General features: G+C 54.6%; 23 non-coding genes across 23 annotated transcripts; 10 read left to right on the top strand and 13 right to left on the bottom strand.

Annotated features, from left to right (window-relative positions):
- Window positions 1-10671: 10671 nt before the first annotated feature.
- LOC120376571 lies at window positions 10672-10881 on the bottom strand. The gene has a single exon (XR_005587429.1). It is a non-coding gene; the product is annotated as a small nucleolar RNA U3 (small nucleolar RNA).
- A 2821-nt stretch (window positions 10882-13702) lies between these two features.
- On the top strand, window positions 13703-13774 carry TRNAD-GUC. The gene has a single exon. It is a non-coding gene; the product is annotated as a tRNA-Asp (tRNA).
- Window positions 13775-19632: 5858 nt separating this feature from the next.
- Window positions 19633-19714, top strand: TRNAS-AGA. The gene has a single exon. It is a non-coding gene; the product is annotated as a tRNA-Ser (tRNA).
- Window positions 19715-21663: 1949 nt separating this feature from the next.
- TRNAQ-UUG lies at window positions 21664-21735 on the top strand. The gene has a single exon. It is a non-coding gene; the product is annotated as a tRNA-Gln (tRNA).
- A 23773-nt stretch (window positions 21736-45508) lies between these two features.
- Window positions 45509-45581, bottom strand: TRNAR-CCU. Its single transcript has one exon. It is a non-coding gene; the product is annotated as a tRNA-Arg (tRNA).
- Window positions 45582-46723: 1142 nt separating this feature from the next.
- TRNAF-GAA lies at window positions 46724-46796 on the top strand. The gene has a single exon. It is a non-coding gene; the product is annotated as a tRNA-Phe (tRNA).
- Window positions 46797-56123: 9327 nt separating this feature from the next.
- TRNAD-GUC lies at window positions 56124-56195 on the bottom strand. The gene has a single exon. It is a non-coding gene; the product is annotated as a tRNA-Asp (tRNA).
- Window positions 56196-68178: 11983 nt separating this feature from the next.
- On the bottom strand, window positions 68179-68252 carry TRNAI-AAU. Its single transcript has one exon. It is a non-coding gene; the product is annotated as a tRNA-Ile (tRNA).
- Window positions 68253-68364: 112 nt separating this feature from the next.
- On the top strand, window positions 68365-68437 carry TRNAA-CGC. The gene has a single exon. It is a non-coding gene; the product is annotated as a tRNA-Ala (tRNA).
- Window positions 68438-86363: 17926 nt separating this feature from the next.
- TRNAD-GUC lies at window positions 86364-86435 on the bottom strand. Its single transcript has one exon. It is a non-coding gene; the product is annotated as a tRNA-Asp (tRNA).
- A 1162-nt stretch (window positions 86436-87597) lies between these two features.
- Window positions 87598-87669, bottom strand: TRNAD-GUC. Its single transcript has one exon. It is a non-coding gene; the product is annotated as a tRNA-Asp (tRNA).
- A 1162-nt stretch (window positions 87670-88831) lies between these two features.
- On the bottom strand, window positions 88832-88903 carry TRNAD-GUC. The gene has a single exon. It is a non-coding gene; the product is annotated as a tRNA-Asp (tRNA).
- Window positions 88904-90064: 1161 nt separating this feature from the next.
- On the bottom strand, window positions 90065-90136 carry TRNAD-GUC. Its single transcript has one exon. It is a non-coding gene; the product is annotated as a tRNA-Asp (tRNA).
- Window positions 90137-91298: 1162 nt separating this feature from the next.
- TRNAD-GUC lies at window positions 91299-91370 on the bottom strand. Its single transcript has one exon. It is a non-coding gene; the product is annotated as a tRNA-Asp (tRNA).
- Window positions 91371-92532: 1162 nt separating this feature from the next.
- TRNAD-GUC lies at window positions 92533-92604 on the bottom strand. Its single transcript has one exon. It is a non-coding gene; the product is annotated as a tRNA-Asp (tRNA).
- Window positions 92605-94716: 2112 nt separating this feature from the next.
- LOC120375931 lies at window positions 94717-94933 on the top strand. Its single transcript, XR_005586865.1, has one exon. It is a non-coding gene; the product is annotated as a small nucleolar RNA U3 (small nucleolar RNA).
- Window positions 94934-98212: 3279 nt separating this feature from the next.
- LOC120376596 lies at window positions 98213-98429 on the top strand. Its single transcript, XR_005587453.1, has one exon. It is a non-coding gene; the product is annotated as a small nucleolar RNA U3 (small nucleolar RNA).
- A 14828-nt stretch (window positions 98430-113257) lies between these two features.
- On the bottom strand, window positions 113258-113331 carry TRNAN-GUU. Its single transcript has one exon. It is a non-coding gene; the product is annotated as a tRNA-Asn (tRNA).
- A 1598-nt stretch (window positions 113332-114929) lies between these two features.
- TRNAM-CAU lies at window positions 114930-115001 on the top strand. The gene has a single exon. It is a non-coding gene; the product is annotated as a tRNA-Met (tRNA).
- Window positions 115002-115768: 767 nt separating this feature from the next.
- On the bottom strand, window positions 115769-115842 carry TRNAN-GUU. The gene has a single exon. It is a non-coding gene; the product is annotated as a tRNA-Asn (tRNA).
- A 337-nt stretch (window positions 115843-116179) lies between these two features.
- LOC120376046 lies at window positions 116180-116295 on the top strand. Its single transcript, XR_005586970.1, has one exon. It is a non-coding gene; the product is annotated as a U5 spliceosomal RNA (small nuclear RNA).
- Window positions 116296-118213: 1918 nt separating this feature from the next.
- Window positions 118214-118378, bottom strand: LOC120376152. The gene has a single exon (XR_005587060.1). It is a non-coding gene; the product is annotated as a U1 spliceosomal RNA (small nuclear RNA).
- A 16453-nt stretch (window positions 118379-134831) lies between these two features.
- On the top strand, window positions 134832-134904 carry TRNAR-CCG. Its single transcript has one exon. It is a non-coding gene; the product is annotated as a tRNA-Arg (tRNA).
- The last annotated feature ends 4366 nt before the right edge of the window (window positions 134905-139270 follow it).

Raw genomic sequence — 139270 nt, 5'->3', positions numbered from 1 at the left:
ACAGCAGAAAGGACAAAAGAAGCAAGAGACGAAGAGAAAGGAGGGAGGGATGGATGGAGGAAAAGGTGAAACAAAAAGAACAAACCCTAATGTCCCCAGTGATTCTAAGGGACAAAATCCCAGGTACGGAATAAAATTCTGCCTCCTTAAGCTCGTGTTTTCCATGCCTAGAATTCAACTGTCACCAGATGGATCAGACTGAACAGGTTCAAACCTCAAGGAGGCTCTTACCTTCTAAACAGGGACGGCTGTTTTCTAGTAAAATCAGGAAAAGGGAAGGAGAAAACTCGAAAGAGGTTCCTCCTGGCGCTCACGTACGTGAACCCGAATACTCTCTCAGTCCTCAAAGAGAGACCTGGAGAAGGAGACTTGCTGAAGCAAAGCCACAGGGGTCTCTGAGGTTTCCCTGGCCCCTCGCCCCTCTCCTGCCTGCCTGATGTCAGCATCTCTCTGTGAGGTCACCACCTCCCCACCACCTTGGACCAATAGTCTGAGGTCCTGCAAAAGGCCTTTGTGATGTCACTGCCACACCCCTCCCTTGCGGTGCTAATGTCCTGCCCCTGGCCAGGCACTTTGGAGGTTTGAGCTACTCCCTGTGGATCACCCCACTCAAGGAGCGTTCGTTCTAGGCAGCAAGCCGGCTAGACAGGAAAACATCAGATGCTGCTCCCAATGCTACACTCAGTTTTTCAGAAATTAGTCAACTTTATGACCAGAAGAGACCATTAGAGCATCTAATCTGACCCCCTGCATATCACAGGCCTCCTGTATGACACAAGAGCTACTTTTGGGGCAAACACATTCCAGAAAACCATCTAGTCTTCATTGAATGACATCAAGAGATGGCAAATCCACCACTTTCCTTGGTAGCTTGTTCCTGTGGTGAATCATCCTCGCTGTTGAATATTTGTGTCTTATTTGTAATATGAATTTGTCTCTTTTCACCTTCCAGCGATTGGGTCTTGTTATGCCTTTCTCTGCTCGATTAAAGAGCCCTTTTATACCCAATCTCTTCTGTCCATTAAGGCCCTTCAACACTTCAATGAAGTCACCTTTCAATCTTCTTTTGATAAGCTAAACAGGTTGAGCTCATTCAATAGCTCACTAGAAGGCATTTTTCTCCAGCCCTCAGAACATTTATTGGCTCTTTGGTCATCAGATTCCTGAACTGCAGCTGGATGTGGCTCTTGTTCTTCTGCACAACATAGCTCCTGGAGAAGAGGGATCTGCAAATGTACATTCATATGATACCTTTGTTTAATTGATGAAAACATAAATTGACACTTTGAGGATTGGAACTGATTTCAGCGGATGGACAGCTTCGCTAGGTATTTATGCATTTGGACAGCAAAATGTTGAGTGTTTACATTCATATCAAGCACCCCCGTGTAGTGGAGCTCCTGAACAGAATGGAGAATGGAAATGAAAATGTTTTCCTTTTTTTTTAAAAAAAAGAAAGAGGGTTATAAGCGAACAGGGGGGTTTGAACTGAGGACTACTTGAATTGCAGTTAAGCACTCTAACACTGAGCAATATCCCCATGACAACAGGAGTATGGAATCGTGATGTCCAGGACTTTGAAGGACAGACCCTGATTCCTCGAGCTCCTTTGCCATTCCCAGACCACAGGTGGTTTTAAAAATGGGGTTTGATTAAACTTCTTAAATGTGGTGAACACCACAGCTTGCACACCCACCGATATAGCTTCTCCCACTGACATAGCTGCCACCTCTTGGGAAGTGGATTAACTACACCCCTAGGAAAACTCTCTCCCCTCAGCACAGCGCAGTGGTTCTCAAGCTGTGAGTCAGGACCCCAAAGTGGGTCATAACCCTGTTTTAATGGGGTCACCAGGGCTGGCATTAGACTTGTTGGTGCCTGGGGCTGAAACCAGAAGTCTGAGCCCCACCACCCAGGGCTGAATCCCTCAAGCTCTGGTTTTACCCTCCCCTAACTGGGGCAGGGCTCAGGCTTTGTCTCCCCTGCCTCTGCCCAGTGTGGAGGGGCTTGGTTTGTCTTTCCAGGGCCATGTAGTAAGTTGTTGTTTTTTTTTGGCAGAAAGGGGCTGTAGTGAAAGGAAGTTTGAGAAACCCTGGCACAGAGGCTCTGAGTATGTCTAGACTTGGCTCCCTGTGGCAGATCAGACACTGGAAGTACAGCCATGGAGACACCACACACCAGCCTTGCCTAGCAGGCAAGAATCAAACCTCCACAGAAAGACGCCCGTTGCTTTCTAACCCATCGCCCTAAGCCCTCAGCCACCACCACTTAACAAAAGGGCTTTTCTACACTATGGTTCTGGTCTCACTGAAGGGTCATTTCCAACTGTTTGCTCAGACCAGCATTAGGGAAAATGGTGCCCTGGGCAAAGCTTGTACTTTGGCACTTCCCCATTGCCCCTGGACCATCCCCACTCCCCCTTTACCGCTAGCTCCTGCACTCCCAGCCCTTGCACCTCCTTCACCCCTAACTCCTGCCCCCTCCTGTGCCCCCTTTGCCCTTAACTCCCTGGGCCACCAGCCATTGCCCTGCTGCTGCAGCCCCTCACATGGCTCCAGTGCTAGGGGCCCCGCGCTTGTTCTCCCTTTCCCTGGGCTTTGGCATCACTAGCCCCTGCTTAGCGAGTAGGGGTCAGTGGTTCCCAAAATGTGGGGCATGACTCCTAGGGGGACACAGAGGAACATTCATGGGGGCACCTCAGGGCCTGAGCCAGCCCCCATGGAGGGAGCAGCACTCAGCCCCACTCTGCCCCAGCTCTTCCCCAACCCCACCCTCAGCCTGGGCCCCTGGATTCCAGCTCGGCCTCGACCCCCTTACCCCTGTCTGCACCCCTCTCCCCAGCAAGCAACGGCCCCACTCCCAGCCCCGGTTCTTGACTGCAGCTTCCGAGGGGCCACAGCCATGGGTAAGAGGGCACAGTGTGAAATGTTTGGGGACCACTGGTTTAGGGTGATGTTCTCAATCACTTCTACAAAGTCCAATAAAAGCAATTCCTCACCCACCCAGCCCTCCATCAGGACAGTCTAGGTATATTCTGCTGCCCTTCACTCATGCAGGAAGGATAATAACATTTCATTCCAGTCAATCCTAAAGTGATTTGTAACCCACCACCAGCCAAAACTGGTCATTCTGGGAAAGCGGCCCCATCATGCTGCATAGCTAGGCAGAGTAGGTGTGTCTGTGCAAACACCGTCTGTTCCTGAACTCTTTCCCCCAGCTCCTCACTAGATGTGAGGGGGGAGCTCATTCAGCCCTTGCTTCCGCTTAGTATTTAGAAACTCCTGTTTGTCCCTAGCTCTGCTGGCCTTAGATTTCTCCTCCTGTCTCTTTCTTGACAGCTCCGATGAGGTGGCTAAGTGGTCAAGGCAATGGGTTGCTAATCCATTGTGCTCTGTATGCATGGGTTCAAATCCCATCCTACTTGGATGCATTTAGTTGTCACTCCTCCCTTGTAGACAACCATGTCCACCTTTGGTGCAATGACAGATGAAACAATGTTGCTTCTTGAAACTAAGAACTCTCTTGCTTTACATAAAATGTCTAAATCGCAGATTTCTTAAAAAAAACAAATTCTCTAGTCCTGTATTTCTTAGTTTTTATCTCAAAAGGTAACATCCTCATCATCTCCTCCAAACACCCTGGGACCTGCCCAAATTATTAAACTACCCGCAACCCGAGCAAGGCCAGAGCAGAGAACCAGAGCTAGTGTCTAGGCCAAGTTGTTCTGAAGGAAGCAACTCCAACATTTTCTCCCTGCTTCCGTTGGCAAGGTCTGACGGAGAAAACAAAATTCCCCAAACTGAAAATTTTCTGCTGAAAACCAATACTAGTCTGTTTGGGGACTTTGGTTTGAAAGTATTATTGTTATTATTCTCTTCTTATTTCTGAGTCAGTTCAGTTCAGTCTTTGTCCTCCAGGTGTGTTTCCAGCTGCTGAGTCGTGGGGAAGAGAGGCCAAGTCATGATGTCTCTTCCCCTCTTTCATAGTTTCTTCCAACTTGCTAGGAAGCTCCTTTGCTACCATGTGAGTCAAGCAGTGTCCATTGTCTCTGTGCTATCTCGGAGAAGCCTGCATTGTACTGGGATAGTCCTTGGGAGTGTGGATCCCGTCAATGGGCCAGCAGCGAGTCTGGCTCCTCCCTTGTCACACCTGAAAGGCTGGTGGGGGGTATTTCCCAACCTCATAACATATCTCAGTAATGCACACAGAGCAAAACTTCATAACTTCCCAACCAATGCGAGCACACACAATCCAACATGATATTAATGTGCAACAGATCAAGACTTTTGAAATGACACCTCACCAGGCAGACTTTGTACAAACCATGGCATCATTATATGAGAGTGGTGAATATGGGGCTTCCAGGTGCTGCTTTGAGCACAGAGTGCCACACCTGGGCTTCCATTGCAATGCAGACGTACCCTTAGAGTCCATCTCTCCTGGGATAAAGATGGCAGCAGGGCTGGCCTGGGTCATCTGACTTGGGCTCATGGAGCTAAAGCTGAGGGGCTAAAAACTGTGGTGCAGATATTTGTGTTCACACTGAACCCTGGGTTCAGAAACCCTTGCCCCTCATGGGGCTCAGAGGTTGGGCTCAAGCCCATATCTCTGCACTGTAATTTTATAGAGGTTGGGAGGAAGTTTAGCAAGTGGAAATAGTAAAACCGTATTGAGGGGAGTGGACCACTGACCTATCAGCTCTCAACACCCAAACTTTCAGTAACTCTATTGTCAGTGCCTGTGAGTGTAATTTAAACCATAGGTCAGGTAGCTCTGAATCTTGTCTTCTGACAGTAGCCAATACCAGGTGCCCCAAAAGCCACTCTCCAAGGCACCACTGGGAGTTGAAACCAGGATCTTCTGTTTACAAAACAGGGGTTTTAACAAGCTAAGCTATGGTGCCTGCTGCTACTTAAAGTATGGTATTTGCCCACACCTGACTCTCTGCCAATCCCCACTGGGCCCTGACAAGTGTTGCTCGTGTTTGGATTCTGTAAAGAAGAGGAGCAGGTGAAGTTTTGCTCCCAAGGTGTGTGTGTGATTCTTTGGACAGGTCTACACTACAAAAATTAGGTTGTTGTAATTACATTACTTAGGCTGGCAATGCAGTTCTATCAACCTAATCCCAGTGTAGATAGCGGCTCAGCAGTCAGAACTTTCTGGAGCTATGAAAATGGAGGGGCCCAGCCTCTGTAGCAGGAATGCAGGTCAGGCGAGTTCACGGCAGGCATGGTGAGATACTGGTGGAGACCAGTTATGGTGATATAATGACCAGCAGCATTTACACTAACAACTTGTAACTTTAAGTTTGCTGCACAAAGCTCTAGGCCTCTCGTCGAGGTGGTTTTATTTTGTCACCAAAACAGGGCAATTTTGTCGCCAGACGTGGCATTGCAGTGTGTGCACCAGCCAAAAGCTGCTGATCGAGGGAGCGTTGTGTGTTTTTCACACACCTGAGCAATATAATGATGCTGAAATAACTTTGTAGTGCAGACCTGGCCAAAGATTCACACACACTCACACACACACACTCACACACAGCTTGCAAGGAAAACTTCACCTGCTCCTCTGCTTTGCAGAATCCAAACACAAGCAAAGCTTTTCAGGCCCCAGTGGGGATGACAGTGAGTCAGGTGTAGGGAGACAGTGGGTTCTGGCCACAGGCAGGCACCATGGCTCAGCTGGCTAAAGCACCTGTCTTGTAAGCAGGCGATTGTTGGTTCAACTCCCAGTGGTGCCTTGTCGATTAACACTTGAGGCACCTGGTGTTGGCTTCTTTGAGAGGGCAAAATACAGAGCTAGATAGGCCTTTGGTCCAGCCCAGCCCAGTATGGGCTGTTTAAATTACAGGTACTGATGACAGAATTACTGAAACTTTGGGAGTTAAGAGCTGATAGGTCAGTATTCCAAGCTCATCACAGATGACCCCCCTCCCTGTGGGACAGGGGCAGGTCTGGGCTCTCACACCAAAGGGCTCATTGTGGCTGCCAGAATCTGTGGGCAGCTCATTTAGTTTGCACCGAGGGTTGAGTCCTGCTTTGTGCACCGTGTGTGAGAATGAAAGTCCTAAACCGCCCTTTGAAATAACTAATGCAGCAGGATGTGTTATTGTCCCTGCCCCAAAGCAGACAGACCAATGGAGAAATGCCGTTGAGTCCAGGGTAATACTCCACTGCCATTTTACCTTTATTCACTTGCTAAACTCCCTCCCAACCTTGAGGGCTCCCAGAGCCCAGTATTGAGCTTGAGCTGAGATGTCTACGGTGCAAATTTACCACCCCACAGTGCTAGCCTGGGAGCCTGCACTGGCACGGGACAGCGGTGGGTGTTTCATTGCAGTGTGGACATAGCCCAGCATTATGTCTACACTGCCATTAACACACCCAAGTCACTATTCTCAAACCCTGGGTCAGCTGATTCAGGCTTGTGGGGCTTGTGCTGCAGGGTTATAAAATTACAGTGCAGACACTTGGGCTTGAGCCCTGCCTCCGAGACCCCACGAGGGGTGAGGGTCTCTGAGCCTGGGCTCCAGTCTGAGCCCCAGGAGCCCAAATCAGATCATCCAGGCCAGCCGGGCCAGTGGGATTTTATCACAGTCTAGATGCCCTCTCAGGGTATGTCTACACTGCAATGTAAGCCCAGGGTTAGCAGAAGTCATGTCAGCAGCCCCAGCACATAAACATAAACCACGAGGGAAAGACCCACCCCCCAGATAAGCTGGACAGTGTCCTTCTCCCTACGGTTCGTAAGTCCAGCAACCAAACATCCTTTAACATGAGCCATCCCCACTCTGTACCCCACTCAGAGCTGTTGTCCTTAGTCAGTGCAAGCCCAGAGGTGCCTCTGTACAGTTGACCCCCCATCCTGGGTGGAAAAGGGGGAAATAAGAAGGCCCCGTACTCACTATGGTGTCTAGGGACTCACTCATCCCTCCACAGCCACCCTGTCCTAAAGTTGGTCTGACACCTACATTTTAGTATTGGGACCCAGACCCCGGCCCACTTGGCTTTGGAGCCCCTGTCCCCTGCCTAGCAAGTGCTATTGAATTGAGGGTGAGTCTCTCCATCAGGGTCTGCCAAGCACAGTTGTGCTGCCCTCGATTCACACAACAAGGATAACAACCCTTTATTTCTCCTGCCCCTATAACATGGAGACTGGGAATCCAACACCAGCCACAAGTGATCATTTCAGCAAACAACCCAACCTACTTCCAACATACTGTATAATCCACATGCAGACTCATACACGAAACCTTGCAAGAAAATCTTCCTGACGGGGTCTGAAGCACCTGCTGCTGGAGGGAAGGAGGGAGCTGTGGGTTGGGATTGAGGAGCACTGGGAATAGGAGGCAGCTGTGGGTTGGGATTGAGGGGCACTGGGAATAGGAGGGGGCTGTGGGTTGGGATTGAGGGGCACTGGGAATAGGAGGGGCCTGTGGGTTGGGATTGAGGGGCACTGGGAATAGGAGGGGGCTGTGGGTTGGGACAGAGGAGAAGGGTGAAGAGGAGCAGGCTCTGGTTGGAAGTGAGGAGCAGTGAGCATAGGAGGGACTGAGGGTTGGGATTAAGGGGCACTGGGAAAAGAGGGGACATGGGTTTAGGCTGAAGAGCATCTTCATTTGGGGATCCAGCAGGACAGGGGAAGGCAGCAGGTGATTCTAATTCCTTAGGGGGGTGTGTGTGTGTGTGTGTGTGTGTGAGTGTGTGTGTGTGTGTGTGTGTGTGTGTGTGTGTAGGGGAGGAACATGCTATATGCCCAGAGGCCTTTATTCCTCCAGGCTGCAAGGACAGAGGGGCTGTCAGGAAGTTGCCCCTTCAAACCCACACACAAAAAGGCCCTTCTGAGGAAAGGGAAAATCCTGAAGAGAAAAAGTAACATCAAAGAGGATGTGAGAAAGACAGTTTAAGATCTTGGTGATTAGTTTATAACCTGACCAGGGACTTGAACCCTGGACCCTCAGATTAAAAGTCTGATGCTCTGCCAACTGAGCTAGCCAGACTCAGAAAGAATAAGACCAAGTTGGTGCAGAGGAGAAACTAGTCAAGAAAACAAGAGCAGTAAACAATAGGGGAAACCTGCTGCTCTCTCTGGCCCAGTCGACACTACGAGTTTATATCAAATTTAGCAGCGTTAAATCACATTAACCCTGCACCAATCCACACAACGAAGCTCTTTATATCGATATAAAGGGCTCTTAATACCGGTATCTGTACTCCTCCCCGACGAGGGGAGTAGCACTGAAATCGATATTGCCATGTCGGATTAGGGTTAGTGTGGCCGCAATTCAATGGTATTGGCCTCCAGGCGCCATCCCACAGTGCACCATTGTGACTGCTCTGGACAGCAATCTGAACTCAGATGCATTGGCCAGGTTTACTGGAAAAGCCCCGCGAACTTTTGAATTTCATTTCCTGTTTGCCCAGCATGGAGTGCCGATCAGCACAGGTGACCATGCAGTCCCAGAATCAAAAAAGAGCTCCAGCATGGACCGTACGGGAGATACTGAAGCTGATCTCTCTATGGGGAGATGAATCTGTTCTATCAGAACTCCGTTCTAAAAGACAAAATGCCAAAGCATTTGAAAAAATCTCCAAGGCCATGATAGACAGAGGCCACAACAGGGACTCAACACAGTGCTGAAACTTAAGGAGCTGAGACAAGCGTACCAGAAAGCCAAAGAATGAAATGGATGCTCACGGAGGGAGGGGCGACTGACGTCTGTAGCTGTCCCACAGTTCCCGCACTCTCCGAAAACCATTTGAATTCTTGGCTGAGTTCCCAAAGCCTGAAGGGTCAAAAATATTGTCGCGGGTGGTTCAGGGTATATGTCGCCCCCCACCCCACCCAAAAGCAAATGGAAAAAAATTGTTTCTCGCCTTTTTTCAATGTCAACGTATGTCTACTGGATGCTGCTGGCAGACGCGGTGCAGCAGCATCCCCTTCCCTTCTGGACGGCTGACAGTACAGTAGGACTGGTATCTGTCATCGTCGTCCCGTGAGTGCTCCTGGCTGGCCTCGGTGAGGTTGGCCGGGGATGCCAGGGCAAAAACGGGAATGACTCCCAGGTCATTCTCTTCTTTAAGCTTTGTCTCCTGGAGATTCAGTCCTGCCTGGAATATCATAGTAGCTGGAGACTGCCCTCCCTTCCCCCCTTTGAGCTCTACTTGCAGAGGCAATAAAGTCAGTGTTGTTTCAAATTCATGCATTCTTTATTACTTCATCACACAAATGGGGGATAACGGTAGCCCAGGAGAGGTGGGAGAGAAGGGAAGCAATGGGTGGGGTTGTTGCAGGGGCACCCCCTAGAATGGCATGCGGCTCATCATTTCTGCTGGATGTCTGGGGCTCTGACCTGGAGCCACCATTTGCCTGTCTGGGTCTTTAATTGGCTTGCCTGATAGTCTAGACAGGACTGACTCTCCATTAGACAAAACTTAAAGAAGGGAATGACCTGGGGAGTCATTCCCATTTTTGTCCATGCGCCCCCAGCTGATCTCACTGAGGCTGGCCAAGAGCACCCAAGACAGCAGCTGACAAAGTTTATTAGAGAATATTTAAAAATAAACCATACAAAGTGTTTGAAGCATCAGTTATTGTGTCATTGGGGGTAACATACAGGTTGTAGGGGGATGTTAGCATTTTGGTATTGGACGGCATATACATACAGTATAACTTGTAACTGTCATTATCAATTTACAAAGCAGCAGACAGTACAGTGTGGCTGGCAACTATCTTTGCTAATTTGCAAAAGGCAAGAGGATGCTATTGTGTAGCACTGCAGTACCATGTCTGTCAGCACCATCCAGTAGACATACAGTGATGGTGAAAAAAAGGCTGAACGGGCTCCATGATTGCCGTGCTATGGCATCTGCCCGGGCAATCCAGGGAAAAGGGCACAAAATGATTGTCTGCCGTTGCTTTCACGGAGGGAGGATTGACTGATGACATTTACTCAGAATCACCCATGACACTGTTTTTGCCCCATCACGCACTGGTATCTCAACCCAGAATTCCAATGGGCGGGTGAGACTGCAGGAATTATGGGATAGCTACCCACAGTGCAATGCTCCGGAAATTGATACTAGCCTCGGTACATGGACGCACACTGCCAAATTAATGTGCTTAGTGTGGCCATGTTCACTTGACTTTATATAATCTGTTTCCAAAAACTGGTTTCCGTAAAATCGGAATAATCCCATAGTGTAGACATACCTTGAGACAGCTTTAGAACTCTCTACCCACTATACGGCCAAGAGACAGCAGCTGTCAGACCCTGATGTGCTTGGGGCCAAGAGCAAACTGCGTACCCCCTGCCAGAGCAGAAGTAAAAATAGGGGCTTCCCAAAAAATGGGAAGGGAAGAAGAGAGAAGCAGAGAGGCAAGTAGAAAAGGAAGAGAACATGCAGACACAGGACCCTACCTAAATTCTGAAATAGATTACAAAAAAAAAAAGAGAGAGCAGCATAAAGAAATTTAAAAAAATCTTTCAGTAAGTATTGAATTAGAAATGTTTAAAATACCATTTTCACACTACCTTTACTTTTCTTCTAAATTCTACCAAAACAAACTAAGACTTGCTACTAAACAGAACTGCACAAAAGCTTTAAATAAATTCAGATAACAGAAAAAAAACCCAAAACATTTATTTTTAAACTTGTTTTATAAGGACTAACCACTCAGTCTGTGTTCTCTTCCTCTCAGCTTCCCAAAAGGAAAGCAAGAACACTCATCAATAGCAGATGCATTAAAGCACCACTATCCACTCACTTCATGCTCAGAAGAGAACACTTTAACGCCTCATCGTGGTTAGCAAGGTCAGACACTTTCAACCACAATTCTCTAGTTACAAACTATAGAAATGATCCCTGAAAGTATAGTCTTAACAAAGCTGTGCTCAGCTACACACCCAGGCTAATGTGCGCAAGCTTTCTTCCCACGGTGAATGTTTTCATACAACAGGTTTCACCCCCAGAGAATTAAAGACCAAATATCTAAAACCAGGTTCCCATTTCATTAAGCACAATTGAGACAGCTTTAGAACACTGGCCATTAGAAGATGTTTATGTCGCTATTTACAGAAACACACCTCCTGATTAGCATGTGGAGCTCCTAGCAACTAATCAAACCCTCTTGCTTTGCCATACCTCTCACAGGCTCCTCTGTACCGCATGACAGCCTGTCAAGCACAGAGAATCCGGACAGGTCAGCCCTTTCTAGCATGCTCCGCAGCGGTTTCTCTCTGGCTTGCCCTCAAATTCATCTGCACTAGAAGTTTTTGCAGGGTTCTATGTTACCGGTGGTACCAAATCAGTGGCTCTCAACCTTTAGAAGCACCTGTACCCCTTTCAGGAGTCTGATTTCTCTTGCATACCCCCAAGTTTTACCTCACTTAAAAACTACTTGCTTACATAATCAGATGCAATATTTATAAAAATAAATCACTTGAATATAAGTATTGTACTTACATTTCAGTGTATAGTAGAGAGAACAGTATAAACAAATCAATGTATGAATTTTAATTTGTTACGAATTTGCTAGTGCTGTCTATGTAGCCTGTTGTAAAACTAGGCAAATATCTAGAGGAGTTGATGTACCCCCTGGAAGACCATTGGATACCCCTGTTTGAGAACCACAGCACTAAATCACCCTTACTTTTAGAACTGGTGCCACTTGACCCAAGGCATTGTGAACCATTTCAGTGCTAGTAGACAGTGGCAACACAGCTGCACTAGGTCTGTTGTTCCTCCCTGCACAATTCCCACTTGGAAAGAAGATATCGTCTGGTCTGACCCTATTTACCATTGTGAGCTGCATAGGCAACTTTCTCTGTGTTACGTGAGCAGACTCCAGACAATACCTGTGTGGCAGCAGCCATGGGTGGCCGGGGAGCCCCCCCAGCCCCACCCCACTGCGTATGGACCCTGCAGCTCCTACGAGTGACCCCAGAGCTCCCAGCCGCTGCGGATGGACCCAGGGTTTCCCAACAGGCCTTGATGGCGGGAGGACCCCGCAGCCCCACGTCGTTGCTCACAGACCCTGCAGCGCCGCAGCCCCGGGAGCTCCCGGCCGCCCCGGGCAGGAGAGGAGCCCCCAGCGCTCAGACACCGCAGGCAGAGCCGGGAGCTCCCAGTCACCGGCGGGAGGGGTGAGGAGAAGCCGCAGCCCCGGGAGCTCCCGGCCGCCCCGGGCAGGAGAGGAGCCCCCGGCGCTCAGACACCGCAGGCAGAGCCCGGAGCTCCCAGTCACGGGGGGGGGGTGAGGAGAAGCCGCAGCCCCGGGAGCTCCCGGCCGCCCCGGGCAGGAGAGGAGCCCCCAGCGCTCAGACACCGCAGGCAGAGCCCGGAGCTCCCAGTCACCGGGGGGGGGGGGTGAGGAGGAGCCGCCAATGGGAGATCAGCTGTCAAAAAAACACTAGGCAGGCCAGCACCAGCCAACCAGGATCCCCCCCTCATCTCAAGCACCCGGACAGCCCCGCCCCCACCTGTCCTATGCCCCACAGCAGCAGCCACCACCAAAGAGGCTTGTGTCACTCCCCCCAAAAACCCCCAAAGCAGGAGTTGCAATTTCCCTCCCCCAGGCCAACTCTCAATTTACATAAGAAGAACTCCACCAAAAAGAGAAAAAACAACCTACCTTCCCCCCCAGCCCCTTCCCCATGTCTGGCCACACGCTACCAGCTCAGGGTGACCACACTCCCCATCGGGGCGTGCTCTCCTCAGCCCGGCTCCCCACAGCCTGCACTAAACATGTGGGGACCAACCCCAAAACTTACTCATATTTTACCCCAATGGCCCCAAACAGCTGCTTTTAATATGCAAATAAGGTGCTGCCACACTCAGGCCACGCCCCAGCTCTCCAGTGGAGCCACCCAGCAGAGAACCAGGTGATATTTAAGCAGCAAAGAATCCTGTGGCACCTTATAGACTAACAGATGTTTTGCAGCATGAGCTTTCGTGGGTGAATACCCACTTCTTCGGATGCAAGCAGGTGATATTTAAATTAGCCAGGACGTCGCTCAGTCATTTCCCTCTGCTCCCAGTAGGTGGCGCCGGAGAGCCCCGAGCTCGCTCCCTTCCCTTTCTCGCGTCGGCTTCAGCCCCCGGGTCCCAAACGCACCAACCGGGGAGCAGGAGTGCGGGGCTGCTCCAGGGTGACCAGATGTCCCATGTTTAAAGGGACAGGCCAGTTTGGCTGGACTTTTTCTTATATAGGAGCCTATTACTCCCCCACCCCCATCCCGTTTTCCACAGTTTCTTCAATGTCACCCTATGGGGCAGCTCTGCGGGGATGGACTTGCACACTTGGGAGCCATCAGCCGGATCTGCGTGCCAGGGAAGCTGCGTCCCTCCAGAGGCACTTGAGAAGCCAAAGGGGCCGTGGGTGAGTTTGTGATGAGGTGAGTGTGAAGTGTGGAAGGGGGAGGGTGGCAAGAGGAGGTTTTGAGAGGAAAAAAGGTGCTGCTGAGCTGGTAGGGGAGGGCAAGGTCCCAGGCGGGTGTTGTGTGAGGCCCGGAAAGGCGTCGTGCTGGGCAAGGGCAGGTGAGGAGGGCCAGGGCTTTTCCCAGGGCTGTTGCTGTGGCCAAAGCCTTTGGGAAGCAGAAGAGGGCCAGGGGTGTTGTTGCCTGCTGGGGCCCATGCAACGGTGTAGGTGTACGCTGACCATAGCTGGTCTGTGGGAGCTGGGGCCGCTCATCATGCCCCTTTCCTCGTTAGTATAGTGGTGAGTATCCCTGCCTGTCACGCGGGAGACCGGGGTTCGATTCCCCGACGGGGAGGGTGACCCCTTTTCAAGGGGGGAACAAAGAAATCCCTGGCCTGCCCGCCACATGCCTTGCATTCTCCTTCGACGGCCACTTCGCTTCGCACCCCGCGCTGATGACATTCACCTCCAGAGAGACAGTTACCTCGCAAGGACACGCTCGCCCTAGCCAAAGCCTCCCCCGGGGCCTGCACGTGGGGGCACGTTTCAGAGCGGCAAAGGGAAATAGGCTGGCCAGGGGCATGAGGACAATGGCCCAGACAAACGGGGAGGGACTTGGTCCAGGGGTGGAGGAAGACAGAAAAAGGGACAGGCATGGGATTGGCTTCCTGTCTTTTTTCCTTTGCTCAGCATTTGTCCTGTGACTCTAATGGGGAGACTTGAGAAAGACCTGTGGCCGCTGGCGAGGTAGGTGGCCGCCCCGAGAGCGCAGAGCTGAGCATTTTCCGCTGGGCTGCTGCCTGCGCCCCCAGCGCCTGGCCGTGATCGTATAGTGGTTAGTACTCTGCGCCCTTGTTGGTGTCACTGGGCGTAGCTACCAGGTAACTCGGGGGGTGGGTGGAACACCACGAGTGTTGATGAAGCCCCCCTGCTCTGGGTCTAAGTGAGCCACAGTAACTCCATCTTGTGAACTTTAACCAACCTACATACTAACATCCTAAAAGCAGAATATGTGAGAGTCAGCTTTTCTAGCAGACAGCTGCGTTCCTGCTTAAACTAGCAAAAGTAGTGATAAGAGGGGGAGGAAAGGGGGAGAAGTCTTCATGTGCCTGAGCTGACAAGGCCAACAGATAAACATGCAGATGAGAACTTTTCTAACAAGCTATAATGTAATGCCTAATGTAGCTGCAGTTAACAAGGGAGGGGTAGAGGGGAATGAAACAAAGGCTTTTACAAACAGCTTGACATAAAAAGGGAAAATTGCTTGATTTGTTGCGCTGGATTTGAGATGCTGTTTCTCCTAGTGCCTGCTTTGAGATCTCAAATAAACTTTGTTTTGCTTCTCCACCTTGGTGTGTTTATTGGAGCGAAGCACACCGGGCAACGAACCACTGTTGCTGTCGCCTCAGGCCTTTGTGCCGGCAACAGTTTTGGCGTCCCTGGGTGGGCTCGAGGCAAAATTTAGCCTTGCCCTGATCCCTCCTGGTGGCCGACAGATTGCGACAACGATCGACGCCCAGCGCGCACCGGTGAGTTCATCGGGGGCCTCGGCGGAGACGTGGTTTGGTCGACCCCGGAGGGCACAACGGTGCAACGCACAGATAAGTGGAGAAGCAGCTGCGGGTGATGGTGAGGAACCGGTCCTGTGGATAAGGTAGGAATGGTCCAGTGGTGTGGCCTTTTTGCCTGTTAGGACCTGGGGACGCCCAGTGTCTCCATATTCATAGAGTATGGGACAGGGACAGAGTACAGCCGGCAGAACACAGTGTACACCCCTAGAATGCATTCTAGCCCACTGGGATGTGTTCTCATCAGATTCAATGCTTAGAAGTAAACTAAAAAGGTTCTGTACAGTTGACTTGCCTCAATATCAGCTAGAGGACCAGGAAAGGTGGCCACCAGAAGGATCACTTAATGACAACATGATCCTTCAATTACTTTTGTTTTGTCAGCGAACTGGTAAATGGAATGAACATCTCTATGCATATACGTTTATGATGTTAAGAAATAGGACTGATATTTTACACAAGTGCCATTTGACTCCGACAGACTTGTTAGTAACTGCTGCTAATCCCCAGAACCCTCCCACTGTTGTAATGGCAGAATCGGTGTCCCCTTCGGCTCCAACACCCCCCACAGGTTCCCGAGAGTGCCCCCTTGGTGGGATTGTATCCACTGATTACTAAGAGTGTGGTAGCCCGTCCCGGAACACAGGAGCGCGCGGCCCAGATTATGCCAGTGTACTCTCATGTCCCTTTGAACCCAGTACACCTAGCTGCCTTTAAGACAGAAGCAGGGAAGTTTTCAACAAATCCAAGTCGGTTTATTTCAATCTTTGAAGGGTGTCTAGCTAGCCATAAGCCTGACTGGGATAATTGCAACATACTTATGAGAACCCTGTTGTCTGAAGTGGAACGGAGTCAAGTTATAGCTAAAGCTAGAGAGGAGGCACAAAGAAGGTATAATGAGGATAGAGAAGGAAAACCCTTGCCAGAAACTGCTGTCCTCACAGTGGACCCCGGGTGGAATCCGAATGAGGAGGGGGGTTTGAGGATGCTTAACTTCTATAAGGAATTGCTTATGTATGGCCTCAGACACTCGGCTGTCCGACATAACAACTGGGCAAAGCCGTATGAGCTAATCCAGGAATCAAAAGAAAGTCCGGTGGCTTTCCTACAGCGCATTCGGGACACCATCCAGCAAAGTGCTAGCGCAGACCCAGACGATCAAACAACTGAGGCAATTATAAAGGGTATCTTTACCAGCCGTGCGGCCCCTGATATTAAAAAGAAATGGCAAAAAAAAATGTAATGGGAATGTCTATGGCTCAGATTTTGGAGACTGCCAACAGGGCCTATGCCCTTAGAGAGGGAGAGAAGGAAAAAAGGCAAGTGAAGATGATGTTAGCGGTGGTGCAGGCCGGCGGCAGAGGAAAGTCACAGAAAGGTGAGAGGGGCCGGGGAATGAGAGGCCGTGGACGTGGGCGCCCCGGTCCCCGGGAAAGGCGTTTGGGTCGCAACCAGTGTGCCATATGCCGGAAGGAGGGACATTGGAAAAATGAGTGCCCTGAAAGGGAAGATACCCCCATGATGGCAACAGAGGATCAAGATTAGGGGTGTCAGGGGAGACGGACCATCCTGCCCCCGGAACCCCGAGTAAAAATGAGGGTGGGAAATTCAGAAATAGACTTTTTAGTAGACTCTGGAGCAACACGAACTGCCGTGAATCAACCCCTTCAGCTGCCAGTAGCAGACTCCCTTACAGTGGTTGGTGCCACGGGGAAAGGAACCAAGTTTCATGGATGGATTAGCAGAGTTGGGGGGGGGGTGCAGTAGCTAAAACAAATCCATATTAAAGGCTGCAGGATGGCAGCAGCAGAGGTGGGGAGCCTCCTTCCATGTGATAGAGCTGGTTCCCCCTTCCATTGCTGAGGGGAAGGTTGGTGCTTTGAGCCCACCCGGTGCTGGAACGTCCCATGGGTGAGATTAACGGGACTCTTGGGAAGGGAAGGGAGGGGAAGGGAAGGGAAGGGAAGAGAGGGGAAGTCTTTTCTATCCCTGCCTAGCTCCATTGGTCTCCTGTGGCCCTTTCGGCTCTCTGCTCCCCTGCTGGGGAGATGCAGAGACAAGTCCCCATCTGGGTGAGTCACCGAGAGGCTGTGTCCCATGGCGTGTGGGGGGGAGAGGGGTAGGGGTGGGATGGGGCTCAAGGGGAGAAGGTTGTGTGTGATAATGTGTGGGGGAGGGGGAGGGTGTGTTCCTTAGGATAGAAATGATGGAAAACACAGGGGCAGTGACAGTGAAGCCCAGTGTCTGAGTGTTATGACCCTGTGTGGTGCTGCCGTTCACCTTCCCCTCCTATGGTCTCAGCTTTCATTGAATCCAACATTTTTTCACCCGTCCTCACCACAGAGGTGTCCCACATGGCTCAGCTACCGAGTGTCCCTCTTAGAGACGCTGAGACTGGAACTGATTTCAGCTGCTGGACAGCTCTGCCAGGTCCAGATTATTATTATTCATTTGCACAGGAAAATGCTGAGTGTTTAAATTCATTTCAAGCCCCCTGCCCACATTCAACGAACTCCTGAACATACTGGAGATGGGTCTGGAAATTGATTTTCATTCGAAAAAGTTTTTAAAGGGAATCACTTGGATTGGAAGTAGGAACCCATTACCCTGCAGGGAAACATTCACCCACTGACCCACCCTCACAACAGAGCAGGAACAGTTTTTAACCTGGGGGTTAGTAAACTTTATCTCTATACAAACACCACAGTTTACAAACTCCCCACCCCCGCTCTGTGTCACCGGAGCACAACAACAACTCTCCTTGGGGCACACACAGCTCCCCAGCTCCCTGCCCGTCAGTCTCTCCAGCATTGCTCCAATCCCTTAAAGCAGAGTCTCAACCACAATTTACCTTAGGGCCAGTGCCAATCCTCCAGTCCTCCCATGGGCCAATAATGTCACTCATACTGCCCAGAACCCGCCCCCCAAAACTCCACCCTCCACCTGCCTAAGTCTCTGGGAGGGAGTTTGGGTGGGGGGAGGAGGTCTAGGGTGCAGGCCCTGGGCTGGGGCTGGGGATTGGGGTGCAGGGTCTGCGAGGGAGTTTGGGGGCTGGGGGTGGGGAGGGAGGGGGTGCAGGCTCTGGGAGAGAGTTTGGGGGTGGGAGTGAGTATATGAGGAGGAGGTGGGGGTGCAGGCTCAGGAAGGGGGTCAGGGGTGTGGCGCTTACCTGGGGCTCCAAGGTGGGGCAGGCTGGGGGGCCTCCGTGTGCTGCTGCCCCCAGACATCACCCCCACAGCGTCCCATTGGCCACAGGGGTGATCAGGCAGGGGCAGCGCGCGGAGGCACAGCCCCACCCTGTCCTGCCATGCGGAGGGGCCGGCAGCCACTGGAGCGAGCAGGCAGATGCTGCTCAGCTCCGCTGCACTGACAGGGCCCCAGGGGGGAGCGCCTGGGAGTGGCAGGTGGGGCCAAGGGAGTGACCTGGTCCCAAAACTGCTGGATCCCCATGGGCGAGACCTGGGGACCAGGACTGCCAGCCAGACAAACACCTTTAAGAGGAGGCGTCCCTCTCCCTGTCAAAAACTGATCTTCCTCCTTCAGTTCAGTGACAGCCTGAATTGTTCCTTATCCCAGCAGAGCCAGAGGACTGAAAGCAGCAACATCAAACCCCTGTGTAGCTTGCAGGAATGGACATAAACACACCCTGGTATCTGAGGAGATGTTCAGCTTTGCCCTTGGTCAACTACAAGGCTAAAGGGAAAGGAGGTGGCGCCAGGTATAAAGAGTGAAACACGACACATCATAGTTATGCCCATGGTGGCTGCAAAATCTTTTGATGTACTTCTTCTTATCAGCAGTGTATTGTTTTCTCTGGAGCCTAGGCCTTGACCAAGAAATTTGTACTTTGCTAAAATAATCGACTGCCCCTGGTGAAGACAATGGACTTGACACCCACTGGGGTGTCCCTACACAGGTACAAGTACTAACAACAGTGGCTGCCTTTTAGCCATAGATTTTAATCAGGGCAATAAATTGGAACAAACCCCTGTTAAATCATTTCTCAGCCCGAGTCCTTCACCCACATTCCATAGAGCATTGGGCCACCATGTGGATGTTTCATTTCTGACCTCAGTTTCACACAGAGACAACATTTCCTTTGCACAGATCCATAAACAGCAAAACCTCCCTGTGTCTCTAGTATGACCCACAGCATTCGATGCCAGTGAACCTTTTTCTCCTGCAATGGCGACGGTCAGACATAGGGGTCATGGCACCTGCATCCCTGCCAGGGAGATATTGGCTCCGCTCTTTCTTTCTGCTGCTGTTGTTAGTCCATGAAACATCAGGGATGCAATGCAAGGCTGAGTTCACGCGCCAGCCCTCTGAAAAATTTCAGTGCCCCAGAGAAATCCTGCCCCCTGGTATTGGAACGCTGTGCTGGAGATTTGACTAGGAAAGGGACTGTCTGAATTGTCAGAGTGGGGAATGAACAACAATCTACAGCAACGTCGTTCACACAAACACACTCTCATGCTGCTCCAGCCGGAAGGGAAATGGGCAGGAATTCTCGCTGTTCACCCAAGGACACACTTACACTGATGCGCAGCCATGAGTGTGTTGGGGAAGCTGGTCTGAGCAAACAATTTGAAGTGACAATTCAGTGAGAACAAAATCATCATTCAGTGAAATGGCTGCATGTCAAGTAGTTGTGGCCGAGTGGTTAAGGCGATGGACTAGAAATCCATTGGGGTCTCCCTGCGCAGGTTTGAATCCTGCCAACTACGCAAGCACTTCACTGCTGTTGTTATTATTGTAGGCTTAGGCTTTGGCTACACTTATACTTCAAAGCGCTGCCGCGTCAGTAGTGTAGTCAAAGCGCCAGCACTGGGAGAGAGCTCTCCCAGCGCTGTCCGTACTCCACCTCCTTGTGGAGAATAACGTACAGCACTGGGAGCCGCGCTCCCAGCGCTGGGGCTTTGACCACACTGGCACTTTGCAGCACCGCAATTTGGAGCGCTGGAGAGGGTGTGTTTTCACACCCTGCTGCAGCGCTGCAAATTTGTAAGTGTAGCCACCCCAGCATGCACAAGGCTGAGCCAGCAAGTGTGGTGTGTGCTTCACTGTGCCCCTACTCACTGCACATGGTGGTGGAGGGCAGTTACTGAGTTTGGTTGGTCTGGCAAATTTAGAGCTTGGCTACACTTGCAGATGTAGAGCACTGGGAGTTAAACCACAGCAGGGAAACCGCTGCCGTGTGTTCACACTGACAGCTGCAAGCACACTGGAGTGGCCACATTAGCAGCTCTGGCAATGCCACAGAGAGCAGTGCATTGTGGTAGCTATCCCAGTGTGCAAGTGGCTGCAATGTGCTTTTCAAATGGGGGACGGAGGTGGAGTGTGACAGGGAGTGTGTTGTGTGTACGTGGGGGGAGCGACACTGTGTTTGGGGGATTGAGAGTGTGTCAGCATGCTGTCTTGTGTGTTCAGACAGCAGCAGACCCCCGCCCCCCATACACACTCACAACAGCAGCAGCATTCCACACTAATGGTTGCTTTGTCCCAGAGCAGATAAGCAGCCGGCTGTCGGAAACGGAGCTTTGAAAGGGGATATCCGCATGCCTGCAGCCGATTTCAAAACAATGACCGGAGTGGGCACTTGACTTCAGGGAATTATGGGACATTTCCTGAGGCCAAACACAGTGCAGTGATGCAACACATCATCCACACTGATGCCCGGGTATTTCAGCAGGGCTCAGCGAGCTTTATACTTCTCATGGAGGTGGATTACCAGGAGCACTCCACCTACAGAGCCCAGGTGCTCCATGTGCCTTGCCAGTGTGGACACCTCAGGCGTTAGGGCACCCGGGGCTGCTTTAATGCGCTCTAACTTGCAAGTGTAGCCAAGCCCCTAGACTATGTCACTTGTGTGACTTACTTGGGCTATTGTAATAAATACAATAGACGTGCAATGGTCAGAAATTGCACCAGCAGAGACATATATTGCAGGGAAACTGTAAGGAAATTAAGAGTTTAAATTATCCTCCACGTGTCCCACGTCCCACTATAATGAATCCAAGCCACAGGTCACATGGGCAGAAGTATCGGTGTCAGGATGCTACATTGTTAGCACAGTAAATGAAGCTGCAAAATAAATGATGTTTAAATGACCTCACTCTATTTTTTACAATCCTGTGTTAAGAGGTAATAGATACAGATGGACACCAGGCAGGATCGTTTGGAGGATGAAGCCTTTATGCTTCCATCTCCAACCACTGTCAAGTTTTAGCCAATTAGGACAAGTCAGCAAATAAGAACAACCTCAGGTCTCAGTAACTGCTGCAGGTAGCAAAGTCCTACACGGAGCATTTTCTGGCACTACACCTGTGCAGCTCTGCTCCCCGGCTCTTCTCAGGCTCCTGCTCTCTCCTTAGCTCCGCCCCACTCTGGCCCAGGCAGTTCCAGCTCCCACGGAGGATGGGACCCCCTGGCCTGGTGACTCCCTCATTACACTGCCTGGCCTGTCAGTGCGGCTAACTTGGAGCTTTGGCCTCTCCCCATTGCCCAGGGGACTGTCAGTCTCAGGGGCCTGATTTCCCATTGGCCCTTCCCCCTTCTACTCGGACTGGGAACTAGCCAACCAAACCCCCCACTATGCTTTAGTAAGGGGCCAACAGTCCCTTACATGAGCTGGCCCCATGAGGGTCACTGATGGCCAGAGATGGCAGTATGAGCTGGTCCCATGGTGTAATGGGCAGCACTCAGGACTTTGAATCATGCAATCTGAGTTCAAATCTCAGTGGGACCTTGTGGTAAAGCCCTGGAGCTCACACTGCTCCACTTCCCTGTCTCCAGTGCTGCAAGAGCAATTTTTTCCCCTCCTGCTGGATGGGTCAGGGCTCTGGAACTGACACCTGAGGGTTGGGATTCTCACGGCTTCACCTGGTGCCCACAAGTCTGGCACTTGCCACTGTGCTTGAAGGAAGCAGGGCTGGGCAGGTGGGAGCCCAGCACCTCTCCTCCTCTGGGCACCTAGAGCAGAGGCGGCTGGTGCTGACAGCTCCAAGGGAAGGCTTAAAAGCAGCGGAGGCTAGGGCAAGAGGAGGAGAGGACCATGCCTATGTGTGGCCAGCAGACAGCCACAGGGCCAGCCTGCTCCCTGCTGTGCTGAACCCCACTGAAGGCCCCCCACAGACCAGCATGCAGGGCGGCTGCTGATGCTCTGTGGCCAACGTCAGAAGAGGGTAGGAAAGCAGGGCCAGCCCCCATGGTGGGGCCTCTGACCGTTCCCACTCATGGTGCTGACTTTGGAAGTGGAGCCGCCCAGTTTCTTTGGCAAGTCAGGAAGGGCAAAGGCGAGACTGGAAGCACCTGGGGCTTATGCCCCAGCCTTTGTGACGCCCACCCCCCAACTCCTTCCCGGGGCTCTAGCTGCAGCCAGAGCATTGGCCTGAGTGACCAAGAAGAGGTTCCAGCCCTGAAGGGAGCAGGACTTTCAACACAAAGGTAAAACTGCGCAAGCACAACCACCAAGGGACTCTAACCCTCAATCGCCTGATCCAAAGTCAGACGCCTTCTCCATTAGGCCACCTGGTCACACAAGAAAAAATTCTCCAAGTACTTCTTTAGAGAAGACGGACATTGTGTTTCTCAGGTCATCTACTGAGGGGGGTTGAGACTCTCTGGGCACAAGAAATCGAGTTCCCAGCGACACGTGAGACTTGATTCTCTGGAGCCAGGTGCAGGCCTTTGGCAGGGAGGCTCAGGCATGCGGGACTGGGGTGCAGTGGATGGACCGGCTGTCTAGGTACAGAGATTTAGTTGCACTGAGGCACAGGAGGGAGAAGGAATCCCGCTGATGGTCAGTGGCTGTGCAGAAAAAAGGGTGTTGATTCCCCCATCCTAAATGGGCTGGTTGGCTTGACCCTTCTCCCCTCTGCAGAGCGAGGTGGGGACTGCAGCTCACCCCTTGTGGGGCAGGAGGGAACAGGTGCAGGGTGCTGGGCTCCAATGCACCTGGAGGGCAGCTCCGGTGCGGTGGGGCAGGGCAGGGCCTGTGGTTTACGTTCTGCGTTGCCTGGTGCTGAGCCATTGCACAATCCCCAGCCACGTGGCACAGTACACCCCGAGAGGGGCGGGGGGCCAAGCAGATGATCCAGCACGAGGGGGAGAGGATGTGTGGTTGGGGGGAGGAAAAGCCTTGGGCTGCACTGGGGGAGTGCAGAGCAGGGGTGACACCCTAGAAACCTGCAGCAAAGGGATGGACAGGTGGGGTGGTTGGATAGAAGAGGCAGTGAGCCTAAAAGAGGAGTGGGGTCTAGTGGTCAGAGCAGGGAGGGGGCTGGGTGCCAGGACCTCTGGGTTCTATCCCTGGCTCTGGGAGCGGAGGGGGGTCTAGAGGTGAGAGCAGGGGGACCGGGAACCAGGACTCCTGGGTTCCATAGTAGTGGCTGATTTTTCCTGTGTCTCCCTCCCTACAGATCCCAGCCCAGCCCCCTAGCAGAATCTGACTGGGGGGGGGGGTTGCCCTGCCACTCCAGACTCGTGATTTGAGCCCCTCCCCCCATGGGCTCTGACATCATGGAATCTCCTCCCCCCCAAGACAGAAAGTAGGAGGCCCTCCCGGCATGCGGAGGAAGCTAGTGAGTTTCTTGGGGGTCTCTGGCAGAAGTGACAGCACCCACCAGACACCCACTCATGGTTGCAAGGAGACCCTCCTGCACAGCCCCCTGCTAGGAGGGGCCGGGGGCGCCCAGCCAGGGTCAGGAGGGGAGATGGGGTCGCAGTGGCAGGAAGGGTGCAGAGCTGGGGGTGGTGCCAGGTCTGGTGCTGGCTACATGGGGAAAAACAACACTGCTCCCCCGCAACACACACACACACACCCTCCTGGTATTGGGAGGGGAACACGAGAAAGGACAAAAGAAGCAAGAGACAAAGAGAAAGGAGGGAGGAAAAGGTGAAACAAAAAGGACAAACCCTAATGTCCCCAGTGATTCTAAGGGACAAAATCCCAGGTGCAGAATAAAATTCTGCCTCCTTAAGCTCGTGTTTTCCATGCCTAGAATTCAACTGTCACCAGATGGATCAGACTGAACAGGTTTCAAACCTCGAGGAGGCTCTTACCTTCTAAACAAGGACGGCTGTTTTCTAGTAAAATCAGGAAAAGGGGAGGAGAAAACTCGAAAGAGGTTCCTCCTGGCGCTCAGGTACCTGAACCCGAATACTCTCTCAGTCCTCAAAGAGAGACCTGGAGAAGGAGACTTGCTGAAGCAAAGCCACAGGGGTCTCTGAGGTTTCCCTGGCCCCTCACCCCTGTCCTGCCTGGTTGATGTCAGCATCTCTCTGTGAGGTCACCACCTCCCCACCACCTTTGACCAATAGTCTGAGGTCTTGCAAAAGGCCTTTGTGATGTCACTGCCACACCCCTCCCTTGCTGGGCTAATGTCCTGCCCCTGGCCAGGCAGTTTGGAGGTTTGAGCTACTCCCTGTGGATCACCCCATTCAAGGAGCGTTCGTTCTAGGAAGCAAGCCGGCTAGACAGGAAAACATCAGACGCTGCTCCCAATGCTACACTCAATATTTCAGAAATTAGTCGCCTTTATGGCCAGAAGAGACCATTAGAGCATCTAATCTGCCCCCCTGCATATCACAGGCCTCCTGTATGACATAGGAGCTACTTTTGGGGCAAACACATTCCAGAAAGGCATCTAGTCTTCGTTAAATGACATCAGGAGATGGCAAATCCAACACTTTCCTTGGTAGCTTGTTCCTGTGGTGAATCATCCTCGCTGTTGAATATTTGTGCCTTAGTTGTTATATGAATTTGTCTCTTTTCACCTTCCAGCCATTGGGTCTTGTTAGGCCTTTCTCTGCTGGATTAAAGAGCCCTTTCATACCCAATCTTTTCTCTCCATTAAGGCCCTTCAACACTTCATTGAAGTCACCTGCCAATCTTCTTTTGATAAGCTAAACAGGTTGAGCTCGTTCAATAGCTCACTAAAAGGCATTTTTCTCCAGCCCTCAGAACATTTGGTGGCTCTTTGCTGCCCCGGCTCCAATTTCACAACATCTTTTTCAAATGAGGACACCAAAACTGGAGGCTATTCCAATATCGGTCTCACTGATGCCGTGTCACCTCCTGTGACGTTATTGATATAATCTGTAACTGTATAGATCACCGTTGCGACCACTGTTCTATATTTGCAGCCAATATGGTAGAAATGTTGTCGTGTAAGGGGTCTATGGAGAGGTTCTGATTGGCTGATTATAATTATGGAACAATGGGATAGAGAAACCTGCATCACTGAAAGTACAGCCATGAAGAAACCACACATCAGCCTTGCCTAGCTGGCAAGAATCAAACCTCCACAGAAAAACCCCTATGGTGTCAGCCCAGCTCCCTAAGCCCTCTGTCACCACCACTTAACACAGGGCCCTTTCTACACTATGGCTCTGTTCTCACTGAAGGGTCATTTCCAATTGCTCAGACCAGCTTCCCAGCACACTCACTGCTGTGCAGCTCTGTACGTGTGGCCGTGGCTGAACAGCAAGAATTCCTGCCCATTTCCCTACTGGCTGGAGCATGGCTAGAGTGTGTTTGTGGTTAATGATGCTGCTGTAGATTGTCCATTCGCTGCCTTGACAATTCAGACAGTCCCTTTTCCCGTCGTATCGCCAGCACCTCTGTGAGTCCAATAGCAGGGCAGGTTTTTTCTGGGCACTGAGATTTTTCAGGGAGTTGGTGGCTCCTTTCTTTCCTCACCCTGGAGTAACCTCAGCTTTTATTCCATCCTTGATGACTCATGGAATAACAACAGCAGCCTGACGAGGAGAGAAAATATCTGACTGCCGGGGGGCGGGGGGTGAAGGTGGACACGTCCCCTCTGTCTGACCATCGCCATTGCAGGAGAGAAGGTTTCAATGGAATCGAATGCCCTGGCTCAGACAAGAGACACAGGGAGGTTTTGCTGTTCGTGGATCCATGCAAAGGAAATTGTGTGTCTGTGTGAAAATGGGGAGGAAAATGAAACGGCCACATGGTGGTGCCCAAGGCAGAAGGGACCCCTATAGGATTAGAACAGGACACGTTCTCAAGCAGCATGTTTCTTACTTTGCCCATCTGTCAATTCTGATTATTATCGATGGAAATATTTTGCCATTGGGTCGTGTATTTCCACAGAAATTGACATTTACCAACAAACACGTAATTCTTCCAGTCCTGCCAAGTCTGCCCTGGGTGAGTTTAGAGGGACACATTCCCCCTTCCCACTCCCCATGCCAGGCCTGGACTCTCCATGCTGCCCACTTCCCACACAGCCGGGATCCTTCCCTGATCTCCCCTCAGAGCTCTGCCCACACTCCCACTTCTGGGATCCTCCCAGCACTGTCTAATGCCCTGTTTCCAGGATCCTCCCATTCCCTTCCTCCCCTCTGAGCAAAAACTCTGCATTATTCCCACACTGGGAATTAAACCCAGGCTGTTTGGGTGAAAACCAGGAATCCTGACCACTAGACCCTATGGGACTGGGATTGCGAAGTTGGTCTGTTAAAACCCTCATAAGAGCAGCAGCGCCACCCAGTGGGGGTTGCACACAGGGCTGCATTAACCCTTCAGGTGCTGAGGTTTTCCCTCTTTCCATTCCCAGCGCCTGTGATCAGGAAACAGACATCAGGGCTCCCAGGTGCTGCACAGATCATGACTGAGATCGGGACCCCATATTGCGCTAGGTGCTGTACAAACCCTGGCCAACACTGGGACACCCAGGGGGTTCCCCTCATTTTCTCTGAGCCTCTGCTGCCCAACTTCTTCTGACTCCCTCCCCCCCTCCCAAAAACCCACCTTTCCAAACAGTCCTTCTTTCCCAGCCCCCTAATTCTGCTTTCACACCCTGGGACCATCTCCTCTCTTTGTCTCTCCCCCCTCAGGTAAAGCAGAGATGGAGGCAACTTCAGCCACTGGAGACAGCCCCAGCGAGCGCTGCAGCCCGCCCCGGGGGGAGGGGGGTGGTTGCAGACACAGGAAGGGAGCAGCTGGGAGCGGGGGGTGCTGGGAAGAAGGAGGCAGGAGAACAAAGCCCAGAGATGGGACATTGGGCAGCTCCTGGGGACGGGGTAGCCCCTGGGGGCGGGGCTCTGGCACAGCCCGGGGGCGGGGCAGCTCCTGGGGGCGGGGCTCTGGCACAGCCCAGAGGTGGGGCAGCTCCTGGAGGCGGGGTCTGGCACAGCCCGGGGTGGGGCAGCTCCTGGGGGCGGGGCTCTGGCACAGCCCGGGGTGGGGCAACTTCTGGGGCAGGGCTCTGGTACAGTTCGGGGCAGGGCCGCTCCTGGGGCAGGGCTCTGGCACGGACCGGGGAGGGGCAGCTCCTGGGGCGGGGCTGTGTCACAGCCCGGGGCGGGGCAGCTCCTGGGGCGGGGCTCTGGCACAGCCCGGGGCAGGGCAGCTCCTGGGGCGTGGCTCTGGCACAGCCCGGGGCGGGGCAGCTCCTGGGGCGGGGCTCTGGCACAGCCCGGGGCAGGGCAGCTCCTGGGGCGGGGCTCTGGCACAGCCCGGGGCGGGGCAGCTCCTGGGGGCGGGGCTCAGGCACATTGTGACGCGGGAGCCCGGGCTCAGCAGCTGCTCCCTGGTGGCCACGTGCTGCCAGCAGCTCTGGAGCCGCCCGAGCCGGAGCGGAGCCGCTGTTCTCCGCTTCAGCAGGAGCTGCCCCCGGCCCCGCTGGGCTCCAGGTGGGGACAGAGCCTGGGGCCCGGGGGTTCCCCGTTGTGTCGCTGGCGGAGGCGGGAGGGGAGAAGCCGGCGCTGCAGGCGGGGGACGGGCAGGTGGGGGTTGAACGGTCTCTGGGCAGCTGGGAAAGTCCAGGGGGAGAGTGTGTGTGAGTCGGGGGGGGGGGGGAGATACCTGCCTCCTTCTCCTGTCTGTGCCACTTCCCTCCCCAGCACTGGTAACAAGTCTCTCTGGTTCTCCCCCTTTTCTCTCCCCTCGCCACACAGGACTATCAAACCCAAGGAGATTCCCTCATTTTTCCTAAAATTATTGACTCTCTAGTCTCTTATTTTTCCCGATTTTCTCCATAATTCTCAAATATCAATTTAAATTCTCCTCATATTTGGGGGGGGGCTTCCCCCCACCCCCCATTTCATCTGCAGCAATTCGTCCTTGTTTGGGTGGGAAATTGTTGCCCTGAGTCATTCCCCAAAAGGGATGGGGGTTCCTGGGTGCTGTTTGGGGGAGCCCTGAGACACAGCTCCCTCTGGGGTGGAGATGGGGTGGCCGTTCTCTGCCAGCCACAGGGCATGGCTGGGGCACCGGTGGGGAAGGAGGAACCAGTGTCCCCTATGGAGCCTGCCCAGCCCCTTTGGTTCTGCTCCTTTCTAGCATTTTGTTCAGAGAGTTTATTACTGCAGAGGCTGAAAAACGTCTGTGGATTTAGCCCTGGCAGGAGGGGTCAGGTCTACACTGTAATAAAGAGCTCGAGCATTTCCCAGCAAGGCAGAGTCTCGGATGTCTGTGTGCAGGGAAAGGGCCTGGGGGAATAGTGATGTGAAATGAACTAAAGCCTGTTCTGAAACCTCCACCACTGCCCTTCTCGTCCTGCCAGGTTGCAGAATGATGCCCACGTCTCGCTCCAGCTCATCCCATCCTCCCGTGGGACAGGGGAGAGAAATGGCTGCTGTGGAGCCAGTTCAGGTAGGGGTTATTGGGGGGGCTGCTGATGGGTTCCTGCAGGAGGGAGAGAGGCCGTAAATACTGAAGAGGTGGCAACTTCTGGAGACTTACGTCTGGAGGAGGCAGGGAATACGCTGGGTGAGGAAAGGGAGGGGGACAGAGTGTGAGAAACCTGCTGGGACTTGTTTAACGGGGGCCTAGATCCTCAGAACAAACACTTGGATGTTGGGGGAGAAAATTCCCTAATTTTGAAACAGGAACTAGAGAAACAAACCCCCTGCGCAGGGCAGGAAAAACTGACCGGACTTCTGGTGCTGAACCCTCAACCTGCTAGCCAGAGGCTAGTGTGACATGGAAAGGTAGGAAGGTGAAGGGAAGATGTCTCAGCCCCTCATATCCAGCTGCTGGCAGTGGAGAGGGTGTTGGGTTCCCTACATGGGGTTGTATCAGCCTCTGGCTCGTAGCCGTGTGATGGATCTGCTGGCAGAGACAAGGGGTCTCTCTTTGTTCTTTCACTGTGATGCCCCCTGGCTGCTCTCAGCAGTGTGGGGATAGGACTCTGCCGACTGTCTCTGTCTCAGAGCTTCCATTTGATTGGTTCCTCTCCCCCATGAATAGTGGGGCTGTGAGTGGGGCAGCAGGTACCGAGTGTTGGACTCTTGCTCTTTCGGGGCCGGTGACCTTGGAGGAGGTGGCTGTGTATTTCACCAGGGAAGAGGGGGCTCTGCTGACCCCACTCAGAGAGCCCTCTACAGGGATGTCATGCAGGAGAACTATGAGACGGTGGTCTCACTGGGTAAGGAGTCCTGTCTCCTGGGTTATTAGAAGCTGTGGGGGTCTCTGAAGAACCTGAGTAGTAATAACTTTATTTGTCATACAAGTGTTGACAAGTTTCCTTGCCCCCATATTTTTGCCTTATCTCCCACCCACTAGAATAATTTTTGGACATGTGCCTTTTTGGTGCTGTCAGTCATTTAAAAGTTGCATTTAATGTATCCTTATAGGATACCTTAATAACTACATTAATAACTGTAGCTTTCATGCCGTTTCCTCATTTTAGGAGGAAAATATGCCTCCTGTAGAATTCTAAATTGAGTAAATAGGTGTATGACTCATGCCTGGCTTGTGTGACAGTCATACGAGCTCCTCTTTTAATAGGAGAGTGTATAATATTGCCATTCAGGAGCCCACGGGTGAAGGGAGAACAGAGCCATGTGAGAGGAGGAGAAGGGGGGGAGTAAATAATTCTGGGGTGCCAGGACATGGGGAGGGTGCGTTCAGGATTAGCGCTAAGAAGCGGCAATAAGGAAACAGATCAACAGGGCCAGACGTGTACACAGAAGCCTCCTACTGCAAAAGAAGCCCAAGAAAGAAACCAAGAGAACGCCACTGGCCATCACATACAGTCCTCAGCTAAAACCTCTCCAACGCATCATCAGTGATCTACAACCCATCCTGGACAATGATCCCTCATGTTCACAGGCCTTGGGAGGCAGGCCAGTCCTCACCCATAGACAACCCGCCAACCTTAAGCATATTGTCACCAGCAACCACACACCACACCATAGTAACTCTAACTCAGGAAACAATCCATGCAACAAACCTCGATGCCAACTCTGCCCACATATCTAAACCAGCAACACCATCACAAGACCTAACCAGAGCAGCCACACCATCACCAGTTCATTCACCTGCATGTCCACCAATGTAATATACGCCATCATATGCCAGCAATGCCCCTCTGCTATGTACATCGGCCAAACTGGACCATCCCTACATAAAAGGATAAATGGACACAAGTCAGATATTAGGAATGGCAATATACAAAAACCTATAGGAGAACACTTCAACCTCCCTGGACACACAATAGCAGATTTAAAAGTAGGCATCCTGCAGCAAAAAAACTTCATGACCAGACTCCAAAGAGAAACTGCTGAGCTTCAGTTCATCTGCAAATTTGACACCATCAGCTCAGGATTAAACAAAGACTGTGAATGGCTAGCCAACTACAAAAGCAGTTTCTCCTCCCTTGGTGTTCACACCTCAACTGCTAGAAGAGGGCCTCATCCTCCCTGACTGAACTAGCCTCATTATCTCTAGCCTGCTTCTTGCCTGCATATTTATACCTGCCCCTGCAAATTTCTGCCACATGCATCTGACCAAGTGGGTATTCACCCACGAAAGCTCATGCTCCAATACGTCTGTTAGGGCATGGCTACACTTGCAAATTTGCAGCGCTGCAGCAGGGTGTGAAAACACACCCTCTCCAGCGCTGCAAATTGTGGCACTGCAAAGCGCCAGTGTGGTCAAAGCCCCAGCGCTGGGAGCGCGGCTCCCAGCACTGTACGTTATTCCCCACAGGGAGGTGGAGTACGGACAGCACTGGGAGAGCTCTCTCCCAGCGCTGGCGCTTTGACTACACCTAGCGCTTCAAAGCGCTGCCGCGGCAGCGCTTTGAAGTGCAAATGTAGCCATAGCCAAAGTCTATAAGGTGCCACAGGACTCTTTGCTGCTTTTACAAATCCAGACTAACACGGCTACCCCTCTGATATATTCTAACAGTGGGTTCTACCCCTTCCCCCATTCTGTGTCTGTCTTGTCTATTTAGATTGTAAATTTTTCAGGGCATGGGCCATCTACTGTTCTCATTTGTACTTTGCCTAGCACAATGGGGACCCACTGTTAGTCCTTAGGCACTAAGGTAATGAATCTGATTTATAATAATAAGTCTCCTGCCACTTTAATCCAAGTAAGCTGATCTTGGGATGTTACTGCTTAAAAATGATCTCGGGTTAAAATCATGGAATGTTCTTTGTGACAAGTATCCCACAAATTCCACTGACTTCCCTTGTTTTCTTTGCCTGGAGTAAGGTTTCCAGTTTCCAAACCTGATGTGATCATCCAGCTGTGTAGATAAATCTCTGCATTAAGCATCTTTGCATAACTTTCATATGACTTTGTATTATGCCTCTTCATATAACCTTGTATTGGGGCTACCCATGTGTGACCTCTGTTTTCATGCAACTTTATGTCAAGTCCTTTGATATGGGAACTTTGTATCAAATCCTTATATAGAACCTTTTGTATTGAGCCTTGGTATAATGTTATAGCTCATAAGGATAGTTAAGGTAGAAGAAAAATATCTTTTTTGCTAGGAGTAGAATAAGATCTCCCCCTCCCCTTTAATCAAGTGCCCCGTTGAATGAATGAGGTGTGAATGAGCAAGGCGTGGAAGGCAGCACCTCTAGACAGCTGCAACAGTTGGAGGGGGATGGAAGCCAGACTCAAGAGCAATAAAACTTGTCAAGTGGGCTCATTAAAGAACATCAGACATAGTGATGGCCTTGGAAGTTAGAAGCGAGCACCTTCTATTGAAAACACCCTCTTTGAAAATAAATGTGGCAGCATTAAGATAACCCCCAGAAGGAGGTGCCACACATGACCAGGTGCCACAGACTTTAAATCTGTACCAGATTTGCATGAGAAGGAAGCTGTGATAAATGTGAAGTGTCTTGTAGAGGACCCCAGGTCTCATCTTGTCAACACAGAATCATAGATTATCAGGGTTGGAAGGGACCTCAAGAGAGCATCTAGTCCAACCCCCTGCTCAAAGCAGGACCAATGCCCAGAGAAATTTTTGCCCCAGATCCCTATATGGCCCACTCAAGCATTGAAATCACAACCCTGCATTTAGTAGGCCAGTGCTCAAACCACTGAGCTAGCCTTCCCCCACGTAGGAGCATCGCTCCGGATCAACAGAAGCCTGGCTCCACCCCTCCCCCATCTAACTCACCTGGACAGTGAAGTTAAGGAGAGCAACTTGTTGGTAACAACAACAAGATGGATTGTGCTTGTGGATGTGTGGGAGCGCATGAGTTTAATATATATCACATGCATGTGATACAGTGTTGATTGATACATGTATTACCAAGAAATGTGGCACTTTGCCTTGTCCCCCCTGAAAAGATCCTGTGCTGTACTTTAAGTACAACAGCGGGAATGAGGGAAAGAGCCGTGGGTCCCAGACCGCCAGGGCTCTGAGAAAGAAGTGCTCCTGAGAGCTGCCTGCACAGGTAGGGAATTGGTTAAACCAACTCAGAAACTCTCTGTGAACATAGGAAACATTTGGGATGCCCTACAAAGACCCTGTGAGCACTCTAAGTTCAGGATTGTTCCCTGCAGATGTGGAATCATTAGGCAGATGTCATTCATGGCTTCCCACCTATTCTGACTGACAACTGGCAGCAGGTTGCTCCCCGATCTCACTTTCCCCTGAGTGTTCTCGTGAGATGCAGACCAAAACTGATCCTTTCCTCTGTCCTTTGGGGAAGGGTTTGGGGAAAATCATTTCCTCATAGGTTTGATGTCTCCTGCACATATGTTGGTTTGTTCATCTCTTTTTTGATTCCTGTCTCTGAGATTCCTTTCTCTCGGGCACAGGGAGTGACCTGTGTCTGGATTCTCTCTGTCTCCCATCAGTGATGGGATGGCGAGTGAGAACGAGGAGAATCCCCAGCAGGAAGATGCTGAGCAAGTAGAACCACATGGGACGTTATCAGGAAGACCCAAAGGGAATATTTCCAGGAGTTGTGCACTCCCAGAAAAAGCAAAAGCCTGTGAGACTCAGCAGAGGCCAGAGGAAAACTTGAAGAGCCACTTAGACCTTATTACAAGTGAGAGAATCAACTTGGAAGAGACACGCTACACATGCCATGAATGTGGGAAAACCTTCACTGGGAGCTCAGACCTTTTCACACATCAAATAATCCACAGAGGAGAGAGACCCTACATGTGCTCTGAGTGTGGGAAAAGCTTCAATCAGAGCTCAAATCTTATCAGACATAGGGGAATCCACACAGGTGAGAAACCTTATGGATGCTCTGAGTGTGGGAAATGGTTCATTCATACTTCAGCCCTCATCTTACATCAGAAAATCCACACAGGAGCGAGACCTTACATATGCTCTGAGTGTGGGAACAGCTTCTATCAGAGCTCTGACCTGATCAAACATCGTAGAATCCACACAAGAGAGAAACCCTACACATGCACTGAGTGCGGGAAAAGTTTCAATCAGAGCTCAATCCTTACTAGACATCAGAAAATCCACACAAGAGAGAACTGTAATAAATGCCTTTATTAGGGCTGGCCAAAGATTTTTCTTTAAAAAAAAAAATCACATTTGCTAATTCCTACAGAGTGATCTTTGCACCATCTTCACCATGGTCACTCAGCTCCCCCAGGTGAGTTACCTGCTTCTGCCTTTTGCAGCTCACCCTTCTTTGGGGTCAGTCCTGTGATCTTTTCTATCAACTCCTTTCCTTTTGACTCGCAGGAGCGTGTGTCCCTCCAGCCAGGAATGTTCATCAGCTCCAGGGTAAGTCAGAGGGATTCCCTTATTCCCCATCAGCATCCCAATCCCCCTGTTGTTCAGTTCGTTAGGTCAGTATTTTTTCTAAAGGGCTGGGAAGAGGATTCCCTCGTAAATGGCTTGGAACTAAGCAAGATACCCCTGCATTTGGCCCCCAAAGCCGTTGTGGCCCAGGCCCTGCAGGAGGTGACTCCTGAAGATATCGCCTTTCCAATCAGGTGTGTGTTGCCTATTATTTGGGAAATGCAATTCCTGTCTAGGTAGGGAAGGGGGAAAATGGAAATGATGTTTCTGTTCAGCTCACCCCTGGGAGATGCTGCAAATATGTAGAAAATGAAATCCCTGTTGAATGTGACATAGCTGCAGAAAGAGACCTGTTTTCCATAGATACCTGACATTTGGTGTTTTACAAGGATTCTAAGCCGCACCTGAATTTAGTCCCTAATTTAAATCTGTGCCACCAGATTAAAGAAATGAAAGGGCATATTTGGGGGAGTTGTACCTCACTATCACTATTGATACGTTGTGTGGTTGGTGAAGAATTCTACACCAGAGACGTGTTAAATTACTCCAAGAAAGGTCAAAGATTCGACAAGAACTCAGGGAGAAACTGCAGATTTTGATTTTCACCCTAGAGATGGAAGCTATGATGACCTGTGGCCCAGGTAAACTATTTTTAGAATGCTGCTCCCTAGTTAAGTGGCATTGGTCCCTCCTAAAAGATGCCATGATTAAATTAGGAACAACTGTCTTTTACCATTTGGATCCAAAGTTTCATGGAGCACAGAGAGAAACAGGTGATTCCTTCAGAGCCATTCCATGCCTATGTGTCTCAATCTGGCTGACTTGTTGGACAAGAAGCAGTTCCATGCTGGGCAAATGATGGTAGCCAATGAGGGAATGTATCACATTACAAGTTCAGACCGCAGGATACATGAATGCTGAGTCCTGACTCCGTGGTTTGGTCTCTTAGTTTTGCTATTAAGGGTATGTCTACACTACCAGAGTAGTTTGATTCTACTTAAATCGAATTTGTGGAACCGATATTACAAAGTCGAACGTGTGTATCCACACTAAGGACAGTAATTCGACTTTGTGAGTCCACACTAACGGGGCAAGCGTCGAGATTGGAAGCGGTGCACTGTGGGCAGCTATCCCACAGTTCCCGCAGTCCCCACTGCCTATTGGAATTCTGGGTCAAGCCCCCAATGCCTGCTGGTGGAAAAAATGTGTCAAGGGTGGTTTTGGGTAACTGTCCTCATACAACCATCACTCCCGCCCTCCCTCCCTGAAAGCGCCGGCGGGCAATCAGTTCGTGCACTTTTCTGGTGAGTGACAGCGCGGACGCCACAGCACTGCGAGCATGGAGCCCGCTGCGATCATTGGGGCAGTTATGGCCGTTGTCAACTCCTCACACCTTATCGTCCACCTCTTCCACAGTCAGCTGCTGAGAAATCGGGCGAGGAGGCTATGGCAGCGCAGTGAGAAAATGAAGTCTGAGAGTGGCACAGACCTCTCACAAAGCACGGGACCCCGCGCTGTGGACATCATGGTGGCAATGGGTCATGTTCATGCTGTGGAACGGCGATTCTGGGCCCGGGAAACAAGCACGGACTGGTGGGACCGCATAGTGCTGCAGGTCTGGGATGAATCACAGTGGCTGCGAAACTTTAGGATGCGTAAGGGAACTTTCCTTGAACTGTGTGAGTTGCTGTCCCCTGCCCTGAAGCGCAAGGACACCCGGATGCGAGCAGCCCTGACTGTGCAGAAGCGAGTGGCCATAGCCCTCTGGAAATTTGCAACGCCAGACAGCTACCGGTCAGTAGCGAACCACTTTGGCGTGGGCAAATCTACCGTGGGGGTTGCTGTGATGCAAGTAGCCAACGCAATCGTTGAGCTACTGCTCTCAAAGGTAGTGACCCTGGGAAACTTTCACGTCATCATAGATGGCTTCGCCGCGATGGGATTCCCAAACTGCGGTGGGGCTATAGATGGAACTCACATCCCTATCCTGGGACCGGCCCACCAGGCCAGCCAGTATATTAAGCGAAAGGGCTACTTTTCAATGGTTCTGCAAGCACTGGTGGACCATAGGGGACGTTTTACCAACATCAACGTCGGATGGGCGGGCAAGGTTCATGACGTGCGTGTGTTCAGGAACTCTGGTCTGTTTAGACACCTGCAGGAAGGTAGTTTCTTCCCGGACCACAAAATAACTGTTGGGGATGTGCAGATGCCTATAGTGATCCTCGGGGACCCAGCCTACCCGCTAATGCCCTGGCTTATGAAGCCCTATACAGGCGCCATGGACAGTGACAAAGAACTCTTCAACTACCGGCTGAGCAAGTGCAGAATGGTGGTGGAGTGTGCTTTTGGACGTCTCAACGGGAGATGGAGAAGTTTACTGACTCGCTCAGATCTCAGCGAAACCAATATCCCCATTGTTATTGTAGCTTGCTGTGTGCTCCACAAACTCTGTGAGAGCAAGGGGGAGACCTTTATGGCGGGATGGGAGGTTGAGGCAAATAGCCTGGCTGCAGATTACGCCCAGCCAGACAGCTGTGCGATTAGAAGAGCCCAGCGGGAAGCGCTGTGCATCCGGGAGGCTTTGAAAGCTAGGTTCCTCAGTGAGCAGGGTAACCTGTGACTACTAAGTTTGTTTACAGAGAAGCTGAACCTGCCCCCGTTTCTTTACCCAGCTAATGTTGACTATCCTCTGCAGTTACATACCCTGTTCCCCCCCTTCCAACGCACGTTTAAAAATAAAATACATGGAACTTTGTTAATTAACACCGTTTTCTTTATTATTGATTTTGCATTAAAGGGTTGAAACTGGGACGCAGACTGTGCTGGGTAGGGTGTGTAGTGATGTAAAGACCTCTTCTAAACTCGAGGAATGACAGGCTCCTGCTCCTAGAGCGGTCCGCAGTGGTGGACTGGTTGTTTCAATGGAGCCTGCCACCCCTCCTCTTCGGGACTCTGTGTGTGGGGGCTATGTGACTTTGTGGTGGGGGAGGACGGTTACAGATCCCCTGCTGCGTGGCTCTGTGATCCAGGATAAGGACCGCTGCATAAGATCTCTAACCGCCCTCCCCCGCCACAAAGTCACATAGCCCCCCCGCCCACACAGAACATGAAAACCACCTCCCAGACTGACCAGGGTGCCTAGTGACTACACTGTGTGTGTGACCTGCTGCTGAACCTGCCTCCGTGTCTGTACCCTGGTAAAGGTGACTGTCCTGTCCAATTACCAACCCCCTTCCCCCCATTCAAACACAGTCTCCTCTAAAAGAACATGACGGAAACAGTAATTAACAGAAAAGTATTTTTTATTATCAACTAGACAGTTAGGGGATGAAACTGGGACGGGGGCTTGGGTGAGGCGGGAAGGAAAGGACTTATCAAAATTTTGGGAATGAGAGCCTTCTTGTAATTGAGCACTCTGCAGGGGTGGAGTGACAGTATTCACGGCCCCTGCCACCCCTCCTTCTTCGTACTTTGGGTGAGGGGGGTATGGGACTTTGTGGCGGGGGAGGGCGGTTGCAGATACACTGCAGTGGGGCTCTGTCCTCCTGCCTCTGGTCCTGCAGAACATCCACAAGGCGCCGGAGCATGTCCGTTTGCTCCCTCATTAGTCCAAGCAGCGTTTGAGTCACCTGCTGGTCTTCCTGCCGCCACCTGTCCTCCCGTTCGCTGTGTGAGCGCTGGTACTGAGACATGTTCTCCCTCCACTGGATCTGCTGGGCCGCCTTGGCTCGGGAGCAGCCCATAAGTTCTGAGAACATCTCGTCCCGTGTCCTTTTCTTTCGCCACCTAATCTGTGCCAGCCTCTGTGAGGGGGATGCTGGGGTAGGTCGGGAGACAGCCGCAGCTGTGTGATGGGAAAAAGGGAGTGAATTCCTTACAAAGATACATTTTTGCGAACAATGAACATAGTCTAGTCTGTCTCTGTGAACAAGACCATGCACAGCACCTATCTCATGCGCACTCAGGACAAGTTCGAATTTTCGGCCTTCGCATTCAGTGCCTGGGGTCTTGCAGTGGAGATCAGACAAGCGGGGCAGGACAGCAGAATTTGTGTAGCAGCCAGGCATGGTAAGCCGTAGACTTTTGGCTGCTTAAAACTTAATTTATAGCAGTGCCCTCCTTTCACGGTCAAAGCAATGCTCCTACTGTTGGCCAGTTCCTGCTGCCGGCAATCTGGAAAGCATGAACTCTGCCCCTGTCCCGCCTCCACCGCGTGGCTGTAAACTGCCGATACAGTTATATAAAGGAACAGGCAAGCAGTCCCAATACTAACATTCCCCTAATTCAAAGCAGGTCACCATGAGCGACATCACCCTGAGGAGGATCACTGCCACTGATAAAGCCCGCATGCTGCGTGAAAGCCAGCAAAAACCAGGGCCCTATGCCGCCATGCTCTGCGAGGCAATGATACCAGAGTACCTGAGGATAGCCTGGCGCGGAAAAGTGTGCTACCACGGAGGACCCAATAAGGCCACTCTCCCCAGGAACCTCATGCGGAGGCTTTTCGATTACCTCCAGGAGAGCTTCGTGGAGATCTCCGAAGAGGATTTCTGTTCTATCCCCGTTCATATTGACCTTCTTTTCGCATAGTTAATATTCCTATTCTGTTAGAAATAAATGTTTTCATGTTTAAAGCACTTACCGAGTGATCCTTCCCCTGATTCAGGGTCCGGGTTAACGGCTGGGGAGGGTTGGTAGGGGATCTCCATGAGGGTGATGAAGAGATCCTGGCTGTCGGGGAAATCAGCATTGTAAGCGCTTTCAACTGCCTCGTCCTTCTCATCTCCTTCCTCATCTTCCCCGTCCACGAACATCTCCGAGGAACCGTCCGTCGACACTATCCCATCCTCAGAGTCCACGGCCAGTGGTGGGGTAGTGGTGGCGGCCGCACCTAGAATGGAATGCAGTGCCTCGTAGAAGCGGCATGTCTGGGGAAGGGATCCGGAGCGTCCGCTTGCCGCTTTGGTCTTCTGGTAGCCTTGTCTCAGCTCCTTGATTTTCACGCGGCACTGCGTTGCATCCCGGCTGTATCCTCTGTCTGTCATGGCTTTGGAGACCTTCTCGTAGGTCTTTGCATTCCATTTTTTGGAGCGCAGCTCCGAAAGCACAGACTCATCGCCCCACACACCGATCAGATCCAAGACTTCCCGGTCAGTCCATGCTGGGGACCTCTTTCTATTCTGAGATTGCATGGACTCCTCTGCTGGAGAGCTCTGCATCGCTGCCAGTGCTGCTGAGCTCGCCACGATGTCCAAACAGGAAATGAGATTCCAACTGGCCAGACAGGAAAAGGAATTCAAATTTTCCCAGGGCTTTTCCTGTGTGGCTGGTCAGAGCATCCGAGCTCGGACTGCTGTCCAGAGCGTCAACAGAGTGGTGCACTGTGGGATAGCTCCCGGAGCAATTAGCGTCGAATTCCATCCACACCTACCCTAATTCGACATAGCCATGTCGAATTTAGCGCTACTCCCCTCGTCGGGGAGGAGTACAGAAATTGAACTAAAGAGACCTGTATGTCGAACTAAATAGCTTCGTTGTGTGGACGGGTGCAGGGTTAATTCGATTTAACGCTGCTAAATTCGACATAACCTCCTAGTGTAGACCAGGCCTAAGTGACACGGACAAAACACTCAAATCCCGCCTGGTGCGGGGAGCCAGGTTTGCTCTTCAAATTCTGTTGTTCGCACATTTCCAGGCCTGGGAATGTCCCCCAACAGCATTGAATGGGAAGCTGCCTGCAGAACAGTTACACTGCACAGAGCTCCTGTGGAGGAGGGGTGGGAATTAGTAACATTTTGAGGATCGTTTGGGAAATGAGCCTTTGCTGACAAGGTTTGTCTCTGTTCATATTTCGCCTTCATCTTATGTTGAGGGATCTTTAGTGTATTTTTGTGAGGTTAATAACTATCTCCTCAACTTTATTTACTCAACTTAAAAATTGATGTCACTTGATTTTTGCATCTCCCTGTGAAAATACAACTGACACGTGTGGCTTTCTACAGGGGGTCATGATGTTAAAGTTGGGGAATTCAGTCTCTGTACTTCGGGGGGGGGGTGTTGCTTTTTTACAGCTGCCTCACTGCCAGGCACACCGGGCTGTTAGCTGCACCCACTGTCCTTGCCAGGGGCCCCTGCTGAACCCTGGGCGGCTGCACTGCAGTGCTGGGGTGACTCTGCAGGTGGAGAAGTTGCTGTGGAGCAATGTAGAGCAGGTGCAGGAAGGAGACGAGGTCACTATTCACATTCTGAACTGCACAGTTTTCACTCCCAGCCCTACCAGTGCCCCTCAGTCCCTACCCGCAGCCCCCTGGGCTCCCCGCTGAGCTCCCCCGTCACTGTGTGGCTAGTGCTCCTCACTCCCGACCCGCAGCCCCTGCTATCCCAGTCCTGACCTCCAGACTCACAGCTCTGCTGGTGCCCCTCACTCCTGACCCGCAGCCCCTGCTATCCCAGTCCTGAACTCCAGACTCACCGCTCTGCTGGTGCCCCTCACTCCTGACCCGCAGCCCCTGCTATCCCAGTCCTGACCTCCAGACTCAGCGCTCTGCTGGTGCCCCTCAGTCCCAACCCGCAGCCCCCTGGTTTCTCCCCAGCTCTACCGGTGCCCCTCACTCCCGACCCGCAGCCCCCTGGGCTCCCCGGTCACTGCGTGGCTGGTGCCCCTCACTCCTGACCCGCAGCCCCCTGGGATCCCCGCTGAGCTCCCCAGTCACTGCGCTGCCAGTGCCCCTCACTCCCGACCTGAAGCCCCTGCTATCCCAGTCCTGACCTCCAGACTCATAGCTCTGCTTGTGCCCCTCAGTCCCGACCCGCAGCCCCCTGGGCTCCTGCTGAGCTCCCCAGTCACCGCACTGCCGGTGCCCCTCACTCCCGACCCGCAGCACCTGCTATCCCAGTCCTGACCTCCACACTCACAGCTCTGCTGGTGCCCCTCACTCCTGACCCGCAGCCCCCTCGGCTTCCCCCAGTTCTACCAGTGCTCCTCACTCCCGACCCGCAGCCCCCTGGTCTCCCTCCAGCTCTGATGGTGCCCCTCACTCCCGACCCGCAGGCCCCTGGGCTCCCCGCTGAGCTCCCCAGTCACTGTGCTGCCGGTGCCCCTCACTCCTTGACCCGCAGCCCCTGCTATCCCAGTCCTGACCTCCAGACTCACAGCTCTTCTGGTGCCCCTCACTCCTGACCCGCAGCCCCTGTTATCCCAGTCCTGACCTCCAGACTCACAGCTCTGCTGGTGCCCCTCACTACCGACCCGCAGCCCCCTGGGCTCCCTCCAGCTCTGATGGTGCCCCTCACTCCCGACCTGCAGCCCTTGCTATCCCCGTCCTGACCTCCAGACTCACAGCTGATTGCTTTGAGAGACTGGTAGTGAGTTGGGTGTGGTGGCTGGAGAACAGACAAAGTGGTTACTGGTTTATGATTTTCTGTTTGCTTCTTTCGGGTAAGGGAAATAGGGAAAGAAAAATAAGTGAAATAATGAAGAGTGAAGAGCAGAAGAAGCTAGAACTGCACAGGTTGCAAGTTGCTGCCCAGAAAGGCTGAACACTGGGCGCTGGGAAAGTCTCTGTTAACTAAGAAGCCCCTGAGCTGAGTGCATCCCAGTTTCAGTGAACTGCAGAGGGGGGAGTCTCAGCACAAGAAAGCAGGAAAATGACTACCAGTGAGGCAGCTACTTAACTAGAGCTGGTCAGACTGGAAGCAGAAGAGAAGGCAAAGGACCGGGAGTTTCAACTGAAGCTCAAAGACGCAGAGGCACCTGTGCACAGAAGGGCTATGGAAGCAGAGGCAGCCAGGGAGGGAGCTGCTCACACAAGAGCCCTGGAGTTAAGAGACAGAGAAATAGAGGCCCAAATTGAGGCCCAGAAGCATGGACTGGCTGTTATGGAGGGGAAGAGACAAAACCCTCCAGCAGCTGGCTCCACTTCCCCAAAAATCCACAAATGGGAGTGACTATGTCCACAGTATGATGAATCCAGTGATATTGCTGAATATTTCATCACCTTTGAGAGACTGCACCTCTGTGAAATCCCTGGTGATCAAAAATTGGTCACATTGGTAGCCAAATTGGCTGGAAAAGCTATGGACATATTGAATGAGATGCCTATTGATGATGCTACAAACTATGGTAAATGTAAGGAACTAGTTTTAAAACAGTTTCAGATGACACCTGAAACCCACAGGGTTAAATTCAGGAGTCTTAAGAGGGGATCTGGATTCAGTAATGTGGCTTATGTAAATGAAATGAGAGATTTGTTAGATACGTGGGTGAGGGGAAAAGACATGATAATCTTTGAAGGAATGTGTGATTTGGGCCAAGGCAGGCATGGTTGCAGTGCACCCTTCCTTGCCAACACCTCAAACACATGCCTGAATTTAAAACCTTCTCCAAAGAGGCAGAACAATCTGCATCAGAGCACTTACGAGGGTACACAAAGGAACTGGGAAATGTAATAGACACTAAACAAGTTAAATTGTGTGAACAAAACCTGTCCGCCGTAGCTTTGCTGTTAATCTGGGGGTCTTTTGCTACGTCATCAAGCCCAAGGAGTTAATACTAGTGGCAAACCTTGGGACATACCTGATTTGTGGGGGAAAAAACAACTTTTGTACGTGCTAGGGATGGTGACAAGACAGTCCCACAAGCATTGTTTCTTTTCAACTCATACCTGTAAACAGGCTGGAAGCTTGGCACAGCAGCAAAAGCATAACAGGCCTACGCTGCTGTGTGGGAGGGGAAACCGAGGCACATTGGTGGCTAAATGCCAAGACACCTACACGTTAACAGATATTGCTGTCTGCACTCTGTTAGCAATGCTACACCCTGACCTGTTTTCAGGCAGCCGGGGACCAGGAACCCCATACCTTGCTAGAACACCCATGTAGGACATCATACAGTTTAAAGTTACTGAAAGTGGGTGTGACCAGAGACAAGTAGGGATTTTAGGCGTCCCACCTCCACCATGGACAGTGTCCAAGCCTCTGGCAGTAAATTCAGGAGGATGGTGTGATGTTGCACCCCCCTCCACCAGGCCTGCCCTTCGGCATTCCTGGGGAAAGACCAACGTGGCCAACATGACTTTGGGCCAGTAGGTCAACCAAGAGGGCTGTCTCCTAGGCCTGGCTGCAGCTCAGCTGCAAGACTCCGAGTAAACCCAGCTCCTATCCCTCCCTGTAGGGCTTCAGGCAAGGCCAGCCTGCTGGATCCAGCATCCCCTCTGGTGCGCAAGTCACAACAGCCAGCAGGCAAAAGACCGGCTCCCGCGTCATTTGAAAGAGCAAGACAAAGCCTTAAAACTCCAACTTTGAAGCAACAGGTCCCAGAGTCCCCCTGAGATCTGAGCTCAGCTCGCACTAGTCAGTGTTCTGACAGCTGAACTTTACGCCAGGGGACCAGACGGTGTCACAGTCTCTAGACACCTGTGACTCTCAGCTGGCAGGTTTGCACTCTGCACTCACAGCTTCTCTGCAGATGCTCCCGCTCTCTTCTCCCCTCCTGCCTAGCCCTGACTATGAAGCCTGGCCCTGGTCCTCCTTCCTTCAAGTGCCAGGTGGGCAAGAGGAAAAGCACAGAGGCAAGTGCCAAACTTGTGGGACGCGGAACGTGTGAAGGCTAACTTAAACTCTTAATTTCCTTAGGGTTTCCCTTCAATATATTTCTATGCTGGTGCGATTTCTGACCATTGCACGTCTATTGTATTTATTACAATAGCATGAGTGACATAGTCTAGGGCAGGAGTCGGCAACCTTTCAGAAGTGGGGTGCCGAATCTTCATTTATTCACTCTAATTTAAGGTTTCACGTGCCAGTCATACATTTTAACATTTTTAGAAGGTCTCTTTCTATGAGTCTCTAATAGATAACTAAACTATTGTTGTATGTAAAGTAAATAAGGTTTTTAAAATGTTTAAGAAGCTTCATTTAAAATTAAATTAAAATGCAGAACCCCCCCAGACTGGTGGCCAGGACCTGGGCAGTGTGAGTGCCACTGAAAATCAGCTCACATGCCACCTTCGGCACATGTGCCATAGGTTACCTACCCCGGTCTAGGGGCTTGGCTACACTTGCAAGTTAGAGCTCATTAAAGCAGCCCCGGGTGCCCTAACTCCTGAGGTGTCCACACTGGCAAGGCACATGGAGCGCCTGGGCTCTGCAGCTGGAGCGCTCCTGGTAATCCACCTCCATGAGAAGCATAAAGCTTGCTGAGCCCTGCTGAAATACCCGGGCATCAGTGTGGATGACGTGTTGCATCACTGCACTGTGATTGCCCTCAGGAAACATCCCATAATCCCCTGAAGTCAAGTGCCCACTCTGGTCACTGTTTTGAAATCGGCTGCAGGCATGCGGATATCCCCTTTCAAAGCTCCGTTTCTGACAGCCGGCTGCTTATCTGCTCCGGGACAAAGCAACCATTAGTGTGAAATCCTGCTGCTGTTGTGAGTGTGTATGAGGGGAGGTGGGGGTCTGCTGCTGTCCGAACACACAAGACAGCATGCTGACACACTCTCAGCCCCCCAACCACACTGTCACTCCCCCCACGTACACACAACACACTCCCTGTCACACTCCACCCCTGTCCCCCATTTGAAAAGCACGTTGCAGCCACTTGCACACTGGGATAGTTACCACAGTGCACTGCTCTCTGTGGCATTGCAAGAGCTGCTAATGTGGCCACTCCAGTGCGCTTGCAGCTGTCAGTGTGAACACACGGCAGCGGTTTCCCTGCTGTGGTTTAACTCCCAGTGCTCTACCTCTGCAAGTGTAGCCAAGCCCTACATTTCCCAAACCAACCGAACTCAGTAACTGCCCTCCACCACCACATGCAGGGAGTAGGGGCACCGTGGAGCACACGCCGCACTTACTGGCTCAGCCTTGTGCATGCTGGGGTGGCCACCTCCCCGTTGATGAGACCTGGTCCCACCGTCTCCGTGGAGCTCCAGTCTGCCCTGCTGCCATCCCTGTCTGTGTTGTCTTCTCTAGCAGTTGACTGGAAGGTGAGCATTGGCCGCATGCCATGTAGCCGTGTTGTCTCGAAGGGCGAAAGCAGGAGGAATGGTGCCTTCATAGCCCACCTAATATTCCATAACATAGTTAAGGAAAATATTTCTCAATGAACTCTCAGTAAAAGATCAGAAACAGCCAGTGTCTGCATCAGTCTACGAGCATTGGTATTTTCTTGAAATTTGTCAGACCAACCTAACACCTAACACACATTTGAACCTTTTCTTTTCACACTGTTGCTCATTCTCAGGTTCTGCTTTATCTCCAGACAGATCCAGTCTCTTTCAGAATGGCCTTGCTCTTTCACTGAGGTGTTGGAGTAAACACTTCCCTTCCCTCTATTCTCAGACAAACACTAGTATTACGTGTTTGCTACTGATGGGTCTAGAAAGCATTTGTCAAGTGGAAGATGCTGTTTCTGGGGGATTGTTCCTAAGATCCAGTACTTTGTGTTCAAACGTCTCCCAGCTTTGTTGGTGAAAATACCACCAAGGTTTCTTTGCAATACACAAGAAGAAAGGAGCTTTTCACCCCAGATGGGACTTGAACCCACAATCTCTGGCTTAGGAAGCCAATGCCTTATCCATTAGGCCACTGGGGCCCTGAAATACACCCAACGGAGGGATGGAAATTCCCTCTCTTAATTGCACATTCCTCACATTCACTCAGAAGCCAAATATCCCATTTAATCACCTTACAAAAATGTCTGCATCCCCTGGCAGCGAGGCAACTGACAGAACTGAGCACCACCTTTCTGCCAGCCATCGTTAGAGAAGAACCCCACCCTAGAGTCACCCCTCCCTCCTTCAGCACCTCCACGTCTGTGGCTCTGAGTGGCAGTAGGATGATTAGGGGGTGAATCCGGGGCTGAAAGGGGGGTTAGGTCGGCCTGTAAGGAGTAACCAGGTGGGGCAGACCCAGGGGGAGGCTGTGGGCTGCTGGTCGGTTGTTGGGATCCGAGCTCCAGATCAAAGCTGGACACTGACCTGACACCCAGGGTTATAAGGCCGACATAGTGACCCCCTTACTGGCCTCGGTGACCCCCAAACCCTTGTTACTAAGGGCATTGAGGAATCTCTGTCCCTTAATAACTTCTGGGAGCTCCCCAGCAGGCTGCGGGCATCAGCCGCCTCCTGCCTCACAGGTTAGACTCTTGGTGCTGTGCCAGCCGCCCCCTCGCTTGCAGGCCCAGTGTAAGAAGCAGGAGGCCCGGTGCTGGCAGAAGAGGGTTTTGACTAATCGACCTCTGTGTGATGGGCACAGGACGCTTCCACTCAGTAGCACAGCTGGGGGGGAGCAGGGGGAGCAGCTAAGGACGTCGGGTTCCTCCGGTGGGGGTGTGGAGCAGCCGTTCGTTTTCCTGTTCGCACTCCTCTGCGGTGTGAAAATCGGGGAGGGGAGGCAGAAGCCCCACTTCCCTCCCGAAATGACACCCAGTGGGGGAAGCCAGGACAACAGGTTGGGGTGGCAGGTGGTGGGCAGACTCTCACCGCCAGGGTCTAGTCTAGCTCAGGGTCCAGCTCAACTTCCTCCCCGCGCCACTGGCCCCCAGTCCCCTTCCACCACCAGGTCAACCCGGGCACTAGGGCAGCAACAGGGTGAGGCAGCAAGTCAAGCTGAGCAAGGCAGGCAAAAGCGAGTCTTGTCTTCATGGGCTGCTCACAATGACGTCCTTTTTGTGTGCAACTGCTTCAAAAACATCCCAAACAGAGAAGGAACAGGCCAAAATACTGTTACACAACTGCCAAAGTAGCTCAGTTGGGAGAGCTTTAGACTGAAGGTCTAAAGGTCCCTGGTTCAATCCCAGGCTTTGGCAGGCCCTTTCATCCCTCCTTGTGCAGATGGTGCCTTGCCCTCTGGAGCAGCAGCAGCACCTTTACCTGAGGCAGGTACCATATTTTGAGCTGGGCTTCTCCCCCTAGTTGGCCCCCCTGATCTATAAGGATGGGAGATGGGAGCTGTCTTTCCCATGTGACTTATTTGTTGACCCAAAATGGCAGGAACAGAGTAAGGCAGGACGGCCCTCATCCTCTTTTCCATATACAACCGGGGGGGGGGGGGAGGGTAAACTCTGGGCAGTTGCATAGTCAACCTGTGGAACTCCTTGCCAGAGGATGTTGTGAAGGCCAAGACTATAACAGGGTTAAAAAAAAGAACTAGATAAATGAACAGAGGACAGGTCCATCAAGGGCTATTAGCCAGGGTGGGCAGTGATGGTGCCTGTAGCCTCTGTTTGCCAGAAGCTGGGAATGGGTGGCAGGGGATGGGTCACTGGATGATTCCCTGCTCTGTTCATTCCCTCTGGGGCCCCTGGCACCGGCCGCTGTCAGAAGACAAGAGGATACTGGGCTAGATGGACTTTGCGTCTGACCCAGTCTGGCCGTTCTTATGTCTCCCTGGGCGCAGCAGTGACACCCAGTGGCCAGGTGGCATAATGCACAGCGTGTGTCTGCCTTCTAGGAGCAGTGACACCCACGGACCAGTCACGGCAATGCACAGAGTGTGTTTCCCACCAATCTGGGTAATGCACAGAGCATGTTTCCCATGGAGCAGCAGTGACACCCAGTGACCAGCAGGGGTGGCCTCAGACTCTTCTCGTTTGGTGGGGGACTGAGGTGGGCTAGACAAAAAAAATTGGGGGGCTGTGCCCCCCATCACCTGGCCCCACCCTTCCTGGGGGCCATGCCTCCCATGCCTCTGCTCCTTCCCACTTAAAGGCCAGGCTCATCTCCTCTCCCCCCGGCCAGGGGTTAGAGCAATACAACCTTTATTAAAATAAAATAGTAAACAGGGTTTACTTTAAATAATCTAAATCTGTTCCAAATTTTAGTATTAAATCCAAAGTTCTTAAAGATCCCATCAATAACCAAAGCCAAAATAAAAAATTGAAACTGTTAAGTCCTTGGGGCAGCCGGTGTAGGAAACAATCACTTGAGGCCAGAGAGCAGACAGCTAACCAAAACCTCCATTTTATTTACAGGAACAGAGCGCTCACTCAGCCGGTTGAAACCGGCTGAGCTATCCCTTAATAGTCTAACTCAGTTGCCATAGTAACAAAACCCATGACAACCAAATACACAACATATTCCTCCCCCCCAATAAGAACATCCCCTAAATAAAACACACACTAAACTAGAGAAGGAGGGTAGACTGCCTCCATTCCCGGCTAAACCCTGGGGATTATTTTGCCCCAAAACCGTGGGTTCGCCCTAACTAAAGATCCAGCCGATGAGGAGGCCTTCTGTCTCTAGGTGGATTATGGCGAACTTCTGGTGTTGTTGCACCCGAAAGTACTAGGGGCTCAGGGTCCGCAGCACGAATAGGTGAGGAGGTGGTATCAGCTCGTGCTGGGCAAAGGGGTATCTCAGCTGCCGGCAGTAATGGAGGAGAACAGTCAGGAACAGGTGACTCATGATTCGGTGTCTCACCAGGAGGGTGAAGTCAGACCCTCAACTGCAGATGGGTCCTGAAGACTGGCATGACCTGGCAACAGCTGATCTACATGTCGCCGCCAGGTAAGATTCTCTGCAGTCCGGACTGTATAGGAAACAGGTCCTGTTTGAGTGATGACTGTGGCCGGGACCCATTTAGCTCTGGAAGTATAATTCCGAGCCAAAACTGGCTGTCCTGGGCTAAAGGTTCGGTCTTTTGCTCTGGGTGCCCGTCTGATAACTTGATATTGCTGCTGATGTTGCACAGTTTGTCTGGGTTCAGAAGGTTTCAGCAGATCAAAGCAAGTGCGCAGCTGTCGTCCCATCATTAGAAAGGCTGGGAAGCCTGGGTCGTAGCATGAGGTGTGTTTCTATAGGAAAGTAAGAAGGTATCCAGACGCTTTTGAATGGAGTGTTGTCCCTTTGCTGATTTCAAAGCGTTTTTCATTGTCTGCACAAATCTTTCAGCTAATCCGTTGGTGGACGGATGATATGGTGCTGACGTGATGTGGTGTATCCCATTTGCCTTCATAAAATTTTGAAACTCCTGGGAGACGAACTGCGGTCCGTTGTCACTCACAAGTTGTTCTGGCAGACCAAAACGACTAAAGAGTCCTCGTAGTTTTTGGATAGTACTCTCTGCAGTAGTGGACTGCATTATAGAGACTTCTGGCCATTTAGAATGGGCATCTACTGCCACCAAGAACATGCTTCCTTCAAGGGGGCCAGCAAAGTCAACGTGAATACGTTGCCATGGGTTTTCAGGCCAGTCCCATGGGTGTAGGGGTGCCCACTGGGGTGCATTTCTTACACCCTGACATGACATACAAGCTTTGCCTTCTCTTCAATAGCACCGTCCAATCTAGGCCACCAAAAATAGCTTCGTGCAATTTCCTTCATGCGCACTATTCCACAGTGACTGGAATGTAGCTGTTCTAACATCTGTGATCTCAGGGGTGGTGGAATAATGACACGTCTCCCCCACAACAAACAACCAGATTGGACCGATAACTCCGTCCGCCTGGACATGTAGGGAACAAGGTCGGGTGAGACCGGAGAGGTTTGTCGAGATTTTCCATGCATCACCAGGTCCATAACTTGGGATAATACTGGGTCAACGCGGGTTGCCTTCTTTATCTGAGTAGCAGTGATGGGTGTATTCTCTACCTGTTCAAAGTAGAAGATTTCCTTTTGGGCACTATCTTGATGTTTGACCGGTAAAGGCAACCTTGAGAGGCCATCTGCATTGCCGTGCAGAGTGGATTTCCGATATTTGATTTCATATGTGTGTGCAGAAAGTATCAATGCCCAACATTGCATACGACTAGCAGCTAATGGGGGAATGCCTGTGTAGGGTCCAAAAATTGATGTCAGAGGTCGATGGTCTGTAAGAAGAGTAAACTTTCGCCCAAACAGGTACTGATGAAACTTCCTAATTCCAAAAACAATTCCTAATGCCTCACGTTCGATTTGGGCGTAGTTAGTTTCTGCTTTGCTTAGAGTGTGTGAAGCAAAAGCAATAGGTCTTTCTTCTCCCGAAGGCATAATGTGTGACACGACCGCTCCCACTCCATAAGGGGAAGCATCGCAGGCCAATTGCAGGGTAAGAATGGATCAAAGTGCGTTAGAACTTCAGAATTTAACAATGCATCCTTAGCTTTGTTAAATGCAACATCACAGGCTTCAGTCCACTTCCAGGCCTTGTTCTGCCCAAGGAGCTCATGAAGTGGTTTTAGCAGTGTGGCTAACTGTGAGATGAACTTTCCATAATAGTTCAGTAGTCCTAGAAATGAGCGCAGCTGGCTTACATTTCGAGGTGGGGGAGCCTCCACAATAGCTTTAACTTTTGCAGGGGCCTTATGAAGACCTGCAGAATCGATGATGTGTCCCAAATATTCAACAGAGGGCTTGAAGAATTCACACTTGTCTTTGCGAACTCGTAGGCCATACTCTTCCAGTCTTTGTAGGGTAGCCTCTAAATTCCTTAAGTGATCCTCTTCATTTCTTCCAGTGACCAGGATATCATCCAGATAGCACTGAACTCCTGACAAGCCACACAAGATCTGGTCCATAGCCCTCTGGAACAGGGCGGGAGCCGATGTGATTCCGAAGGGTAGGCGACAGTATCGATAAAGCCCCTTATGAGTCACAATAGTCAACAGCTCTTGGGACTTTTCATCGACGTGCATCTGTAAATATGCTTGACTCAGATCAATCTTACTGAACTTTTGTCCCCCAGCCAGGCCTGCGAAGAGGTCATCGATGCGGGGAAGCGGGTATTGCTCTGCACACAACACTGGGTTGACAGTGACTTTAAAATCACCGCAAATCCGGAGAGAGCCATCTTTCTTCACTATTGGAACGATAGGAGTGGCCCATGAGCTATGGGTAACTGGTATTAGGACTCCATTGGTGACCAGGCGCTCCAGATCTGCTTCAACTTTTGGCCTGATGGCATATGGCACAGTTCGGGCTTTCAGATATTTTGGTGGACTGTCAGGTTTAATGTTCAATGTCACAGTGATTCCCTTCATACTTCCCAAATCATCTCCAAAAACAGCAGCATGTTTCCTTAGAATAGGGGTTAGACTGGTTTCTTCTTTAGTCATCCGGTGCACTTCTGCCCAGTACAGTTGAATCTTCCCAAGCCAAGACCTACCCATTAAGGCTGGGTAGTCACCTCTCACCACAAACAGTGGCAATTTAGCTGCCTGTCCATTGAGCTCCACCTTAACATCAATAGTGCCCAACATGGGCACAGCTTCACCTGTATACGTCTTCAGAACAGTTTTTGTTGCCTTAAGCGGAAGATGCTGTAGCTTTTCCTTATACACAGTCTCAGGAACCAGCGAGACAGCTGCACCGGTGTCTAGTTCCATGCGTATAGGTTTGCCCTCCAATAAAGGGGTTACCCAGTATTCATGTGAGCCCGCTGCCAAAGACAAAACATGCAGTGGCACTTCCTCTTGTGAGGAAGTGCCATCCTGGGTCTGCTCTAGGGTATGCAAGGTTCCTCTTTTTGTCGGCCAGACCACAGGCCTCTTTTTCTTTTGTTTACAGGCATACTCAATGTGTCCCTTTTTGCCACAGTGTCGACACACCAGGTCCTTACACCAGCATTCTGATGCCTGGTGACCCAGCTTACCACAGCAGTAACATTCTTGACTCTGCACCGTTTTGTGGGTCAGTTCTTGTGACACTTTTTGCACCCTAGGGGATGCACCGATGTATTGTGCCTCCCTTGTAGCCAGTTCCATGGAGACAGCAATATCAACAGCCTTCTGTAATGTAAGCTGAGCCTCTGTCAGTAGGCGCTTCCGTATAGCTTCACTGCAGAGGCCACACACTAACCTGTCACGCAGGGCATCATTTAACATCTCTTTAAATTCACAGTGTTCTGCTAGCTTTTTTAAAATGGCTACAAATTGTACAACTGTTTCATCTTCCTTTTGGTCTCTTTTGTGGAACCTATATCTTTCAGCAATTACCAGTGGTTTTGGGGAGAAATGAGACCCCAGGATTTCCACAATCTCACTGTAAGATTTAGTCTCAGGCTTAACAGGGTGCAGTAAGCTGCGTAGCAGAGAGTAGGTTTTAGCCCCTACAACAGTTAAGAATATTGGCACCTTCTTCGCTTCTGTAATGTCATTTGCAATACCAAAAAGCTCAAAACGCTCAGTATACACATGCCACTGCTCTGTATTCTCATCAAAAGGCTCCAGGGGCCTGGTCAGAGTAGCCATGATTTTTAGTTTCACTTTCACAGTCAGTCCAAACAAGCAGCTTTTTTTGTTTGTTTGTTCTTTACCTTGACTTCTATTTCCTTCTGTTACTGGAGCAGCACCAGGATCCCATCCTCGTCGCCAGTGTTAAATCCTTGGGGCAGCCGGCGTAGGAAGCAATCACTTGAAGCCAGAGAGCAGGCAGCTAACCAAAACCTCCATTTTATTTACAGACACAGAGAGCTCACTCAGCCGGTCGAAACCGGATGAGCAAACCCATAATAATCTAACTCAGTTGCCATAGCAACAAAAAACATGACAACCAAATACACAACACTAATGAGGAAAGGGGCACAGTGAGTGGCCCCAGCTCCCACAGACGAGCTATGGTCAGCGTACACCTACACCGGAGCATGGGCCCCAGCAGACAACAACACCCCTGGCCCTCTTCTGCTTCCCAAAGGCTTTGGCCGCAGCAACAGCCCTGGCCCTCCTCACCTGCCCTTGCCCAGCAGGACGCCTTTTCGGGCCTACACAGCTCCTCACACAACACCCGCCTGGGACCTTGCCCTCCCATACCAGCTCAGCAGAACCTTTTTTCCTCTCAAAACCTCCTCTTGCCACCCTCCCCCTTCCACACTTCACACTCACCTCATCACAAACTCACCCACGGCCCCTTTGGCTTCTCAAGCGCCTCTGGAGGGACGCAGCTTCCCTGGCACGCAGATCGTTCCCTTCAATGCGCACTGGACGGACATTCGAAACACAGCCCTTTCCAGGAGGGAATGCGCTGCTTTTGGACCCTGGCACCCAGCAAGAAGTCCTGGTACTCTTTTTCTGACCGATGGACCCCACTGACTTGCCTTTACCAAGCAGAAACTGAGGACCGGCTGATGGCTCTCTTTGCAAACGGACGCCATCAGACTGAGCCACGAGGCGTGCTGCAGGATAGCCCCTCCCCACCAAAAAGCAATGCCGTGACCCGGATTCAAACCGAGGTTGCTGCGGCCACGGCGCAGAGTACTAAGCACTATATGATCACGGCCAGGCGCTGGAGGTGCAGGCTAGCAGCTCAGCAGAAAATGCTCAGCTCTGCGCTCTCGGGGCAGCCACCTACCTCGCCGGCGGCCACAGGTCTTTCTCAAGTCTCCCCATTACAGTCACAGGTCAAATGCTGAGCAAAGGAAAAAAGAGAGGAAGCCAATCCCATGCCTGTCCCTTTTTCTGTCTTCCTCCACCCCTGGACCAAGTCCCTCCCCGTTTGTCTGGGCCATTGTCCTCATGGCCCTGGCCAGCCTATTTCCCTTTGCCGCTCTGAAACGTGCCCCCACGTGCAGGCCCCGGGGGAGGCTTTGGCTAGGGCGAGCGTGTCCTTGCGAGGAAACTGTCTCTCTGGAGGTGAAAGTCATCAGGGCGGGGTGCGAAGGGAAGTGGCCGTCGAAGGAGAAGGCAAGGCATGTGGTGGGCAGGCCAGGGATTTCTTTGTCCCCCCTTCAAAAGGGGTTACCCTCCCCGTCGGGGAATTGAACCCCGGTCTACTGCGTGACAGGCGGGGATACTCACCACTATACTAACGAGGAAAGGGACATGGTGGGTGGCCCCAGCTCCCACAGACCAGCTATTGTCAGCGTACACCTACACCGGCGCATGGGCCCCAGCAGGCAACAACACCCCTGGCCCTCTTCTGCTTCCCAAAGGCTTTGGCCGCAGCAACAGCCCTGGCCCTCCTCACCTGCCCTTGCCCAGCAGGACGCCTTTTCGGGACTACACAGCTCCTCACACAACACCCGCCTGGGACCTTGCCCTCCCCTACCAGCTCAGAAGAACCTTTTTTCCTCTCAAAACCTCCTCTTGCCACCCTCCCCCTTCCACACTTCACACTCACCTCATCACAAACTCACCCACGGCCCCTTTGGCTTCTCAAGCGCCTCTGGAGGGACGCAGCTTCCCTGGCACGCAGATTGTTCCCTTCAATGCGCACTGGAGGGACATTCGAAACACAGCCCTTTCCAGGAGGGAATGCGCTGCTTTTGGACCCTGGCGCCCAGCAAGAAGTCCTGGGACTCTTTTTCTGACCGATGGACCCCACTGACTTGCCTTTACCAAGCAGAAACTGAGGACCGGCTGATGGCTCTCTTTGCAAACGGACGCCATCAGACTGAGCCACGAGGCGTGCTGCAGGATAGCCCCTCCCCACCAAAAAGCAATGCCGTGACCCGGATTCTAACTGAGGTTGCTGCGGCCACGGCGCAGAGTACTAACCACTATACGATCACGGCCAGGCGCTGGAGGTGCAGGCAAGCACCCCAGCGGAAAATGCTCAGCTCTGCGCTCTCGGGGCAGCCACCTACCTCGCCGGCGGCCACAGGTCTTTCTCAAGTCTCCCCATTACAGTCACAGGTCAAATGCTGAGCAAAGGAAAAAAGAGAGGAAGCCAATCCCATGCCTGTCCCTTTTTTCTGTCTTCCTCCACCCCTGGACCAAGTGCCTCCCCGTTTGTCTGGGCCATTGTCCTCATGGCCCTGGCCAGCCTATTTCCCTTTGCCGCTCTGAAACGTGCCCCCACGTGCAGGCCCCGGGGGAGGCTTTGGCTAGGGCGAGCGTGTCCTTGCGAGGTAACTGTCTCTCTGGAGGTGAAAGTCATCAGTGCGGGGTGCGAAGGGAAGTGGCCGTCGAAGGAGAATGCAAGGCATGTGGTGGGCAGGCCAGGGATTTCTTTGTCCCCCCTTCAAAAGGGGTTACCCTCCCCATCGGGGAATCCAACCCCAGTTTCCCGTGTGACAGGCAGGGATACTCACCACTATACTAACGAGGAAAGGGAAATGGTGAGTGGCCCCAGCTCCCACAGACCAGCTATTGTCAGCGTACACCTACACCGTCGCATGGGCCCCAGCAGGCAACACCACCCCTGCCCCTCTTCTGCTTCCCAAAGGCTTTGGCCGCAGCAACAGCCCTGGGAAAATCCCTGGCCCTCCTCACCTGCCCTTGCCCAGCAGGACGCCTTTTCGGGCCTACACAGCTCCTCACACAACACCCGCCTGGGACCTTGCCCTCCCCTACCAGCTCAGCAGAACCTTTTTTCCTCTCAAAACCTCCTCTTGCCACCCTCCCCCTTCCACACTTCACACTCACCTCATCACAAACTCACTCACGGCCCCTTTGGCTTCTCAAGCGCCTCTGGAGGGACGCAGCTTCCCTGGCACGCAGATTGTTCCCTTCAATGCGCACTGGAGGGACATTCGAAACACAGCCCTTTCCAGGAGGGAATGCGCTGCTTTTGGACCCTGGCACCCAGCAAGAAGTCCTGGTACTCTTTTTCTGACCGATGGACCCCACTGACTTGCCTTTACCAAGCAGAAACTGAGGACCGGCTGATGGCTCTCTTTGCAAACGGACGCCATCAGACTGAGCCACGAGGCGTGCTGCAGGATAGCCCCTCCCCACCAAAAAGCAATGCAGTGACCCGGATTCTAACTGAGGTTGCTGCGGCCACGGCGCAGAGTACTAACCACTATACGATCACGGCCAGGCGCTGGAGGTGCAGGCAAGCACCCCAGCGGAAAATGCTCAGCTCTGCGCTCTCGGGGCAGCCACCTACCTCGCCGGCGGCCACAGGTCTTTCTCAAGTCTCCCCATTACAGTCACAGGTCAAATGCTGAGCAAAGGAAAAAAGAGAGGAAGCCAATCCCATGCCTGTCCCTTTTTTCTGTCTTCCTCCACCCCTGGACCAAGTGCCTCCCCGTTTGTCTGGGCCATTGTCCTCATGGCCCTGGCCAGCCTATTTCCCTTTGCCGCTCTGAAACGTGCCCCCACGTGCAGGCCCCGGGGGAGGCTTTGGCTAGGGCGAGCGTGTCCTTGCGAGGTAACTGTCTCTCTGGAGGTGAAAGTCATCAGGGCGGGGTGCGAAGGGAAGCGGCCGTCGAAAGAGAATGCAAGGGATGTGGCGGGCAGGCCAGGGATTTCTTTGTCCCCCCTTCAAAAGGGGTCACCCTCCCCGTCGGGGAATCGAACCCCGGTCTCCCGCGTGACAGGCGGGGATACTCACCACTATACTAACGAGGAAAGGGGCATGATGAGTGGCCCCAGCTCCCACAAACCAGCTATGGTCAGCGTACACCTACACCGTCGCATGGGCCCCAGCAGGCAACAACACCCCTGGCCCTCTTCTGCTTCCCAAAGGCTTTGGCCGCAGCAACAGCCCTGGCCCTCCTCACCTGCCCTTGCCCAGCAGGACGCCTTTTCGGGCCTACACAGCTCCTCACACAACACCCGCCTGGGACCTTGCCCTCCCCTACCAGCTCAGCAGAACCTTTTTTCCTCTCAAAACCTCCTCTTGCCACCCTCCCCCTTCCACACTTCACACTCACCTCATCACAAACTCACCCATGGCCCCTTTGGCTTCTCAAGCGCCTCTGAAGGGACGCAGCTTCCCAGGCACGCAGATCCTTCCCTTCAACGCGCACTGGACGGACATTCGAAACACAGCCCTTTCCAGGAGGGAATGCGCTGCTTTTGGACCCTGGCGCCCAGCAAGAAGTCCTGGTATTCTTTTTCTGACCGATGGACCCCACTGACTTGCCTTTACCAAGCAGAAACTGAGGACCGGCTGATGGCTCTCTTTCCAAACGGACGCCATCAGACTGAGCCACGAGGCGTGCTGCAGGATAGCCCCTCCCCACCAAAAAGCAATGCCGTGACCCGGATTCGAACCGAGGTTGCTGCGGCCACGGCGCAGAGTACTAACCACTATACGATCACGGCCAGGTGCTGGGGACGCAGGCAGCAGCCCAGTGGAAAATGCTCAGCTCTGCGCTCTCGGGGCGGCCACCTACCTCGCCGGCGGCCACAGGTCTTTCTCAAGTCTCCCCATTACAGTCACAGGTCAAATGCTGAGCAAAGGAAAAAAGAGAGGAAGCCAATCCCATGCCTGTCCCTTTTTCTGTCTTCCTCCACCCCTGGACCAAGTGCCTCCCTGTTTGTCTGGGCCATTGTCCTCATGGTCCTGGCCAGCCTATTTCCCTTTGCCGCTCTGAAACGTGCCCCCATGTGCAGGCCCCGGGGGAGGCTTTGGCTAGGGCGAGCGTGTCCTTGCGAGGCAACTGTCTCTCTGGAGGTGAAAGTCATCAGTGCGGGGTGCGAAGGGAAGTGGCCGTCGAAGGAGAATGCAAGGCATGTGGTGGGCAGCCCAGGGATTTCTTTGTCCCCCCATCAAAAGGGGTCACCCTCCCCGTCAGGGAATCGAACCCCGGTCTCCCATGTGACAGGCGGGGATACTCACCACTATACTAACAAGGAAAGTAACATGGTGAGTGGCCCAAGCTCCCACAGACCAGCTATTGTCAGCGTACACCTACACCGTCGCATGGGCCCCAGCAGGCAACAAAACCCCTGGCCCTCTTCTGCTTCCCAAAGGCTTTGGCCGCAGCAACAGCCCTGGGAAAAGCCCTGGCCCTCCTCACCTGCCCTTGCCCAGCAGGATGCCTTTTCGGGCCTACACAGCTCCTCACACAACACCCGCCTGGGACCTTGCCCTCCCCTACCAGTTCAGCAGCACCTTTTTTCCTCTCAAAACCTCCTCTTGCCACCCTCCCCCTTCCACACTTCACACTCACCTCATCACAAACTCACCCACGGCCCCTTTGGCTTCTCAAGCGCCTCTGGAGGGACGCAGCTTCCCTGGCACGCAGATCCGGCTGATGGCTCCCAAGTGTGCAAGTCCGTCCCCGCAGAGCTGCCCCATGGGGTGACCTTGAAGCAACTGTGGAAAACGGGACGGGGGTGGGGGGTAATAGGCTCCTATATAAGAAAAAGTCCAGCCAGACCGGCCTGTCCCTTTAAAAACGGGACATCTGGTCACCCTGGAGCAGCCCCGCACTCCTGCTCCCCGGTTGGTGCGTTTGTAACCCGGGGGCTGAAGCCGACGCGAGAAAGGGAAGGGAGCGAGCTCGGAGCTCTGCGGCGCCACCTGCTGGGAGCAGAGGGCAATGACTGAGCGACGTCCTGGCTAATTTAAATATCACCTGGTTCTCTGCCGGGTGGCTCCACTGGAGAGCTGGGGCGTGGCCTGAGTGTGGCAGCACCTTATTTGCATATTAAAAGCGGCAGTTTGGGGCCATTGGGGTAAAATAGGAGTAAGTTTTGGGGTTGGGCCCCACATGTTTAGTGCAGGCTGTGGGGAGCCGGGCTGAGCAGAGCCTGCCCCGACGGGGTGAGTGGTCACCCTGAGCTGGGAGCGTGTGGCCAGACATGGGGAAGGGGCTGCGGGGGGGGAAGGGGGTTGTGGAAGGTAGAAAATCTCTTTTTCTTCTTTTTTGTGTCTTGTTGTCTAATGCAGAGCAGCGGTGGGGGAGGGGAATTGAGACTCTGTTTTGGGGGTTGCTGTGGGGCGCGACACGAGCCACCCGGCGCTGGCTGCTGCTGTGGGGCATAGGACAGGTGGGGGCGGGGCTGTCGGGGTGCTTGAGATCAGGGTCGGTTCCTGGTTGGCTGGTGCCCGCCTGCCTAGTGTTTTCTGACAGCTGATCTCCCATTGGCCCTCGTGCGGGGCGGGTCTCTGAAAGCTGGTCTCCCATTGGCCCTCCCCACCTGACGTTTCTGACAGGCTCATCTCCCATTGGTGACGTTGTCTGACAGCGATGCGGGGCGGAGCCGCCAGGGCCTTGTGCGCTCAGAGCTCAGCGCCGCCCGCGAGAAGCGGCGCGAGGCCGTGCGGGGCGGGTCCCGCTGCCGGGCGGAGGGACCGAGACCGCAGCCGCGGCGCCGCCTCCCGCCTGGCGAGAAGCCGCAGCACCGGGGGGGTCACAGGGCACGAGGCGCTTCCGCGCGCGTTGTTTCCTGCCGGTCGCGGGGTGACGGGTCCTGCCCGGGGCGGCCGCGGGGTCCCGATGGCAGCGGGGGGCTCTGGCGTCCGCCCGCCCGCGGCGGCTGGGAGCTGCGGGGCCCCCTGCACTGGCCGGGGGCTGCAGCTTCTCCTCACCCCCCCCCCCCGTGACTGGGAGCTCCGGGCTCTGCCTGCGGTGTCTGAGCGCCGGGGGCTCCTCTCCTGCCCGGGGCGGCCGGGAGCTCCCGGGGCTGCGGCTGCGCCTCACCCCCGGTGACGGGAGCTCCGGGCTCTGCCTGCGGTGTCTGAGCGCCGGGGCTCTCTCCTGCCCGGGCGGCCGGGAGCTCCCGGGCTGCGGCTTCTCCTCACCCCGGTGACTGGGAGCTCCGGGCTCTGCCTGCGGTGTCTGGGCGCCGGGGCTCCTCTCCTGCCCGGGCGGCCGGGGTCCCTGGGCTGCGGCTTCTCCTCACCCCGGTGACTGGGAGCTCCGGGCTCTGCCTGCGGTGTCTGAGCGCCGGGGCTCCTCCTGCCCGGGCGGCCGAGCTCCCGGGCTGCGGCTTCTCCTCACCCCCGGTGACTGGGAGCTCCGGGCTCTGCCTGCGGTGTCTGAGCGCCGGGGCTCCTCCTGCCGGGGCGGCCGGTAGCTCCCGGGGCTGCGGCTCCTCCTCACCCCCCCCCCCCGTGACTGGGAGCTCTGGGGTCCGCTCGTAGGAGCTGCAGGGTCCATACGCAGTGGGGTGGGGCTGTGGGGGCTCCCCGGCCACCCATGGCTGCTGGGAGCTCCAGGGTCTGCCTGTGGGAGCTGTGGGGAGATGAGGGGTTTGGGGTGGGGAGGGCTCCAGGCTGCAGGGTGGGGCCGAGGGATTCGCAGTGCAGGAGGGGGCTGTGGGTTGAGGCAGGGGGTTGGGGTCCAGGACGGGGTGATGGCTCTGGAGTGGGGGCAGGGATGAGGGGTTCCAGGTGTGGGTAGAAGGTGTGGGCTGGGGCAGGGGGGGGGGGCCGCTGGGGTGCAAGAGGGGGCTCGGGGGGTGGGGGGGTTCAGGGCTGGGGGAGGGGGTTGGGGTGCAGACTTACCTCGGGCGGCTCCTGGTCAGCGGCGCAGCAGGGGGGACCTACTGGCCACTTCCAGGGCACAGTGCGGTGCCCTAGGACACGTAGGGACCAGCCTGCCTGAGCCCCGCAGCACCGCTGACCGGACTTTATAACCTGGTCACCCCACTGGGAGCTCCAGGGTCCCCCTGTCCCATGTGGTGGCTGGGAGCTCTGGGATCCACCCACAGCAGCTGGGAGCTGTGGGGTCCATCCGTGGTGGCATGGGCCTGTGGGAGCCCCTTCCGCTGCTGGTGGCTGATAGCTGTGAGGCCCCCACTGGCCGACAGCCCCAGTCTTCCTGCCCCAGGGCTGAGGTGGAAAATGTCACTGAGATCTCTGAAAGTCACAGATTCTGTGACCCCCTTTATATAATCTTAGCCTTAATCGTTGTTGACTGTCTCTCTCAATCTAGAGGTCTGTTCTAGGGCAGATGGGACAGGGAAGACAGAAGCTCACCCCCCAGCACAGGTTTGGGCAGCAATGGCTCTTGGGCTATTTGCTGTGCATGCAGAGGACTTGTCCAGGCCGGTGGAGCAGCTCAGCCAGATGAGGAGCTGGAAGAAGGAGACCTGAGCAGCCTGGACATCCCACTTTTTCTCCACAGCCACTGCCTGTCAGCAGGATTCCTCCTTCTCCTCAGTGAGACCAAATCTAAGCACCTAGACAGCCGGTCTGTCCACTGCACCCCAATCCCTCATGCCTGAGCCTCCCTGCCAAAGCCCTGCACCTGGCTGCAGAGAATTGTCTCACATCTCACTGGGAACTCGACTTCTTGTGCCCAGAGAGTCTCGGCCCCCCTTAGTAGAGGACCTGAGAAACACAGTGTCTGCCTTTTCCAAATAACTGCTTGGAGAGGTTTTGTTTTTGTGACCACGTGGCCTAATGGATAAGGCATCTGACTTCGGATCACGAGATTGAGGGTTCGAGTCCCTTCGTGGTTGTGCTTGTGCAGTTTTACCTTTGGGCTGAACGTCCTGCTCCCTTCAGGGCTGGAACCTCTTCTTGGCCGCTCAGGCCAATGCTCTGGCTTCAGCTAGAGCCCCGGGAAGTAGTTGGGGGTTGGGTGTCACAAAGGCTGGGGCATGAGCCCCAGGTGCTTCCAGTCTCGCCTTTGCCCTTCCTGACTTGCCAAAGAAAATGGGCGGCTGCCCGGGCTACCGTGTGGAGCAGTTTCCCTCTTCCAAGTGTGCGCCTGTCCCTGTGCTGGAGGGGGGTTGCTAAATAGCACCTTGGGAGCCTGGGTGTTTCTCTGCTTCTCGCCAGCTGGGGAAAAGCCTCTTGGGGTAAAATCTCCTGCCCCACTGCCAAAGTGAGCACCTTGAGTGGGAACGGTAAGAGGCCCCACCAGGGGGGCTGGCCCTACTTTCCTACCGTCTTCTGATGTTGGCCACAGAGCGACAGCAGCCGCCCTGCATGCTGGTCTGTGGGCGGCCTTCAGTGGGTGTTTGGCATGGAAGGGAGCAGCCTGGCTGGGTGTTTTTGTGCCTGTCTGAAGGCCGCACATAGGCATGGTTCTCCCCACCTCTTGCCCTGCCCTCGGTTGCTCTGTGGCTTTTAAGCCTTCCCTTGGAGCTGTCAGCACCAGCCGCCTCTGCTCCAGGTGCCCAGAGGAGGAGAGGGGCTGGGCTCCAGCCTGTGAAGCCTGGCCCTGGCCCTCCTTCCTTTAAATGCCATGTGGGCAAGAGGAAGAGTGTGGCAGCTGCAGCTACAGGGACCAAAGTTGTGGACATCAGGTGAAGCAGAAAGAAACCCAACCATCAGGTCAACCCGCAGGAATCTCAGCCAGACTGTTAAGTTCTAGGACCCCGCCCTCTAGCGGCCCAGCTGGACCAGAGACCCATCGCCAATGGGCACCAGTGACCCAGGAGGAGGAGAAAAAAACATCCACTCTATCTAGACAAGGAGAGGGTAGCCAAGCACATTGAGCTCTAAGGCTTTGCAGCAAACCAACATATCTGCCAGAGGTCCCACTGAAATTTGAACTCAGATTCCAGGATTCAAAGTCCTGAGTGCTGCCCATTACACCCTGGGACCTGCTGCTGTTTTGTTCTTTAGACCCCTGTGACTCTCAGCTGGCTGGTTTGCAGTCTGCACTTATTGCTTCCCACCAGCGGCTTCCTCTCGCAGGACTCTCTCTCCTCCTCCAGCGACTGTGGTCCTGCACTACCGGATCCCCGGGTCCTGCCCTGACTCTCCACATCCCCCTGCTTTGTCTCCATTCCCTTCAGGCTGCAAAAATGTCAGGGGAGGCCGCCCCTCCCTTCACTTGGTGCTCCCGCTCATATCAGCCAACTGCAGCCTCATCTCCTGGAACTCGGGCAGCTGTCGCTTGACCCGGTCGTACAGTCACAGGCTGACTAGCTCCCCAGCCTGGATGCTCTTATGGAAATCCCACAGGCGACGCTGCAGGACTTGGCACTGTTGGTTTCTTTAATGTTGTGGTGTTTGCCCGACTGCTGGAACAAAGCCGATAACTCCTCCCTCACCGACTCTCACCAATCCCCCTGGTTGCCATAGAACCCTCTGATGCTTTCCCGTTCTGCCAACACCACCAGGCCTCGCCCCCTGCTCCTTTATCTTGCAAGCTCTGGATGTTCAGCTTCCAATATCCTCTGCTCTAGGTAGGGGACAGGGGTGGCTCCAGGCACCAGCGCAGCAAGCTGCGGGGGGTGGCCTGCCAATCGCTGTGAGGGTGGCAGTCAGGCTGCCTGCAGGAGGTCCCCTGGTAATGCGGATTAGGTGGCATGCCTGCGGGAGCTCTGCCAGTCCTGCGGCTTCAGCGGCAATTCGGTGGTGGTTACGCCGAAGGCGCGGGACCGGCAGACCTCCCGCAGGCCTGCCGCCGAATCCGCCTTACCAGAGGCCCTCCGGCAGGTGTTGGGATAGATCTGTATTACATTATACACTAACGTTAGATGTGTAGAAAGTGTGACTAGAAAGGAGCAGTGTGACGGTGCTGCCCGTGGGAGCCAGCTGAGATCACTCAATCAGGGTGAACTGTAAACAAAACGGGGCAGACAAACCCCAAGCGCTGGTGGTTATTCTAATACTTAGATTTACCAACCAGCACAAAACAGCTTCTGTAGCACCTCACTGGTTACTCAGAGTCCAAACCACGCAGTTCCTTTGAAGTGCCCAGCCTCAGGCCTCCGTCCAGACACACACGTCAGATATGATGATGATTCCTGAAAATCTGATCTCATCATATCAAAGAAAAGGTTCTTCCAATCCCAAAGGATCAGCCACATACCCAGGTCCAATTATAACTTAGATCTTACGCAAAATACACACTATAGCCAATTCTTATTAACTAAGCTAAAATTTATTTAAAAAGAAGAGAGAGAGAGAGAGTTGGTTAAAAGATCAATCTACAGACAGACTTGAATTCAATTCTTGAGGTTCAGATGCATAGCAGAGGTGAGCTTGTAGTTGCCAAAAGTCCTTTTAGAAATGGTCCAGAGGTTATAGTCCAATTTCCATATTCAGGGTGACTCCAGTCAGTGACTCGGGATCTCAATCCTTATGGCTTAAGGTTTCCCCCTGTTAAATCCCAAAGCAGATCTGAGATGAAGCAGGATCATGTCCCAGGGTTCTTATACATTTCCAGCAGCCTTTCAGCCTGAGAAAACAACAGGCTTAACTCCTTCTCCCAAACATCCTGGCAATTAGCACAGGGTAATTTAGCCATTAAACAGCTCAGATCCAGGTTAGCACAACCTTCAAAGAGACACAGAGACAATAATACTATTTCACTCAAGTATCATCATAAATGTTAATATTCCTTTTTTGATCTTTGAATTAAAACTACAGCAATAGACAAGACTTGTTTGCTGACATCACAAGCCCTGAGCAAACATCTCCCCTTCTACCTCTAACAATGCCGACTTGCATTTCAAAGCTCTGTTCATTTACAGAACTTCCTAACCAGTCCTTGAGGTTCACCCATGGGTCAGGTCAGTCAGTGAGGTGAGTTAATTAACTCTTTCTGGCCCTGTCACCTTTCAATGAAATATTATATTACACTCATAACGTCACAGGAGATCAGGACTGGGATGGCAGGGGCTGCGGGACGGGAGTGAGGGGCACCAGCAGAACTGTGAGTCTCGAGGTCAGGGCTGGGATGGCAGGGGCTGCGGGTCGGGAGTGAGGGGCACCGTCAGAGCTGGAGGGAGCGCAGTGGGCTGCAGGTCAGGAGTGAGGAGCACCAGCAGAGCTGGAGGGAGCCCAGGGGGCTGCGGATCAGGAGTGAGGGGCACCAGCAGAGCTGGAGGGAGCCCAGGGGGCTGCGGATCAGGAGTGAGGGGCACCAGCAGAGCTGGAGGGAGCCCAGGGGGCTACGGGTCAGGAGTGAGGGGCACCAGCAGAGCTGTGAGTCTGGAGGTCACGACTGGGATAGCAGGGGCTGTGGGTTGGGAGTGAGGGGCACCGTCAGAGCTGGACGGAGCGCAGTGGGCTGCAGGTCGGGAGTGAGGAGCACCAGCAGAGCTGGAGGGAGCCCAGGGGGCTGTGGATCAGGAGTGAGGGGCACCAGCAGAGCTGGAGGGAGCCCAGGGGGCTGCGGGTCAGGAGTGAGGAGCACCAGCAGAGCTGTGAGTCTGGAGGTCAGGACTGGGATGGCAGGGGCTGCGGGTCGGGAGTGAGGGACACCGTCAGAGCTGGAGGGAGCGCAGTGGGCTGCAGGTCGGGAGTGAGGAGCACCAGCAGAGCTGGAGGGAGCCCAGGGGGCTGTGGATCAGGAGTGAGGGGCACCAGCAGAGCTGGAGGGAGCCCAGGGGGCTGCGGATCAGGAGTGAGGGGCACCAGCAGAGCTGGAGGGAGCCCAGGGGGCTGCGGGTCAGGAGTGAGGAGCACCAGCAGAGCTGTGAGTCTGGAGGTCAGGACTGGGATGGCAGGGGCTGCGGGTCGGGAGTGAGGGACACCGTCAGAGCTGGAGGGAGCGCAGTGGGCTGCAGGTCGGGAGTGAGGAGCACCAGCAGAGCTGGAGGGAGCCCAGGGGGCTGCGGATCAGGAGTGAGGGGCACTGTCAGAACTGGAGGGAGAGCAGGGGGCTGCGGGTCGGGAGTGAGGGGCACCAGCAGAGCTGTGAGTCTGGAGGTCAGGACTGGGATGGCAGGGGCTGTGGGTCGGAAGTGAGGGGCACCGTCAGAGCTGGAGGGAGCGCACCAACACCTTCAGCTGGCACCTTTGCAGGGGAGGGCCCAGGCCATCTGTTGCCTGGAGACAGGGTGTCGGCCATTCTCTGTGCAGACGGCATCACACAGTCCCTCTTGGGCTCTACAACAATCACACCCCCTTATCCCACCATCTAGAGCCTTGAGAAATGCATAGGGGAAACTGAGGCACACAGACAGTATTCAGAGAAAACATTAAGCACATTCCCACTTCGTAACACCTGTATACGACCAGTTACATACTTTGAAGGGTGTAAAATAATCAAATATTGTGCTAAATACAATGATACTCCAAACTGACCACCAAATTGAAGTTGCACGTTTTTCTCCTCAGGTGAGGGGTCTGGGGTGGGGCTGGGGATGAGGGGTTCACAGTGCAGGAGCGTGCTCGGTGCTGGGGGTGCAGGCTTTGGGATGAGGCAGGGCTGAGGATGAGGAACTTGGGGTGCAGACAGGCTGCCCCAGGGCTAGGGCCAGAGAGGACTCCCCATCACCACCACTGGCAGCAGCAAGCTCCAGGGGAGGGACCCCTCCTCTCCCCCCTACCCCCCACAGCACACTCACTCTGCACCACAGTCCCTGCACATGCTCCTAGGGCCCCTCTCAGGTCCAGAAAGCTCACTCCCCTCCCCTACGATGGGTACGGGGGGGGGTGGGGGTTGCCATCACAGGTGGCCTTCCATGTTGCTGCCCCTCACCATAACTTCACTGTGGATGGGGGATGGGGCTGCCCCTTGCCCAGCATGGGGCAGAAGTGGGGTAGGCAGGGTGGTGGCTATGGCGGGGGGGAGCAGGGTGTCATAAAATTCACCCAAGCCCCAGCTGCTTAGATCTAGGAAGCCTCCCTCTCCCATCCCCCCTGTGGTGGGTGGGTTGGTGGGTGCTGGGGGAGGGGGCATTGCCTTCCCATGTGGCTTCCTGCCTCCCCTGTGCAGCCTGCTGCGCCTCACTCGGGGTAGGGGATGGGGCTTTCCCGTCCCCAGCGTGGGGCAGGAGTGGGGGGGGGGCTGCAGGGTGGTGGCTGGGGGGGGGACAGGGAGAGCAAGTTGTCACAAAATACACCCACGCCCCAGCTGCTCAGGTAGGTCTATGAACCCCCTCCCCCATCTCCCCTGTGGAGGGGAGGGGCACTGCCATCACATGTGGCTTCCTGCCTCCTGACCCCTGCTGCAGCCTGCTGCCCTCACCACAGCCTCACTGGGGACGGTGGGAGGATGGGGCTGCCCCACCTTCCCAGCGGTGGGCCGGTGTGGGGGCTGGGGCTGGGGTGGGGGCAGGGGGGGAATCATAGGGTCAAACACTCACGGAAGCCCCAGCAGCTGCTAAGGTGAGTGATGTCTGTCTTCTGGCCGGAAGTCCCCTTCGCGTCTCCTCCAGGTAGGGGCAGGGGAGGGGAGGGCTGCCAAGCACGGCACGGCCCTCCACTCCCCTCCCACTCCTGGGGTGCTACAGCACCAGGAGCTGGCACTGCTGTTATGCTGGAGCCGTTAGGCGGCGGCAGCAGCAGCAGCAAGGGTGAGAGACGCGCGCGGCGCACTCTTTACGTTCAGGCAGGGAAGCTCCAGGGCGGGGAGTGGGGGGAAGCTCCAGCCCTGGCGGCGGCGGCGGCGGGGGGGGGGAAATGAGAGGCGGGGGGGGCGCTCCAAGCAGGGGAGAAACCTAGCTCCAAATACTGGTGGAGCAGAACCCCTGACTGTGCATATTCCTGGGGCTTTAGCCCCAGGAGCCAATATAAGTTGGTGCCCCTGGCCTCCACGAGTGCCACACTCTGACCAGCTGAACCAGGCAAGCCACGGGAAGCTTCTCAAGGTCTTCCCCTGGTGTGGGCTTGGATGCGAAAACCACCTGGCCGTTCATCAGCTGTTGCAAGAAGTGTCCAGAGTAGGAGTAGCGATGGGGCTGTAGCTTTCCACAGCATCTCAATTTGGGCAGCTTTCCATTCCCCTTTTCTGTGTAATGTCCCTCCCACGGGTTTCACTTGTGGAGCTGTACGACTCTGGCAGGGTGGCCATTTAGAAATCTTTTCCTTGCTTTTCTTTTTCGCCTGGCCCCAGCATTAGGACCGTTTGGGTGTTTCAGTGTGTGTGTTTTCCCATTTGGAAGTTTGGAAGGGGAGCCGAAAAAGGAGTCTTTTTCACAAGCAAGTTGGCTTTCTGCACAGGTAGGGCCCTTGGCCATAAAGCTTAGCTCCATCAGTGCGTCTGCATGGGGTTCCTCCAGTGCCTCAAGAGCCCGTGCTAAACTCTCGGTGTGGGCGTTTGGCTTGCGCCAGTCAGAGTGCCGTGCCTGCGTCTTCCCAGGCCCAGCTCCCGTGAGGCACGCATAACTTGGGAGGAAAGGGGTAGAAGAGAAAGCAAGTGAAGCTGACTTTGAGTGGTGGTGCCCCTGGGCGGAGTGGTCCTCCTGCTCCTTCCTGTCGGAGGGGTGGGCTCCAGTGTGGGCTTGGGGGGTCTGGCTGTGAGCAGTGGGAGGATGGTGTCCAGGGAAGTCCCAAAGGTCACCCTGCGCCGGCGGAGTGTGAAGCCTCTCCCCTAGGTTGGGGTGCCGAGTGTTAAGCCTTCCTCTGTGGCTTGGGCTGGGGAGCGTGATCCGGCGTCGGGTCCATTTGGGTGGAGCTGGCGGCCGGCAAGAATTCGGGCCATCAGGTCAACCCTCTGTGGACAATGGGGGCGAGCCGGCAGGCCTGTGATTTTGGCTTCGCTGGGCGGGCAGCTCAAGCCTGGCCTCCTATGAGCCTGGAAGGCAGCTGGCCGGGCTCACCCGTCTCCTCCCCGGGCCCAAGTTCCTTTCAGGCAGCAGGTGGAGCGAGGAGCCCAGGGAGGGGAGACCAAGGAGGTGTCCGGAGCCTCGTCCTGCCCGGTGCCCAGCAGGGCTCTTGCCCGCTCCCGGCCCACCTGGTTTTGGCCTCTGCCACCCCTAGCAGTCAGCCAAAAGAGCAGAAGCCACCCTCTCCCTCCCGCAGTGGCCAGCATGGGGCTTGAACCCATGACCTTGGTGTTATTAGCACCATGCTCTAACCAGCTGAGCTAGCCGGCCTACGGGAAGCCCTCCCTTGCCTGATCCTTTTCGAAGGAGTCACCGGCTGGCGCGGGGAACGATGTGGCCTCCATTATCGAATGGATGGATCAAGACGCCATCGGCCAAGGTAGGGGAATTAGCTCAAGTGGTAGAGCGCTCGCTTCGCATGCGAGAGGCAGCGGGATCAATGCCCGCATTCTCCAGCGGCAAGGCAGCCGCAGGACCTTCTCTCGCCCTTCTTTTAAAAGCCATGGTCAGTCAGCCGGCTCAGCTCCTCCAGTGGCCTCCATCCCTCTCCCCGCTTGGCCTCCCAAAAAGCCAGCCCTTGCGGAGCACAAAGCTCTTCCTCCCCGGCCCTTCTCCCCCTTGCGCTGACTGGGAGGCTGGAGACAGCTGGGGGAAGTTAGCTCAAATGGAAGAGCATGGGAGAAGTAGTCAGACCCATAGACACATTCTCCAGCCTGCTCTGCTCTGCTCTGCTGGGCTGGGCTCTAGTGGGGGACCTGCACCTTTCTTTCTGAGCTCTCACTGGAGCACAATCCCTTTCCTCCTCCCTCCCTGCTAGTCTACGCCAAGCTCATTGGCCGGGAGGGAGAGCCACTCAAATACAGAATTACTCACATCCCAGGGGTCCATGAAGGGAATGAGGAGATGGGCGGGGTGGCACGCGATACCAGCTCAGCTGAGACCGTGAGACCTCGCAGCCTCCTGATCTCAGGCAGCATGGCAGCCGTGGAGCAGAGCAAAGCACGCAGACAGCTTGGAGACAGCCAAAGCGGGGAAGGGCTGCATTGGTCTGGAAGAGGGAGTCGGTGGCTGTCTATCCTGGCGGAGGCAGGGTCGTTTTGCTGTATGCTGGGCCAGGGGCCAGGGAGCCTGCTAGAGTTGCTGAGCTGGGCCTGCTCCTGGCTTTGCTTGGGTTAGAGGAAAGTGGTGAAGATAGGAACGGCCCTCCTGGGTGAGACCGATGGTCCATCTAGGCCACTATCCCGTCTTCTGACAGTAACCGATGCCAGGCGCTTCAGAGGCAATGGCCAGAGCAGGCAATCGTCAAGTGATCTATCCCTGCGTTGTCTTCTGAAGTTTGGTGCTTGTTTCATGGGCTAACTCTCACCCCAGACACACTCCAGGGAGGGAGCGTTGGTGTTTGTGCCGAGGAGCGTGGCTGGGACTCGGACCCCCTTCCCCAGCTCTGGGTAGCGCCTCGCCCCCACCTCCCCATTTCAGGCTGTGTTCTGCTTAAGGCCACAGAGCCCTTGCCTTTTTTTGCCCGGTGCCTGAGAGTCAGGCCAGCTGCGGGGAATTAGCTCAAGCGGCAGAGCGCTCGCTTTGCATGCGAGAGGTAGTGGGGGGCGATGCCCGCATTCTCCGAGCCTGTCGACTAAGGGCTCCTGATGAGCGTGGTGGACGGGAGAGCCGGCCATCTGACTTTTGGCCTTGCTGCCCGTAGCGGTCAGGCCGAAAAATCAAAAGCCACCCTCCCCAGGCCCACAGCCACCCAGGGGCTCCTCTGCACCAGGGCCGGCTTTAGGAAGTGCGGGGCTTGTACTCACCGGGCGGTGCTCCGAGTCTTCGGCGGCAGGTCCTTCACTCACTCCAGGTCTTTGGCGGCACTGAAGGACCCGCCGCCAAAGTGCCACCGAAGACCCAGAGTGCCGCCAGGTGAGTAAAAATTAAAAAGGCGCCTCTAGCCAGGGAAGGGATTCTCACTGGACGTGGGGCCCTCTTAGGCGCGGGGCCCGATTCGGAGGAATTGGTGGAATAGGCCTAAAGCCGGCCCTGCTCTGCACCATCTTGCCTGAGCGAGTGGAAGTGGAGCCTGGAACTGAGCTGAGGCGCTGAGGGTTATTTGCTCTGCGCGCTTCACACAGAGGTGAAAACACGGGGCACAGATCTTTGAGCACAACCCTCGTCCTGAGGAATGGGGGGGGCTGCATAAAGAGAGACCGGCTCTCCCTGGCGGGGCTGCAGCGGCTCTTCACAGGGGCAGTCCCACTGCCAATTGGTACCAGAGTTTTGAAAGCCTCCTTTCCTGAGCTGGCTCCCCTCTCCCTAGGGGGAACTGGTGGCCCCAAACTTCCCAGAAACCATCATAGCGAGGCCAACCTGAGCACAGACACCTGCTCAGCACCCCGGGGTGCAGCCCTGAACTCCGGCAATCAGCTACGCTCAGCTGCCCACCCAACAAGCGTTACACGCAGAAGCCTTCGTGCCCCGCGTGTTCAGGTCCCTCCCAGCGCCAGCTTTAAACTCCGCTGCTCAGTTCTAAGCATTGGCCACACGGGGGCAGCCCGGAGCTCAGCCAACGCCTCCCGTTGCTGGTTGCGTTTCCGCTCCTCGTGGCAGGTTCACACCCCGCAGGCAGATCTCTGAACCGGAGCCGAACCGTTCCCCAAATCCAGCGCTTTAGCAGCAGCTTTGCTAGGAAAGCGCTGATGTCCCCAAGTAAAGTAAGAGCCAGAGCGCTGTGTCCAGGATCTTCTCTTGGGCCCCTCACCGTGGTGTCTGTCAGGCGCAAGGAGAAACCAGGGAAATGTTTTCATGGTGTTTAAGGGCAGAAGGGGCCATTAGCTCAGCTAGTCTGACCCCCGAATAACACAGAATTACACCATGACACGTATTGATCCCACAGACCTTAGATAGATCAAAGCGTTTCAGCCCTCAGGAAGGAGGCTAAACTGGGTACCAGAGGCAGCGAACAAGGGGCCCCCAAGGCAATGGCAGGGAACTGACGAGGTGAAATATGCCCAGATGATCCCAGCAGGCGACCCACCCCATGCTACAGAGGTGGGAGTCCTGTTCCTCCTGCCCTTAAGAATCTCTGGTGGTAAGTGGGTCCCCAGTTCCCCAGATAAGAATCCTCCATGGATTTCCTGGCTTCACCTCCAGATAAGAACATTGTGTGGAGGGAGGAGGAAGGTTGTCTGGCAGATCTGTAAAGGGGGACTGTGTCTCCCTGTCTGGCCCAGGCTCCTTGGAGGAAGTGATCTCAGTGTGTCTGGCTGTCTCCATTCCTCCCACCCATAAGAATCCCTGGTATGTGGGTGCACCCTAGACCAGTAAGGATCTCGGGTGGGTGGGTGTCTCTCTCCCCTAGTCAGGATCTCTGGGGCGTGGCTGTATAAAAAGAGACTTTGACTCACCCAGGCTGGGCTGCCATCATGGAACAGACCAGGTCCTTCTGTGGAGGTTTTGCGTTCCTCCAAGGACGTGATCTCAGTGTGTGTGGGTGTCCCTATCCCTTCAACCCTTAACAATCCCTGGTGCGTGGGTGCGCTGGGCCCCATTACAATCCCCTCTGTCTTACCCGCCATGAGGGATCCAGTGGATGTGGGGGTTCTCCACACTACTGGGGGTGTCTGGTGCCCCTGTCCCTCCTGGTTAATAGTGGAGTGTGTGGGTGTCCCCCAGCTCGTTAAGGATCCGTGTTGTGCAGATGCCCCTGTTCTTCTCATTAAGAATGGTGCAATGGAGCATATGGGTGTGTCCCTCACCCCATGAACTAGCTCCCGTGTGTGGTTCCCCTGCCCCCATCCAGGCTCTGTGGTGTGTGGGTGTCGCTGTTCCTCTTTTCAAGATCTGTGTTGCAGGGGGGCGTCCCTCCCCCCAAGTCAGAATCCCCAGCATGTGGGTGCTCCCATCCCCCCCTCCAGGCTCTGCGGGGGGGGTGTGTCTAAAAAGAGACCATGTCTCGCCCAAGCTACACTGCAGGGGCTATTCACAGGTACAATCCCACTACTGATCAGCACGGGAGTTTTGACCTGCTCCGTTTCCAATCTGGGCCGGTTCACCCCTCCTTAGGCAACCTGGAGACCCCAAGCTTCCCTGAGATCACCATATTGATGCTGAACTCAGTGCGGACACCCGATCGGCACAGCCCCTTGCAGCCCAGAACTCCTGAGCTCAAGCGATCCGCCAGCCTCAGCCTCCCCAGGCGCTGGGATCACAGGCACCAGCCACAGAGCCCGGCTTGCTTTGCAGTTTGGCAGCTGGAGCTTTAAACTCTGCTTGTGAGCTCTGTGCCTTGGCCAGACGGGGACAGCCTGGAACTGGGAAATGCTCCTGCTCCCCCCGCTCCCGTCTCATGTCGAGCTGCAGGTGCCGCTGTCCTCCCAGGTAAGATCCCGGATGTTTCGGTGCCCCCTTCCCCCGCCCAGGTGTCCGGGTACCTCTGCCCCCCATACAGAATCCTGGATGTGTGGGTGTCCGTCCCTTTGCAGAGGATCCCGGAGTGTGGATGCCATTGTCCCCCCCTACAAGATCCTGGGTGGGTGGGTGCCACTCTCCCCCCCCTGTAGATCTCTGGTGGGTGGGTCCCCAGGGTGTGAGTGCTCCCATCCCCTGATACAGGCTGGGGGGGGGGGTATGACTGGCTCTCCCTGTCCTGCCCAGGCGGTGCTACAGCAGCTGTTCAAGGGGCAGCAACCCCACTGTCACCTTGCAGCTTTAACCTGCTCCAGGGGTGACCTGCTTCACCCTCCTGTGGTAGCCTGGGGACCCCGAACTTCCCAGAATCACCTGATTGATGCCGAACTTAGCACAGACACTGGCTCAGCATGGCAGGGTGCAGCCCTGAGCCCTGACAATCAGCTTCCCTCCGCCTCCTGCTGCACAGCGAGGATCCCACGCGAGAGACTTCGTGCCCAGTTTGTTCAGGAGCGTCCCAGGCTCCAGCTGTAAACTCTGCTGGTCAGTTCTAGTCTTTGGCCACACGGGGGGCGGCACTAACGGTCCCATCTAAACGCTGTTTGCGTTCGACCCTTTGGATCGCAGATTGTAACCCGCGGGCAGATCTCTGAGTGCAGCCAGATCCCTCCCCAAACTGAACATTGAAGCAGCAGCTCCCGTTGGAAAGATCAGGATTTTTGCCTTTAAAAACAAGGGAAATGTCTGCAGCGAGAGACTGAAGAAGCTCAATTGATTTCATTGACTCCATGAATGTTCCTCTGTGTCCCCCTAGGAGTCATGCCCCACATTTTGGGGACCACTGAACCCTACTCACTAATCAGCGGCTAGTGATGCCAAAGCCCAGGGAAAGGGAGAACAAGTGCGGAGCCCCCAGCACTGGAGCCATGTGAGGGGCTGCAGGAGAGGGGCAATGGCTGGTGGCACAGGGAGTTAAGGGCAAAGGGGGCACAGGAGGGGGCAGGAGTTAGGGGTGAAGGAGGTGCAAGGGTTGGGAGTGCAGGAGCTAGCGGTAAAGGGGGAGGGGGATCGTCCAAGGGTAATGGGGAAGTGCCAAAGTACAAGCTTTGCCCAGGGCACCATTTCCCCTAATGCTGGTCTGAGCAAACAATTGGAAATGACCCTTCAGTGAGACCAGAACCATAGTGTAGAAAAGCCCCTTCGTTAAGTGGTGGTGGCCGAGGGCTTAGGGAGATGGGTTAGAAAACAACAGGCATCTTTCAGTGGAGGTTTGATTCTTACCTGCTAGGGAAGGCTGGTGTGTGGGTGTCTCCATGGCTGCACTTTCAGTGTCTGATCTGCCACGGGGAGCCAACTCTAGACATATTCAGAGGCTCTATGCCAGGGTTTCTCAAACTTCCTTTCACTACAACCCCTTTTTGCAAAAAAAAAAACTTACTACATGACCCTAGAAAGACACACCAAGCCCCTCTACACTGAGCACAGGCAGAGGAGACAAAGCCTGAGCCCTGCCCCAGTTAGGGGAGGGCAAAACCAGAGCTTGAGGGATTCAGCCCTGGGTGGTGGGGCTCAGACTTTTGGTTTCAGCCCCAGGCACCAACAAGTCTAATGCCAGCCCTGGAAACCCCATTAAACAGGGTTATGACCCACTTTGGGGTCCTGACTCTCAGTTTGAGAACCACTGCTCTATGCTGATGGGAGAGAGTTTTCCTGTGGGTGCAGTTAATCCACTTCTCAAAAGGTGGCAGCTATGTCAGTGGGAGAAACTATATCAGTGGGTGTGCAAGCTGTGGTGTTTGCCACATTTAAGAAGTTTAATCAAACCCCATTTTTAAAACCACCTGTGGTCTGGGAATGGCAAAGGAGCTCGAGGAATCAGGGTTTGTCTTTCAAAGTCCTGGACATCACGATTCCACACTCTTAGTGTCATGGGGACCTTGCTCAGTGTTAGAGTGCTTGACTGCAGTTCAAGTAGTTCTTAGTTCAAACCGCCGTGTTCTCTTATAACCCTCTTTCTTTTTTTAAAAAAAAAGAAAACATTTTCATTTCCATTCTCCATTATGTTCAGGGGCTCCTCTATACAGGAGTGCTTGATATTAATGTAAACAATCAACATTTCGCTGTCCAAATGCATAAAAACCAAGCGAAGCTGTCCATCAGCTGAAATCAGTTCCAATCCTCTAAGTGTCTAGTTTATGTTTTCATCAGTTAAACAAAGGTATCATATGAATGTACATTTGCAGATCCCTCTTCTCCAGGAGCTATGCTGTGCAGAAGAAAAAGAACCACATCCAGCTGCAGTTCAGGAGTCTGATGACCAAAGAGCCACGAAGTGTTCTGAGGTCTGGAGAAAAATGCTTTCTAGTGAGCTATTGAACAAGCTCAACCTGTTTAGCTTATCAAAAGAAGATTGAAATGTGACTTCATTGAAGTGTTGAAGGGCCTTAATGGAGACAAAAGATTGGGCATTAAAGGGCTTTTTAATCGACGAGAGAAAGGCATAACAAGACTCAGTGGCTGGAAGGTGAAAAGAGACAAATTCATATTAGAAATAAGACACAAATATTCAACAGCGAGGATGATTCACGACAGGAACAAGCTACCAAGGAAAGTGGTGGATTTGTCATGTCCTGATGTCATTTTATGAAGACTAAATGCCTCTCTGGAATGTGTTTGCCCCAAAAGTAGCTCTTGTGTCATACAGGAGGCCTATGATATGCAGGGGGTCAGATTAGATGCTCTAATGGTCTCTTCTGGCCATAAAGTTGACTAATTTCTGAAAAACTGAATGTAGCATTGGGAGCACCATCTGATGTTTTCCTGTCTAGACGACTTGCTTTCTAGAACGAACGCTCCTTGAGTGGGGTGATCCACAGGGAGTAGCTCAAACCTCCAAATTGCCTGGGCAGGGGCAGGACATTAGCACAGCAAGGGAGGGATGTGGCAGTGACATCACAAAGGCTTTTTGCAGGACCTCAGACTATTGGTCAAAGGTGGTGGGGAGGTGGTGACCTCACAGAGAGATGCTGACATCAGCCAGGCAGGACAGGGGTGAGGGGCCAGGGAAACCTCAGAGCCCCCTGTGGCTTTGCTTCAGCAAGTCTCCTTCTCCAGGTCTCTCTTTCAGGACAGAGAGTATTCGGGTTCATGTAGGTGAGTACCAGGAGGAACCTCTTTCGAGTTTTCTCCATCCCTTTTAGTGATTTTACTAGAAAACAGCCGTCCCTGTTTAGAAGGTAAGAGCCTCCTCAAGGTTTGAAACCTGTTCAGTCTGATCCATCTGGTGACCGTTGAATTTTAGGCATGGAAAACACAAGCTTAAGGACGCAGAATTTTATTCCGCACTTGGGATTTTGTCCCTTAGAATCACTGGGGTCATTAGGATTTGTCCTTTTTGTTTCACCTTTTCCTCCATCAATCCCTTCCTCCTTTCTCTTTGTCTCTTGCTTCTTTTGTCCTTTCACCTGTTCCCCTCCCAACACCAGGAGAAAGAGGTGTGTGTGTGTGTGTGTGTTGTGGGGGAGTGCTCTGCAGCTCCCGCTCTTGAGGTCCACCCAAAAATGAGGGGCTGAAATAGTGCTTGGGCAATGATACCCATCAGTGACCTGGGCCATCCTTTGGACTCTCTGGTGAGAACCCACAGCCTCCCGTCCTCAGTCTCTACCCTGATTGGCTGAGCAGGGGGTTATTGACAGGGAGGAGACTCAGGTCCTTGTTGTTCTCTTTTAAGACCAAGAAAATAAGTCAGAAGCACTTAAGTGATAACCAGTCATATGTTTGATGAATTTTGCTGCTTCTCTGCATTAATTGTCTCTGAGCACTTCATGATTCTCTCTAACATTGCAGTTCTCCTCAAATACTTGCTGAATAATTAGTGTGCACTGTTGTTGGTCTGGAGCTCATCTGAGAGCACTTTACTCAGGTCATTCAATGCATGAAATTCAAGATCCGATGGTTAGTTTGAAAATCAGGGCTCTTGGGTCCTATTCCCAACTCTGCCACTGACTGGCTGTGTGACCTAAGACAAGTCAATTCTCCTTTCTCAGCCTTAGCTTCTCCCTCTTTCAAGTAGGGATAATAACTTGGGACCTTACCAGACTGGCTCAGTGAAGACGGGGGGTTGACAGAGCAATACAGACGCTCTCCAGAGCACGGAGCAGCAGCCGCCCATGGAGCCAGGCAATGAGCATTTCCCACAGCCTGGAGCAGAGGGGGAGGCGGCAGCTGCTGTTCCAGCTCCTCGGGGACAGGCCCTGTCAGCCAACAGCCACTTCTTACTCCCCACAGCTAAGGGCGCCGGGTTCCTCCTGTGGGGGTGTGGAGCAGCCGTTCATTTTCCTGTTCGCACTCCTCTGCGGTGTGAAAATCGGGGAGGGGAGGCAGAAGCCCCACTTCCCTCCTGAAATGACGCCCAGTGGGGGAAGCCAGGACAACAGGGTGGGGCGGCAAGTGGTGGCCAGACTCTCACCGCCAGGGTCTAGTCTAGCTCAGGGTCCAGCTCAACCTCCTCCCCGCGCCACTGGCCCCCAGTCCCCTTCCGCCACCAGGTCAACCCGGGCACTAGGGCAGGAACGGGGTGAGGCAGCAAGTCAAGCTGAGCAAGGCAGGCAAAAGTGAGTCTTGTCTTCATGGGCCACTCACAATGACGGCCTTTTTGTGTGCAACTGCTGCAAAAACCTCCCGGGCAGAGAAGCAACAGGCCAAAAAATTCCTACCCCGCTGCCAAAGTAGCTCAAATGGGAGAGCATTAGACTGAAGATCTAAAGTTCCCTGGTTCAATCCCAGACTTTAGCAAGTCTTTTCATCCCTCTTTGTGCAGGGGTGGATTGTTTTCTGGGAGCACAGTGGTGTCTGCACCCAAGATGAGCAGGACTGCCTTAGGGGGTCTGGAACAAAGCAATTTTGGAGGCCCCTTCCATTAAAAAAGTTGCAATACTATATTCTCATGGGGCCCCTGTGGGGCCTGGGGCAAATTGCCCTGCTTGTCTCCCCTCTGGATGGCACTGAAAGCGAGTCTCTGATCTTGGGCTCTGCGGTAGGAAACAGGGCCAGCTCCAGACCCCAGCGCGGCAAGCACGCGCATGGGGCGGCCCTTTCCCGGGGGGGCAGCAGGCTGGGCCGGCGGACCTGCCACAGTCATGCCTGCGGGAGGTCCACCAGAGCCCCGGGACGACCAGACCTGCCGCAGGCATGACTGCGGAGGGGGCGCTCGTCCCGCAGCTCCAGTGGACCTCCCGCAGGCATGACTGCGGACAGTTCGCTGGTCCCGTGGCTCGGCTGGACCTCCCACAGGCATGCCTGCGGCAGCTCAAGCGGAGCTGCCGGACCTGCGAACCGTCCGCAGCTGCAAGAGGTCCAGCCGAGCCGCGCGACCAGCAGTCATGCCCGCGGGAGGTCCTCTGCTCCCGCGGCTCCGGGGCACCTCCCGCGCATGACTGCTTGGGGCGGCCAAAAAGGTAGAGCCGCCCCTGGTAGGAAAACATAGAATGGGCTTCTGCCCCTAGTTGGCCCACCTGACCTGTAAGGATGAGAGCTGTCTTTCCCAACATGACAGGAAGAGAGCAAGGCAGGGTGACCCTCACGAATGGTGCCAGAGGGCTGCTGGGCAGGGATTGGGGATGAACACTCCTCTGTGCAGCTGAGCAAGGGCAGTACCAGGGAAGGGGCGTCTGTGGAAATGGCCGTGTGGAAGGTGGCAGGGATTTGGGGACCCAGGAGGAGGTGCTTGATGTTCAGTGCCTTGGAGCAGCCATGGTGGGTGTTCAGGAAATGCACATTAACAACTCTAGGGTAGCTCAATAGGCAGAGGGTGATTGGAGGAAGGGCCTCCTGGCCAGGGAAGAATGATGGGACTGGAGTCTTGTTTTTCACATTCGCGGTGTGAGTACAGAAGGGGCTGGAGCTCCGACCAGGGAGGGCATTACTGGTGGGCTTTGTGCTCTGTGGCACTGGTTACTGCTATATTAGTGTGTATGGTCCCCAGTTAAGGCATGAGAGGGAAGATCAAAGGCTCCCTTCCTCTGGACTGCATGGTGTTTGTGGTTGTGGGGGGGGGGGTTGATTTTAATTGTGTCAGCCGGCCTGAGCACCGCTGGTCCCATTTTCCCAACCTTCTGAGGAAACGTTTTTACAATGAGCACTACCTGGCGCAGGTCTGTAGTGAGGTCGGCTTAGAGGAGCTCACTCCAGCCACAGAGGGGGTTCACCTTTCTGCGGGGACAGACCAGGACTCGCACTGACCGGATTTATGCTTAGCTTTTGTGTCTTTAGCATGTTGCTTCTCAGATTCTTTCTTGGCCTGACTTGTTACACTTTGACACTTAACAGGCCAGAGTTTGTGCACCTTCCTATTATCCTCACTAGGATCTGATTTCCAAATTTTGAGGAATGACTTTTTGCCTCTAACAGCCTCCATTACTCTGCCATTTACCGAGAGTGGCTTTCTGCTGGTCGTCCTATTGTCGTTTCTGATTTAGGGCAAACGTTTCATCTGAGCCTCTAATAGCGGTGTTTTTAAACGGTCTGCATGCTGCTTGCAGGCACCTAACACTTGTGACAGCAGCTCCTTTTAATTCCCATCCAGCCATCTGTACTTTTGCTGATAGGTCGACTTTAGGTCTTTAACTTTGAGTGGTAGCTGAGAAGATGGTAAATCGGGCAGAAACCCATTCGACAAACCTCTTCATTTCCTTGTTATTTCCTGACTTAGTCATTCATCCCCTTTTCCTTATTTCCTGGGTGAGGCGGCAGCCTGCCAGGGAGCTCCCTGGCACCTCTGGCTGCCTGGGCTGAAGGCAAGAGGCAGGTCTGGGCGTGGCGAGGGACTCCTGTCCCGGAATGAGGCCACAGTGCTTCCTGGCCCCCTTTTCCCACCCACACTGGCAGGCAGCTGCTGTGGGAGAACAGGAGGGAGGCTCTCGGGACGCCAGGCAGCGCTGTGTGGCTGTCAGGGGAAAGAGCCTTCTTCTCTAAAGATGGCTGGCAGAAAGGTGGTGCTCAGCTCTGTCAACGACCTGCCCAGTAGCCTCGCTGCCAGGGGATGCAGACATTTCTGTAAGGTGCAGAAAGAGGGTATTTGGCTTCCAAGTTAATATGAGAAATACGCATTTAGGAGATGGCATTTCCATTCTTTCATCAGTGGCCTAATGGACAAAGCAATGGTGTTCTAAGTTAGAGATTGGGGGTTCAAGTCCCATCTAGGGTGAAAAACTGCCTTTTTCCTGTATATTGCAAGGAAACCTTGCCCTTATTTTCACCAAGGAAGCTCTGGGAGATGTTTGAACACAAAATACTGGATCTTGGGAAAAATCCCCCAGAAATGGCATCTTGACAAATGCTTTCTAAAACCTTCAGTAGCAAAGAGTTAATACTAGTGTTTGTCTGAGACTAGAGGGAAGGGGAGTGTTTACTCTGACACCTCCAGTAGTTTCCCCAGGAATTGAAATTAGGGGGGGGCTGTTTTTATTTACAGGGGGGGTGTCAGGGCCAATGAGATATATAAAAGAGATGTGACTAAAGTAAATGTTTTGTTAGGATAATGCAAATTTAACATAAGGATAATGCAAGTTACACATAACAGGTCTAGATTTCTAAAAATATATATAATTTTAAAAAAATGTATTTAATTTAAATTGACTTTTGAAAAGTAAGCCATCATGGGATAAGAGGGAAGTCCTCTCATGGATCAGTAACTGGTTAAAATCTTGGAAACAAAGGGTAGGAATAAATTATCAGTTTTCAGAATGGAGAGAGAGAAATAGTGGTATCCCAGAGGGGTCAGTACTGGGACCATTACTGTTCAACATACTCATAAATGATCTGGAAAAATGGGTAAACAGTGAGGTGACAAAATTTGCAGATGATACAAAACTGTTCAAGATAGTTAAATCCCAGGCAGACTGCAAAGAGTTACAAAGGGATCTCACAAAACTGGGTGACTGGGCAATAAAATAGCAGATGAAATTCAATGTTGATAAATGGCTTCATCGGATGCATAGAATGGAACATATAGTGAGGATATATGTATATGCACACACACATAGAACATGAAAAGGTGGGAGTTGCCCAACCAACTCTAAGAGACTAATTAATTAAGATGAGCTATTCTCAGCAGGAGAAAAAAATGTCTGTAGTGATAATCAAGATGACCCATTTAAGATAGTTTGACAAGAAGGTGTGAGGATACTTATCGTGGGGAAATAGATTCAATGTGTGTAATGGCTCAGCCATTTCCAGTCTCTATTTAAGCCTAAATTGATTGTATCTAGTTTGCATATTAATTCAAGTTCAGCAGTTTCTCGTTGGAGTCTGTTTTTGAAGCTTTCTGTTGCAAAATTGCCACCTTTAAATCTGTTACAGAACGGCCAGAGGTTGAAGTGTTCTCCTACTGGTGTTTGCATGTTATAATTCTTGACGTCTGCTTTGCATCCCATTTATTCTTTTCCACAGAGACTGTCTGGTTTGGCCAATGTACATGGAAGAGGGGCATTGCTGGCACATAATGGCATATATCACATTGGTAGATGTGGAGGTGAACGAGCCCCTGATGGCATGGCTGATGTGATTAGGTCGTATTATGGTGTCACTTGAATAGATATGTGGACAGAGTTGGCATCGGGCTTTGTTGCAAGGATAGATTCCTGGGTTAGTGTTGTTGTTCTGTGGTTGCTGGTGAGGATTTGCTTCAGGTTTGGGGGTTGTCTGTAAGCAAGGATTGGCCTATCTCCCAAGATCTGAGAGAGTAAGGGATCATCTTTCAGGATAGGTTGTAGATCTTTGATGATTCGCTAGAGAGGCTTTAATTGGGGGATGAACGTAAAGGCCAGTGGTGTTCTGTTATTTTCTATGTTGGGCCAGTCTTGTAGTAGGTGACTTCTGGGTACTCTTCTGGCTCTGTCAACCTGTTTTTTCACTTCAGCAGGTGGGTATTGTAGTTTTAAGAATGCTTGATAGAGATCTTGTAGGTGTTTATCTCTGTCTGAGGGATTGGAGCAAATACGGTTGTATCTTAGAGCTTGGCTATAGACAATGGATCATGTGGTGTGTCCTGGATGGAAGCTGGAGGCATGTAGGTAAGTATAGCGGTCAGTGGGTTTCCGGTATAGGGTTGTGTTATGTGACCATCGCTTATCAGCATAATACTGTCAAGGAAATGGACCACTTGAGTGAATTGATCTAGGCTGAGGTAGATGGAGGGATGGAAATTGTTAAAATCATGGTGGAATTCCTCAAGGGCTTCTTTTCCATGAGTCCAGATGATGAAGATGTCTTCAGTGTAGCGCAAGTACAGTAGGGGCATTAGGAGATCAGAGCTAAGGAAGCATTATTTTAAGTCAGCCATAAAAATGTTGGCATACTGTGGGGCCATGTGGGTAACCATAGCAGTGCCGCAGACTTGCAGATATATATAGTCCTCAAATGTGAAATAGTTGTGGGTGAGGACAAAGTTGCGAAGTTCAGCCACCAGGTTTGGCATGTAACTAGTTCACAAAACTGCAGGGGGGTGTTGGGAAATCACTGCTCATGCCCCTGTCCAGCCTATTTCCCTTTGCCGCTCTGAAACGTGCCCCCACGTGCAGGCCCCGAAGCTGGGTCCGGGGGCGGCTTTGGCTAGGGCGAGCGTGTCCTTGGAGGTAATTGTCTCTCTGGAGGTGAAAGTCATCAGTGCAGGGTGCGAAGGGAAGTGGCCGTCGAAGGAGAATGCAAGGCATGTGGTGGGCAGGCCAGGGATTTCTTTGTCCCCCCTTCAAAAGGGCTCACCCTCCCCGTTGGGGAATCGAACCCCGGTCTCCCGCATGACAGGCGGGGATACTCACCAGTATACTAACGGGGAAAGGGGCACGGTGAGTGGCCCCAGCTACCACAGACCAGCTATGGTCACCGTACACCTACACCGTCGCATGGGCCCCAGCAGGCAACAACACCCCTGGCCCTCTTCTGCTTCCCAAAGGCTTTGGCCACAGCAACAACCCTGGCCCTCCTCACCTGCCCTTGCCCAGCAGGACGCCTTTTCGGGCCTACACAGCTCCTCACACAACACCCGCCTGGGACCTTGCCTGCTTAGATAAAGATTGTAACTCTATGAAGTTAAGTTTTAGTCACTAGAAAGCTTGTTTTGTTTGTTTTACTTGTAATGATATCTGTGCCTTCTGTTCTTACTGATTATCATGTAATCCTGCCTGCTCGGCCCCGTGTCCAGCCGCGGGGCGGGGGGGGGGGGGGCGGCTCCTGCCCTTGCCCAGCACGACGCCTTTTCGGGCCTACACAGCTCCTCACACAACACCTGCCTGAGACCTTGCCCTCCCCTACCAGCTCAGCAGCACCTTTTTTCCTCTCAAAACCTCCTCTTGACACCCTCCCCCTTCCACACTTCACACTCACCTCATCACAAACTCACCCACGGCCCCTTTGGCTTCTCAAACGCCTCTGGAGGGACGCAGCTTCCCAGGCACGCAGATCCTTCCCTTCAACGCGCACTGGACGGACATTCGAAACACAGCCCTTTCCAGGAGGGAATGCGCCGCTTTTGGACCCTGGCGCCCAGCAAGAAGTCATGGGACTCTTTTTCTGATGGATGGACCCCACTGACTTGCCTTTACCAAGCAGAAACTAAGGACCGGCTGATGGCTCTCTTTGCAAACGGACGCCATCAGACTGAGCCACGAGGCGTGCTGCAGGATAGCCCCTCCCCACCAAAAAGCAATGCCCTGACCCAGATTTGAACCAAGGTTGCTGCGGCCACAGCGCAAAGTACTAACCACTGTACGATCACGGCCAGGCGCTGGGGATGCAGGCAGCAGCCTGGTGGAAAATGCTCAGCCCTGCGCTCCCGTGGCGGCCACCTACCTCGCTGGCGGCCGCAGGTCTTTCTCACGTCTCCCCATTACAATCACACGTAAAATGCTGAGCAAAGGAAAAAAGAGAGGAAGCCAATCCCATGCCTGTCCCTTTTTCTGTCTTCCTCCACCCCTGGACCAAGTCCCTCCCCATTTGTCTGGGCCATTGTCCTCATGCCAGTGGCCAGCCTATTTCCCTTTGCCGCTCTGAAACGTGCCCCCACGGGCAGGCCCCGGGGGAGGCTTTGGCTAGGGCGAACGTGTCCTTGCGAGGTAACTGTCTCTCTGGAGGTGAAAGTCATCAGTGCGGGGTGCGAAGGGAAGTGGCCGTCGAAGGAGAAGGCAAGGCATGTGGCGGGCAGGCCAGGGATTTCTTTGTCCCCCCTTCAAAAGGGGTCACACTCCCCGTCGGGGAATCGAACCCCGGTCTCCTGCGTGACAGGCGGGGATACTCACCACTATACTAATGAGGAAAGGGGCACAGTGAGCGGCCCCAGCTCCCACAGACCAGCTATGGTCACCGTACACCTACACCGTCGCATGGGCCCCAGCAGGCAACAACACCCCTGGCCCTCTTCTGCTTCCCAAAGGCTTAGGCCGCAGCAACAACCCTGGCCCTCCTCACCTGCCCTTGCCCAGCAGGACGCCTTTCCGGGCCTACACAGCTCCTCACACAACACCCGCCTGGGACCTTGCCTGCTTAGATAAAGATTGTAACTCTATGAAGTTAAGTTTTAGTCACTAGAAAGCTTGTTTTGTTTGTTTTACTTGTAATGATATCTGTGCCTTCTGTTCTTACTGATTATCATGTAATCCTGCCTGCTCGGCCCCGTGTCCAGCCGCGGGGGGGGGGGGGGGGGCGGCTCCTGCCCTTGCCCAGCACGACGCCTTTTCGGGCCTACACAGCTCCTCACACAACACCCGCCTGAGACCTTGCCCTCCCCTACCAGCTCAGCAGCACCTTTTTTCCTCTCAAAACCTCCTCTTGCCACCCTCCCCCTTCCACACTTCACACTCACCTCATCACAAACTCACCCACGGCCCCTTTGGCTTCTCAAACGCCTCTGGAGGGACGCAGCTTCCCTGGCACGCAGATCCTTCCCTTCAACGCGCACTGGACGGATATTCGAAACACAGCCCTTTCCAGGAGGGAATGCGCCGCTTTTGGACCCTGGCGCCCAGCAAGAAGTCATGGGACTCTTTTTCTGATGGATGGACCCCACTGACTTGCCTTTACCAAGCAGAAACTGAGGACCGGCTGATGGCTCTCTTTGCAAACGGACGCCATCAGACTGAGCCATGAGGCGTGCTGCAGGATAGCCCCTCCCCACCAAAAAGCAATGCCATGACCCAGATTTGAACCGAGGTTGCTGCGGCCACGGCGCAAAGTACTAACCACTGTACGATCACGGCCAGGCGCTGGGAGCGCAGGCAGCAGCCTGGTGGAAAATGCTCGGCCCTGCGCTCTCGTGGCGGCCACCTACCTCGCTGGCGGCCGCAGGTCTTTCTCACGTCTCCCCATTACAATCACACGTAAAATGCTGAGCAAAGGAAAAAAGACAGGAAGCCAATCCCATGCCTGTCCCTTTTTCTGTCTTCCTCCACCCCTGGACCAAGTCCCTCCCCATTTGTCTGGGCCATTGTCCTCATGCCCCTGGCCAGCCTATTTCCCTTTGCCGCTCTGAAACGTGCCCCCACGTGCAGGCCCCGAAGCTGGGCCCGGGGGCGGAAGGCCAGCGAGAGGCTTTGGCTAGGGACAGCGTGTCCTTGAGAGGTAATTGTCTCTCTGGAGGTGAAAGTCATCAGTGCGGGGTGCGAAGGGAAGTGGCCGTCGAAGGAGAAGGCAAGGCATGTGGCGGGGAGGCCAGGGATTTCTTTGTCCCCCCTTCAAAAGGGGTCACCCTCCCCGTCGGGGAATCGAACCCTGGTCTCCCGCGTGACAAGGAGAAATACTCACCACTATACTAACGAGGAAAAGGGCACGGTGAGTGGCCCCAGCTCCCACAGACTAGCTATGGTCAGCGTACACCTACACCGTCGCATGGGCCCCAGCAGGCAACAGCACCCCTGGCCCTCTTCTGCTTCCCAAAGGCTTTGGCCGCAGCAACAACCCTGGGAAAAGCCCTGGCCCTCCTCACCTGCCCTTGCCCAGCAGGACGTCTTTCCGGGCCTACACAGCTCCTCACACAACACCCGCCTGGGACCTTGCCCTCCCCTACCAGCTCAGCAGCACCTTTTTTCCTCTCAAAACCTCCTCTTGCCACCCTCCCCCTTCCACACTTCTCACTCACCTCATCACAAACTCACCCACGGCCCCTTTGGCTTCTCAAGCGCCTCTGGAGGGACGCAGCTTCCCTGGCACGCAGATCCTTCCCTTCAACGCGCACTGGACGGACATTCGAAACACAGCCCTTTCCAGGAGGGAATGCGCTGCTTTTGGACCCTGGCGCCCAGCAAGAAGTCCTGGGACTCTTTTTCTGACCGATGGACCCCACTGACTTGCCTTTACCAAGCAGAAACTGAGGACCGGCTGATGGCTCTCTTTGCAAACGGACGCCATCAGAGTGAGCCACAAGGCGTGCTGCAGGATAGCCCCTCCCCACCAAAAAGCAATGCCGTGACCCGGATTCGAACCGAGGTTGCTGCGGCCACGGCGCAGAGTACTAACCACTATACGATCACGGCCAGGCGCTGGGGGCGTAGGCTAGCACCCCACTGGAAAATACTCAGCTCTGCGCTCTCGGGGCGGCCACCTACCTCGCCGGCGGCCACAGGTCTTTCTCAAGTCTCCCCATTACAGTCACAGGTCAAATGCTGAGCAAAGGAAAAAAGAGAGGAAGCCAATCCCATGCCTGTCCCATTTTCTGTCTTCCTCCACCCCTGGACCAAGTCCCTCCCGGTTTGTCTGGGCCATTGTCCTCATGCCCCTGGCCAGCCTATTTCCCTTTGCCGCTCTGAAACGTGCCCCCACGTGCAGGCCCCGGGGGAGGCTTTGGCTAGGGCGAGTGTGTACTTGCGAGGTAACTGTCTCTCTGGAGGTGAAAGTCATCAGTGTGGGGTGCGAAGGGAAGTGGCCGTCGAAGGAGAATGCAAGGCATGTGGCGGGCAGGCCAGGGATTTCTTTGTCCCCCCTTCAAAAGGGGTCACCCTCCCCGTCGGGGAATTGAACCCCGGTCTCCCGCGTGACAGGCGGGGATACTCACCACTATACTAACGAGGAAAGGGGCACGGTGAGCGGCCCCAGCTCCCACAGACCAGCTACGGTCACCGTACACCTACACCGTCGCATGGGCCCCAGCAGGCAACAACACCCCTGGTCCTCTTCTGCTTCCCAAAGGCTTTGGCCGCAGCAACAGCCGTGGCCCTCCTCACCTGCCCTTGCCCAGCAGGACGCCTTTCCGGGCCTACACAGCTCCTCACACAACACCCGCCTGGGACCTTGCCCTCCCCTACCAGCTCAGCAGCACCTTTTTTCCTCTCAAAACCTCCTCTTGCCACCCTCCCCCTTCCACACTTCACACTCACCTCCTCACAAACTCACCCACGGCCCCTTTAGCTTCTCAAGCGCCTCTGGAGGGACGCAGCTTCCCTGGCATGCAGATCCTTCCCTTCAACGCGCACTGGACGGACATTCGAAACACAGCCCTTTCCAGGAGGGAATGCGCCGCTTTTGGACCCTGGCGCCCAGCAAGAAGTCCTGGGACTCTTTTTCTGACCGATGGACCCCACTGACTTGCCTTTACCAAGCAGAAACTGAGGACCGGCTGATGGCTCTCTTTGCAAACGGACGCCATCAGACTGAGCCACGAGGCGTGCTGCAGGATAGCCCCTCCCCACCAAAAAGCAATGCCGTGACCCGGATTCGAACCGAGGTTGCTGCGGCCACGGCGCAGAGTACTAACCACTATACGATCACGGCCAGGCGCTGGGGGCGCAGGCTAGCACCCCAGCGGAAAATGCTCAGCTCTGCGCTCTCGGGGCGGCCACCTACCTCGCCGGCGGCCACAGGTCTTTCTCAAGTCTCCCCATTACCGTCACAGGTCAAATGCTGAGCAAAGGAAAAAAGAGAGGAAGCCAATCCCATGCCTGTCCCTTTTTCTGTCTTCCTCCACCCCTGGACCAAGTCCCTCCCCGTTTGTCTGGGCCATTGTCCTCATGCCCCTGGCCAGCCTATTTCCCTTTGCCGCTCTGAAACGTGCCCCCACGTGCAGGCCCCGGGGGAGGCTTTGGCTAGGGCGAGCGTGTCCTTGCAAGGTAATTGTCTCTCCGGAGGTGAAAGTCATCAGTGCAGGGTGCGAAGGGAAGTGGCTGTCGAAGGAGAATGCAAGGCATGTGGCAGGCAGGCCAGGGATTTCTTTGTCCCCCCTTCAAAAGGGGTCACCCTCCCCGTCAGGGAATCGAACCCCGGTCTCCCGCGTGACAGGCGGGGATACTCACCACTATACTAACGAGGAAAGGGGCACGGGGAGGGGCCCCAGCTCCCACAGACCAGCTACGGTCAGCGTACACCTACACCGGCGCATGGGCCCCAGCAGGCAACAACACCCCTGGTCCTCTTCTGCTTCCCAAAGGCTTTGGCCGCAGCAACAGCCGTGGCCCTCCTCACCTGCCCTTGCCCAGCAGGACGCCTTTCCGGGCCTACACAGCTCCTCACACAACACCCGCCTGGGACCTTGCCCTCCCCTACCAGCTCAGCAGCACCTTTTTTCCTCTCAAAACCTCCTCTTGCCACCCTCCCCCTTCCACACTTCACACTCACCTCCTCACAAACTCACCCACGGCCCCTTTAGCTTCTCAAGCGCCTCTGGAGGGACGCAGCTTCCCTGGCATGCAGATCCTTCCCTTCAACGCGCACTGGATGGACATTCGAAACACAGCCCTTTCCAGGAGGGAATGCGCCGCTTTTGGACCCTGGCGCCCAGCAAGAAGTCCTGGGACTCTTTTTCTGACCGATGGACCCCACTGACTTGCCTTTACCAAGCAGAAACTGAGGACCGGCTGATGGCTCTCTTTGCAAACGGACGCCATCAGACTGAGCCACGAGGCGTGCTGCAGGATAGCCCCTCCCCACCAAAAAGCAATGCCGTGACCCGGATTCGAACCGAGGTTGCTGCGGCCACGGCACAGAGTACTAACCACTATACGATCACGGCCAGGCGCTGGGGGCGCAGGCTAGCACCCCAGCGGAAAATGCTCAGCTCTGCGCTCTCGGGGCGGCCACCTACCTCGCCGGCGGCCACAGGTCTTTCTCAAGTCTCCCCATTACCGTCACAGGTCAAATGCTGAGCAAAGGAAAAAAGAGAGGAAGCCAATCCCATGCCTGTCCCTTTTTCTGTCTTCCTCCACCCCTGGACCAAGTCCCTCCCCGTTTGTCTGGGCCATTGTCCTCATGCCCCTGGCCAGCCTATTTCCCTTTGCCGCTCTGAAACGTGCCCCCACGTGCAGGCCCCGGGGGAGGCTTTGGCTAGGGCGAGCGTGTCCTTGCAAGGTAATTGTCTCTCCGGAGGTGAAAGTCATCAGTGCAGGGTGCGAAGGGAAGTGGCCGTCGAAGGAGAATGCAAGGCATGTGGCGGGCAGGCCAGGGATTTCTTTGTCCCCCCTTCAAAAGGGGTCACCCTCCCCGTCGGGGAATCGAACCCCGGTCTCCCGCGTGACAGGCGGGGATACTCACCACTATACTAACGAGGAAAGGGACACGGGGAGGGGCCCCAGCTCCCACAGACCAGCTACGGTCAGCGTACACCTACACCGGCGCATGGGCCCCAGCAGGCAACAACACCCCTGGCCCTCTTCTGCTTCCCAAAGGCTTTGGCCGCAGCAACAGCCCTGGCCCTCCTCACCTGCCCTTGCCCAGCAGGACGCCTTTTCGGGCCTACACAGCTCCTCACACAACACCCGCCTGGGACCTTGCCCTCCCCTACCAGCTCAGCAGCACCTTTTTTCCTCTCAAAACCTCCTCTTGCCACCCTCCCCCTTCCACACTTCACACTCACCTCCTCACAAACTCACCCACGGCCCCTTTGGCTTCTCAAGCGCCTCTGGAGGGATGCAGCTTCCCTGGCATGCAGATCCTTCCCTTCAACGCGCACTGGATGGACATTCGAAACACAGCCCTTTCCAGGAGGGAATGCGCCGCTTTTGGACCCTGGCGCCCAGCAAGAAGTCCTGGGACTCTTTTTCTGACCGATGGACCCCACTGACTTGCCTTTACCAAGCAGAAACTGAGGACCGGCTGATGGCTCTCTTTGCAAACGGACGCCATCAGACTGAGCCACGAGGCGTGCTGCAGGATAGCCCCTCCCCACCAAAAAGCAATGCCGTGACCCGGATTCGAACCGAGGTTGCTGCGGCCACGGCACAGAGTACTAACCACTATACGATCACGGCCAGGCGCTGGGGGCGCAGGCTAGCACCCCAGCGGAAAATGCTCAGCTCTGCGCTCTCGGGGCGGCCACCTACCTCGCCGGCGGCCACAGGTCTTTCTCAAGTCTCCCCATTACCGTCACAGGTCAAATGCTGAGCAAAGGAAAAAAGAGAGGAAGCCAATCCCATGCCTGTCCCTTTTTCTGTCTTCCTCCACCCCTGGACCAAGTCCCTCCCCGTTTGTCTGGGCCATTGTCCTCATGCCCCTGGCCAGCCTATTTCCCTTTGCCGCTCTGAAACGTGCCCCCACGTGCAGGCCCCGCGGGAGGCTTTGGCTAGGCGTGCGTGTCCTTGCAAGGTAATTGTCTCTCCGGAGGTGAAAGTCATCAGTGCGGGGTGCGAAGGGAAGTGGCCGTCGAAGGAGAATGCAAGGCATGTGGCGGGCAGGCCAGGGATTTCTTTGTCCCCCCTTCAAAAGGGGTCACCCTCCCCGTCGGGGAATCGAACCCCGGTCTCCCGCGTGACAGGCGGGGATACTCACCACTATACTAACGAGGAAAGGGACACGGGGAGGGGCCCCAGCTCCCACAGACCAGCTACGGTCAGCGTACACCTACACCGGCGCATGGGCCCCAGCAGGCAACAACACCCCTGGCCCTCTTCTGCTTCCCAAAGGCTTTGGCCGCAGCAACAGCCCTGGCCCTCCTCACCTGCCCTTGCCCAGCAGGACGCCTTTTCGGGCCTACACAGCTCCTCACACAACACCCGCCTGGGACCTTGCCCTCCCCTACCAGCTCAGCAGCACCTTTTTTCCTCTCAAAACCTCCTCTTGCCACCCTCCCCCTTCCACACTTCACACTCACCTCCTCACAAACTCACCCACGGCCCCTTTGGCTTCTCAAGCGCCTCTGGAGGGATGCAGCTTCCCTGGCACGCAGATCCTTCCCTTCAACGCGCACTGGACGGACATTCGAAACACAGCCCTTTCCAGGAGGGAATGCGCTGCTTTTGGACCCTGGCGCCCAGCAAGAAGTCCTGGGACTCTTTTTCTGACCGATGGACCCCACTGACTTGCCTTTACCAAGCAGAAACTGAGGACCGGCTGATGGCTCTCTTTGCAAACGGACGCCATCAGACTGAGCCACGAGGCGTGCTGCAGGATAGCCCCTCCCCACCAAAAAGCAATGCCGTGACCCGGATTCGAACCGAGGTTGCTGCGGCCACGGCGCAGAGTACTAACCACTATACGATCACGGCCAGGCGCTGGGGGCGTAGGCTAGCACCCCACTGGAAAATACTCAGCCCTGCGCTCTCGGGGCGGCCACCTACCTCGCCGGCGGCCACAGGTCTTTCTCAAGTCTCCCCATTACAGTCACAGGTCAAATGCTGAGCAAAGGGAAAAAGAGAGGAAGCCAATCCCATGCCTGTCCCTTTTTCTGTCTTCCTCCACCCCTGGACCAAGTCCCTCCCCGTTTGTCTGGGCCATTGTCCTCATGCCCCTGGCCAGCCTATTTCCCTTTGCCGCTCTGAAACGTGCCCCCACGTGCAGGCCCCGGGGGAGGCTTTGGCTAGGGCGAGTGTGTACTTGCGAGGTAACTGTCTCTCTGGAGGTGAAAGTCATCAGTGTGGGGTGCGAAGGGAAGTGGCCGTCGAAGGAGAATGCAAGGCATGTGGCGGGCAGGCCAGGGATTTCTTTGTCCCCCCTTCAAAAGGGGTCACCCTCCCCGTCGGGGAATCGAACCCCGGTCTCCCGCGTGACAGGCGGGGATACTCACCACTATACTAACGAGGAAAGGGGCACGGGGAGGGGCCCCAGCTCCCACAGACCAGCTACCGTCAGCGTACACCTACACCGGCGCATGGGCCCCAGCAGGCAACAACACCCCTGGTCCTCTTCTGCTTCCCAAAGGCTTTGGCCGCAGCAACAGCCGTGGCCCTCCTCACCTGCCCTTGCCCAGCAGGACGCCTTTCCGGGCCTACACAGCTCCTCACACAACACCCGCCTGGGACCTTGCCCTCCCCTACCAGCTCAGCAGCACCTTTTTTCCTCTCAAAACCTCCTCTTGCCACCCTCCCCCTTCCACACTTCACACTCACCTCCTCACAAACTCACCCACGGCCCCTTTAGCTTCTCAAGCGCCTCTGGAGGGACGCAGCTTCCCTGGCACGCAGATCCTTCCCTTCAACGCGCACTGGACGGACATTCGAAACACAGCCCTTTCCAGGAGGGAATGCGCCGCTTTTGGACCCTGGCGCCCAGCAAGAAGTCCTGGGACTCTTTTTCTGACCGATGGACCCCACTGACTTGCCTTTACCAAGCAGAAACTGAGGACCGGCTGATGGCTCTCTTTGCAAACGGACGCCATCAGACTGAGCCACGAGGCGTGCTGCAGGATAGCCCCTCCCCACCAAAAAGCAATGCCGTAACCCGGATTCGAACCGAGGTTGCTGCGGCCACGGCGCAGAGTACTAACCACTATACGATCACGGCCAGGCGCTGGGGGCGCAGGCTAGCACCCCAGTGGAAAATGCTCAGCTCTGCGCTCTCGGGGCGGCCACCTACCTCGCCGGCGGCCACAGGTCTTTCTCAAGTCTCCCCATTACCATCACAGGTCAAATGCTGAGCAAAGGAAAAAAGAGAGGAAGCCAATCCCATGCCTGTCCCTTTTTCTGTCTTCCTCCACCCCTGGACCAAGTCCCTCCCCGTTTGTCTGGGCCATTGTCCTCATGCCCCTGGCCAGCCTATTTCCCTTTGCCGCTCTGAAACGTGCCCCCACGTGCAGGCCCCGGGGGAGGCTTTGGCTAGGGCGAGCGTGTCCTTGCAAGGTAATTGTCTCTCCGGAGGTGAAAGTCATCAGTGCAGGGTGCGAAGGGACGTGGCCATCGAAGGAGAATGCAAGGCATGTGGCGGGCAGGCCAGGGATTTCTTTGTCCCCCCTTCAAAAAGGGTCATCCTCCCCGTCGGGGAATCGAACCCCGGTCTCCCGCGTGACAGGCGGGGAAACTCACCACTATACTAACGAGGAAAGGGGCATGGGGAGGGGCCCCAGCTCCCACAGACCAGCTACGGTCAGCGTACACCTACACCGGCGCATGGGCCCCAGCAGGCAACAACACCCCTGGCCCTCTTCTGCTTCCCAAAGGCTTTGGCCGCAGCAACAGCCCTGGCCCTCCTCACCTGCCCTTGCCCAGCAGGACGCCTTTTCGGGCCTACACAGCTCCTCACACAACACCCGCCTGGGACCTTGCCCTCCCCTACCAGCTCAGCAGCACCTTTTTTCCTCTCAAAACCTCCTCTTGCCACCCTCCCCCTTCCACACTTCACACTCACCTCATCACAAACTCACCCACGCCCCCTTTGGCTTCTCAAGCGCCTCTGGAGGGACGCAGCTTCCCTGGCACGCAGATCCTTCCCTTCAACGCGCACTAGACGGACATTCGAAAAACAGCCCTTTCCAGGAGGGAATGCGCCGCTTTTGGACCCTGGCGCCCAGAAAGAAGTCCTGGGACTCTTTTTCTGACCGATGGACCCCACTGACTTGCCTTTACCAAGCAGAAACTGAGGACCGGCTGATGGCTCTCTTTGCAAACGGACGCCATCAGACTGAGCCACGAGGCGTGCTGCACGATAGCCTCTCCCCACCAAAAAGCAATGCCGTGACCCGGATTCGAACCGAGGTTGCTGCGGCCACGGCGCAGAGTACTAACCACTATACGATCACGGCCAGGTGCTGGGGGCACAGGCAGCAGCCCACCAGAAAATGCTCAGCTCTGCGCTCTCGGGGCGGCCACCTACCTCGCCGGCGGCCACAGGTCTTTCTCAAGTCTCCCCATTACAGTCACAGGTCAAATGCTGAGCAAAGGAAAAAAGACAGGAAGCCAATCCCATGCCTGTCCCTTTTTCTGTCTTCCTCCACCCCTGGACCAAGTCCCTCCCCGTTTGTCTGGGCCATTGTCCTCATGCCCCTGGCCAGCCTATTTCCCTTTGCATTTTTCCGTGGAGAGGAATGTTTATGAGTTTGTACCTAATTTTTTAAGGCTTTGCTTTGGCAAGGCTGTTGCCTGCTGTGAGAAAAACAGAAGGGGGCTACCTGAACTGGTGTCACTGGCTGAAGCTTATCTATAGTATATGAAAAAAGCTCAGAGCTCTGAAAATGGTTTATTTACTTTAAGATTCTCATGTTAGTGAGATGGTTTCCTAGCTAGCAGGGGACTGTTTTGTGATGTGCAGTCTACTGGCTCTTTGGTTTTGTATGTTTTTGGGAGGAATGGTGGAGGAGAGTATCACGGTTGAAGAGCAGCAAAGAAATGCGTTGTTGTTTGTGTTAACGTTTGGTTTGTCCTAAGAGTGTCTGGTTTGGAGTCATTTGTAACTCTTCGGTTAGTTATTGGTAACGGCTTCTTATTGGGCCCCTGAGTTGAAAGGCTGCTCTTGCAGATTTTAGTTTGTCATTGTTGGAAGGTCAGTTCAAGAGCTGCTTTCTTAGTCTAGTCCGTGAGGGCTCTTCCGCCGCCCTCCTTAATATCCCTTCCAGAAGGTGATTGCATGGTTTCCCTCGTCTTCCCACAGAAGAGAAATTGTCCATCCCTTTCCTGTGGGGAAAACACCAGTGTTTTAACTTAGGAAACGGTCAACGTTTTGCCCAGATGAGGGCTAGTTCATAGGAGCAGAAGAAGAGGAAGGCTGTGGCCCTTTGAGTCAGATTCCTAGCGTTTCAGGCCAGAAGGAACCAGCCGATCACCTCAGAGGGACTAAGGGGCACCAATGCCCCAAATGGCAAGGAATTGCTTTGATGCAATTGACTGTCTGTTTGAGCTAGTTCTGTGGGAAGTAGCAGAAAAGAGCCTCGGGGCTGTGGAATAGCGCTTGCATAGGCTTTCTTTGCCCTGTTTTGCGGTAAGAGTTAACCGTGAGAGACTGGTAGTCCAGGTCAGTGGGTGGCTTTATGGAAATTAGGAGTATAGAGGGGAAACCAGGGAGAGGAAGGCATCTGCAAGACTTGTCTGTCTTTGAACAGAATTGTGTGTTAAGGGTTCTTGCTTTGAAGTCTCCACTGGAGTCATTTCACCCACGAAAGCTCATGCTGCAAAACGTCTCTTAGTCTGTAAGGTGCCACAGGACTCTTTGCTGCTTTTACAGATCCAGACTAACATGTCTACCCCTCTGATACTTGTAATTTGGGAAGTGTGGCTTCAAGTGTCTGATCTCACTAACCAACAGCAGGAATTGCAGGGTTTCTTCTGAGCGCGAAACAAGTGGGCAGTGTTGTTTTAATGCAGCTGTTGTTTGCCATGGATGATCATTCCTGCTTTCCTTTTGGAGAGTAGCGAGGGGGAGAACACGGACTGAGTGGTTAGACCTTACAAAGCAACTTTAAAAATGTGTTTTTGGGTTTTTCTGTTTCATGAATCTGTTTATAGTTTTTCTTGATAGTCTGTTTAATTGCAAAACTTAATTTGTTTTGATAGGATTTGGAAGAGAAGTAAATCTTGTGTGAAAAGGGTGTTTTAAAGGTTTCTAATTCAGTACTTACTAAAAAAAAATTAATATTCCTTTATGCTGCTATATCTTTTTCTCTTGTAATCTATGTCAGAATTTAGGTCCTGTGTCTGCACTTTCTCTTCTTTTTCTACTTTCTTCTCTGCTTTACTTTTCTTCCCTTTCCATTTTTCTGGAAGCCCCTAGTTTTACTCCTACTGCTCTGGCAGGGGGTACGCAGTTTGCTCTTGGCCCCAAGCCCATCAGACAATCCACACAGGAGCTGAGAGTTGCTATCGCCTGGCCCTATAGTGGGTAGAGGGTGGAATGAGGAAAAAAGCGGCTCACACAGAGCCCCTGCCATTGGGGAGAATGGAGGACCTTGCTATGGGTGGAATCAAACACACAGAACCCCTGCCATGGAGAAAGACTGGGGAACCCTGCAATGGGTGGAGGGGTTTACATGAGGGATTTGCATATGTCAACATCTCCCATGCCCCACTGGGTGTTTTCCTTCCCATCTTGTTTCTTCTCTTTTCTGTTACTCTTTTTTTCTGTCTGAGGTAAATGAAAAATCCACACCCCTGAGCTGACCTAAACCCTCCTACAGTAACTCCTCACTTAAAGTCATCCTGGTTATCCTTTTGTTATGTTGCTGATCAATTAGGGAAAATGCTTATTTAAAGTTGTGTAATGCTCCCTTCTAATGTTGTTTGGCAGCTGCCTGCTTTGTCTCCTGCTTGCAGGAAGAGCAGCCCGTTGCAGCTAGCTGGTGGGGGCTTGGAACCAGGATGGATCGGGCAACCCCCTATCAGTTCCCCACTCCCCTAAGTTCCTTGCGCAGCAGCTGCCTGCAGTTCAGCTGTGTCCCCCTGCCATGTGCTGCTCCTGCCCTCTGCCTTGGAGCTGCTCCCCGAGACTCCTGCTTGCTGTGCCGGGGAGAGTGAAGGAAGGGGGGACTAATCTCAGGGTGTCCCCCTACCCCCCACTCCTGCTAATCTCAGGGTGTCCCCCTACCCCCATCTTCCATAGAGCAGGGCTCAGGAGGGAGAGAGCTTGCAGCAGCTGGGGTCTCAGCAAGCTGATCTAATTAACAAGGCAGTGTACTTAAGGGAAATGTGCATATCTCCCTCCATTCCTGCTGCCTTGCAGAGTGGGAGAGTTAACCCTTGAGGGCTCAGCCAATTGCTAGTTCATCATTTAGCAGTAAGGGAAATATCCCACCCTCTAACTCCTCCACCTCAACCAAGCTTCACAATCATCATCACTGTGTACCAGTATTAAATTGTTTGTTTAAAACTTATACTGTGTGTGTGTATATATATACACACACACACACACAGAGTCTTTTGTCTGGTGAAAAAAATTTCCCTGGAACCTAACCCCCTCATTTACATTAATTCTTATGGGGAAATTGGATTCGCTTAACATCGTTTCGCTTAAAGTCGCATTTTTCAGGAACGTAACTACAAGGTTAGGTGAGGAGTTACTGTATAGACTGCTAGTTGTGAAAGCAAGAGGGGAGAGCACAGACTGAGTGGTTAGATTTTGTATACTGAATAAAAGAAGGCATTTTTGTAGTGAACCAGAAATCTAGTTATGAGGAAGGTTAGATCTAATAGCTTTATTTAGAAACTTGTATAATGCTTAGGTGCAGATAGTTTGGTTTTCTTTTTGCTGGGGTGGGTTTTGAGTAAATCATTAGTCTGCTTGGTTTCTTTCATAATCTGAAGTGGATTGAGCATCTAAATCCTTCTACTCCTCCCCCCTCCCTCCCAAATGTGAAGGGGAACAACCTCAACCTTTTGTCTTATTCTGCTTTGTAGGAGAAAGATGCTCTATTTAAATAGTCATGATCCATGTAGGTTAATTCTTATGCTGAATGGCGGGTAGGAGAGGGTATAAATCATTGGAGACTCTTGCCCCACTCCCTGTGTGGCCTGTGTTTTTCTTTGTTTTAAAATGAGACTGTCTAGTTTTTATGTAAATCTATTTGGGTGGTTTCATTCATATTTATATTGTTATGAATTTCATGTGCTCTTGTCTCACAGCAGACATGGGGGGGAAAGCCTGTGGCAATGGACTTTGCAAAATGATAGACTAGTGATTCTTAACTTGTGGCCCAATCGGCAGCTGCGGCCGATGTGGTATCCTCAGGGCCATACAGGTAGTATATAGTGTGTGGATTCTGCTCACATAACACAGAGAAAGTTGCCTATGCAGCTCACAATGGTAAATAGGGTCAGACCAGAAGATATCTTCTTTCCAAGTGGGAATTGTGCAGGGAGGAACAACAGACCTAGTGCAGCTGTGTTGCCACTGTCTGCTAGCACTGCAATGGTTCAGAGTGCCTTGGTTCAAGTGGCACCAGTTCTAAAAGTAAGGGTGATTTAGTGCTGTGGTTCTCAAACAGGGGTATCCAATGGTCTTCCAGGGGGTACAGCAACTCATCTAGATATTTGCCTAGTTTTACAACAAGCTACATAGAAAGCACTAGCAAATTTGTAACAAATTAAAATTCATACGTTGATCTGTTTATACTGTTCTCTATACTATACACTGAAATGTAAGTACAATACTTATATTCAAGTGATTTATTTTATAAATATTGCATCTGATTATGTAAGCCAGTAGTTTTTAAGTGAGGTAAAACTTGGGGGTATGCAAGAGAAATCAGACTCCTGAAAGGGGTACAGGTGTCTCTAAAGGTTGAGAGCCACTGATTTAGTGCAGGTACCACCGGTAACATAGAACCCTGCAAAAACTTCTAGTGCAGGTGAATTTGAGAGCAAGCTGGAGAGAAACAGCTGCGGAGCATGCTAGAAAGGGCTGACCTGTCCGATTGTCTGTGCCTGACAAGCTGTCATGTGGTACGGAGGAGCCTGTGAGAGGTATGGCAAAGCAAGAGGGTTTGATTAGTTGCTAGGAGCTCCACATGCTAATCATGAGGTGTGTTTCTGTAAATAGCGACCTAAACATCTTCTAATGGACAGTGTGCTAAAGCTGTCTCGATTGTGCTTTAATGAAATGGGGACCTGGTTTTAGATTTTTGTTCTTTAATTCGTTGGGGGTGAAACCCGTTGTATGAAAACATTCACCATGGGAAGAAAGCTTGTGCACATTAGCCTGGGTGGGTAGCCGAGTATAGTTTTGTTAAGACTATATTTTCAGGGATCATTTCTATAGTTTGTGATTAGAGAAGTGTGGTTGAAAGTGTCTGATCTTGCTACTCATGAGGATGAGTTAAAGTGTTCTTTTCTCAACATGAAGTGAATAGACAATGTTATTTTAATGCACCTGCTGTCTGTTATTGATGACCGTTCTTGCTTTCCTTTTGGGAAGCTGAGAGAAAAAGAGCACGAACTGAGTGGTTAGTCCTTATAAAACAAGTTTAAAAATAAATGTTTTGGGTTTTTTTCTGTTATCTGAACTTGTTTAAAGTTTTTGTTCACTTCTTTTTAAGACAAATAAAGGTAGTGTGAAAATGGTGTTTTAAAAGTTTCTAATTCAGTACTTACTGAAAGGTTTTTTAAATTTCTTTATGCTGCTCTTTCTTTTTTTCTTGTAATCTATTTCAGAATTTAGGTAGGATTCTGTGTCTGCATGTTCTCTTCCTTTTCCACTTGCCTCTCCGCTTCTCTCTTCTTTCCTTCCCATTTTTTGGGAAGCCCCTATTTTTACTTCTCCTGCTCTGGCAGGGGGTATGGAGTTTGCTCTTGGCCCCAAGCACATCAGACAATCCACACAGGATCTGACAGCTGCTGTCCCCTGGCTGTATAGTGCGTAGAGGGTTCTAAAGCTGTCTCAGGGGATGTCTACACTATGGGATTATTCTGATTTTACAGAAACCAGTTTTTGGAAACAGATTATATAAATTCAAGTGCATGCGGCCACACTAAGCACATTAATTTGGCAGTGTGCATCCATGTACCGAGGCTAGCGTCGATTTCCAGAGCATTGCACCGTGGGTAGCTATCCCATAGCTATCCCATAGTTCCCGCAGTCTCCCCCACCCATTGGAATTCTGGGTTGAGATACCAGTGCATGATGGGGCAAAAACAGTGTCGCGGGTGATTCTGAGTAAATGTCATCAGTCCATCCCCCTTCTGTGAAATCAATGGCAGACAATCATTTCGCATCCCTTTTCCCTGGATTGCCTGAGCAGACACCATAGCACGGCAACCATGGAGCCCGTTCAGCCTTTTGTCACCGTCACTTTATGTCTACTGGATGGTGCTGACAGATGCAGTACTGTAGCGCTACACAGCAGCATTCCCTTGCTTTTTGCAAGTTAGCAAAGATGGTTATCAGCTATACTGTACCATCTGCTGCTTTGCAAGTTGACAATGACAGTTACCAGTTATACTGTACTGTCTGCTGCTGTTCTGGATGCTCCTGGCCGGCTTTGGTGAGGTTGGCCAGGAGTAGATGGACAAAAATGGGAATGACTCCCCAGGTCATTCCCTTCTTTAAGTTTTGTCTAAAGGGAGAGTCAGTCCTGTCTAGACTATCAGGCAAGCCTCCTAAAGAAACAGAGAGACAAACGGCCGCTCTGGGTCAGAGCCCCAGACACCCCACAGAAATGATGAGCTGCATGCCATTCTAGGGGGTGCCCCTGCAACAACCCCACCCATTGCTTCCCTCCTCCCCCACCCCCCCGGGCTACCGTGGCAGTTATCCCCCCATTTGTGTGATGAAGTAATAAAGAATGCAGGAATTTGAAACAACACTGACTTTATTATCTCTGCAAGTAGAGTTCAAACGGGGGAGGGGAAGGAAGCCTCCAGCTTCTATGATATTCCAGGCAGGACTGAATCTCCATAAGACAAAGCTTAAAGAAGAGAATTACCTGATAATCATTCCCATTTTTGCCCAGGCACCCCCAACTAACCTCACCAAGACCTGCCAGGAGCACTCATGGGGCAACAATGACGGATATCAGCCCTACCATACCATCTAGGGAAGGGAAGGGAAGGGGACACTGCTGTGTAGCGCTGCAGCACCACATCTGCCAGCACCATCCAGTCGACATACAGTGACATTGAAAAAAAAGGCGAGAAATGATTTTTTTTCCCCTTTGCTTTCATGGGGAGGGAGGGGGACAACATATACCCTGAACCACCTGCGACAATATTTTTGATCCTTCAGGCTTTGGGAGCTCAGCCAATAATTCAAATGTTTTTTGGAGAGTGCGGGAACTGTGGGATAGCTACAGACATCAGTCGCCCCTCCCTCCGTGAGCGTCCATTTCATTCTTTGGCTTTCTGGTACGCTTGTCTCAGCTCCTTAAGTTTCAGCACTGTGTTGAGTCCCTGTTGTGGCCTCTGTCTATCATGGCCTTGGAGATTTTTTCAAATGCTTTGGCATTTTGTCTTTTGGAACGGAGTTCTGATAGAAAAGATTCATCTCCCCATAGAGAAATCAGCTTCAGTATCTCCCCTACGGTCCATGCTGGAGCTCTTTTTTGATTCTGGGACTGCATGGTCACCTGTGCTGATCGGCGCTCCACGCTGGGCAAACAGGAAATGAAATTCAAAAGTTCACAGGGCTTTTCCTGTCAACCTGGCCAGTGCATCCGAGTTCAGATTGCTGTCCAGAGCGGTCACAATGGTGCACTGTGGGATAGCGCCCGGATGCCAATACCGTCGAATTGTGGCCACACTAACCCTAATCTGACATGGCAATACCGATTTCAGCGCTACTCCCCTCATCGGGGAGGAGTACAGATATCGATATAAAGGGCTTCGTTGTGTGGATGGGTGCAGGGTGCTCCGCAAGGGACATGGTTAATTCCCCATCACTGCCGTGTGTAAATCAAGACCGCAGCTCTTGCTGCAAGACACCTGGTGTGTGGGTGTCCCTGTTCCCCCTTCAGAACCTCTGGTACATGGTGCTTCCCTCCTCCCAGTTCAAGAGCCCCATCATGTGGGTGCTCCCATCCAGGATCTCCGGTGGGTGTCTCTGTCCCCCACCCCATGAACTAGCTTCAGTGTGTGGTTTCCCCTGCCTGCCCCCATCCCGGATCTGTGGGTGTCTCTGTTCCCCTTTTCAAGATCCGTGTTGCTTGGGTGTGTCCCTCCCCCCAAGTCAGACTCCCCAGCATGTGGGTGCTCCCATCCCCCCCTGCAGGCTCTGCGGGGGGTGTTTGTATAAAAAGAGACCATGTCTCACTGTCTTGCCCAGGCTACGCTGCAGGGGCTATTCACAGGTGCAATCCCACTACTGATCAGCACAGGAGTTTTGACCTGCTCTGTTTGTGACCTGGGCTGGTTCACCATTCCTTAGGCAACCTGGGGACCCCAAGCTTCCCTGGGATAACCATATTGATGCTGAACTTAGTGCGGACACCCAATCGGTACAGCCCCCTGCAGCCCAGAACTCCTGAGCTCAAGCAATCCACCAGCCTCAGCCTCCCCAGGAGCTGGGATCACAGGCACCAGCCACAGGCCCAACTGGTTACAGGCTCTCCCGCTTTCAACTTCAGGCTCAGCCTGGGAGCTCTGCGCTCTGAGCGGGTGGAAGTGGAGCCTGGAACTGAGCTGATGCGCTGAGAGTTATTTGCACTGTGCGCTTCACATGGAGGTGAAAACACGGGGCACAGATCTTTGAGCACAACCCTCGTCCTGAGGAATGGGTGAGTGGGGGGGCTGCATAAAGAGAGACCTGCTCTCCCTGGCGGGGCTGCAGTGGCTCTTTACAGGGGCAGTCCCACTGTCCATTGGTACCAGAGTTTTGAAAGCCTCCTTTCCTGGGCTGACCTGGCTCCCCTCTCCCTAGGGGGAATTGGTGGCCCCAAACTTCCCAGAAACCATCATAGCGAGGCCAACCTGAGCACAGACACCTGCTCAGCACCCCGGGGTGCAGCCCTGAACTCCGGCAATCAGCTACGCTCAGCTGACCACCCAACAAGCGTCACACGCAGGACCTTCGTGCCCCACGTGTTCAGGTTCCTCCCAGCACCAGCTTTAAACTCCGCTGCTCAGTTCTAAGCTTTGGCCACACGGGGGCAGCCCGGAGCTCAGCCAACGCCTCCCGTTGCTGGTTGCGTTTCTCACTCCTCTTGGCAGGTTCACACCCCGCAGGCAGATCTCTGAATCGGAGCCGAACCGTTCCCCAAATCCAGCGCTTTAGCAGCAGCTTTGCTAGGAAAGCGCTGACGTCTCCAACTAACGTAAGAGCCAGAGCGCTGTGTCCAGGATCTTCTATTGGGCCCCGCACCGTGGTGTCTGTCAGGCGCAAGGGGAAACCAGGGAAATGTTTTCATGGCATTTCAGGGCAGAAGGGGCCATTAGCTCAGCTAGTCTGACCCCCGAATAACACAGAATTACACCATGACACGTATTGATCCCACAGACCTTAGATAGATCAAAGTGTTTCAGCCCTCAGGAAGGAGGCTAAACTGGGTGCCAGAGGCAGCGAACAAGGGGCCCCCAAGGCAATGGCAGGGAGCTGACAAGGTGAAATATGCCCAGATGATCCCAGCAGGCGACCCACCCCCATGCTACAGAGGTGGGAGTCCCTGTTCCTCCTGCCCTTAAGAATCTCTGGTGGTAAGTGGGTCCCCCCAGTTCCCCAGATAAGAATCCTCCATGTGGTTTCCCTGGCTTCACCTCCAGATAAGAACATTGTGTGGAGGGAGTGGGAGGAAGGTTGTCTGGCAGATATGTAAAGGGGGACTGTGTCTCCCTGTCTGGCCCAGGCTCCTGGGAGGAAGTGATCTCAGTGTGTCTGGCTGTCTCCATTCCTCCCACCCAGAAGAATCCCTGGTGTGTGGGTGCACCCTAGACCATTAAGGATCTCTGGTGGGTGGGTGTCTCTCGCCCCCTAGTCAGGCGCTCTGGGGCGTGGCTGTATAAAAAGAGACTTTGACTCACCCAGGCTGGGCTGCCATCATGGAACAGACCAGGTCCTTCTGTGGAGGGTTTGCGTTCCTCCAAGGACGTGATCTCAGTGTGTGTGGGTGTCCCTGTCCCTTCAACCCTTAACAATCCCTGGTGCGTGGGTGCACTGGGCCCCATTACAATCCCCTCTGTCTTACCCCCCATGAGGGATCCGGTGGATGTGGGTGTTCTCCACGCTACTGGGGGTGTCTGGTGCCCCTGTCCCTCCTGGTTAATAGTGGAGTGTGTGGGTGTCCCCCCGCCCATTAAGGATCCATGTTGTGCGGATGCCCCTGTTCTTCTCATTAAGAATGGTGCAACGGAGCATATGGGTGTGTCCCCCACCCCATGAACTAGCTCCCATGTGTGGTTCCCGCTGCCCCAATCCAGGCTCTGTGGTGTGTGGGTGTCGCTGTTCCCCTTTTCAAGATCCGTGTGCAGGGGGGCGTCCCTCCCCCCAAGTCAGAATCCCCAGCATGTGGGTGCTCCCATCCCCCCTCCAGGCTCTGCGGGGGGGGGGGTCTTAAAAGAGACCGTGTCTCACTGTCTTGCCCAGGCTACGCTGCAGGGGCTACTCACAGGCACAACCCCACTACTGATCAGCATGGGAGTTTTGACCTGCTCTGTTTCCAACCTGGGCCGGTTCACCCCTCCTTAGGCAAGCTCCCCCGGGATCACCATATTGATGCTGAACTTAGTGTGGACACCCGATCGGCACAGCCCCCTGCAGCCCAGAACTCCTGAGCTCAAGCGATCCGCCGGCCTCAGCCTCCCCAGGCGCTGGGATCACAGGCACCAGCCACAGAGCCCAGTTTGTTTTGCAGCCTGGCAGCTGGAGCTTTAAACTCTGCTTGTGAGCTCTGAGCCTTGGCCAGATGGGGACAGCCTGGAACTGGGAAATGCTCCTGGTTCCCCCCGCCCCCCTCTCATGTCGAGCTGCAGGCACCGCTGTCCTCCCAGGTAAGATCCTGGATGTTTCGGTGCCCCCTTCCCCCGCCCAGGTGTCCGGGTACCTCTGCCCCCCATACAGAATCCTGGGTGTGTGGGTGTCCGTCCCTCTGCAGAGGATCCCGGAGTGTGGATGCCCTTGTCCCTCTCTAGAAGATCCTGGGTGTGTGGGTGCCACTCTCCCCCCCCAGAAGATCTCTGGTGGGTGGGTCCCCAGGGTGTGAGCGCTCCCATTCCCCGATACAGGCTGGGGGAGGGGGGGGTATAACTGGCTCTCCCTGTCCTGCCCAGGTGGTGCTACAGGAGCTGTTCACAGGGGCAGCAACCCCACTGTCACCCTGCAGCTTTAACCTGCTCCAGGGGTGACCTGCTTCACCCTCCTGTGGGAGCCTGGGGACCCCGAACTTCCCAGAGTCACCTGATTGATGCTGAGCTTAGCACAGACACCGGCTCAGCATGGCAGGGTGCAGCCCTGACCATAGGCTGCAGGTTTGTATAATTTTTGGTGGGGCCCAAAATGGTGGTGCCCCCCCCACTCCCGCCCTGTAAGCCAATATAAAATGAAGCTACAACACGTCAGTACCACAAGATTACAAGGTTGGAGAAGGGGTAGGGGGTTCCAGGGGCCAGTCAAGGGTCAAGGAGCAGGGGGGGTTGTATGGGGCAGAGGTTTGGAGGGGCAGTCAGGGGACAGGCAGCAATTGGATAGGCATGGGAGTCCAGGGGGTTTATCAGGGGACAGGTAGGGGTGGGGTCCTGGGGAAAGTTGGGTGGGGTCTCAGGAGGGGCAGTTGGGGACAAGGAGAAGGGAGGCTTAGATAGGGGCTGGGGTCCCAAGGGGCAGTGAGGGGCAGTTGTCGCGGGAGTGGGTCATGGGGGACAAGGACCAGTGGTGCTTAGGTAGGGGGTGGGGGTCCTGGGGGGGCAGTTGGGGCAGGGGTCTGGGGAGGGGGCAATCAGCGGCCAGGGCTCGGATTCAAAGGGCTCTGAGCTGCTGGCAGCTGCGGGGAGCCCTGAGCCCTTTAAATCCCAGCCGCCGCGGCTGGGATTCAAAGGGCTCTGGGCTCTCTGCCCCTGCGGGCAGCCCAGAGCCCTCCGATTCCCAGCCCCGGCTGAGATTTAAAGGGCTCTGGGCTCCCTGCGGTTGCAGGCAGCCCAGAGCCCTCTGATTCCCAGCCGCGGCTGGGATTTAAAAGGCTCTGGGTTCCCCGCCGCAGCGGGCAGCCCAGAGCCCTCTGATTCCCAGCCGCGGCTGGGATTTAAAAGGCTCTGGGCTCCCCGCAGCAGCGGGCAGCCCAGAGCCCTCTGATTCCCAGCCGCGGCTGAGATTTAAAGGGCTCTGGGCTCCCCGCGGTTGCAGGCAGCCCAGAGCCCTCTGATTCCCAGCTGCGGCTGAGATTTAAGAGCTGTGGGCTCCCGCGGTTGCAGGCAGCCCAGAGCCCTCTGAGTCCCGGCCGCGGCTGGGATTTAAAAGGCTCTGGGCTGCCCGCGGTTGCAGGCAGCCCAGAGCCCTCTGATTCCCGGCCGTGGCTGGGATTTAAAGGGCTCTGGGCTCCCCGCGGTTGCAGGCAGCCCAGAGCCCTCTGATTCCCGGCCGTGGCTGGGATTTAAAGGGCTCTCGGCTCCCCGCGGTTGCAGGCAGCCCAGAGCCCTCTGATTCCCGGCCGTGGCTGGGATTTAAAGGGCTCTGGGCTTCCCGCGGTTGCAGGCAGCCCAGAGCCCTCTGATTCCCGGCCGCGGCTGGGATTTAAAAGGCTCTGGGCTCCCTGCAGCAGCGGGCAGCCCAGAGCCCTCTGATTCCCAGCCACGGCTGGGATTTAAAGGGGCAAAACCTAGCTTCAAATATTGGTGGAGCAGAGCCCCTGATTTTGAATATTCCTGGGGTTTTAGCTCCACGAGCCCATATAAGTTGGCGCCCATGGCCCTGACCCCTGACAACCAGCTTCCCTCCGCCTCCTGCTGCACAGCGAGGATCCCACGTGAGAGCCTTTGTGCCCCATGTGTCCAGCCAGGTCCGTTCCAGCTCCAGCTTTCAACTCTGCTTGTGAGGTCCCCTCTCCGGCCACACGGGGGCAGCACTAACGGCCTCATCTAAATTTGACCCTTCAGACCGCAGATTATAACCCAGCGGGCAGATTATAGCCCAGGAAGCCAAATCCTTCCCCAAACTGACAGCTGAAGCAGAAGATCCCCTTGGAAAGATCAGGAATTTTGCCTTTAAAAACAAGGAAAATGTGCATTGGTCTCTTCTGTCTACAGCGAGAGATTGAAGAAACTCAATGGATTTCATTGACTGGAGGTTAAGAGGGGATTTAGTCACTGATTTTAAATACACAGTTTTAAAAATTCCCAGAGGGGGGAATATCTGATTTTAAAGGGTTCTTTAATTCACCAGACAAAGGTTGAACACGACCCCCTTGGTTTGCAGTCAATGTCACAAAACACCAACTGGAAATTACCATTTTTTAACCGTGAGGCTAATTATCTAGTGGAACAAGTTCTGCGCAGGAATTGGTTAATTCCCCATCACTGCCCTGTGTAAATGAAGACCGCAGCTCTTGCTGCAAGACACCTGGTGTGTGGGTGTCCCTGTTCCCCCTTCAGAACCTCTGGTACATGGTGCTTCCCTCCTCCCAGTTCAAGATCCCCATCATGTGGGTGCTCCCATCCGGGATCTGTGGGTGTCTCTGTTCCCCTTTTCAAGATCTGTGTCGCAGGGGGGCGTCCCTCACCCCAAGTCAGAATCCCCAGCGTGTGGGTGCTCCCATCCCCCCCTGCAGGCTCTGCGGGGGGTGTCTGTATACAAAGAGACTGTGTCTCACTGTCTTGCCCAGGCTATGCTGCAGGGACTATTCACAGGTGTGATCCCACTACTGATCAGCAGGGGAGTTTTGACCTGCTCCATTTCCGACCTGGGCCGGTTCACCCCTCCTTAGGCAACCTGGGGACCCTAAGCTTCCCCAGGATCACCATATTGATGCTGAACTTAGTGTGGATACCTGATTGGCACAGCCCCCTGCAGCCCAGAACTCCTGAGCTCAAGTGATCCACCAGCCTCAGCCTCCCCAGGAGCTGGGATCACAGGCACCAGCCACGGAGCCCAGCTTGTTTTGCTGTCTGGCAGCTCGAGCTTTAAACTCTGCTTGCGAGCTCTGTGCCTTGGCCAGACGGGGACAGCCTGGAAATGGGAAATGCTCCTGCTCCCCCCGCCCACGTCTCATGTCGAGCTGCAGGCGCCGCTGTCCTCTGATGTAAGATCCCGGATGTTTCGGTGCCCCCCATCCCCTGTCCAGGAGCCCTGGTGTCCGGGTACCTCTGCCCCCCATACAGAATCTTGGATGTGTGGGTGTCCGTCCCTCTGCAGAGGATACCGGAGTGTGGATGCCCTTGTCCCCCCCTACAAGATCCTGAGTGTGTGGGTGCCACTCTCCCCCCCTAGAAGATCTCGGGTGCGTGGGTGGGTGCCCCTGTTCGCCCTTACAGCATCCCTGGTGCACGGGGGCCTCCCTCCGTCCCAACTCAGGGGCCCCAGGGTGTGAGCGCTCCCATCCCCCGATACAGGCTGGGGCGGGGGAGGGGTATAACTGGGTCTCCCTGTCCTGCCCAGGCGGTGCTACAGCAGCTGTTCACAGGGGCAGCAACCCCACTGTCAACCTGCAGCTTTAACCTGCTCCAGGGGTGACCCATGCGGGTCGGGAGTGAGGGGCACCAGCAGAGCTGAGAGTCTGGAGGTCAGGACTGGGATAGCAGGGGCTGCGGGTCGGGAGTGAGGGGCACCGTCAGAGCTGGTTGACGCCTAAGGGGCTGCGGGTCGGGAGTGAGGGGCACCAGCAGCACAGTAACTGGGGAGCTCAGCGGGAAATCGAGGGGGCTGCGGGTCGGGAGTGAGGGGCACCAGCAGAGCTCTTGGTGTGGAGATCAGGATTGGGATAGGAGGGGCTGCGGGTCGGGAGTGAGGGGCAGCAGCAGAACTGTGAGTCTGGAGGTCAGGACTGGGATAGCAGGGGCTGCGGGTCAGGAGTGAGGGGCACCGGTAGAGCTGAAGGAAGCCCAGGGGTCTGTGGGTCAGGAGTGAGGGGCACCGGCAGCACAGTGACTGGGGAGCTCTGCGGGAAGCCCAGTCGCTGCAAGTCGGGAGTGAGGGGCACCAGCAGAGCTGTGGATCTGGAGATCAGGATTGGGATAGGAGGGGCTGCGGGTCGGGAGTGAGGGGCAGCAGCAGAGCAGGAGGGAGACCAGGGGGCTGCGGGTCGGGAGTGAGGGGCACCGTCAGAGCTGGTGGACGCCTAAGGGGCTCCGGGTTGGGAGTAGGGGGCAGCAGCAGAACTGTGAGTCTGGAGTCAGGACTGGGATAGCAGGGGCTGCGGGTCGGGAATGAGGGGCACCGGCAGAGCTGTGAGGCTGGAGGTCAGGACTGGGATAGTAGGGGCTGCGGGTCGGGAGTGAGGGGCACTGGCAGCGCAGTAACTGGGTAGCTCAGCGGGGAATCCAGGGGCATGCGGGTCGGGAGTGAGGGGCACCAGCAGAGCTGTGGGTGTGGAGATCAGGATTGGGATAGGAGGGGCTGCGGGTCGGGAGTGAGGGGCACCAGCAAAGCTGTGAGTCTGGAGGTCAGGTCTGGGATAGTAGGGGCTGCGGGTCGGGAGTGAGGGGCACCAGCAGAGCTGTGAGTCTGGAGGTCAGGTCTGGGATAGTAGGGGCTGCGGGTCGGGAGTGAGGGGCACCGGCAGCGCAGTAACTGGGTAGCTCAGCGGGGAATCCAGGGGGATGCGGGTCGGGAGTGAGGGGCACCAGCAAAGCTGTGAGTCTGGAGGTCAGGTCTGGGATAGTAGGGGCTGCGGGTCGGGAGTGAGGGGCACCAGCAGAGCTGTGGGTGTGGAGATCAGGACTGGGATAGCAGGGGCTGCGGGTCAGGAGTGAGGGGCACCACTAGAGCTGGGGGGAACCCAGGGGGCTGCGGGACGGGAGTGAGGGGCACCGGTAGAGCTGTGAGTCTGGAGGTCGGGACTGGGATAGCAGGGGCTGCGGGTCGGGAGTGAGGGGCACCGTCAGTGCTGGGGGGAACCAAGGGGCTGCGGGTCGGGAGTGAGGGGCACCAGCTGAGCTGTGGGGCTGGAGGTCAGCACTGGGATACCATCCAGCCTAATGGTAAGTGATGCCCAGCTGAGCCCATGGCCAGTACGTCCTGCTCCACCCACAGCCGGGCTGGGAGTCAGGACTCCTGGTTCTTCTCCCCAGCTGTGGGAGGGCAGTACAGGCTAGTGGTTAGAGTGGGGGTTGGGAGCCAGGGTATCCGGGTCCCACCGCTGGCTCTGGGAAGGGAGTGGGGGCCAGTCTTGTGAACCCCCCGGCTTGAAGTGGTTTCCATCCTGTGCAGGGTTTACAGGTTTGTTCACTGGCTCTCAGCACCTCCCACTATACAAATTGTCCCAGTGCCGCTGGGTCTAGTGGTTAGAGCCGGGGAGGCCGGGAGCCAGGCAGGGGCGGTGGGTATAAGGGGCCCGGGGAGGCACCTGGCCCGTGCTCCACCCAGAGGCCCTGCTCCCGCGAGTCCTCTCCCCCGCAAGGCCCCATCCTCACTTCGCCCTTTCCCAAGCTCCATCCGGCCACATGGGGCCGTGGGGGGAGAGGCCGGGGGTGCAAACGGCAGAGAGGCAGGCAGGGGGCCTTGGGGTGGGGCGAAGAGGCACAAGTGGCAGGGCCTCGGGGAAGAGACGTGAGAGGTGGGCGGGGTCAGGGAGTGGAACAAAGGGGGCCTGTGGGTGGCGTGTGGGCGGGGCTGAAGGGGCGTGTGGGCGGGGCTGAAGGGGAGTGTGGGTGGGGTGGAGGGGGCGTGTGGGCGGGGCTGGAGGGGCGTGTGGGCGGGGCTGAAGGGGCGTGTGGGCGGGGCTGAAGGGGGAGTGTGGGCGGGGTGGAGGGGGCGTGTGGGCGGGGCTTTGGCAGGAGGCGGCTGAGTGGCAGCAGGCCTTGGGGCAGGGCCACAGTCCGGGCCCGCCCAGCCTCCCCAAGTGGAGGAGTCCCAAGCTGCCCATGGAGCCAGGACTCCTGGGTTCTATTCCTGGCTCTCCCGCAGACTCCCAATCTGAGCTGGTGCAGCCCATCTCGCCCTCCCTGGTGCCTCAGTTTCCCCCGTGTGAGACGGGTCCCAGTGTGAACGGCTGCAGAGCCGTGGAGAATCTCGTCCCTTCTCCTGGCGGCTCCTTGGGAGCCCTGGGGAAGCAGCCAACTGCTGCAGCCCCTGGCTCCCGTCTGGGCAGCCCGGGGTGGGGGTGGGATCTGGGCAATGGGAAGAAGGAATCCCCCCTTCCCCCACCCCACCCCGGGGACATGGGGGGAGGCTGGTGCTGCGGGGGCAGGGAGTCCTGCAGCCCTCGCAGGGGAGAAGGGGCAGGTTCCCGGCTTGGCTGCTGATGGGGGCGGGGTGGGGGGCACTGCTGGACTGGGGGCTCCCCCCTGCGGGGTGGAGATGGAGCACAGCCTGCTGGGAGCGGACGTCTCCTCTGGATGGGGGAGAGTGACACTGGCCAAATTGTGGGAGCCCCTGTCCCCCCCCCCAGACAAGGGAGGGGCCTCTCAGCCTTGCCGGCTCGTCTCTCTTTCACCAGGATCGGCCCAGCACCTGCCTGGCCCAGACCCCCCTTCCTCAGCGCCAGCAGCTGCCCATTGTGGGGAGTGGAGCGGCCGGGGGGTGGGGGCCTCTCAAGCCCCCCCGGGGAGCAGGGCTGGGGCACTGGGGGGCAGAGGCTGCGATGGGGCGAGGTGGGTTGGAGAGATGTCGGGGGGTGAAGCTGGGACTCAGGGGAGGAATGGGGCAGGCTGCAGGGAGGAAGTGTGGGGGGGCCACCGGAGGGCAGCTGGGGGGCTGGGAAGCTGCGGGGACACAGCCGGGGGTAGTGGTGACACCGCAGGGGGGGCTGCTCAAGAGGCAGTGGGCTGGGGGGCAGGGCGGGAGCTCGGACAGGGGTGGGGGGTCAGGCTATTGCGGGTCTCCCTGTGACTGGCACCAGACTGCAGGGAACCCCACGGCCGGCAGCCCCCCTGCTTGGGGGTCTGGTCACTGCAGCCCCCCCCCGCTGCACCCTGCTGGGGGGTCTAGTCACTGCAGCCCCCCCAACCGATGCACCCTGCTGGGGGGTCTGGTCAGTGCAGCCCCCCCCCGCTGCACCCTGCTGGGGGGTCTAGTCACTGCAGCCCCCCCAACCGATGCACCCTGCTGGGGGCTCTGGTCACTGCAGCCCCCAACCTCACACTGGAACTGGGCGGGGGGGGGAAGGTTTCTTCTCGCGCTCCCATTGGTCAGGGCTCTGCCTCCTCTTCCTATTGGCTGTCTCGGGAGGGCGTCACGTGGCCTTGAAGCATTCGCGAGGCGGCTCCTGAGCAGCCCAACCCCCAGCTCCCCTCCCCACTGCCGCCCATCCCCTCTCTGCCCCGCCCCCAACCCCCGAGCTCCCCTCCCCACTGCCGCCCCTCCCTCCTGCCCCCGCCCCAACCCCTGAGCTCCCCTCCCCAGTGCCGCCCCTCCCCTCTCTGCCCCGCCCCAACCCCTGAGCTCCCCTCCCCAGTGCCGCCCATCCCCTCTCTGCCCCCGCCCCAACCCCACCCGAGCTCCCCCTCCCCGGTGCCACCCATCCCCTCTCTGCCCCGCCCCCAACCCCCGAGCTCCCCTCCCCAGTGCCGCCCATCCCCTCTCTGCCCCGCCCCAACACCCCAAGTCCCCCTCCCCAGTGCCGCCCGTCCCCTCTTCTGCCCCCACCCCAAACACCCCCGAGCTCCCCTGCCCCAGTGCCGCCCATCCCCTCTCTGTCCCCGCCCCAACCCCACCCCATGGTCCTCCCCAGCGCCGCCCATCCCCTCTCTGCCCCTGCTCCAAACACCCCCAGCTCCCCTCCCCAGTGCCGCCCATCCCCTGAGATCCCCTCCCCAGTGCCGCCTCTCCTCTCTCTGACCCCGCCCCAACCCCCGAGGTCCCCGATGCCGCCCATCCCCTCTTCTGCTCCCGCACTCAAACACCCCTGAGATCCCCCTCCTCAGCGCCGCCCATCCCCTCTCTGCCCCTGCCCCAAACACCCCTGAGCTCCCCCTCCCCAGTGCCGCCCCTCCCTCTCTGACCCGCCCCAAACACCCCCAGCTCCCCTCCCCAGTGCCGCCCATCCCCTCTCTGCCCCTGCCCCAAACACCCCCGATCTCCCCCTCCCCAGTGCCGCCCATCCCCTCTCTGCCCCGCCCCTAACACCCCCAGCTCCCCTCCGCCAGTGCCGCCCATCCCCTCTCTGCCCCCGCCCCAAACACCCCCGATCTCCCCTCCCCAGTGCCGCCCATCTCCTCTCTGCCTCCGCCCAAACACCCCCGAGCTCCACCTCCTCCAGTGCCGCCCGTCCCCTCTTCTGCTCCCGCCCCCAACACCCCCGAGCTCCCCTCTCCCAGTGCCGCCCATCCCCTCTTCTGCCCCCACCCCCAAACACCCCCAGCTCCCCTCCCCAGTGCCACCCATCCCCTCTTCTTCCCCAAACACCCCCAGCTCCCCCTCCCCAGTGCCACCCATCCCCCTCTCTGGAGCGTGCTGGGGCCATAACCCAGAGGTCGATGGCTCGAAACCATCCTCTGCTACGCGTGCGCTTGTTTCTTTTCCCTCTGGGCCTTCAAGCGAGCGGGTGACCAGCAGAGCACCAAGAGCCTAGGCCATGAGGCAAGAGGTGGCTGAGGCGAAGTGGCGGCCTGCCAGGGAGCTCCCTGGCACCTCTGGCTGCCTGGGCTGAAGGCAAGAGGCAGGCCTGGGCGTGGTGAGGGCCTCCTGTCCCGGAATGAGGCTGCAGTGCTTCCTGGTCCCCTTTTCCCACCCACCCCGGCAGGCGGCTGCTGCGGGAGAACACGAGGGAGGCTCTGGGGGCGCTAGGCAGCGCTGTGTGTGTGGCTGTCAGGGGAAAGAGCCGAGGCTCCCGACTCGACCTGCCATTGACTCGCGTGGCTCTGCGCGGCCGTCAGCCGGGGCGGGATGGGCCAGGCTGCGGACGTGACTCAGGCTTGGGCCGCATGGCCGTGCTTTCCTGACGAGGCATGAGGCAGGCCAAGAGCTTTGCACAGCGTACAGGGAAGTGGGAGGGAGGTGTCTTTGAGCCGGCCTGTCTCCTCCGCTTCTCCCTTGCCGCTTGGGCGGAGGCGGGAAGGGAGCGAAATGTTCCCGGCTGAAAGTTTTTGTGCTCGGCCTTGAGGATTAAGCCTGAGCCTCCGGCACGGCTGCTGGCAGATGGGTTTCTGAATGGCATCCAGCCCGCTCTTTGGACCACCAGCTGAAAGCACTGAGGCCAAGATGCAGCAAAATGGGACCTTTGAGGCTCCCCCACAGGCCTCGGGGAAGCAGCACAGGCTTAGCATCGTCCCTGGGTGGGCTCGAACCACCATCCTTTCGGTTAACAGCCGAACGCGCTGACCCATTACGCCACAGAGACATGGAGGGGCAAGGCTGTATTGAGCACAAAAGCCGGGCATCAGCTCAGGGTACGGTATAGCACATGCATGCAGTGGATAGACAAGCAACAGCAAGGAACTGGACTGGTATGGAGAGAAAGTTCTGTGGGAAGGAACCGAAAGGAGCAACGGGGCTGTGGTACAGTGCTCGCATACACTTTCTTTGGCCTGTTTTGCTGGAAGAGTTAGCAGAGCGAGATTGTTAGTCACAGGTCAGTGGGTGGGTTTATGGAAATACTGGACTCTTGGACGGGAGTGGGGGCAGGGGGGGCACACGACTTCTGTGGCACATGCACCACCTCTGCAACTAACGTTTGCTACCTCACTCCCTAACAACACACCTTTTACCTCAGGACTAAAATACACCGTGAAATAGATCTAATGGCATAAGCTTAGGGTGAGCAACTGCAGCACTAACAACAATTTGAAGAGATTTAAAACCGCCTCTGCCTCTGTTTTTCCACACCAGGGACAGCAGAAAGGACATCAGCAACACCTGCAAGACACCAACAAACATCCATTTCTACCTCCCTCCACGAGCGGCCGTTAGGAACCCATACCCCTAAATGGTGAGTACTTTTCAGGAGAGGGTGACGCTCTCAGGCCTCTAATGCCAGGTACAGTTACTCTGTCCTTGATCCAAAATCAACAGGAAAATACACTGGATTACTCCTGCCCCAATAACAAAGAGACTGGGGATATCGCAGCAGCTGAAATGACCGTTTGGACAAGCACTCCCATCATGTAATCCGGGGTGGGTGTAACCATGCAAATGACATCAGCCCCAAAAGGCCTTGACAACACATCACCAACAGATGGCAGGGCAGACTTCATACTGACCCTGCTTCAACTAGATTGTGGCAAAGATTCCAAAACACCGAACGTTAAAACTCACCGAACGCGGGTCAATCCATCCTCATCGTCGTAACCGCTCGTTATATTCCACACCCGAACGTAGCCCTCATATGGACAACATACCCTCCTAACTCAGTATCTGTACGTTAACCTTTTACCCCCCAGTCAGGGCTATTGTAGATTATGTATTCCTTATGCCACCCGATCTTAAACTGAATTTTGCATCCCTTGGGTAAGCTGTACGTTGTTCCCTGAGCACCAGAAACTTCTATGCCGAAACTCTGTACTGTACACTTTTTTTTTTCTTTGAACGTCATCTTAATAAAAAGTTGACTTTTGTTCGAGATCCCGGCTCCTCTTCCTTTGCAAGGCGTGTGCGTTTGCTCCGGGTTTTAGTCTGCTAATACAGCGGCGGGGGGGGGGCGATTGAGCCAGACGCGCTTGCCTGCTGCAGACACGGATCCAAGGCTGAACCTCGTCCCCCACAAGCTTGAAAGCTTAACTGCAAACTGTTTAAGAAGTGCTCCCATCTCCGGCACTCAGCTACCCAGCTCCCAATGGGGTCCAAACCCCAAATAGATCCCTTTTACCCTGTAGAAGCTGTAAAATCCTGTGAGCAGGGCAGCTGCCTAGCAGCCTGCGCATCTGCCTGCCAGCACGAGAGCGCGTAAGGCACTAATCCGGATAGTGGCAGCTAGGTGGCAGGGGGAGGGCGTGAAGAAGCAGCAGAGTGGCGCAGCGGGAGCGCGCTGGGCCCATAACCCAGAGGTTGATGGATCGAAACCATCCTCTGCTACGCGTGCGCTTGTTTCTTTTCCCTCTGGGCCTTCAAGCGAGCGGGTGACCAGCAGAGCACCAAGAACCTAGGCCATGAGGCAAGAGGTGGCTGAGGCGAAGCGGCGGCCTGCCAGGGAGCTCCCCGGCACCTCTGGCTGCCTGGGCTGAAGGCAAGAGGCAGGCCTGGGCGTGGTGAGGGCCTCCTGTCCTGGAATGAGGCTGCAGTGCTTCCTGGTCCCCTTTTCCCACCACCCCGGCAGGCGGCTGCTGCGGGAGAACACGAGGGAGGCTCTGGGGGCGCTCGGCAGCGCTGTGTGTGTGGCTGTCAGGGGAAAGAGCCGAGGCTCCGGACTCGACCTGCCATTGACTCGCGTGGCTCTGCGCGGCCGTCAGCCAGGGCGGGCCAGGCTGCGGACGTGACTCAGGCTTGGGCCGCATGGCCGTGCTTTCCTGACGAGGCATGAGGCAGGCCAAGAGCTTTGCACAGCATACAGGGAAGTGGGAGGGAGGCGTCTTTGAGCCGGCGTGTCTCCTCCGCTTCTCCCTTGCCGCTTGGGCGGAGGTGGGAAGGGAGCGAAATGTTCCCGGCTGAAAGTTTTTGTGCTCGGCCTTGAGGATTAAGCCTGAGCCTCCGGCACGGCTGCTGGCAGATGGGTTTCTGAATGGCATCCAGCCCGCTCTTTGGACCACCAGCTGAAAGCACTGAGGCCAAGATGCAGCAAAATGGGACCTTTGAGGCTCCCCCACAGGCCTCGGGGAAGCAAGGAAGCAGCACAGGCTTAGCATCGTCCCTGGGTGGGCTCGAACCACCATCCTTTCGGTTAACAGCCGAACGCGCTGACCCATTGCGCCACAGAGACATGGAGGGGCAAGGCTGTATTGAGCACAAAAGCCGGGCATCAGCTCAGGGTACGGTATAGCACATGCATGCAGTGGATAGACAAGCAACAGCAAGGAACTGGACTGGTATGGAGAGAAAGTTCTGTGGGAAGGAACCGAAAGGAGCAACGGGGCTGTGGTATCGCAGCAGCTGAAATGACCATTTGGACAAACACTCCCATCATGCAATCCGGGGTGGGTGTAACCATGCAAATGACATCAGCCCCAAAAGGCCTTGACACGGGCTGGGAGAGTAGTCACCCTGACTTTTGGGAGTGTAGGTGGTTGCCCCGGCAGCGCCTCTGCCCCGTGTTCTACATGCTCTGCTTTCTCTTCAGTTCATATAAATCTTTTGCCTTTTACTAAAGATTTCCGTGGAGAGGAATGTTGATGAGTTTGTAGCCAATTTTTTAAGGCTTTGCTTTGGCAAGGCTGTTGCCTGCTGTAAGAAAAACAGAAGAGTGCTCCCTGAGCTGGTGTCACTGGCTGAAGCTTTTCTATAGTATGAAAAAAGTATAGTATGGGACACCTGGCATTGGCCGCTGTCAGCAGACAGGATACTGGGCTAGGTCTTTAACTTGGACGGGTAGCTGGGAAGACAGTCAATCAGACAGAACCCCTTCAACAAACCTCTTCATTTCCTTGTTATTGCCTGACTCCTTTAATTCTTTTCCTTTTCCTTATTTCCCAGCAGACCGACTAGCCACCAGATTTGGGTGCTAGCAGAGGGACCTGACGAGCTCCTTCTTTTTGGCAGCGTTGAACATGCCAGGGCACAGTCAGATTCTGGATGCTCATCTGAATGTAACGCCTAGCTCTCACCTTTATTTCTGTTTCTTAGCTCTTTTGGGCCATCGATCTTTGGTCTGACCCGTGGGATCCCTGCATTAGGAGAGATGGCTAATTAATGAGCCCATAAACCTTGGAAATCAAATGAAACCTGAAGTCCGTAGAAGACCTCGAAAGGCCCTTGGGGGTGGAGTGCGAGCTGAGGAAGAGTTCCCTGCACAGCTTACTTCTCCATTCTCGTTTTCCTGTCCTGAGCGGAAAAGCCAGGAAGCAGCTCCGGGTAGGGAGGGGATACCATATGTGTGCAGTGGTTAGACAGGAAACAGCAAGGAACTGGACTCGTATGGAGTGAAACTGTAAGCATCTTCTGCATGCCTGATGACTGCAGGTTTGAGAGAGTTATGTGGGAAGTGGAGGCTTTCGGTGGGCTTTCAGAGGAAATGTAATGGAAAGGCAGCCGAAAGTGGAATCCCAGGTTTTTAAACAATCCTCCACTAACACGCCAAACAGCTCAGGTCTAGTTACTCATTGAAAATTAGAATAAAGTTACAGCAAGATTTCATCATAAATGAAGTCAAACCCTAAAGATTTCAGAACACAACTGCTATAAGGAGCCACGAGGGAAGCAATACAAAGTCAACCTTGCCTCAGAGAAAGGCAGTTAAACAATTTCTCTTTTTTAAAGCAGCATAATCTCCCCAAACGGAAGGGCACTGTTCCTGGAGAAGGGTCCTGGAGAGGGTTTTCCTCGTTGGTGCCGGCCATCCACCTCCCCGAAAGGCGGGAGCTAGGTCGACGGAAGAATTCTTCCGACCAAGGCGCGGACTGATGTAGCCGCGCCGATTTACGTTCCCCGTGCAGCCCAGGCCCGAGGGTCGGTGCGTGCTGAACAGTTAAGTCAAAACAGCTCCGTCCGTCAGAGGTGTGCAAAAGGGAAAACCCGCTGCTGGGCGACACGGCCACGCCGCCCTAACCCGCAGCGTAGCTAAAGGGCATTCGGGGAGGCGGTGGGTGGGCCTCAAGCGACGGAAAGCCCTCCTCCAGCATGGGGTTGTGACAGCCTAGTCTCCGTAGCACAGACAGGGTGGCCACCAAGAGACAGGAACAGACAGCAAAAGCCAAAGCGGCCCCAGGGCAGGGGGCGAGGCTGCCTGTTGGACGAGTAGACCAGGTGGGACATGCGTTTTGGACAGGCCGTCCTCCCGTCAAAGAAGGAAGAGCCCGAGAAGAAGGGCCGGGCAAGAAGCTACAAGCAGGGAAAGAAGCAGAGCAGGCAGGCAGCTCCCCTTAGAACCAGTCCAAGCCCCCCAAAAACAGACTAGAGAGCAGATCAGCTGCAAAAGACCAGGAAAAGCCAAGAACACAGAGAGACCCAAGTAAAGGTTCAGAGCTGAGCTTTGCTTACAAGGAAGAACGTGTGACAAAGATACCTAGAAGTACAGGGCCTGTAGAAAAAAGCACTCCCAAAGGCCCAGAATAATAACTGCTTTCCTGAGAATCTGCTTTGCAGTGCACTAAGCCTAAACAGCCCACTATCAGTTGTCTGTTGTTCAAACCAATCACCAGGGGAGAGCACGAACGCAGTCCCCCACTACCACAAATTATGCAGTCGAGGTTTCCCGCATTTGGGGAAATCGCAGGGGTCAGCACACCCGCAGTGCAATGGATGAGCCTCACCCTGGGAAAACCACCTTCATGATCATGGTATCTCCCCTGCCAGGTAAGTATGAGTTCCTGCTGCCCGGCCGCCGCCCGCCCTCGCTCGCCCCGCACTTATAACACACGGGCGGACCGCGCCCCCACCGCCGGCCTCGCCCCCACCGGCCCACACTGCCGACAGCTGCCCCGACGTGGCCCCCGGAGACCCTCCCTTCCCCACGCCGAGCTCCCGGTGCCAAAGTCGGGCCCTGCCTGGCAGCCTGCGTCCGCTCCCACGATGCTCTGCTCGCACACAGATCTGCATACCTGCTCACGCGGCTCCGCCCCTCCGCTCGGGCCCCTCCCCCTGCGTGCCCTGTAGTGGTAGCCGGGTCCCGTCCCGGGCAGCCAGGCCAGCAGAGAGACCACGTGGCCCACCTGCTGCTGGGGAAAGAGCGCAGCTTGCGTGTCGCTTCTCTCTCGCTCTCTCCCCCCACCGGCAGTTGGTCCAATACAGGAATGACCTCCCCTCCCCTCGCAAAAAACTCACCTTTCCAAACAGTCCTTCTTTCCCAGCCCCCTAATTTTGCTTTCACACCCTGGGACGATCACCTCTCTTTGTCTCTCCCCCCCCCCCCCCCCCCAGGTAAAGCAAAGATGGAGGCAACTTCAGCCACTGGAGACAGCCCCAGCGAGCGCTGCAGCCGGCCCGGGGGAGGGGGTGTTTGCAGACACAGGAAGGGAGCAGCTGGGAGCGGTGGGTGCTGGGAACAAGGAGGCAGGAGAACAAAGCCCAGAGATGGGACATTGGGCATCTCCTGGGGGCGGGGCTCTGGCACAGCCCGGAGGCGGGGCAGCTCCTGGGGCGGGGCTCTGGCACAGCCCGGGGGCGGGGCATCTCCTGGGGGCGGGGCTCTGGCACAGACTGGGGGCAGCTCCTGGGGCGGGGCTCTGACACAGCCCGGGGGCGGGGCAGCTCCTGGGGGCGGGGCTCTGTCACAGCCTGGGGGCGGGGCAGCTCCTGGGGGCGGGGCTCTGACACAGCCCGGGGCGGGGCAGTTCCTGGGGCGGGGCTCTGACACAGCCCGGGGCGGGGCAGTTCCTGGGGCGGGGCTCTGACACAGCCCGGGGCGGGGCAGTTCCTGGGGCAGGGCTCTGACACAGCCCGGAGGCGGGGCAGCTCCTGGGGGCGGGGCTCTGGCACATTGTGACGCGAGAGCCCGGGTTCAGCAGCTGCTCCCTGGTGGCCACGTGCTGCCAGCAGCGCTGGAGCCGCCCGGGCCGGAGCGGAGCCGCTGTTCTCCGCTGCAGCCGGGATCTGCCCCCGGCCCCGCTGGGATCCAGGTGGGGCCAGAGCCTGGGGCCCGGGGGTTCCCCGTTGTGTGGCTGGCGGGGGCGGGCGGGCAGAAGCCGGAGCTGCAGGCGGGGGAAGGGCAGTGGGGCAGGTGGGGGTTGAACGGTCTCTGTGCAGCTGGGAAAGTCCATGGGGGGAGTGTGTGTGAGTTGGGGGTGGGGGGAGATACCTGCCTCCTTCTGCTGTCTGTGCCACTTCCCTCCCCAGCACTGGTAACAAGTCTCTCTAGTCAGGGGCGGCTCTACAAATCACGCTGCGCCGCCCTTCCCCGGTCCCGCGGCGGGTCCCCTCTTCCCGCGGCTCCGGTTGAGCTCCCGCCGTCATGCCTGCGGCAGGTCCACCGGAGCCCGGGACCAGCGGACCTGCCGCAGTCATGCCTGCGGGAGCTCAACCGGAGCCGCGGGAAGACGGGGTCCCGGGCTCCGGTGGACCTGCCGCAGGCATGACGGCGGGAGCTCAACCGGAGCCAAATGCCGCCCCCCCGGGAAACGGCCGCCCCAAGCACCTGCTTGGAGCGCTGGGGTCTAGAGCCGCCCCTGTCTCTAGTTCTCCCCCTTTTCTCTCCCCTCACCACACAGGACCGTCAAACCCAAGGAGATTCCCTCGTTTTTCCTAAAATTATTGACTCTCTAGTCTCTTATTTTCCCCAATTTTCTCCATAAGTCTCAAATGTCAATTTAAATTTTCCTCATATTTGGGGGGGGGGGCGGCTTCCTCCCTCCCCCCATTTCATCTGCAGCAATTCGTCCTTGTTTGGGTGGGAAATTGTTGCCCTGAGTCATTCCCCAAAAGGGATGGGGGTTCCTGGGTGCTGTTTGGGGGAGCCCTGAGACACAGCTCCCTCTGGGGTGGAGATGGGGTGGCCATTCTCTGCCAGCCACAGGGCATGGCTGGGGCACCGGTGGGGAAGGAGGAACCAGTGTCCCCTTTGGAGCCTGCCCAGCCCCTTTGGTTCTGCTCCTTTCTAGCATTTTGTTCAGAGACTTTATTACTGCAGAGGCTGAAAAACGTCTGTGGATTTACCCCTGGCAGGAGGGGTCAGGTCTACACTGTAATAAAGAGATCGAGCATTTTCCAGCATGGCAGAGTCTAGGATGTCTGTCTGCAGGGAAAGGGCCTGGGGGAATTGTGATGTGAAATGAACTAAAGCCTGTTCTGAAACCTCCACAACTGCCCTTCTCACCCTGCCAGGCTGCAGAATGACGCCCACGTCTCGCTCCGGTTCATCCCATCCTCCCATGGGACAGGGAAGGGAAATGGCTGCAGAGGAGCCCGTTCAGGTAGGGATTATTGGGGGTTATTGGTGGGTTCCTGCTGGAGGGAGAGTGACAGCAGATACACAGGAGCTGGGAGGCTTGGGCAGTCTGGTTTGGAGGTTGGAGCGGGGCAGGAAATTCACAGGGTGGAGAATGGGAGGAAGCCAGGGTGTAGCAAACCTGTTGGGATCTCGGTAATATGTGGCTTCCATTCTAGGAACAGACCCATGAGGTTAGAAGGTGGAAATGCTCTGATTTGTGGAAGTGCAAAGAACACACCTAGGTGGGGCTAGGTAAAGGGAGCAGAATCCCAGGGCTGGAGCCTCACTGCTGTGAGATGTAGAGGGGCACCCACCAATGAGGCTTAGTCAGGGGTTCTCAACTGTTTTCTTTCTGAGGCCCCTCAACATGTTATAAAACCCCCACTGCCCTGCATATGCCTGGTGTTCTGCACAGAAAAGCCAGGGCTGGTGTTAGGGGGTAGCAAACGGGGGTATTGCCTGGGGCCCCATGTGACAGGGACCCCCACAGAGCTAATTGCTCCAGCTTTGGCTACAGCCCCTGGTGGCAGGGCTCATGGCCCCAGGCAGAGAGGTTTGGGCTTTCTGCCCTGGGCCCAAGCGAGTCTAACACTGGCCCTGCTTGGAGGAGCCCCTGAAACCAGCTCGCAGCCCCCCAGAGGTCCAGGGACCCCTGCTTGAGAACCACGGCCTGAGGGGATATGCCCCTCCCCCATACCCAGCTCCAGGGCTGGCCTTAGAGAAAATGGCACCCTGGGTGAACTTGTATTTTGGTGCCCCCCATCACCCCTGGCCCTCACGGGCTCCCCACCATCACGTCCAGGCCCCGGTGCCTCCCTCTAGTGCTTAGTTTGTATTGAAAGAGGTGCCAGAGCTCAGCCATGGCACAAATTCAGCACTGGCAGGGCGGCCTGATAGCGGCAGGTGCTGGCCGAGCGCCCAGCTCTGAAGGCCATGCCACCGCCAGCAGCAGCGCAGAAGTGAGGGTGGCCTGGTGTGTGGTGTATTGTGCAGCCTTTTATTTAAAGTGCAGTTTGTAATGTGGCATTACACCGCTGGTCGGCTCTGGTGGCGACAGTTTCAAGCTTAACAGAGTGAAAGTCGCCTCTGCTACTTGCTTCAAATGCACAGTCTCTAGGAACACACAAAGACCAAGGGTAGTGACCACACAGACATTCACAGGTACAAGGTCTAGTCGGTTTTACAAGTTTTATTGAAGTTACAGTTAAGGTTACGACGACCCAAGGCATATAGACATTGTATGAAGACCTGTGCAAAAGTTACAACTCTAGTTCTACTCACATCCTGTTCAATAGTATTAGGGTCTGAGGTGTCTCTCATGGATTGATCATCAGTAGAGGGATGGTTCCTGCTGGAATTTCCCACAGGGAGCTCAATTTTCCTGCTCTGGGCACCCCCTTTTTATAATGAGATTCTAATTATACCTCATTAGCATTGACACACAACCTGTATCCTGTGGTTAAGGCACATTTGGAAACAGAGGTGCCTTTACAAAAAATTTTTTATTTAAAATTAATCTTCCTGCTAATTGTTCACCCTGTTACCACTTGGTACCTCTTTTCCCATAATCTTAATACAGCCACATATTAAATTTCAAAGTAAATTTAGAACAATCAGGAGACAATACAGCAAGATATTCCCTATCCCAAGCCTTGAGGTATCAGTTCTGGAGCTTTAATGCAGGTATCAGAAACACAAGGTTGATACTTTTTACCCCATCTTTAGTAGAGATAAATAAAAATAAATAAAATCTGCTTACTTTCTCTAACAGACACGCTCCATGTTACTGCCATTATCTCCTCTATTTTAGTCAATTGTTTTTCATTCCACTGAAAACATATTTACTTAGTTTACATAGGGGATTAAAGTTTTTTTCTCTTTTTTACGAATGGGAATTTATTTCTCTAGTTATTTTGGCATTTGTGTTAACTGGTCACTATCATGTAGGTGACTCACTAACATTTCACTCCATCATTGCTATTAGTATCATACTTGGAACTGTATTTATTTTCATAGACATTTTAAGTTACTTTACAGACAGATTTAAAAATACAATCTGAAGATAAGTGATCTTCATCTGCACAGTGTCTAAAGTTTTGAGTTTAGCTAATTTTTTTTAACAAGCCCTGCTAAGGTAAGTACATGCAAAATGTAGAGTCTGTTGTTTGACTTTACCATTTTAAATAATGAATGACAAAGCACAATACGGTAATAACAGTAATAATGATAATTACTCCAGCCAGGACAGGTGAGGCATTTTAGAACTCATTACTCAAAGAATTGAATTTAAGCATAAGACAGAAATAAAATTTTGAAATGCACAGACCAGTTAGAAAGCTAAAATACCAGCACTGTCATCCTGACCGAATGTGAAAGAATAAAATTACAGAGACTATGTGCACTTTGCGCATTTTGACAGGAAGTAAAAAGAAGTAATAACAGTAATTGAAGTGTCTATTGTGGGGTGAGTGTGGGGGGGGCGGCGGGGGTGAGACACACCCGCTGTCACTCCCAGCCCAGCGGCACTCACTAGTCCGAAGGCTCGTGCACACGGCAGCAGGGGCCAGCAGCTCCCACTCCTGACCCAGAGGCAGCAGCACAGACTCTTGTCCCCCCCGCTCAGCTCAGCAGAGACTGGGCAGAGGCAGGAGGGTGGGGCCACCCTGACATCAGCAAACTCCCCCCCCCGCCCCCCGCACAGCACACGGGAGGCTCCTGGGAGCAGCTTGGCTGGGGGCAGCTCCAAGTGGGGGGGGAGGGGTCAGGGCTGCAGGAACAGTTGCAGGGGCAGACAGCTGAAGAGAAGTGGGGGGGAGGAGAGACAGGACACCCCTCAGCAAGGCCCCCCTGGACCGTCATGTCGTCTGCCCCCCACTAAGTCTGGTCCTGTCCTGCTCTTCACAATGAGAACAGCGCTGGGCTCCCTGCCAGCGAGCTCTCCCTGCGCCCTGCTAGGGGCTCCATCCCCTGTGTCCGTCTGTGGCTAGTTGCGGGGTGATGGATCTGCTGGGAGAGACAAGGGGCTCTCGCTTCGTCCCCTCCCCCTGGTGTTTCCTGGCTGCTCTGAGCAGGGTGGGGGTGGGACTCCTGCCTGTGAGCCAGCCAGAGCTTCCCTTTGATTGGCTCCTTTCCCCCATGAGTGGTGGGGTTGTGACGGGGGCAGCAGGTACTGAGTGTGGGACTCTCACTTTTTCAGGGGCCGGTGACCTTCGAGGAGGTGGCTGTGTATTTCACCAGGAGAGAGGGGGCTCTGCTGGACCCCGCTCAGAGAGCCCTCTACAGGGATGTCATGCAGGAGAACTGAGACGGTGACCTCGCTGGGTGAGGAGTCCTGTCCTCTCGGTTATTAGAAGCTGTGGGGGCTCTAAAAAACCTGAGCAGTGATAACTTTATACCTTGATTTGTCATACAAGTTTTGACAAGTTCCCTTGCCCTCCTTTTTTTTGCCTTATCTCCCACCCACTAAAATATACTAAGTAAAGTAAAGTAAAATAATTTTTGGACATTTGCCTTTTTGGTGCCAACAGTAATTTTAAAATTGTATTTAATGTATCCTTATAGGATACCTTAATAACTACATTAATAACTGTAGCTTTCATGCCGTTTCCTCATTTTAGGAGGAAAATACGCCACCTGTAGAATTCTAAATTGAGTTAATAGGTGTGTGACTCATGCATGGCTTGTGTGACAGTCAGGTGAGCTCCTCTTTTGATAGGAGAGTGTATAATGTTGCCATTCAGGACCCCACGGGTGAAGGGAGAACAGAGCCGTGGGAGGGGAGGAGAAGGGGGGAGTAGATAATTCTGGGGTGCCAGGACATGGGGAGGGCGTGTGCAGGGTTAGAGCTAAGAAGCAGCAGGGAGGGAGGAGGTTGTGAGAGGCGAGGAGGGAACACAAGAAGTTCCCAAGGTGGCCGGAGGTGGTGCCGGCTGAGAGTAGTGGGAAGAAGGGGAGGGGAGTGTGGGGGAAGGGCACCCGGGAAGTGGGCTGGGTGGGTCAGTGGGAGGGAGGAGAGGTTTGGGGATCCAGAGCTCTGGGGGATCCCAGACCTTTAACCCCAAATCCCTACCCAAGCCTTGTTGCTTTAGAGCCTCCACTCCAGTTTTCTTTCTGTTCAGTTTCACTTCATTATACATCCCCCCCCAATATTATTATTATTATAACTCTTGACCTCCCTCTCCCGCTCATTACCCCCCTCCCCATATGGCCTCCCCATCTCAATGCACAGTGACCCCGGCCTCCGACCCTGAGTCCTTGCTGCATCCTCCCTCCCACACCAGGGCCACGTCCCAGGCACCAATGGGCGCTTGGCTGATGATGTCACAGGGCGGTGGTGTAGCCTGGACAGTTTCTACACCTATAAGGTTACAGGTTGGGGCACAACTTGCCCTTGTACAGGGCTACTCAGAGTTAATTGAGAAGATGGAATTTGGTGAAACACAGAAACGTGATTTAATCCAGACAGTTATAACTGAAATCATAGGCCAGGCTCAATACACGTAACGATTAAACTAAGGTAAGTACAGTAAAGAGGGTTTTGCACTGTGGATACTTACAAGATACGGACACCCTTGGAAAGAAAGATCGACGGGCAAGGGAGCCCATCAGAAGGGAGCCCTGCTTCAGTTTACACTGTCTCAGGGACCCGACAAAATGAAAACCTGGTAACTAGGAGAGGTATTTTATCCACTTCCTTATGGTAATAGGATGGCTATATACCATATCTGCTCCTTTTCTCTGATTACAAGAATGTCAATAGCTGCCCCAACCCATACGTGGCCTTTGGGAAGTCCATAAGCATCAAGCATTAATACTCATGATTTACATCACTTATTAATTAATAATTCCAATCTATGAATGTGCTGCAACCTAATTGCTAAAGCCCACCCCAAACTTCCTTCTTTTCAGAAGAATTAGGGGCTGTTGCTCCTGAATTTTAGTGTTTAATTCCCCAGCCTTCTCCACACACTGGGGGAGTTTAATTCTCCCTCCCATTACACCTGAGTCACTAGATTTCCCAATTCCCCAAAATGTGCTTTTGCGATGCCACAGTTCTGGGGTAGCGAAGCCTTTGACCTGCCTCCATGGTCTGCTCAAGGAATGGCCTCTCGGGTATCAGGCCTCTAGCCAGCTCCTCTCTGTGGGTGGGGACCCACATGCCTCTCCTGTTTGACCAGGGTGTGAGGATTGCAGCTTGTCCTCCACTGTGTTCACTGGACTAACCTCCAGTTCCCGTGCTTTGCTTTCTCTCCAAGGGCTGTGAGCAGTGTGTGTGTGTGATAGAGGCGGGAATTTTGGTGATGCCAATACACACCTCAGTTTCCCTCTGTGGTTGGTATTGCCATGATTATAAAGAGCAGGAGACATGAGGTGTTTTGTCACGGAGCTGTCACGGGGTGATATGAATGGGTCATTAAGGACAGGCTGGGACCAACCTACATCAGTGGAATACCCGACAGAGACAAGGGAATAATTGTCACCTGTCCATGGGAGGATCTCAGCTTGGCTGAGTGAAGCACACATGGACTCATGATGTGCTTGGGAGCAGGAAGAACTGGGTTTGCAGATGCAGGGAGCTCTACCAGAGCGAAGACAAATGGACACGCTCAGTGAAAGGAAACCAAACTATTTTCTACAGCAGCCTGGCTCAACTGTTTCTCCCAAAAAAGTCTGTCATATTCAGTCTCCTGAAAGAGGTAAAATCAGTCACTGCCCCTTTCTGTGCGGGGCAAAGCTTCAGAAGATGGAGTTCTGCATAACCAGCCTTGAGATCCAGCCTTAGTGACACCAGATTGCACAGGAAACCCATCCCCCCCATCCCTCAGCCTCCCCGGTATCATCTGGCCCATCTCAGCACCACAGTCTGTGAAGTATTCGTGCTTTCAAGGGCTGGCTCAAAGATAACAGTCATAAGTAGGGCCAGTGTTTGCTGGCAGCGAAAAAGAGTAATTGACAACCATGAGCAATATATAATCCTTTACAACCGGAAAGTGCATTGGGGGGAGGGGACAGGAGCAGTGATGAGCTGCCAAAATCTTAACAACCGATTCCCTATAAAAAGTTCTGATTTAAGGGAGGGGAGTGGGGGAGGGGCCAGGGGAGAGATCCTCATGGGGCCGGAGGCCCCTGCAGGGCCTGGGCCAATTGCCCCACTTGCCCCCTCCCGTCTCCTCTGGCCAGCCCTGGAGCTTGCAGCAGCCCCCCCCCCCACCTTGCTGGGCCATTCAAAAAGTGGCAGCAGCACGACTCCAGAGCTCAGCTGAGCTGCCCAAATGGTGCCGGCGGCTGGCCACACTGCAGCTGGGGGGAAGCGGGGGAAGGGCCGGGGGAGCCTCAGCCTCCCCAGCTGGGAATCCTGGGAGCAACAGGATGGTCCGGCCCACAGACCAGAGTTCTTTGCCCACCCCCTGGCCCTTTAACAGCTGGTTCTCCACGGAGGTCTAATTTTAGCAACCGGTTCTTGAGAACCTGTGGGAACCGGCTCCAGCTCACCACTGGACAGGAGCCAGCTGTGTGGGGAAGGTGGGGCCCAGACACTGGGCATTGAGAGCCTGGAGCCGGCTGTGTGCTGGGGAGACAGGGCATGAACCAGCTGTGTGCAGGGGAGAGGAGCAAGGGAGAGGTGCTGTTGATGCCGTCTGCAGCACGATGAGGGTGCCCAGCGTCCCACTGCCAAGTGCCCCTCACTCCCGACCCGCAGCCCCTGCTCTCCCAGTCCTGACCTCCAGACTCACAGCTCTGCTGGTGCCCCTCACTCCCGACCTGCAGCCACCTGGGTTCCCCCCAGCTCTAGTGGTGCCCCTCACTCCTGATCCGCAGCCCCTGCTATCCCAGTCCTGACCTCCAGACTCACAGCTATCCTGGTGCCCCTCACTCCCGACCCGCAGCCCCCTGCGCTCCCTCCAGTTCTGACAGTGCCCCTCACTCCTGATCCGCAGCCCCCTGGGCTCCCTCCAGCTCTGCTGGTGTTCTTCACTCCCGACCCGCAGCCCCTGCCATGCCAGTCCTGACCTCCATACTCAGAGTTCTGCTGGTGCCCCTCACTCCCGACCCGCAGCCCCCTGCACTTCCTCCAGCTCTGCCGGTGCCCCTCACTCCCGACCCGCAGCCCCTGCCATCCCAGTCCTGACCTCCAGACTCACAGCTCTGCTGGTGCCCCTCACTCCCGATCCGCAGCCCTCTGCACTCTCTCCAGCTCTGCTGGTGCCCCTCACTCCCGACCCGCAGCCCCCTGCGCTCCCTCCAGCTCTGCTGGTGCCCCTCACTCCCGACCGGCAGCCCCTGCTATCCCAGTCCTGACCTCCAGACTCACAGCTCTGCTGGTTCCCTTCACTCCTGACCCGCACCCCCCTGCGCTCCCTCCCGCCTGACGGTGCCCCTCACTCCCGACCCGCAGCCCTCTGGGCTACCTCCAGCTCTGACGGTGCCCCTCACTGCCGACCCGCAGCCCCTGCCATCCCAATTCTGACCTCCGGACTCACAGCTCTGCTGGTGCCCCTCACTCCCGACCCGCAGCCCCCTGCACTCCCTCCAGCTCTGACGGTGCCCCTCACTCCCGACCCGCAGTCCCTGCTATCCCAGTCCTGACCTCCAGACTCACAGCTCTGCTGGTGCCCCTCACTCCCGACCCGCAGCCCCCTGCGCTCCCTCCAGCTCTGCTGGTGCCCCTCACTCCCGACCGGCAGCCCCTGCTATCCCAGTCCTGACCTCCAGACTCACAGCTCTGCTGGTTCCCCTCACTCCCGACCCGCAGCCCCCTGCGCTCCCTCCAGCTCTGACGGTGCCCCTCACTCCCGACCCGCAGCCCCTGCCATCCCAATTCTGACCTCCGGACTCACAACTCTGCTGGTGCCCCTCACTCCCGACCCGCAGCCCCCTGCGCTCCCTCCAGCTCTGACGGTGCCCCTCACTGCCGACCCGCAGCCCCTGCTATCCCAGTCCTGACCTCCAGACCCACAGCTCTGCTGGTGCCCCTCACTGCCGACCTGCAGCCCCTGCTATCCCAGTCCTGACCTCCAGACCCACAGCTCTGCTGGTGCCCCTCACTCCCGACCCGCAGCCCCTGCTATCCCAGTCCTCACCTCCATACTCACAGTTCTGCTGGTGCCCCTCACTCCTGACCCGCAGCCCCCTGCGCTCCCTCCAGCTCTGACGGTGCCCCTCACTCCCGACCCGCAGTCCCTGCCATCCCAGCCCTGACCTCCAGACTCACAGCTCTGCGGGTGCCCCTCACTCCCGACCCGCAGCCCCTGCCATCCCAGTCCTGACCTCCAGACTTACAGCTCTGCTGGTGCCCCTCACTCCCGACCTGCAGCACCCTGGGTTCCCCCCAGCTCTCTGGTGCCCCTCACTCCTGACCCGCAGCCCCTACTATCCCAGTCCTGACCTCCAGACTCACAGCTCTGCTGGTGCCCCTCACTCCCGACCCGCAGCCCCTGCCATCCTAGTCCTGACCTCCAGACTCACAGCTCTGCTGGTGCCCCTCACTCCTGACCTGTAGCCCCCTGGGTTCCCCCCAGCTCTAGTGGTGCCCCTCACTCCCGACCCGCAGCCCCTGCTATCCCAGTCCTGACCTCCAGACTCACAGTTCTGTTAGTGCCCCTCACTCCCGACCCACAGCCCGCTGAGCTCCCCCCAGCTCTAGCGGTGCCCCTCACTCCTGACCCGCAGCCCCTGGGCTTCCCCCAGCTCTACCAGTGCCCCTCACTCCCGACCCGCAGCCCCTGCTATCCCAGTCCTGACCTCCTGTGAGGTTATGAGTGTAATATATTTCATTGAAAGGTGACACGGCCAGAAAGAGTTAATTAACTCACCTAACCCACTGACCTGACCCATGGGTGAACCTTGAGGGCTGGTTAGGAAGATCTGTAAATGAACAGAGCTTTGAAATGCAAGTCTGCACTGTTAGAGGTAGAAGGGGAGATGTTTGCTCAGGTCTTGTGATGTCAGCAAACAAGTCTCGTCTATTGCTGTAGTTTTAATTCAAAGATCAAAAAAGGAATATTAACATTTATGATGATACTTGAGTGAAATAGTATTATTGTCTCTGTGAAGGTTGTGCTAACCTGGATCTGAACTCTTTAATGGGTAAATTAGCCTGTGCTAATTGCCAGGATGTTTGGGAGAAGGAGTGAAGCCTGTTCTTTTCTCAGGCTGAAAGGCTGCTGGAAATATATAAGAACCCTGGGACATGATCCTGCTTCATCTCAGATCTGCTTTGGGTTTCAAGAGCGGGAAACCTTAAGCCATAAGGATTGAGATCCTGAGTCACTGACTGGAGTCATCCTGAATATGGACATTGGACTGTAACCTCTGGACTATTTCTGAAAGGACTTTTGGCAACTACAAGCTCACCTCTGCTATGCATCTGAACCTCAAGAATTGAATTCAAGTCTGTCTGTATATTGATCTTTTAACCAACTCTCTCCCTCTCTCTTTTCTTTGTTAATAAATTTTAGCTTAGTTAATAAGAATTGGCTGTAGCCTGTATTTTGGGTAAGATCTAAGTTATAATTGAACCTGGGTATGTGGCTGATCCTTTGGGATTGGAAGAACCTTTTCTTTGATATGATGAGATCAGATTTTCAGGAATCATCATCATATCTGACATGTGTGTCTGGACGGAGGCCTGAGGCTGGGCACTTTAAGGGAACTGCGTGGTTTGGACTTCTAAGTGACCAGTGAGGTGCTACAGAAGCTGTTTTGTGTTGGTTGGTAAATCTAAGTATTGGAATAACCACCAGCATTTGGGGTTTGTCTGCCCCGTTTTGTTTGCAGTTCACCCTGATTGAGTGACCTCAGCTGGCTCCACGGGCAGCACCATCACACTGCTCCTTTCTAGTCACACTTTCTACACATCTAACATTAGTATATAATGTAATACAGATCTATCCCAACACCTGCTGGAGGTCCTCTGGTAAGGTGGATTCAGCAGCATGCCTGCAGGAGGTCCTCTGGTAAGGCGGATTCGGCGGCATGCCTGCGGGAGGTCTGCCGATCCTGTGCCTTCGGCGTAACCACCACTGAATTGCCGCTGAAGCCGCAGGACTGGCGGAGGTCCCGCAGGCATGCCGCCTAATCCGCATTACCAGGGGACCTCCTGCAGGCAGCCTGACTGCCACCCTCACAGCGATCGGCAGGCCACCCCCCGCAGCTTGCTGCGCTGGTGCCTGGAGCCGCCCCTGTCCCTGACCCAGGGCAGAGAATAGTGAAGCTGAACATCCAGAGCTTGCAAGATAAAGGAGCAGGGGGTTGAGGCCTGGCAGTGTTGGCAGAACGGGAAAGCATCAGAGGGTTCTATGGCAACCAGGGGCATTGATGGGAGTCAGTGAGGGAGGAGTTGGTGGCTTTGTTCTGGCGGTCGTGCAAACACCACAACATTAAAGAAACCAACAGTGCCAAGTCCTGCAGCGTCGCCTGTGGGATTTCCACAAGAGCATCCAGGCAGGGGAGCCAGTCAGCGTGTGACTGTACGATCGGATCAAGCGACAGCTGCCCGAGTTCCAGGAGATGAGGCTGCAGCTGGCCGATATGAGCGGGAGCACCAAGTGAAGGGAGGGGCAGCCTCCCCTGACATTTTTGCAGCCTGCAGGGAATGGAGACAAAGCAGGGGGATGCAGGGACTCAGGGCAGGACCCGTGAATCCGGTAGTGCAGGACCACAGTCGCTGGAGGAGGAGAGAGAGTCCTGCGAGAGGAAGCCGCTGGTGGGAAGCAATAAGTGCAGAGTGCAAACCAGCCAGCTGAGAGTCACAGGGGTCTAGAAAACAGAACAGCAGCAGGTCCCAGGGTGTAATGGGCAGCACTCAGGACTCTGAATCCTGGAATCTGAGTTCAAATCTCAGTGGGACCTCTGGCGGGTACGGTGGTTTGCTGCAAAGCCTTGGAGCTCAATATGCTTTGTTACCCTCTCCCTGGCTGAACTAGAGTGGATGCTTTTTTTTTTCTCCTCCTGCTGGGTCTCTGATGCCCACTGGAGATAGGTCTTTGGTCTGGCTGGTTCAATGGGCTGGCGGCTATAGGGTGGGGTCCTAGAACTTAACAGTCTGGCTAGAGATTCCTGTGGATTGATCATATGGTTGTTTCTTGCTGCTTCACCTGATGTCCACAACTTTGGTCCCTGTAGCTGCAGCTCTTCCTCTTGCCCACATGGCGCTTGAAGAAAGGAGTGTCAAGGCCAGGCTTCATAGTCAGGGCTAGGCAGGAGGGAGGCAGAGTCCCAGGCGGGAGCCCAGCACCTCTCCTCCTCTGGGCACCTAGGACAGAGGCGGCTGGTGCTGACAGCTCCAAGGGAAGGCTTAAAAGCCACAGAGCAACCGAGGTCAGGGCCAGAGGAAGGCAGGACCATGCCTATGCGTGGCCAGCAGACAGCCACAGAGACACCCAGCCAGGCTGCTCCCTGCCAGGCCAAACACCCACTGAAGGCCACCCACAGAGGAGCATGCGGGGTGGCTGCTGATGCTCTGTGGCCAACATCAGAAGATGGTAGGAAAGCAGGGCCAGCCCCCCTGGTGGGGCCTCTTACTGTTCCCACTCAAGGTGCTCACTTTGGCAGTGGGGCAGGAGATTTTACCCCAAGAGGCTTTTCCCCAGCTGGCGAGAAGCAGAGAAACACCCAGGCTCCCAAGGGGCTATGTAGCAAGTACCCTCCAGCACAGGGACAGGCGCACACTTGGAAGAGGGAAACTGCTCCACACGCTAGCCTGGGCAGCAGCCCATTTTCTTTGGCAAGTCAGGAATGGCAAAGGCGAGACTGGAAGCACCTGGGGCTCATGCCCCAGCCTTTGTGACACCCAACCCCCAACTCCTTCCCGGGGCTCTAGCTGAAGCCAGAGCATTGGCCTGAGCGGCCAAGAAGAGGTTCCAGCCCTGAAGGGAGCAGGACTTTCAGCACAAAGGTAAAACTGCGCAAGTATAACCATGAAGGGACTTGAACCCTCAATCGCCTGATCCGAAGTCAGATGCCTTCTCCATTAGGCCACGTGGTCACACAGAAAAAGGCCCTCCAGGCACTTCTTTGGGAAAGGCAGACACTGACGCATCCGACGAAGGGGGGAATTCACCCACGAAAGCTCATGCTCCAATACGTCTGTTAGTCTATAAGGTGCCACACGACTCTTTGCTGCTTTTGCAGACACTGTGTTTCTCGGGTCAGCTACTGAGGGGGGCCAAGACTCTCTGGGCACAAGAAGTCGAGTTCCCAGTGACACGTGAGACTTAATTCTCTGGAGCCAGGTGCAGGGCTTTGGCAGGGAGGCTCAGGCATGGGGGATTTGGGTGCAGCGGGTGGACCAGCTGTCTAGGTGCAGAGATTTAGTCGCACTGAGGCACAGGAGGGAGGAGGAGGAGGAATCCTGCTGACAGGCAGTGGCTGTGCAGAAAAAGAGGAGGGGTTCCTGGGACTTTTTTTGCTTCTCTTTTGCCTGCCTGCTCACTCTTGTGGTGAACGGTGAAGATAGTCCCAACAAGCCCAGATAGATCAATTGGTAGAACATCAGGCTTTTAATCTGAGGGTCCAGGGTTCAAGCCCCTGTCTGGGTGCTCAGCTTTTAAGTTGCCTTGTGTGCCAGGAGCCAAGTTCTGTTCACAGCCACACAGGGATTCCCAGAAGCTGTGGCCATTTCCTGGGAAGGTTCCTTTCCTTAGCAATCAGGAGAGAGGCCACATCCACAGGAGCAGGTGGAGAAAGCGTTCTCTACAATGGTGCTTAGATCGGGATAATCCCCCATGCCTGAGCCTCCCTGCCAAAGCCCTGCACCTGGCTCCATAGAATTACATCTCACTGGGAACTCGACTTCTTGTGCCCAGCATCTCGCCCCCCCCTCAATAGGTGACCCAAGAAACACAGTCTCCACCTTTTCCAAAGAAGTGCATGAAGTAGGCATCCACATGGCTTAACAGATAAGGCTTCTGACTTTGAATCAAGAACTTGCGGGGTCAAGTCCCTTTGTGCTTTTGTTGCTGCAGTTTTACCTTTCTCACCCTGTTCCTGCCCTAGTGCCCGGGTTGACCTGGTGGTGGAAGGGGACTGGGGGCCAGTGGTGCGGGGAGGAGGTTGAGCTGGACCCTGAGCTAGACTAGACCCTGGCGGTGAGAGTCTGGCCACCACTTGCCGCTCCATCCTGGTGTCCCCCAATGGGAATCATTTTGGGAGGGAAGTGGGGCTTCAGCCTCCCCTCCCTGATTTTAGCTGCTTCCCCTGCTCCCCCCCAGCTGTGCTACTGAGTGGAAGTGTCCTGTGCCCATAATCAAAACCCTCTTCTGCCAGCACCAGGCCTCCTGCTTCTTACACTGGGCCTGCAAGCGAGGGGGCGGCTGGCACAGCGCCAAGAGTCTAACCTGTGTGGCAGGAGGCGGCTGACGCCCGCAGCCTGCTGGGGAGCTCCCAGAAGTTATTAAGGGACAGAGACTCCTCAATGCCCTTAGTAACAAGGGTTTGGGGTTCACTAAGGCCAGTAAGGGGGTCACTATGTCGGCCCTATAACCCTGGGTGTCAGGTCATTGCCCAGCTTTGATCTAGAGCTCAGATCCCAACAACCGACCAGCAGCCCACAGCCTCCCCCTGGGTCAGCCCCACCTGGTTACTCCTTACAGGCCGACCTTACCCCCCTTCCAGCCCCGGATTCACCCCCTAATCATCCTACTGCTGCTCAGAGCCACAGCCGTGGAGGTGCTGAAGGAGGGAGGGGTGACTCTAGGGTGGGGTTCTTCTCTAAAGATGGCTGGCAGAAAGGTGGTGCTCAGCTCTGAGAGCCACCTGCCTAGTTGCCTCGCTGCCAGGGGATGCAGACATTTCTGTAAGGCCATTAAATGGGGTATTTGGCTCCTGAGTGAATGTGAGGAATGTGCAATTATGAGAGGGAATTTCCATCCCTCTTTCATGCACAATTAAGAGCCCCAGTGGCCTAATGGATAAGGCATTGGCTTCCGAAGCCAGAGATTGTGGGTTCAAGTCCCATCTGGGGTGAAAACCTCCTTCCTTCTTGTATATTGTAAAGAAACCTTGGTCTTATTTTCACCAAGGAAGCTGGGAGATGTTGGAACACAAAGTACTGCAGCTTGGGAACAATCCCCCAGAAATAGCATCTTCCACTTGAAAAATGCTTTCTAGACCCATCAGTAGCAAACACTTAATACTAGTGTTTGTCTGAGAATAGAGTGAAGGGAAGTGTTTACTCCGACACCTCAGTGAAAGAGCAAGGCCATTCTGAAAGAGAATGGATCTGTCTGGAGACAAAGCACACCTTGAGAATGAGCAACAGTGTGAAAAGAGGTTCAAATGTGTGTTAGGTGTTAGTTAGGTTGGTCTGACAAATTTCAAGAAAATACCAATGCTCGTAGACTGATGCGGACACTGGCTGCTTCTGATCTTTTACTGAGAATTCATTGAGAAATATTTTCCTTAACTATGTTATGGAATATTGGGTGGGCTATGAAGGCACCATTCCTCCTGCTTTCGCCCTTCGAGACAACACGGCTACATGGCATGCGGCCAGTGCTCACCTTCCAGTCAACTGCTAGAGAAGACAACACAGACAGGGATGGCAGCAGGGCAGACTGGAGCTCCGCGGAGATGGTGGGACCAGGTCTCATCAATGGGGAGGTGGCCACCCCAGCATGCACAAGGCTGAGCCAGCAAGTGTGGTGTGCGCTTCACCGTGCCCCTACTCACTGCACATGGTGGGGGGGGGGCAGTTACTGAGTTCGGTTGGTCTGGCAAATTTAGGGCTTGGCTACACTTGCAGAGGTAGAGCGCTGGGAGTTAAACCACAGCAGGGAAACCGCTGCCGAGTGTTCACACTGACAGCTGCAAGCGCACTGGAGTGGCCACATTAGCAGCTCTGGCAATGCCACAGAGAGCAGTGCAGTGTGTTAGCTATCCCAGTGTGCAAGTGGCTGCAACGTGCTTTTCAAATGGGGGACGGGGGTGGAGTGTGACAGGGAGTGTGTTGTGTGTACGTGGGGGGAGTGACAGTGTGTTTGGGGGGGCTGAGAGTGTGTTAGCATGTTGTCTTGTGTGTTCAGACAGCAGCAGACCCCCACCTTCCCTCATACACACTCACAACAGCAGCATTCCACACTAATGTTTGCTTTGTCCTAGAGCAGATAAGCAGCCGGCTGTCAGAACCGGAGCTTTGAAAGGGGATATCTGCATGCCTGCAGCCGATTTCAAAACAATGACCAGAGTGGGCACTTGACTTCAGGGGATTTTGGGACATTTCCTGAGGCCAATCACAGTGCAGTGATGCAACACGTCATCCACACTGCTGCCAGGGCGTTTCAGCAGGGCTCAGCGAGCTTTATACTTCTCATGGAGGTGGATTACCAGGAGAGCTCCAGCTGCAGAGCCCAGGTGCTCCATGTGCCTTGCGAGTGTGGACACCTCAGGAGTTAGGGCACCCGGGGCTGCTTTAATGGGCTCTAACTTGCAAGTGTAGCCAAGCCCTGAGACTATGTCACTTGTGTGACTTACTTGTGCTATTGTAATAAATACAATAGACGTGCAATGGTCAGAAATTGCACCAGCATAGAAGTATATTAAAGGGAAACCCTAAGGAAATTAAGAGTTTAAATTATCCTCCACATGTCCCGTGTCCCACTAAAATGAATCCAACCCACAGGGCACGTGGGCAGAAGTATCGGTGTCAGGATGCTACATTGTTAGCACAGTAAATGAAGCTGCAAAATAAATGATGCTTAAATGACCTCACTCTATTTTTTTACAATTCGGTATTAAGAGGTAATAGATACAGATGGACACCAGGCAGGGTCGTTTGGAGGATGAAGCCTTTATGCTTCCATCTCCCACCACTGTCAACTTTTAGCCAATTAGGACAAGTCAGCAAATAAGAACAACCTCAGGTCTCAGTAACTACTGCAGGTAGCAAAATCCTACAAGGAGCAGTTTCTGGCACTACACCTGCCCAGCTCTGCTCCCTGGCTCTTCTCAGGCTCCTGCTCTCTCCTTAGCTCTGCCCCACTCTGGCCCAGGCAGTTCCAGCTCCCACGGAGGATGGGACCCCCTGGCCTGGTGACTCCCTCATTACACTGCCTGGCCTGTCAGTGCGGCTAACTTGGAGCTTTGGCCTCTCCCCATTGCCCAGGGGACTGTCAGTCTCAGGGGCCTGATTTCCCATTGGCCCTTTCCCCTTCTACTGGGACTGGGAACTAGCCAACCAAAACCCCCACTAAGCTTTAGTAAGGGGCCAACAGTCCCTTACATGAGCTGGCCCCATGAGGGTCACTGATGGCCAGAGAAGGCAGCATGAGCTGGTCCCATGGTGTAATGGGCAACACTCAGGACTCTGAATCCTGCAATCTGAGTTCAGATCTCAGTGGGATCTTGTGGTAAAGCCCTGGAGCTCACACTGCCCCACTTCCCTGTCTCCAGCTCTGCAAGAGCCATTTTTTCCCCTCCTGCTGGATGGGTCAGGGCTCTAGAACTGACACCTGAGGGTTGGGATTCTCACGGCTTCACCTGGTGCCCACAAGTCTGGCACTTGCCACTGTGCTTGAAGGAAGCAGGGCTGGGCAGGTGGGAGCCCAGCACCTCTCCTCCTCTGGGCACCTAGAGCAGAGGTGGCTGGTGCTGACAGCTCCAGGGGAAGGCTTAAAAGCCACAGAGGCTAGGGCAAGAGGAGGAGAGGACCATGCCTATGTGTGGCCAGCAGACAGCCACAGGGCCAGCCTGCTCCCTGCAGTGCTGAACCCCACTGAAGGCCACCCACAGACCGGCATGCAGGGCGGCTGCTGCTGTTTCTCAGGTCATCTACTGAGGGGGCTGAGACACTCTGGGCACAAGAAGTTAAGTTCCCAGCGACAAGTGAGACTTAATTGTATGGGGCCAGGTGCAGGGCTTTGGCAGGGAGGCTCGGGCATGGGGGATTGAGGTGCAGCGGACGGACCGGCTGTCTAGGCACAGAGATTTAGTCTCCCTGAGGAGGAGGAGGAATCCTGCTGACAGGCAGTGGCTGTGCAGAAAAAGAGGAGGGGTTCCTGGGACTTTTTTTGCCTCTCTTTTGCCTGCCTGCTCACTCTTGCCTGCACACTGGGATAATCACTCTTGTGGTGAATGGTGAAAATGTTTCCTAACAAGTCCAGGTAGCTCAGTTAGTCGAGCATCAGGCTCTTAACCTGAGGGTCCAGGGTTCAAGCCCCTGTCTGGGTGCTCAGCTTTTAAGTTGCCTTGTGTGCCAGGAGCCAAACTCTGTTCACAGCCACACAGGGATTCCCAGAAGCTGTGGCCATTTCCTGGAAAGGTTCCTTTCCTTAGCAATCAGGAGAGAGGCCACATCCACAGGAGCAGGCCTAGAACACGCAGTCTCTGGCTGCCAGGAAGCGCTGTGGGGCCAGGTGCTGAGAAAGCCCAGAGGGGGAGCAGCAGAGATGAGGGGAAGAGAGACAGAGAAGCAATGAGGACAGAGCACGAGTGTAAAGGGGGCATCTGGTCTGGCTATTGTGGGGAACTTCCCTGGTTTATACATGACCCTGGTGGAATTGGCTGTAGAAAGGATCTGAGTCCCCACCCCCTTACCCAGAGGCTGCCTGACCTTGAGGACTGTTAGGATACAGAGATTCAGGCCTGTCTGCAGAGGCCTGTACTTTCAGAATTTAGGTGTATTTTTATCACTTAGCTAGTTATAAAGATATAAAAGAGAGAATAAAAAATCACTGTCTGTCTGTGTAATGGCCTTCTCTTACTGTGACAGTCTGAGGCCTGGTTCTTCGGCTAAGCAGCAAAGGCAGCCATAAGCTGGGAAGTGTCTGGTCACATCCTCACATTCCCAACTAGTCACACTGAAATAAGGTGCGATGGGGCTGTTAGGAATACAATCCTGCCCTGATATTCCTATCACCTCCAGAGAAAGGGAAACTTAGTTTGGTAGCATCCTGTCTGGCAGGAACTCACTTATCAATAGACACAGCTGGAAAACCCTTATGTCTGTATAGATGTAGTTGTGAAATCCTCCCTTCTGTATTGTTTTGTATGTTTATTTGCATGGTCTCTGTCTGGGTCTGTGATTGTTTCTGTCTGCTGTATAATTAATTTTGTTGGGTGTAACCAGTGAAGGAGGTGGAATATAACCATGTTACAGGATATTAGGACTGGTTAGTCTAGAGAAGGAGTGAGGGTGCCAGGCGGCGCGGCGGTCGGGGCCATGTGGTGAGTGCCCCCCTGAAGCACTGGCCGCCCCTTCTCTCTCCCCGCTCCTCCCTTCCCCACTAGACCGGCGCGCACTCTGCAGCACAGGAGTCCCCTGGCTCTGCCACCCTGTGGGTTTTTATTTTGTTTTTCCCCTGCTTTGCCGGCTGCGCGTTGTCTTTCCCCATCC

This window comes from Mauremys reevesii, linkage group 12, assembly GCF_016161935.1.
Source record: "Mauremys reevesii isolate NIE-2019 linkage group 12, ASM1616193v1, whole genome shotgun sequence".
Lineage (NCBI taxonomy): Eukaryota > Metazoa > Chordata > Testudines > Geoemydidae > Mauremys > Mauremys reevesii.
The sequence above is the reverse complement of the archived record's forward strand: the minus strand, read 5'-3'. Positions and strand labels throughout refer to the sequence as shown.